The sequence below is a fragment of the Perna viridis genome, chromosome 14 (assembly GCF_037379345.1).
Source record: "Perna viridis isolate PV_CMFRI_1.1 ecotype Kerala chromosome 14, ASM3737934v1, whole genome shotgun sequence".
NCBI lineage: Eukaryota > Metazoa > Mollusca > Bivalvia > Mytilida > Mytilidae > Perna > Perna viridis.
In genome coordinates this window covers 32,594,036-32,723,405 of record NC_142458.1, presented here as the reverse complement: position 1 = coordinate 32,723,405, position 129,370 = coordinate 32,594,036, and the positions used below count along the sequence as shown (strand labels likewise).

At 32.7% G+C, this 129,370-nt stretch overlaps 5 protein-coding genes and 1 long non-coding RNA gene across 18 annotated transcripts; 2 read left to right on the top strand and 4 right to left on the bottom strand.

Moving 5' to 3' along the window:
- Positions 1 to 21,555: 21,555 nt before the first annotated feature.
- LOC148599031 (uncharacterized) lies at positions 21,556 to 29,984 on the top strand. 2 transcript variants are annotated; one of them, XM_088561484.1, is made up of 3 exons: positions 21,556 to 21,665; positions 25,034 to 27,752; positions 28,635 to 29,984. In XM_088561484.1, the coding sequence occupies exons 2-3, from the start codon at positions 25,071 to 25,073 to the stop codon at positions 29,592 to 29,594; spliced, it is 3,642 nt and encodes a 1,213-aa protein (XP_088417610.1). In that variant the 5' UTR covers positions 21,556 to 21,665; positions 25,034 to 25,070; the 3' UTR covers positions 29,595 to 29,984. The 2 variants fall into 2 exon arrangements, with proteins under 2 accessions (XP_088417610.1, XP_088417611.1); XM_088561485.1 differs by having other exon boundaries at positions 21,585 to 21,659.
- On the bottom strand, positions 22,090 to 23,021 carry LOC148599032 (uncharacterized). Its single transcript, XR_015918719.1, has 2 exons — positions 22,553 to 23,021; positions 22,090 to 22,131 (listed from the first exon to the last, which is right to left on the bottom strand). It is a non-coding gene; the product is annotated as an uncharacterized LOC148599032 (long non-coding RNA).
- A 2,127-nt stretch (positions 29,985 to 32,111) lies between the features above and the next one.
- On the bottom strand, positions 32,112 to 89,203 carry LOC148599029 (uncharacterized). 8 transcript variants are annotated; one of them, XM_088562579.1, is made up of 22 exons: positions 89,051 to 89,202; positions 86,880 to 87,515; positions 81,407 to 81,500; positions 80,492 to 80,689; positions 77,648 to 77,779; positions 75,114 to 75,215; positions 74,406 to 74,630; positions 72,368 to 72,572; positions 71,399 to 71,585; positions 70,808 to 70,947; positions 69,636 to 69,779; positions 67,861 to 67,923; positions 49,503 to 49,735; positions 48,669 to 48,741; positions 47,825 to 47,900; positions 44,147 to 45,924; positions 42,597 to 42,686; positions 38,520 to 38,711; positions 37,333 to 37,493; positions 36,226 to 36,357; positions 35,506 to 35,597; positions 32,112 to 34,776 (listed from the first exon to the last, which is right to left on the bottom strand). In XM_088562579.1, exons 2-22 carry the CDS (start codon positions 87,497 to 87,499, stop codon positions 34,173 to 34,175), a joined length of 5,541 nt encoding a protein of 1,846 aa, XP_088418705.1. In that variant the 5' UTR covers positions 87,500 to 87,515; positions 89,051 to 89,202; the 3' UTR covers positions 32,112 to 34,172. The 8 variants fall into 8 exon arrangements, with proteins under 8 accessions (XP_088418705.1, XP_088418703.1, XP_088418706.1 ...); XM_088562577.1 differs by lacking the exon at positions 77,648 to 77,779 and adding an exon at positions 76,560 to 76,694 and having other exon boundaries at positions 89,051 to 89,201; XM_088562580.1 differs by lacking the exons at positions 69,636 to 69,779; positions 77,648 to 77,779 and adding an exon at positions 76,560 to 76,694 and having other exon boundaries at positions 89,051 to 89,200.
- On the bottom strand, positions 53,227 to 63,471 carry LOC148599030 (uncharacterized). Its single transcript, XM_088562050.1, has one exon. The coding sequence runs from the start codon at positions 62,889 to 62,891 to the stop codon at positions 53,445 to 53,447; it is 9,447 nt and encodes a 3,148-aa protein (XP_088418176.1). The 5' UTR covers positions 62,892 to 63,471; the 3' UTR covers positions 53,227 to 53,444.
- A 2,793-nt stretch (positions 89,204 to 91,996) lies between the features above and the next one.
- LOC148599028 (uncharacterized) lies at positions 91,997 to 106,627 on the bottom strand. 4 transcript variants are annotated; one of them, XM_088560089.1, is made up of 11 exons: positions 106,540 to 106,627; positions 105,251 to 105,400; positions 104,361 to 104,456; positions 103,742 to 103,840; positions 103,206 to 103,304; positions 102,133 to 102,270; positions 101,271 to 101,369; positions 100,065 to 100,163; positions 99,003 to 99,119; positions 93,734 to 98,354; positions 91,997 to 93,191 (listed from the first exon to the last, which is right to left on the bottom strand). In XM_088560089.1, exons 2-10 carry the CDS (start codon positions 105,368 to 105,370, stop codon positions 97,935 to 97,937), a joined length of 1,287 nt encoding a protein of 428 aa, XP_088416215.1. In that variant the 5' UTR covers positions 105,371 to 105,400; positions 106,540 to 106,627; the 3' UTR covers positions 91,997 to 93,191; positions 93,734 to 97,934. The 4 variants fall into 4 exon arrangements, with proteins under 4 accessions (XP_088416215.1, XP_088416216.1, XP_088416219.1 ...); XM_088560090.1 differs by having other exon boundaries at positions 105,251 to 105,384; positions 106,540 to 106,620; XM_088560093.1 differs by lacking the exon at positions 106,540 to 106,627 and adding an exon at positions 105,915 to 106,469 and having other exon boundaries at positions 105,251 to 105,384.
- Positions 106,628 to 106,630: 3 nt separating this feature from the next.
- On the top strand, positions 106,631 to 128,849 carry LOC148599027 (UDP-N-acetylglucosamine transporter SLC35D4 homolog). 2 transcript variants are annotated; one of them, XM_088560086.1, is made up of 15 exons: positions 106,631 to 106,703; positions 108,884 to 109,027; positions 109,742 to 109,788; positions 111,630 to 111,716; positions 112,033 to 112,114; positions 113,230 to 113,307; positions 113,930 to 114,007; positions 115,267 to 115,315; positions 117,466 to 117,514; positions 119,918 to 119,953; positions 120,238 to 120,272; positions 121,456 to 121,525; positions 121,930 to 122,029; positions 123,032 to 123,096; positions 128,680 to 128,849. In XM_088560086.1, exons 2-15 carry the CDS (start codon positions 108,896 to 108,898, stop codon positions 128,846 to 128,848), a joined length of 1,077 nt encoding a protein of 358 aa, XP_088416212.1. In that variant the 5' UTR covers positions 106,631 to 106,703; positions 108,884 to 108,895; the 3' UTR covers position 128,849. The 2 variants fall into 2 exon arrangements, with proteins under 2 accessions (XP_088416212.1, XP_088416214.1); XM_088560088.1 differs by lacking the exon at positions 106,631 to 106,703 and having other exon boundaries at positions 108,891 to 109,027; positions 109,684 to 109,788.
- The last annotated feature ends 521 nt before the right edge of the window (positions 128,850 to 129,370 follow it).

The following is a 129,370-nucleotide window of genomic DNA, read 5'->3' as shown; positions in this document are numbered from 1 at the left end:
GCCACTGCAAAAATTCAAATATGATATATTTTCTTTCTTGTCCAATATATTTTCGAATCCAAACAACCATTCAGACGTTAGAATGGACACAAGAGCGACCTATCAAAAAGCCTTACTACCTTAAAGTTAACATTTCAGATTACAAAACCAATGTATCTAGGATTTCAATCAAATGCAAAGTTGATGGGGGTTTGCATAAAGGAAAGAATAATCAAGGGAACCAAGGTTATAGCGGTAATCAAAAGAATGTAATCCAGGGACAAAGACCTGACATGGAAAACAGACATACACAACAAAGAACATAAAGTAACTAAAATCATACATTAAATGTATCAAAAGCAAATGGGCAACTCGGACTCCAATAAAAACTGGGAGCATGGACCATGTGCACCGGTAGAGTAAGCGTCCTCTGCTTTTCTAGAAACACCCGCCGAGTTGCTCATAAAAAGTCAAGTCCGGGGTAGACAAACGGGGGTAGGAAAACTATGACCCGTTGAATAAATCAGTTTTCATGATGCAGATGGATACATCATAACGATCCACGAGTTCATGATGACGACCATAAAATTCTGTAGTGATGACTTCAATCTTGTAGCAACATAACCCTGTTCCAGAAGCCTATTTGTTAGAGTTCTAGCGCGATACAAAAAGTCTGCGTAGTTTCGGCAAGCTCGGGCATAACGTATGAGTTGTGATATGAACACTCTATACGCAGGTGCTGAAGGAATATTGCCACAGATTAAAGGAAAGTTGACAATTCTGAATGAAAGTCATCACGTTTGTCGTAAAGTTTGGTCAATAGTTTTCCTTTACCATCGATTTCTAAGTGTTAGTCAAGATAAAAGGCTGACTTCACAGTGTCTGTAGTATACTTTATCTCAAGTTCTTTTGGGTAGATGTGATGTTTCAAATCCCCGAAATTAGGATTGTTTAAAGATAATACGTCATCTTTATAGCGGAAACTGAGATTGAAGGATCTAGCCAAACGATATTCTTTCTTTCTGATCAGATCAGCTATAAAGTCAGCCTCATAAGATTGAAGGAATAGGTCAGCAAATAAAGGAGCACAATTTGTTCCCATTGGAATGCCGACCGTTTGTTGAAAAACACGTCCACCACACTGGACAAATATGTTGTCGATTAAAAATTCCAGCATTTTCTAAACATCTTCCTCTGTATATTTGGATGATGATTTTGAATTATTTCTTACAAAGTATGAGGAATCTGTACCATATACTATATATTTGTATCTAGGTTTACCATCTTTTTTGGAAAAACAACGATGTATAATTTTTTTAAGTCGGGATTTTAATTGGGGATGGGGAATAGAAGTATACAGTGTTGAAAAATCATAGATTTTAATGCTATTATATTCAGATAATAGTCTTGAACTAATTGCCTCCAAAAGATATTTCGAATTTTTCAGGATCCACATTGAATTAATACCACCACGGGAGTAACAAGTGTTGTGGTAGGATTGCAAACCCTCTTTGACAGTTGTGAGCATAGAAGTTAAAAGTTTTGAAAGAGGTTTGGTGGTGCAAGTCCAGATATGACACGTTGTTTGTATGGATTATTGTGGAGTTTAGGAATCCAGTACATAGATGGTGAATCACAATCATCGTCCTTGGTAGAAAGACCAAAAGAGGATAGCACATATTTATGGTTTTCCATAATCTCTTCTTTGGAGAGAGTGGTAGCAGTTGAAATGATAGAATGTGTGAAATTTTGGTCCCTATATATATATAGACTTAAGATTAAATGTACTCTTATGAGTTTAATAACTTAAGGATAAAATTTTGTAACATGTCTGTTGAGTTGAAAAAAACTTCAAACTTTAAATGTCCCCATTTTGCTGCATATAGAATAATGCATTGGTTGTTTGTTTCGGTTGATAGCATAATTAAAAGATCAAAGCCTTAAAAGAGTAAGCGCTGTTATGCACACTTAATTAAAGCTTCTCTCAGAATATAGCCCGTTATACTTTTGATGCTGAACACATCATTTTATATTTGGGTTACAGTCAATGATTAGATAAAATGTATAATACACATCTTAACGCTAATACACTAGAAAAGCATATTGTTAATATCAAAAGGCACTTAAAGATCCCGCAATTGTTGTTCATGTCGAGTAGGCCTTGATTTCAAGTAAATAGTATCTAAATATAGAAACGGGAAAGTTGTATAATAGACTGAATATATTGTTGTTATTATTCTGTTGAGATTGAAAACTAATCTAATTTTACGTATTTTATTTTATTTTTACTTAGACAATAAGTACTGTTTACAGTTTTGGTACCATATGATTGGTTCAAATATAGGAAGATTAACTGTTTATCAAAATAACGTGACGGTTTGGTTAAGATCTGGGGCCCAAGGTGACCAGTGGCATCAAGCCCAAATTCTGCTGATAACGCCGGAGAGTCCAATGAAGGTAGTAAAATTTTCAATTACTAAGTGATTTAAAAGCGATGCTTTAGTGACCATATCCAGCTATGATCTATCAATTCCGTTGTTAAATCATTCTGGGTCTATGATATGATTTGAATTACATTAATTTTTCAAAGGGTGCATTTTTTTTTCATTTTTCAATTTTATCTTCTTCAGTAATGCTTTTGTTAGATAACATTTGAGGCAGCGCGTGGAAGCAGCTATGCCGGTGATATAGCAATTGACGGCGTAGAGATGGTTCCAGGTGGCTGTTGATATCTTGGTGTTTGACTTTTTTGTTTCTTTTTCGTTTAAGTGTAAATTTAGTTGTAGTAAGAAAAAATTGGAAAATCAGAAACATGCATGTCAAAAACCAACAGATGTGACGATGTAATTTCACTCAAGGATGCTATGTCGATTTGAAAAGACCATCATCTCATCTCAGAAATTTTCTCAATAGAACGATAGAAAAATGAGGTTTTGGCAGATTTTTCTGCTCTTGAAATGTTAATTTTTAGGTAAATGATATTATGAATCAATTAAATTGATATGGAAAATTTTGCATGATTTCCTTGATTCTGATGGTGCAAATAGACAAATTAAAATGGTGGGTTTTTTATACAGTGTTACCAATTACAGATACTGACACTTTAATGTTTTATGTTTTATCTGCCTTTTTTTCAATTAATTTCCTCTATTTATTCGTTGACCTGTTTTCTTCTTTGCTTTGCCATCACCGATACAGCTATTTTGATTGGTATCGTTCATTTTGTTATTCCCCATTTCATTGTGACTTTATTTTCACTATTGTTTTGCATTGGAACTTATGCATTACATAATGCCTGGACCATTCCAAATTGAAATAAATATATGAATTTTAAAGTTTCTTGCCGTCTACCGACGTTTAAATTATTTAGATTATTACTTAAAACCACGTAAAAACCAATGTTGAGTCTCTAAATTCTGAATAATCAAATGTAAAACCATTTATTCCTTCATCTGCAAGTCATGGTTCAGATTCTATTGAAACACAAGTAAACCAGGCTTATGAAAAGTTTGAATAAGATATTTGCAATGTCTTTGATCAACATGTACCAATCAAAGAGATGTATGTTAAAAACAATCAGTTACCCTATATGAATAGAGAATTACGAAATTATTCTATTAAAGGAATTGTTTTGTAATAAATATCTCAATGTCAACAATGCTAAAATTTGGGAAAAATATAGAACAAAAAAAAAATTTAGTAAATAAACTGAAAAGAAAATCTGAAAATGTTTATTTTCAAGAAAGATGTTTGGGAGGCTGTAAACAGACTGATTTTTGGAAAACCATCAAGCCATATTTCTAAAAAAAAATCAAAAGGTACACAAAACAAAATTATATTACAAGAAGAAAATGAGATTATAACAAAAAAATGAAGAAGTCTCAGAGGTATTCAATGACTTTTTTGTAAATGTTGCCAAAGAAATATGTAAAGATTATAATTTTTATAAGAGTAACCACCCAAGCCTTCAGAAGATTGAAAAAAAGGGCTTTAAACAGAATAACTTTGAATTTGTTCCAACAAATGAATCTTTTGTATCAAATGTCACTGACAAATTTAATGTGAAGAAAGCAACAGGAGTTGATAAAATATCAGTTAAACTCGTGAAATATGGCAAACCATCCTTAGTGCCAACAAAAACTAAACTAGTTAACCATTCAATAGAAACTTCAATATTTCCAAACAGATTAAAAGAGGCACAAGTCACTTCATTATTTAAAAAGAATGACCCTTTTACAAAGAGCAATTACAGACCAGTCACTTTACCACCTCTTCCATCAAAAATATTCGAAAAAGTTTTAGCTGAACAGTTGTCTACTTTCTTTGAAACTATTTTTTATAATTTTTTATGTGCATTTCGAAAAGGCCACGGTTGCCAAACAACATTATAAAGGTTATTAGAAGACTGGAAACAGGCGTTAGATAATAATGAATATGTGGCAGCCATTCTTATGGACCTATCAAAGGCATTTGAATGTCTTCCACATGATATTTTAATTTGTAAGTTATCAGTATATGGTCTCAACAAAAAGTCTACTGACATGTTATTATCATATTTGTCCTATCTTATCAAATCTTGTTGGAAAGAAAGACCTCAAATATAATTTTAGATACACTAATTTATTGCAAGTGTGAAAACTACTAGCTATGGTAAGAGATCTTTCAGGTATGCTGCACCTGCTCTTTAAAATTCATTGCCAGAATCTTTCAGGCAAATTTCAAATTTTAATCAGTTCAAAAGTCAATTATCTTTCTGGAATGGTAAAGAATGTACTTGTCTTGTATGCAAAAAATCAGACTAAAACTTTCTTACTGATGCAGTATACCAACCATACATACTAAGTTTTATTATTTTTAGTTACTTTGCTTTAGTTGCACTAAACTTTCATTCTTTATCTGCTTATTATTTCATTCTTTAGCTAGTAGTAGTAATATTTTTTAGTCTTTGTATGCTTCAACTGCTTATATTCTCGTATCATAGTCTAAATGTCTTCTGTGTTTATATGTATGTCTTGTTTTACTTACCTTCATGATAATGTATGACTGTAAATATTATGTTTGTTGGTTCAAAAGCTCATAAGAGTTTATGTTTATTGTTTTTATGTCTTACCGACTTTAAATAAAACTTGTCTATGTCTACGTCTATGTTTCCTTAAATTTTGAATTGTCCAGATCCGATTTAGAAACAACATCGAGCGAAAATTAAAATAGGGAAAATGACAATACAGGAACATTTTTTTTACCATAAAACAAAAAGACAAGAAATTGTTACACAGAGCAATGGGTGATAAATATGCTTGAGTTTCTCCTCGACTACAATTCTGTCACTTTTTTCCCACAATATATGGGCATTCCAATGGACAATTATTGTACCCCGTCATATCTTTACCTACACTTAGAGGTCGATGGTAAAGGAAAGCTATTCACCAAACTTTACGACAACCGCGTGACCTTTCATTCCGTATTGTCAACTTTCATCCGTTGCAACATCCCTTCAGCGCCTGATTACGGAGTTTTCATATCATAACTCAAACGTTTTGACAAAGCTTGCAGTAACTACGCAGACCTTTTGTGACGCGCTAAACGGCTAACAATTAGGCTTCTGGAACATGGTTATGTTACTACAAATTTGAAGTCATCACTATATACAAGTTATATGGTCGTCATCATGAACTCGTGGATCGTAATGATTTATCCATCTGCACCATTAGACGTATTCAGATTCGATTCGTGTGTGGAACAAGATATGATCCGCACACTTGTCAAATATGGGCGTTCGTCGGCACTTGTGATCATATCTTGGTTATTCACTCTTTCCAATTAATTATCCTATTATCATTTATTGTTCATATCTTCTGAATTGTTTTGACTACTTAATTCATCAATTTGAATGAACCATATTGAAAACGGGAGGTAAACCGCGCTTTAAAACATAGTTTAACCCACCTTTCACTTTGAAATACTGTATCAAGTTAGGATCGTTGCAGTGGTTTTAAACTTTCCGGTTTTTATCCTAAAATTGACATTTGTTATACGGACTTTCTTTTTGATAATTTCTTTTAACTACAGACTAGATTTTATCAGTTCGGAAAAGCTATTACCCTTTATCCTTAATGTTCAGTCAAAACAAGATCTGAGAAAGTTCTATTAATAAGCTCTTTTTTTAGGAAATTAGGTCTTAGTATATCAATTTATCAACTATGATATGTTCTTCTACACTTCTGAGTAGAGAGTAGACTATCCAGACCCAAAATTATAAAATGCATATAGTTTGATTATAATGTATCCGTAGCTGCCGATCGGTTTTGTAACAGTCTCCATAAGTATTCCCTCGGACAATTTCTATGTTCCTCGACACAAGTATTGATCTTTAGTTTCATATATCTTCAAGAAAAAAAATAGTTCGGTAAAAAAATATTATTGTACAATCTAAGAATAATTCCATCCATGTACACATGTACTTAATATGGATAAAATCATTAAAGAAGTCACATCCTTCTTATTTATCTAATACTGCATACGGTCTCCAAACATTTGCACCAGTCATCCCTATCTTGGGCGAGCATCGCTGACCTCTCCTAGATGTCTCTTGGTGTTTTAAGTTACTTTTCTGGTGTTCGCTTCCAATTAATGTTTGGTAGTTCTGGCTTTCTTTTTCCTTCCGGTCCAAAATATTCGAGCAGATGTTTGTCATTACGGAGGACTCGACCAATCAACTTCCTTCTATTAATAAGTCATTTAGCAATGTTTTAAACAGCTCTTTGTATGATATGTATAGGCTCTAAAACGTCAGTTAAGGAAGACTATACGACTAAACGTTTTACTTAAATACAAAATGGTAAATATATCACTAAACGGTCAACAACACATCCTCTAAGTAAGCTCCGAAGGCTCCGACAACAAAAGTAATAAGATACGCGATCACAGAACAAAAACATACTTACCACTGAAATGAGTATTTCATAAAAAAAAACATTAAGAGTAACAGTCAATTACATGTATCATAAATATGATGCATTCATATTACCTGAAATGTGGACCTGTGATGCATTCAACATTAAGACTGTGAAAGACTGTGTTTGATTAGAACGGGGATTAAAGTATGTATGTTTGCAATATGTTACCGTCTTTACTGTCCTAAAGTGATCTCCGAATTCGAGGAATTTTCAATGGAAAATGTTTGGGAAGGGGAATTTTGTTACTATTTGGGCTAGAATTTTAAATTTAAAACCATGCACTTATTCATAAGCTTAAAAACTGAGCCTTTTAATGGTATCTATCATTGGTTGGGGTACCATGCCATGTTTAACGATTTGACAATATATATTTTTCCTGGAATGAGCTATCATTGTATTTTACAAAGCCTGTCATGAGCTATCCTTCTATGTATAATTTCTTGGCATGTGTTATTATGCTATTTCAAATTCTTTGGCATGTGCAATCATGTAATAATACAATTTTTTTCGAGATGTTTTATTTAAACATGTTAAATGTTCTGACATGTTCGACTTTGTCATTTTAAATTACTTGACATGTGTTGTCACGCAGTTATAAATTTCCATGAGTGTCTGCGTTAATAAAACAAACGATTCTGAGTTTCAGCCATGCTCGATCTTCTTGTAAGTATCCGGAATCGAAATATGAAAATCGTGTTACAAAAATTACATATGCCCCAATTTAGGACGAGTATTTACATTGACATCAAATAAAGATAAGGAAACAATATTTGTTATGCTTCCTTGGTATTTTAAAAAATGTATTTTGGTTACCTTCCTTTAACGGATCACTAAGAATCACAACGAATTTTCTTTCAGTGTGATTTTATCTGCTAACATTAATAATTAACGTTGGAAGTTTGGTCTTAAATCATTCTTGTTAAATTCTTTTGGAAATGTATGAAGGTTTTCTGTTGAAATAAGTTTGTGGTAAGGTTTTCATTTTGTGTGACATTTTGTTACCCTAGTCTTCAGCTTTTATACGTTAAATACTATATTTGATTTGCTATACTGTACATGAATATAGTCCATATTTAATGTTTTCACATTTAGGTCTTGTTTTTGGATTTTTAAAATATATTTAATTGTCCCATTGTTGATGCTTCGAATTTTTTTGTCGATATTTTGGACAAACCAAGCTCTAAAGGTATTATTAGTTTACGTCATGATGACTAATTACTGCTAAAATAACATGCATTCGAATATCCTACTATAATAATATATAAGTAAATGAAATATTAGTAAAAGTACACATAATAAATATTTAGTCTAAACAATGGCATAGATTACACGCGTGTTTATAATATCTTCTTGATACCCAGTGGTCGATTTCACCGAAAAACGTAAGTATAAATCTATCGTAAGTTATGCCGTCACATTACTTTGATATATTATGACGTCATAACTAATTTTACGCTTAAGATTTTTTTGTGAAAATGACTGCATTACCGTAGATACAATTACAGTGAAATCCATCTAAACAGAACCCCATTCATTATAATATAGAATATGCTTGGTTCTGACAGGTTTTCGGTTTATCCGTATAAAATATATCTTCAAACTGAGATGAAGAGACTTTAAAAAAGTGGCTTGTTAAACAGGGTTTCGGCTTATTCAGGGTTTGGATTAGACAGGTTTCACTCTAACAGTTGAAATTACTACATCTATTCATGCACTTGTTTACGATGAAGATATTACTTAACATATTCTAAAATACTACTTCTGCCAATTGCTTTATTATTGCGTTCTTTGACACATATTCTAACTATCCAGACAATCAATTGATTCATTCAGATTACCGTATAACGATTAAAGTTTGCTGGGTGCTTATATTTTGCGCATTTATGCGGTCTGTCTAAAAACGCCAAAATAAATTTCGCGAAATATGTACTCTGGGCCTAACAACTTAATACACCACTAAGAATCCGCCAAAATTAGAAACGCCAAAATTGTTTGTATACCTTTCTGCTTCCAAATCGCCAAATTTTACATTTGCCAAATAGATTATCTTATCAATCAGTATATTCTTAGCTTTGCTTTGGATTTTCTTTATAATTCGGTACAAAGTGAAGATTGACAAACAGTATTGTCCTTAAATATTATAATGACATACCTGATTCACATCAACTTTCACTTTCATCTACAATATGAAAACAAACTGAAATGAAATATCGAAATGCGTTTCCTGATTAATTTACATTACTATACCATTGACAATTGTAAAGTATTGTTATTTGTCCAATTATATGCCATTGGAGGGAAAGGTTTCTACTTTTGAGGAATCTCAAAGCCTTCGAGAAATAACTGGTACGACAGCATGTGGTGCTTGGTTTGCTGAAAATCATTGTCATTTAATTATGACAGAGAAATTTGAAGTATGTCATTATCATTTGTCACACTGAAATGTATGAAATGGGATGACATAAACAAAAAACTACATTTAACTTTCAAATCAATTGTAGATGGACATTGCTTAACATTTTACATTAATCACTATAGAAAAGGAATGGATATGGGGAAACTTAACGACTGCTCCAGTGTATTAACGAAATACAAAATTGTAAAGACCTTCAGATATCACCAAAAGGTCATAAGCAAGTATGAACAAACCCTTAAGTGAGACCTGAGAGGCCCGACATCAGAAGAAATACAATCCACTGTAAACTGAAATAGTAATATAACGACATAAAGGTATATCAATGACCAACATCTGACGTCTACAGTGGTGTTAAACTAATATTATAAGGCCCTAATCATCCCCCTTTAATTTAAGGTCAAAAATAGACTGAAACAACAAACAAATAAAATTCACTCAATAATACATCTTGCCATGGGATATATCAACACACAACATATAGACCAAATGAGATATTCATTTAAAGACCAGTCGCAGTTACTGAAACCTTACTCATAACATATTAAAGAATGACGATACCATCCGAACTACCAGTATTAGGAATGATTGTTCATTTCAATTCCAGTGGACTGTACTTTAAGTAGTAACGTTAAATACTAAATAAGCAAGAATCGATGTAGTGATATACTAAAAGTCCTTGTTATTATGGCGGTGGATTATCTCTTATTGTGAAGACACGATCCAAAGAATAGACAACTAGTTGAAAATTGTATCTTTACCAACAAATCTATTTAGGACAGTATCAAAAAAGGTAAAAAGGTTTTAAAAGTTTGTGGTATCGATACCGCTGGTGCAAAAGCTTTTCTGTGAAATATTGATTGAGTAAATTGAAATCTGACACTGTATTACGAATACGAGCAAAATAGACCAATTGTGAAAAATGTAACAAAAACATAGTAGGGTGCTGAAGGTATATCACGATCTAGGAATGGCAAATTAACAATAGGGAAATCAAAATCATCGCTTTTGTAATCACTTTTATTGTGGTGGTTGCCATTTTCAAATGAAAATCCAAGTCAAGATAAGATGTATGAGAACCATTATTATAAGACTTAGTTAACTTAAGTTCTCTTTGGATTGATATTTTGAATATTGTTTCAAGACTAATTTGTCACATTTAAGTGTGCACACATACAGGACAGCACGGTAATGGTGTGGTCGTTTTCTATTACTTAACATCAGGAGATTGAAACCATTGTTCATAATTTGATTTTTTTTGGTCCGTGCTCTAAATTTCGTCAATAAAATTGACAACCTATGTTTGGTAGTGACATGTTTAGAAAACATATTCTTCGGTATATTTGGAAGATGCTTAGAAATCGTTTTTTTAACAAAGTATGAGGAATCTTTACGGAGTACTACTTATCTGTATTTATGTTTATCGTCTTTTCTGAAGTGACAACGATGTATAATGTTTTTGATTCGCTGTTTTAACTGAGTAGAAAACACTTCATTATATTGTAACGCACTCGCCAACGCTACAATTTTAGGTAAGATGATAAGTGTCTTTGCAAGCTCATCTGAATGGAATTGCGATTGAAGGAGAGACAGTATAACTGTTAACATTTATTGGATACATGTTATGAGGATATATACAACAATTTAATGGTTCAAACCAAAATAATGTCAGCTGAATATGTTTCTCTATAAAGCAGTGCTTACTGTATAGTCCTAAATATCCCTTTTACCCTAGACTGTATGGCAGATCAGAACCAATAGTTGTGGTTGAGTGTTACCATTATTGTTATTACCATGAATGGAACAACAAATAATAATTAAATGTTTACCACAAAATAATGGTTAAAGTTTACCACAATTATGGTTAATTGTTTACCACAGTCTAGGGTTTAGGTACGTGAAATGAAATGCATGATATCTGGTTCAGCCTCTTTAATGTAAGGTAACACTTAGCTTATTGCAGACTTTACCACCTTAATGTTAACCAAAATAAATTGGTTATATTTGTAAGTGGATTTAAGTCGTTATGGTTAATTAAGTGTATATTTACCATGAAATCTTGTCAGAGGTTCACTTCGTGTCTGTATTTCAAAGACTGAACATGTAACAATGATTTTCTTCAGCTTATATAGTTCTGAAGTCAGTCATATACAAAGAGAGTATGCTTATTTCATGCCTTTAAATGTCTTGAAGAGGACTAAATTAATCACAGGTGAGAAAATAGGACATTTACCTGAACTCAGAAAAATCAATAGTACCTGAGTTAAAATGATTAAATGCATGAATCAACATTATGCTAATTAAGTAGAAATAAAATATTAAAACAAATTATAACACAAGTCTGAAATAGGTTCGTGACAATGTTAACAAATCAAAAGGAGAAAGCATTTGTTTTTCAAATGTTATTTGTCTCTGTGGAGTGGTACCATGAAGTATTTGACATGTATTAGTACGCAAAGAGTAATCAAGGGAACAAAGATTATTGTGGTAATCAAAAGAATGTAATCCAGGGACAAAGACCAGACATGGAAAACAGACATACACAACAAAGAACATAAAGTACCTAAAATTATGCATACAAGGTAACAAAAGCAATTGAGCAACTCGGACTCCACTAAAAACTGGGAGCATGGGCCAAGTGCACATACGAGGCATTACTGTTATAACGTGGTCGCTTTCTGTTATTTCAAATTCAATTTGAATCTGTTGTGAATAATTTATTTTTTCTTCTTTCTTCTATATTTCGTCAATCCAATTCTCTATTTAAATCCCTGACGAAAACTAAATATTATTTAAATTCATTAAAGGCTCATTGCTTAGTTCCGTTTTTAAAATGAATTTTCAACATTGTACAGGATACCAGTTTGGCTTATTGCTTAATCATTGCCTTATAAGGCACTCGCTTTCATATTATGACTATTCAGTTAACCAGTTGATTCATTTTAATTATTAACAAACTTATATCTTATCACTGTTGAAATTTGTCTGAAACATTAATATAGAATATAGTTCAAAGTTATAAAATGTAGACCACACCATTTTTATCCGTAAATAATAAAATGGCTTACCGGAACACTTCCACAATCTGATTCAGCTACAAAATAAAAACAAATCGAAATAAAACATGACAAACGTTTTCAATTACTAATTTGTAGTTCCATATCTCAGGATCTCCGACTGCTGACTGTGTACTACGACAGTTAAAGTCATCATACGATAATCAATTATTTAACGATATTCAATTTGATATGTAAAGTTTCATAGAACAATTCTTTTCGTCCTCAGACGAGTCGTGCACAATCTCGGAAATGCGACGAGGTTCTACTTGTGGATGGTGTCATAAGTTTCCGATTACTTATAAAATTGTAACTCAAGAATTGCGTGAATAGTTTTATTAGTAACGGAGAGGTTGAAAAAATCTCCTTTGCAAGCCCAGGATACGGAAAAACAAATGGAATTGGACCATGAACTTAAAGTTGAACAGTAAGTTAAAGAACGAAAAATGCAAGAAAAGAAAGAACTTGACGAAATGGAATTAAGAGAAGCAGAATTTAACATGCGAGAAAAAGAAGTACTTGATATTCAGGAAAAAAAATAGAACTTGAAAAGATTAGGCAAGGTCATGTCTTTCCACCAAGTAGCACAAAATCTGAGTGAGAATCAGAACGGTTTGATGCAGCTAAATATATACGTCTGGTGTCTAGATTTTCGGGAAAAAAGCTGATAAGTATTTTCCTCAATTTGAGAAATTCTAAAATGGCCAAAACCCATATGGTCCACAATGCTTCAAAGTTTTTTTCAGTGGCAGGGCTGCTGAAGTTTATTCAGATCTTCCATCCAGTTCTGATTATGACATTGTAAAGAGTTTTTAAGGCTTATGAGTTGGTACCTGAAGCTCATAGACAGAAATTTAGGTCTTATAAGAAATATGATTCACACACTTATGTAGAATTTGCTAGAGAAAAATTGAATATTTATTTGATAAATGCCTAAATAAGGTAGATGAATATTTTGATAAATTAAGACAATTGAATTTGCTAGAACAGTTCAAGCAGTGTGTTAACTTGGATTTAAAGACTCATTTATGATGGCAAAAATGTAGAATCATTACAGGTTGCAGCTATTGCTTCTGATAAGTATAGCATGACACATAAGAAAAGTTTCAAATTCTAGTGGTCATAATTTTTTTTGGTAGAAAAATCAAAGATCTGAAAACATTGTTGAGACAACCACAGACACATATGTTTCCTAAAGTAAAGTTCAGTAAAGTCAAGTTAGACCTAATCTTAAGGGGGATTATTTTGATAAAAAGTCCATGTCTTGTGATCATGTGATTTTAGAATGTTTTAAACTCAAGAGACGGAGAGAACGAGAGGAAAAGGCCAACCCAAGTGGTTATACAACACTTATCAATTCTGTTGAGATACAGGTTTCTAAATCCAGTTTTTGTGATTATATGGAGGATTATAAGCCCTTTATGTCAGAGGAATTTGTTTCATTTGATAAAGATTCATCTGCAAAACCTATTCGCATTTTAAGAGACACCGTTGCTTCTCTGACTTTGCTGTTGAAAGATGTATTGCCTTTGTCTGAGAACATTAGAAATGACTTAGCAAGAAAAAAGGAGGTTGTTGAACAAATTGTTACTTGTAATCCTGAAGTAGATACTGATTCTACAAAAGATACAGACTTGTATCCTGCTTGTGTTGTTACCAGAGCTATGGCAAAGAAAGAGCAAGATAACAAAAGTTTTGAATCGCAGACAAAACCCATTGTAGTACGTGTAGATCTTTCTGATACTTTCTTTGGCAATATAAAAAGTATATCAAAGAATGAAAAAGACTCTAAAAAGACAGTTTCATATCCGCTACCTACTGTGGAGCACCATTCCCTTACTAGAAAACAACTCATTGAGGAACAATTCATGGACCCTGAACTCTTGGAACTCCGGAAAAAAAAGTCCACTGCCAGAGGAGGCCGGCAAGGTTCCCAGAGGAGGCCGGCAAGGTTCCAGAATGTTATTATTTAATTGAAGGAGTCCTGATGAGGAAATGGAGACCACCCGATGCAATCCTTGATGAAGAGTGGCGAGTGGTACATCAAATAGTAGTGCCACGGGTCTACAGGCACGATATCATAAAGCTTGCCCACAACACCCCTATGGCAGGTCATCTTGGCATAAAGAAGACCTTGATTGAAGTTTGAAGATCTTGCAACATTTTTACTGGCCAGGACTTAACAAAGTAGTTGCAGCATTTTGCAAGTCCTTCCAGGAATGTTAGATGGTTGGTAAACCTAACCAGAAAATTTCAACGATACCACTTATGCCAATTCCAGCTTTTGAAGAACCGTTTAGTCGAGTTATCATTGACTGTGTTGGGCCATTTCCAAAGACTAAATTTGTTATTAATTCATAATTACTTACCATAATGTGTGCCTCGACTCGTTTTCCAGAAGCCATTACATTGAAGAGCATCAAGACCCAAGTCATAGTGAAGGCTTTAATTGAGTTTTTCACCTTATTTGGATGACCAAAATCTATTCATTCCGACCAGGGTTCTAATTTTATGTCCAAGTTGTTCCAACAATTTGCCCATGAAGTTGGAATAAGACAATTCAAGTCAAGTGCCTACCATTCTGAGTCTCAGGGAGCAATGGTACGGTTTCATCAGACATTGAAGATATTTTGGACATTTTGTCTTTAGTTTGAGATAGATTGGGATGAAATTTTGCCCTTTTCTGTTTAGGAGTCTCTTGGTTTCAGTCCTCTTGAATTAATATTTCGGACATTCATTTAGGGGACCGTTAAAACTAGTTAAAGAAAATTGCTGAGTAAACACACTGACTTAAATCTTTTAGATTTTGTATCTAACTTTAAAGAAAGACTGTTTAATGCTTTACAACTAGCTCGGAATAACTTGAAAAATTCGCAATTCAAAATGAAAAGGTGGTATGACAACAATGCCAGGAACAGAGTTTTTAAACCTGGTGATAAGGTACTTGTTTTTTTGCCAATTCCTGGTCATCCATTACAAGCTAAGCACTGTGGGCCATATGAAATAGATAGTTAGATCAATGATCTAAATTATGTTGTCAAAATACCAGGTCGGCGTAAAAATACTAGGGTGTGTCATGTTGATTGTTAAAAGAGTATTTTGAACGCTCTGACAACTGTAAACCAATTTCCACTTTAGCCCCAATTGTACCTGGTATTACTACTCATGAAAACGCATGAAATGGACATGTCTTAGGATTTTGTAGGAGAATCATTTAAGCTACTGGCATAAACTCTTATTTTATTCATAATGTTACTTAGAATAATTAGAGAAAAAATACATTAGTTCAATCAAGTTAGGCATTTAGAGTATACCTTGACAATTAACTTTGTTATCTGAATGTTAGCAATACAGGCTTTTGCAATAGTACATAACAAAAGAACTCATCTTCATCATGTATTATTAGTCACGATAGCCTATTGTATGATGAAAATATTGTCGAATTCGTTTGTTTGTTGAAGATTGTGTCAAAACTGTTCGAGTCAAAAAACGAACTTATCAACGTCTCAGGTTCCTAACAATCTTGACATGCGTGTTACTTACTAGATTAATATGGTATAGTTTACTTGTTATGGTTAGATCACACTTCAGTGGTCCTTTTCACAAAAAATCGTAAGTGTAAAATTAGTTTGTAAGTTATGACGTCATAGTAAATAACAGTATTGTGACGTCATTACTTACGACTAATTTTACTCTTACGATTTTTTTGTGAAAAGGGCCACTGATATTATCCTTATTCAAATTCCTTGATTTAACTTCCATAATCATGATAATGAATACTATTATTTTATTCAAGGTATTTGTCAATTTCAAGAAAAAAGACATGTGAACAAAATACAAATCTTTAACTAAACATGATGTTTTTTGTACATTGAATTCAAAGAAAATTGTTGTCGTAACGTTATATGAACTGATACGGTTGTTACAGCTTTATAAAGTGCATTACATATGTATGATCTACATTGAAAAATCTTGTATACAAACCCGCCTTGTTAATCGTTTCAAAATATAAATCAAGAAATAAATGATTTATTCGTTAATATAAAATATTAAAATGAAACATCCAATTGTAAGTGTTTATTCTTTGACATTTATTTAGTTTAAAATGTTTTTAAGGATTTATCTCCTGTTCATTTAGTGTGAAAGGTGCTCGAAAATTACTCTAATTATATATTCATATATACGCTGTTTATATGTCATCATATTGTACTTGTTTTTGCATGCATGGAAATATTTGCGAATCACAATTATCATTTAACTGTGCTCAGTTCTTCCAACGGTAGTATCTTAATTTATCAACATTTAACAATGCACTATTGTAGGGCAATTGAGGGATCATGAGATGTCCTAATTATGAGTCTTTGAATCGGTTTCGGTTCATATGTTCGAACGTTTTCAACTTGTTTACTCAAGTTCAATATACAAAAAAAATTGTAAATTAAGATATGTTCCAATTTCCGGTTCTAATGTAAAACATAAGTAGGCCTTGTAATTTATTTCAGAACATGATTTACAGGTAGATAGGATTTATTTTACCAACTACCGGAAATATATGTATTTTATATTGATTATTTTTAAACTATAGCAAACTTCAATATGATGACTGTGCTTGCTATTTTTTTTATTTTTTTGTTTTTGTTTTTTGTTTTTTGTTTTTTTTGTTTATCTTTGTGGGAGTTCATGTTGCTAGTGTTTTAGTTTCTTTGTGTGCAGTCTTGTTTCCCTTATCTTCAGTTTTTATGTGAAATCTTTTTAATTCGATTAACTATAACTACATTGTGTATGTAGTTCGTCTACGTTTCATGTGTTCATGTTTAGGTCATGATTTTTGGATTTGACGTTGATAAAACATTACTATAGTTTTGATCTCTATTGATATCAAATTCATGTATATCATACCTGATATGTCTAGTGTATATATGTTCCGTCTTTTTTCTCAAAGATAATCTTGAATGAACATACATTAAAAGTTTAATGAAAAAAGAGGCGTAGGTCCCCAAACTTCATTTCGAGACAACAAGTCTAAATAAACAATGTTTTATAACATTTCATAGAATTTTGTAGAAAATCTTTGCTATTTCGCAAAATGTAAAAAATAAAGGTATTGTGTATGATTTCTTGTAATTTTTTACAATCAAAATTCATTGTTTACTTCTCATGTGGGTACGATAGTTTATTTGTCTACTGTGAGGTAATTAACGTCGATCGGTCCGCAATCCACAATTAAAATAATTCCAAACTTAATAAGGCTTTAATGAAGGGGAAAATCGAGTTTTTGACATTAATCAATTGTTAGATGTATGTAAAAAACTGATTGACATCTTGTATACCTCGGTGTCTGAGGATAAATAAAGTGTGTGTTTGTTGTTTGTTGTTGTTGTTGTATCAATTATAAATCAAGTTATAAGGATTGTTTTAAACTTTTGACCAATGTATGCACTCATAACATCACATTACTATAGAACATATTGCCGCCAATTATCCCCCTTTCTTACCTTGAAAGAGCCCTTTTATATTGAATGTTTGTAATTTTACTATACACAATTTGTCCCCAAAATGCTTTAAAACAATTTAAAGATATAATTTTTGCATCATCTCATTCGATAATAGTTGAAAGAGTAATCAAAGGAACCGAGATTCTATCGGAAATCAAAAGAATTTTATCCAGGGACAAAGACCAGACATGGAAACAACAATGAACATAAAATAACAAAAAAAAAAAAAAAAAAATACATAATAAGTAACAAAGTAAATGAGTACCTCGGATTCTTATAAAAGCTGAGAGCATGAAAGTCATCTGCCTTTCTAGGAACACCCGCTAAACATATATGTCTGTACGATTTCGCAAGATGACCGACAACAAATGCTCGGTATAATAGGTACTTTAACCATAATTAAAGTTTTTGTCACTAGAATAGAGCAACTTCAAACACAACTATTTCAAAGAAAAATCCTGATAAGACACATCTAAGGTTATATAAAGAATATATAGAATTATGCTTGTTTATTTTACATATAACTGTACTCTATGGTTTTGTCAATATAAAGTTCATATACATAAAAAGAAATGTGATAAAATATCTAACTAACAACGGTATGATATATATAAAGTTATTTATCCTACTGTATGCTGATGACACTGTTATTTTTGCGGAGTCAGCATCAGAATTACAAAAAAAAAAAACAAAAACAAAAAAACAGTCTGTCTTTGAAAAATATTGCGTAGATTGAAAATTAAGTGTAAATGTAACAAAAACAAAGGTGGTATTTTTTTTCAAAAATAAAATTTACAAGAAATATTTATTTTAAATTGTTCAATAAAAACTTAGAAATAAATGATTCATATGTTTATTTGAGGGTTTTATTGAACTACAATGGTAATTTTGCACAAGCAAGGAAGACATTGATTGATCAGGCTCAAAAAGCCCTGTATGCTCTATACAAAAAGATACAAAATATTTCTATTCCCATTGATCTTCAATTAAAATTATTTGATATTTTGGTTGTTCCTATTTTAACATATTCTTCAGAAATATGGGGGTTTGAAAATAAGGCTACTGTAGAAAAATGACATCTTCAATTTTGTAAACGCACATTGGGAGTAAGATCATCTACACAAAATTTTATGGTATACGGGGAACTTGGGAGATTCCCACTTGAAGTACATATTAAATTAAAAATAGTGTGTTTTTGGCATAGAGTAGCTTCTAATGAGAATAAATTGTCAGGAAAATTATACAAATTACTACTGCACTTAAGTGAGCATGTTAATTTTAATTTTAAGTGAATTAATTATATGAAGTCTATATTTGATGAATGTGGATATAGTGAAATATGGAATCGAAACTGGTAGATGGCGGAATATACCAAGGGACGAAAGATTTAGTACAGTATGTGGACCTGGGGGCGATTATTATTATTTATTTGAATGTAATAAAAATATAGTTTTTGATATCAGAAGAAAATTTATTCCGAGTTATATATATTAGGTATCCTAATAGAGAAAAATGTATAGTGTGTTAAAATATTGTAATGTAAACGTATTGATAAATTTATCAATTTTCATTCGAAAACTCAAAAAGTTGTTAAATTGATTGATCATTTGATGTAATGATTCATTGTTTTGTCACGGTACATGTATGTGATTGATATTGTGCAATTTTATATGCATTTACAACTGTTACGCAGTAATCTGCGGCTGAGTTTTCTTAATAATAAATAAAATAAAATCGCAAGCCTACAGTTTACCTTTATATTTATACTCCATTTAAGCAATACTGAACAACCTTACCTAATCTATAAATTATTTAATCTATGATTTGTTTAAGTCTGCATATTTACTTGTAACTATGTAGCATCTTATGGTACCCACTTGGTTAATAACATTTATATAATTTAAGGATGGACAGTGTTTTGGCCTGCAAAATCGTCAGAAATTTTTTGTAATGTATAGATGTACTGTTAACATGAATAATGGGTTGGGCTTTTCATGCAAGTATATTTTCCTACGAATTCAATTTTTGGTGATCCCCACAGAAAAAAAAAAGAAAAAAATAATGACTATAATATTCTTGTAGAAGGGAATGATGGTTGATGAAGCCCGAGTCATAAAAAATCTCATTCAATTAAAAACACGAAAATATTGTTGATTTTGATATGCTGTACACTTGCTTCAAGGAAAAACTACTCATCAGTATCAAATGTACAGGTCAACCGAGATAAAAACACATGATAGTCTATATGCGGTACACATAACAAGGTAAATTGAAATGGAATGCTAATCCAGCACCGCGAAGATCTATCATGTGCAGTACAACCTACGAAATTTTAGTGATGAAAAACTAATTTTGATAAATAATCTGTAATAAAATTCAAGACTGACAAGGCATCGGAGTTGTTCATTTAGTTTTGTGTCCATGTATGTGTTATTTTGGTTATTTCATCTTCTTTGTCGCGTGTGTTTGTTTTCCCTGTCTAGTCTTTAAATGTTGTCTATTTTCTATTCATTTCCGCTCGAATGTTAGTTCCCTTGATTATTCTTTCATTTGTATTAGAAAAATAAAGCTTATATATAAAACAGGGAGATTTCTTATAATTACAGAATCAGAGGCTGCATCTTTAACATCATGGTTTTGTTTTACTTCAGAATTTTCAGCCAATTAAATATTGTGTTATATATTGATAGGGTCGGTAGTGGTTTACCATGCTGCTGAGTTTAATACTTGTTATGCAATGGATTTTTTCTGTATTTTTTTTTTATATAAAGAAGCTTCAATATTCACCGCAAGGTTTCCGTTTTTTTTTAATTAATTGTAACCAAAAAGCAAATGACGTTGGAATCTTGTTGATATTTAAATTTAAAACATCTTGCCAATCAAAATAGTTTTAATAGCACCAGGTCTTATGTTAGCAATATTTCCAATCACAACGGATCTTACATTGTTTTTTTGTCTTGTTCATATAATGAAATCAGGTTTTAAAAAGTAATTTTTTTCTCAATTGGTTGATGTATGGCAACTGTGAAAATAACCCCTTTTTAAGTCGGCATTCAAGGGCTTACTTTATTTTGACTGTACGTGATTAAAAGTTAATCGCAAAATATACTGCATTAGAATAAAATGAAAGACACCCCCCCCCAAAAAAAACAAAAACAAAAACAAAAAAACAAAAAAAACAAAAACAAAAACAAAAACAAAAAAACAACAAAAAAAAACAAAACAAATAACAAACAAAAAACAACAAAAAGAAACAACAAACAAACAAACAAACAAACAAAAACAAAAGCAAAAATAAAATGGTTAATACCTCATTGGTCAAATAAAAGTGAATGAAAACGACGTTTTTTTTTTAAAAATTGAATTCGGTATTTAAGTGAATCGTTTTTCTCAATAAAATATTCTAACGTTCAAATCTACTATTTGAATTAAGCTGAAGACTTTATATTACAAATATACACCCCCTGTACAGGATAAGGATGACACAGAGTTAGAAATATGTTTGCTAGCCCAACTCAACTTTATTGCTCGAGTACACCTTCTCTAAATATATATAAAGATATATCTGTAACTTTAATTGTTCAAATAAGATGGACTTCTTGAGGTCAATTTAGATGCCCGGAATACAAGCTTGGCCGCGTCCGTTTTACATTTAAGTTTTACAATTCCATAACTTCCGTTTTTTTCAGCTTTTGTACCTTGTAAAGAAATCAAACGATCCAAGAAGCTTCTGTTCTAAACAGACGTGTTTGTGGCACTGGTAAAGGTATATATACTCGCCAAACATGTTACCGGTGCAATGGTGTGATATATTGCAATCACTATAATGTTCAATCTATTGATACGAATTTTTAGTTAGTTTTAAAATGGGAAGGTGGCTTTTACCACGTAAATTGACTCTACGGCATAAATCAATTAAATAAATAGGTTTAATTTAGAGTCGGCATGAAATACATGACGATAAACATTAGTTATTGACCTTTTGTCTATGGCGACACCTTTGTCAAAATAGTAGATATTTCCCGGTCGTTCTATCACAGGGGCTTGGTGAGTTTTTTTAGTAACATATATGCCCGCTAGGCAATGGGATCCTCGGAAAAAATCCATTGAGTGTCGGATGATATTTTTATTTTTTTTTTATGTGACCAAGTGGGGCGTGATGGTAAATGCTGGCCCAAATATAACACGAATGTGGAACTACTTTTATTAACACATAGAAGGCATTGAAAGATCTACAAAATAGAGAACAAAAGGAATAATGAATAAATATACAAAATAGACCAATTATTGTCAAATACATGCAAAGCATAGAAAATCATTGCAAATATTCAAACAACTTGCATAAATCAAATTCATTTGCATGTTCAAAACAATTTAACTTAACGAACACACGAAAAGAACACAAATCATCAATTGAATATTTAAATGTAATACCCACAGTTAACTATAATTGTACACAACTGACCATTTAAAGTCCTTTATAAGTACTCACTATAACAAGGTATAACATTAAATCAATTAAACTGATTCAATGATCTGCAAAATCAATAAAACAAATTGAAATAAAACATTGAAATACAAAAATGCTTTAAATGCAAAGTGCCAGTACGAAAAATGAAAAGTAAGAACATGAAAAAGTAACATCATAAATACCTTATCTGCTGGCTATACTTCTAACAATTAAAAGCGGACATTCATCTTGGCCTCCCAGTTCCACATTGAAATACTATAAAAAGTTCTGAGTATTTATACCAAAATATAGTACTACTCACAAGTGGAAAAACTAGAACATCCAACCTCTAAATATATTAAATCCAATAACAACCAGTGAGCAGATTTTCAGCACAATGCGAAGAAAATGCAAAATGCAACGAAGCGTAGAGTAACTCAGACCACTGTAGAGAACAGATCAAAATTTCGAAAGAAATATAAGTCAATAAATGGAAAACAATAATTATTTTGATAAGTAAAAATCAGCTTGTCCACATTTAGATAACTGAAAAATTCTTTTGGTTCTCTACACAGCCAATAAAACTTTGTATCCATGGAATTTTTAAATAAATATTCAGTGATTAGAGTATATGAACATAAAACTGTAAAAAATAATTTGATATGTTATTAATTTTTCAAGTAAAAGAGTTATAAATTCCCATACAAAATATGTATTATTTTGTCTAAATGAAACATTTTAAAAAGAACCAAAAATTGGATATAAAATAAAAAGGTTATAAAGTTTTGAAAATTGGAATTTTAATCATGAAATAAATTAATTTGAGATAAATACAGTAATATGATTGGTTGAAATAATTTTGTTATATCTCAGTGGATAAAAAAATATTGACACACCCCTATTCAGTTAAATTCAGAGCTGCTTTTCTCATGTTTAAAGATAAAAATATGTTTTAAAATTAATTTATAAGAATTGGCTATGATAAAAATTTTGTCCATTGAAAAATAACATGAATTTTCCATGTGCATATTTTGTTTATTTCACTTCGCACAATAAACAATATGCACATGGAAAATTTATGTCATTTTTCAATAGACAAAATTTTTATCATAGACGATTCTTAAATATTCATTGGTTTATTTACTTGTTTTTTTTTTTTGTGAACCAATTTGACACTTAATGATTAGTGAATATGACATCACTAATGAGATGGGTGAAGTTTTCTATTCTGCTTATGCCATTATCATAGACTTGAGAGGTGAGAAATTTGTTAATAAGCCAGTTTAGCGATAAAATTATCAAGCAGCGGAGAACAAGATTCCCTGACCTTTCCACTTAATTTATTAAAGTCCTTTTTTCCCTTTTCATGAAATGATCTGAAATAATTGTAGCAGATGCCCTGAAGATGTAACAATAAAGAACTGAAGATTTTATTCAATTATCTTTAAAACATAAAAGTTATGATAGGTTAATGTGAAATGAATGAATTTGATTTTGAATTATTTTCATTTTCATAAAAATTGTTGGTAGGTAACTTGCTTTCAGTACTTCATTTTTGTTTGTTTTGGTAGAAAGATAATTGCGGTATGAGCATGAAGCTAAGGTATTGTAGAATGGGAAACAAAATATTTTATTTCAGTATTTGCAATACTTTTTTAGTTATGATCATTTAAAGTCAAGTTGTCATTGTTGATTAAGTAAGTATGAGATCTCCTTCCCTGCTGTGTGTTAATGTGAGATTTCAGTTAGTTGCAAATCTCTTTAAATACAGGTCTATGTGGAAATTGAGCTAAATGGTAGAGAGTAACTCTGAGTTTCAAAAAATGGTAAAATTAAAATTAAGGATCAGATATACTATGAATCATAGGTAAAAATGCAAGATTGATTCGTAGGAAAGGGGTTTCTGGCATGTGAAACTCTCAACTGGTACCTTGAATAACTGAAAATCTTGTATTCTTTCAAAAGCCAGAAAGAAAAACTGAAAACCAGGTGTTTATATATGAAAATCACTATAAAATATGTTTTTGGTGGTACAGTAAAGTTCGCTGCATAGTCTGATAAATACCTGGCATACGTCATACCTGGCATCAAATGCCAGGTATTTATTGCTTGTTGGCCCTTAATTAACAAGACCCCCATCCTCCAGCATCACCTGTATCCAACATACAACAGAAAATGACTAATTAACTGAGAATGTAGGAAAAAAAGTCACAGGGAAAAAAGTAACAGAAAAAAAGTCACGGATAAAAAGTCACAGTATTTGCTAAGAAAAAAGTCACAGGAAAAATATTGATGTGCTACAATGCTTGAAATCATACATAATCATCAAAAACATTCTACATTCGAGTAGGTATGGTTTAATGCACATGCCAATTTTTTTAGCCGTACTTTCTCAGTTATTTTCATTTAGGTGTGTATTGACCATTTATTAGTTGAGTTGTAAAGCAATCAAATTTCCTATGCAGATCAGGTCCTGGATATTGTCATCTTCTGGTAGATGTGCCCCCCCCTTTTTCAATACATGTAATAGATGAATTTATAAATTCTTCAATCCTGAAAATGGGAAGGTCTACTCAGGCAAGGACAGCTATAAATAAACTACTTATTATACATGCATACATACATTGTTCATACATGTACAAGCAAATTAGTCAATTATTGAAAAACATTGTTTTATTTTTCAGATTTGATATTGAGGAATTTAATCACCCTAACAAGATAATGACTGAAACTCAGATCCAAGTTCCCATTCAAGATGGCAACAATATAACAGTAATAACTCTTCCTTCTTCTGCTTTGTCACTTCAAGATGGACAAGAAATTGTTTATGTTCAATTAGAACAGCCAGTTGAGGATGTCGAGTCTGTAGTTAAAACCTTAGGATACCAAGAAGTTTTGTCATATGATATTAGTGGCAATGGCATAAAGGAAGAGCATCCAATTTCAGCAAACTATGACCAAGATGATTTATCTAAGTTTGAATACCAAGAAGTGACATCAGATGATATTCTTAAAAAAATGAATTTGCCATCTAAAAGAGGCAGGAAGCCTAAAACTGGTGATGATTTGAAATGTGACATATGTGGCAAAGAATACACGAAGCTCAAAATGCTGACTCAGCATAAAAAGTATCATTCTGATGAAAGACCTCATAAATGTACTGTTGTTGGTTGTGGTAAACCATTTAAAACTTCTGGAGCACTTACTCGGCACATGAGAACTCACACAAATTTTCGACCTTACAAATGTCACTATTGTGAAATGCGATTCACTCAAACTGGGGCCAGAAAGCATCATGAACTAACTCATACTGGGGACAAACCACATAAATGTAATGTTTGTGGTGCTGCATTTATCCAACTTGGTTCACTGCAAAACCATTTGATTGTACACACAAATGAGCGGAGCCATGAATGTGAGGAATGTGGTGCCACCTACAAACATCGCAAGGCTCTATTACGTCACATGAAAGTTCACAATAGCACCAAGGACTTTCAATGTACCTACTGCTGGAGAAGTTATTATGAGAGATATGACTTGAAACGTCACTTAACAGTATGTAAATACAAGAACAATCCAAAACAAAAAAATTCAGAATGTACTTTTGCTACTGAGAAAGATAAAAATTCAAGCAATTTAGGAAATTCATTAACGTCACACCTGGGTACATGTAGTAGTCATAATGTGACGAAATTAAAACAAATTAATTCTGATGGAGCAGCAGTAGAGTATGATAAGTCACATGAATATGTTAGTCCTATTTCCTGTAAGATTTGTAGCAAAGAGTTCACTAATAAGGCCACTTTACAGCAGCACTTTTCACGATTCCATCTAAAACCAAATGGAGGATTCTTATGTGAATTTTGTGGCCAGAAATTTCATACAAAGCCCCTATTGGATATCCACGTGAAAGTCCATTTTGGTGATAATCCTCACACTTGCACAAATTGTGATCGTAAATTTATGTCCTTATCTGAGCTGAATAAACATGCTCGTGTCCATTTTGATACAAAGCCTTTCAGCTGTAAAATTTGCAAGAGAAGTTTTAAATTACATAAAGCTCTTCAACATCATATGTTTACTCATGTGAGTGACTCTCCATTTAATTGTGAATATTGTGGTAGACCATGTGGTGATAGGACAACAAAAGTAGTCCATTACAAGCAACATGTCCCACAGATCTTCATGAAACTTGGACTAGATACTAAACATTGTCAAAAACCAGCTGATTATATTAAGTACTTGCACTTCATATTGAAAAAGGAAAGAAATTTGCTTGAAGATTCAAAATACAGCTGTTCAGGGCCAGTAGAAAATACAACAATAAGCAATGAAATGGTGGAAGGAATGTTCAGAGAGATTGTTAATATAGTAGGTACTGGTAAGAAGATTTTCAACACACCAGTAACAATGAAGGATCTTCCAGATCTTGGATTTGAAGCTGAAGATATTAAAAACCATGTCAAAGAATCTAATTTTAGAAAGAAAAAACAAACCAAGTGCAACTTTATTGGTTGTAATAGGGTGTTTAGGAGTGCTGCTATTCTCACTAGACATAAACTGATCCATGCAAACACACGGCCATATAAATGTAAGTTCTGTGATAAACAGTTCACACAAAGTGGATCGTGCAAGATTCACGAGCGAATACATACAGGTGATAGGCCTTACAAATGTAAACTGTGTGATGCTAGCTTTACTCAACTAGGCTCCTTAAAACTGCACCTCTTTAGACACTCCAATAATCGTAATCAGACATGTGACATTTGTGGTGCTAAATTCAAGGTCAAGAAGGCTCTTTTAAGACACATGAAAATTCATAAATGTTCAAAGAAATTTCTATGTAACTTTTGTGGGAATGACTATTTTGAAAAATATGATGCAAAGTGTCACGTAAGAAGGTGCCAATTGAACAGTCACAAAATCTGTACAGACGAAGATATAATTGAAGTTGTTGTTGAATCCACAGAAGATAACTCTGAACCAAAAGGAGAGATCTCTGAACCAAAAGGAGAGATCTCTGAACCAAAAGGACAGATCTCTGATCCAGAAGGAGAGATCTCTGAACCAAAAGGAGAGATTTCTGACACTAAACATGACAGCAGTACTATAGATGACTTTCTAGTTAGTGAAAATGTCAGTAATATACGTGTGGTTGAAGTTATGAAGTGTACAGAAGACAAAGACTTTATGGGAGCTCATGATGAAATACAAAAGAGGACACTAAGAGAAAGAAGTAAGAAAAGAAACCTGGAGCATAACAAAGAAACAACATCTGCTGATAATAAGCTGACCCCAAGGAAAAGATCAAAAATTGATATAAAAGTACAAAATGACTGTGTGTCATCAGAAAGGAGATCTAAAGATGTTTGTTCAAAGGAAGCTGATTGTCAAGATAATAGGGTATTTTACTCTTTCTTGTTAGTAAAATACATGTACATGTACAAGTGTACATTGTATTTGCTAGCACATAATATTCTTCTTCTGTCCTTGTACAATTTTTGTATATATCTTTTCTGCAAACAATGTACATGTATGTTGGCACTTGTTTACAAATGTTTACATGTATGTATTTTGTTATGCATTTTCACATATTCAAAAAATATCTGTTCAGTGTCATTGATTTTTAACCTATACACAAATGAATATGATAGTGAAGTAAGTTATACCTAAGGGAAAATACCTATTAATATTTTCAATGTTTAAGTGGGACATATTCTTTTATCATGTCTAATTAGATTTCTGCCGTAGTGTCTAGTCAAAAGAAAGAGAAAATATTGTTATAAAAACAAAGTTCTTTAGAAAACTGAGGTATTTCACTAATGATGTATTGTTGTTTTACCCATTTTGGTACATTTTTGAGTAAATTTTGAAAAAGTATTTATGCAATTAAGAGGAGTATTCTAATTTATGATTTTATGTTATGCAAATAAGAGGAATTTTTTACATGGATAAGATGGGAAATTGTTTTTGTTCTTTGAGTTTCTATGCAATTAAGTGAAATCAACTGTATTACCAAAGTCAGTCAGCATATTTAACCACTTATTTTTTTACAATTGTGAATACCTTTATCATTATGCAGCAGAACATTTTAATAAGATTTCTTTTTGCACACAATTTTTAAGACATACATGGAGTAATACAATTTGTTACTAAAACCTTTTGCCTAAAAATGTTATGTATTTCTTCTCATTTATAAAACACTTTTTAAACTTCATGTATATGTATTCCATGTAAAGTGTTAAATGATAAAGGGAGACAATTCATAATTTTCCTATTTTCCAGGTTGATTGTTCCATGGGAAGTAACCTGTTGAATGAGAAAGAAGGTACAAAATGTAAAGAAGACAATCAACACAGAGATGTAAAGAAGTCTTGTACTGTAGGAGAAAATAGAATCACCAATACAGAAATGAATGAAACAGACAGGGAAAAGGAAAATAATTTGATGAATTTTGGAAACCTCCCTGCTATAAGTGACGAAGGGGAGATAACTGACAACTATGAAACTGGTGCCATTCCAGAAACCAAACTTCTAGTGGATAGCTCGACAAATGAATCAATGACAGGTATAAAAGAAGACACCATTGAAAATCATTTAAAACTCATAGAGCAGCAAAAGGATATACATTTTGTATCTAAAGACGTAAACAGTTTTCAAAAAAGGACTAGAAGTCGCAGTGTAGGGAAATGTTATTCCTGTTCTAAATGTAATAGAGAATTTTATTTGGAACATTTACATGATGATCACAGGTCAAAATGCAAAGGTAAACAGTTAAATAGCCCTTGTAAGTCATTTAAATGTGAAATTTGTAGTGAACAATTCAAAACATTAGCGTTGTGTCGAGATCATTTGAAATCTCATGATCAAATTAAGTGTGGGTTATGTAACCAGACATTCAAGACATACAATGCAAGGAAGAGACACATGAATCAAGTCCATGTTGAAAAGAACAAATTTTCATGTTTATTTTGTAAGAAAAGCTTTCATGAACTTAAGCTCTTGAAAAATCATGAGGGCAGCCATTCAGAAAATACTAAGTATAAGTGCGAATTTTGTGAAAATGGGGATATCTATAAAGGGAAAGAAAACTACATTCATCACATAGATCATTGCCATCCGATGATTCGCCCATTCCGTTGTAGTGGCTGTATGATAGGATTTAAGTCTCAAGCTGAAGCTAAAGATCATAAATTGACCTCTGGATGTACAGGCAGTGTGTTGAAACTGTCAGCTGTTGACTGAAAGTTTTTGTTTATCATTTACTGTGATGTGAGACAATTTATTTTGCAAAGTTAAGTTACATGTACATTAGGCCATGTAAAATAAATTATTTGGTTCCCAGGCTGTCTACATCTTTCTGAAGGTGCATCATTGTCCCAAAATCACCTCACTCACTAATTTTTAATGCAATGTTGAATGCTGCTTCATCAGATTTTCTGGCAATGAAATGATGCAAAAGTAACCTCCGTCCCTCGTCAATTTCCATGAAGTGACCTGAGAAACAAGAAATTCACTTTGTATGGCCTTAATTTACTGATGAAATTGGGACTATAATTCATCATGAAATTTATGTTTGTAATGAGAGAATATTGTGTTTGTTGGTATGTTTAAAAATATAAATTTTTAATTTTAGTTTTATTGATCTCTTTGATTTTTCATGCAGGTCCTAATTTTACTCCTATATAATAGTCAAGCATGTATTTCAGAGCTTGTTAAAATAATCTCCCTTTGTCAAAATAAAAGAAATTTAAACTTGTAGTTATATTGGTAGATTCCGCTGTCAGCCAGTATATGATTTTCTTTTAATTACTGTAAACTATTGTGTGCATTAATTACTGCAATTTAAAGAACAAAATACAATTTTGAGAAAATCATATTATATGTCATTGTATGTTAAAAATACAAATTTTATTTTAATTGAATCATGTTTTATGCAATAACTCAACACAATAATTTCTGAATTTTCTTGAACTGATACAGTCCTGACAGTGAAAGAAATACTATTCATAGTGTACCAATATTTGTGATTTTTGTTGTTGAATCAAATTCAAACGTAATTGTATATTTCTATTGAAATATTTGTAAGTCTTGCAAATTCCTCAATTTAATGGATTCATGAAATAGAAGTTGTTAAACCATGAAAATTGATCCAGTTGATACCCACAACTATAAGTACCTTTTGTGGACTTCCCAGTATTTGATATGCTTTAATACATTTTTGTTTATCCGAGAAAAAATATGGCCGCTTTTACAAAAATAGAACTTGCTTATCACACCTGGTGGACAATTCAGGCTTTTAAGACCCTCTAGTTTAAAGACCTTTTCAGTATTTCATCACAAAGTGACCATACATAAAAACATCTATATGAATCTGTAAAGATTTACGCATTGTTTTGTGTTTCAAATCAATTGATTTGCAAATCATTGTTTTGTGTTTCAAATCAATTGATTTGCAAATCAACGAGAACTGGTAGAAGTTTAAAAAGTTGGAAGCATTGTGACTTTAATATTTATTTGTCAAGAGTCATTGCTGTAGTGAATGACTTGGTTTAAGAAAGTTAAATCATTAATGACTCCTTTGAGAATGATGATGGTTATGCAAAATTAAAAAGTTAGTTCCATAAAGTGTCCTAAGTGAAGTGTTTCCAAACATAAAACTGATTGGGAAATGGACAGATTCTTTCTTGTAAGACTTCGATAGAAAAAGGAACAGAGATGGTGAAACACAACAAATGCACCACTGTATAACCTTTATAAAAATAGTAAATATTTCCAGAGATCACCATCTTAAAGTAAGATCTGAAAGACCCTTACTACAAAAAAGTAATAAAACCCTGGTAACAGAACGATGACACATCTTCAGAATAAGTTAAATAGTCAAATTACAAGACAAAAACACAACAGCTCCTGACTGGACTGGTGTATGTCTGGTAGGGAAGAACCAGTTATTTAAGTCTGGTCAAGTTCCAGTGCCTTACAAATATCTATTCATTTTATGCTTACATGTACATGTAGCTGGCTTTTAAGAGAAGCCTTTTTTCAACTAATTGACTAACTTGTATTATACATGTATATGGGTTTGGTCTAATAACTATTGGCTTCATTTATTTTCATTATATTTAAGAAATTTTCAGTGGTCTGACTTCTTATTTTTATAAGGGTTATGCAAAATTGGTTTGATATATAAACATGCATTTGCATTTTTTTTGTATTTACAGTATTTTTTATTTTGTAAAGATATAGTATTTTGTTAAGTGTTTCAAATTAATTGTTTTGCCAACCCCAAATATTTAGTAGGGTTTAAAAAGTTGAAAGCATTGTTATCCTAATAAGTTAAAACAAAATTAGTTTCATTAAGTAGTGACCTTGACCATTACATTATTCCTTGTTTTTTCATTAAGCTCCCATCAATCCATTAAAATCTGTTATGCTGTAAGAGAGTAATCAAGGGAATCAAGGTTATAGCAGTAATCAAAAGAATGTAATCCAGGGACAAAGACCAGACATGGAAAACAGACATACACAACAAAGAACATAAAGTAAGTAAAATCATACATACAAAGTAACAAAAGCAAATGAGCAACTCGGACTCCACTAAAAACTGGGAGCATGGACAAGGTGCACAGGTAGGGTAAGCATCCTCTGCTATTCTAGAAACACCCACCACGTAGCTCATAAAGCCTGTAGCTGCCATTTGTCTATCTCAATGAATGTAGAATGATATAGTAAAAGTCTGCACAAAAGGCAAGAATAATGAGATTTTCTAAAGATAAGACTTTTTATTCTAAAGACAAAAATTATCTGGCACTACATTTCAATCAGTATGATGAAATGTGCAATATCACAGTTCATTAACAACAATAATGAAATAAGCAAAATCAGAAGGTTCAGTCCCTACCATGTATCATGGATTTACAAGATAGTCAAAATTTTCACCTATATTAACATCAGCAAATATTTAGAAAATTCAAATACTACAAAGAATATGTGTGTGATTTTACAAAATATTTTGTCCAGTAATACATCAAAATTAAAACACATAAGAAAGAGTAAAACCAAATTTAGTACAATTTGACCCTGTGCAAAGATAGAACCCTCATAAAAACAAAATGAAATATGCATTTGGCGAGTTTCCTTTATACCATAGCATGACGTTTGATTAAAGAAGCATGAATTTACGTGATTTCTTAATGTTCAATGCTATCATTGTCATGCTACACGATATTTTAAACAACACTAAGGCATAAATTCACAATCTTTGGAAATTGATAATAACCCACAAGCCTGGAATGTCCTTAAAATATTAACAAAAAGCGACACATGGACGGTATTAAAATACTTGTAAAGCAGATTATAAATAGAACAATACATCTTCTGTAAACAACAATTGTAAAACAGTTGGACGGAAAATCTTTAGAATGTATAACATGAATTATTTCAAAATACTGGTATGCATTTAGAAAATAACAGGACTACAAGTTCAGCACCAGTACAGTGTGATCTGTCTTGGGTCTTCAGTGAAAATTATTCTAGAAATATAAGGCCTTTTAGATTTAATTAAAAAAAAAAATTAAAATAAAGAGAACATTAAAATTGGCGTGTATAGGTACATGTAACTATTGCCTTAATTCTCAAAGTATTAGCAGACATTTGTTGGTATGGTTCAGAAGAATTCGAACAGGAGTTCTTTGTCTAGCTACAATACATATGTCATCAGAATATGTAGGACTCTAAAATTACAAATTTTAAACATACAATTTATAAAATATTTTTATAAATATGAAAACTATTTATAAAGAGCAAATGACTAGTTGCTACACTGAGAAATGGCAAAAAGCAATTTATAAGGTCAACCAAACATAATGTCATGGTTCTCATACCATCCCTTAACTTCTCTATCAGTGCTTCATCACCAATCATGCATTTTCATCACCATATATCAAATGAAACTTCGAACTTGTCCCTTTTTCAGGCAATTAATAGTAACAAAAATAAATACCTCCCTGCATCATTATGGCCTGAGAAACAAGAAATTTATTTGATTGGCCTAAGAGTTAGTTAAAACCTGTAATTATTGTAAAATATATTCAAATATCACAGTTCTAAATTTCTAAAGTAATAAAATTTAATACCTAATGATTAACATTTCCGTACTGGATATATTAAATAAATCTGATTATTGACAACCCTATCCAAATCTTTAACTTTCTCTGTTGGAAGCATACTCTAAGTATAGTCTAAGATTAATACAAAAAATTACAATTTTAAAAATTCAAATCCTTACAATGGCTAACAGTTAAATGTTAACAGTTTGAAATAATCCTGTAACAGCTGGTAAAGCTGATACACAACAAAGTAGACACTGCCATTCATTTCTAAAACAAGGTAACTATCCTACAAGAGACACCTGAAAAGCTGATTTTAGCATTAATAGCTACACATGATAAATTTTCAAAGTCTATATTAAAATTACTAAACTAAATCTCTTTTCATTCTAGAAAAAATAAAACCCACGAATACATTAAGCATACAAAAGTGAAGGCAATATACTGATACATGGATCAGATTATTTTGGCTGATGTATTGTTACATAATATTCACACTTTCAATCTTTTTTAAAATATTCCTTCATATACTACAAGTAACACAATCATGTGCCAAATCAGTAATTATCACAATGACATTCTTAATTAAAATAAAATAATTAATGATGCAAAAGTTTCACATAGCAAAGTTTATCAATATAAATGTAAAATTAAAATCCTTTCCCTAAAATATAAAATAATCTTTATAAATAACTAACAACAGAATCACAGCTTGTTACTTTGTAGAGACAGTTTTAGAAGCAGCGGCTTTGTTTAGACCAAGGTAATTTCTAATTTCATCTTGGGTCTTCTCTGATATTTTATTTCCTGGTTGTACAGTCACATCCATGATGGTTGTGTTACATTTAACAAGGTCAACCAGCTGTTTTCCACCTTCGTCAGTCAATCCAGTAGATTCAAGGTCAAGGGTTGTCAGGCATGTGTTGACCTTTAAACTGTTGACAAGGAAAGAAACTCCTTCATCCCCGATCTTGTTGAAATCTAAAGTGAGAGATTTAAGAGTTTTGTTCTTTTTCAAGGCCTTGGCAAGTCTTTTCCAACCAGTGTAGGTGACTTTAGTGTTTCCATTCAAATTCAATGTTTTAAGATTTGATTCATTCTCCAGGAGGCTGGCTACATATCCCATTCCTTCATCACCAATATCTGTATCACCCAAATCAAGTTCCTTCAACACACAGAATTTTGTTGTCTCCCCTTTTGAACCTTGTTTGACCTCAGTATCTTCTTCAGCCTCTTTCTGAGTTGAAGCCTTATGAATGTCTAAGATGCCATTCACTAACTTCTTCACACCTTCATCACCTAGAGGGTTTCCATGGAGACTGCAAATAAATTTTACACCATAACTATATCTCATTACAACAACACTTGTATAACCATTATTACACTGAAATAACAATTACTGTGAAAACATTTAAATTCATGGATACCAATTTTCGTGGATCATACAAGCTCATGGATTCTTGAATTCCTGGTTTTGAAGTTTTCAGTATATACATCAATGGGAATCTCTTATTCGTTGGGAACCAAATTTCGTGGTTTGGCCTACCCATGAAAACCACAAAAATTGGTATCCCACAAACAATAGTACTTTCACAGTACCTATTCCTACAATTTAGTAAGAGTTTTGTTCAACCAGGAAGCTGACATTTTCTTTACTTTTTCTTTAGAAAATTATCACTCATGATATAAATTGAGTAATTGATCAGAACCCATTTCATACAACTGAGTTTTTCATGTTAAGACTTATGAAGTACATATAAATGCTATAAACATGTATAAAATGATCAGCTTTAAAGAAGAATAACAGACTGAGAAGAGCTCCTACCAAACTGTTCCTTCGTATTTTATCAGAAATTGCTTTCTTTGATATTTTTCACCTTTAACTTCTTCTAAATTGGGTATCAAGTTTTTGCTATTGAGGTCTAAGACTCCTTCAATGACAAAACAAAATGGTTTTTACCCATTTTAATTGAGTAATTACTCAATAACTCCCCTTATCTGGAGCTCTGTAAATATATACTTTATTTCATATTGTGTCCAAAACTTACAGCAGGATTTCTATGGACGGTTTGTCTTTCAACATCTCAACCAAATTATCAACACATCCTACTGTCATCTTGTTCAAGTTGAAATTCAACATCTGCAAAAATAATAAATACGTAGAATATTAAAATTATAAGAATGTACATGTGTAAAATTTAACTATGAACATTCTCAGAATACTGCATATACATGAAGCAATACTAGTCCATACCCATTACTGAAAACATTGTAGTTCATAAAAATAAAGTCAAAAGGCTTTTAATCAAATATTATTTCAACTGCATATATTCACTGCATATATTCTGTCCAAAACTAGCTGATAAAACCAGAACTTCCATCCAGGAACTCCCATAGATATAATATTGTATAACTTAGGTGTAGACTAGTAAGTACATTATTTTATATTAGCTTTTTAAAAACAAAATGTTGTCAGGTGATATTTAATTTTACTATTTTGCAATGAATCAATTCATCTATCAGAGTTAAATACTGATTAAAAAAAATAAGAAAGCTAAAGACAAATTGCAACCAAACCTCCCTATACAAATTCTCCGAATTCTTTGAGTTTATTGTATATCAAGATATATGACCAGACAGACAGATTTCTTATGTATAAGTAGACTGAAGAAGTTTGCTTGTAGGAGTAATAAAAAATTCAATAAATTGATTCAGACAGCTACGATGAATGGGTACCACTCAATAAATTGTGCTTAAATAATGCCTACAATTGGTTTTGCATCAGAAGCTTTCAAGCTTTCAACAATAACTTCAAACTTTTCATCATCTATCCCAGCATTCCTTAGACACAATGATGAAACCTGACTGGATGATGATATGAAACTGGTAACTTCTTCAACCTGAAGTACAAAATATAATTACAACAGTGACGTAATTAAATTGTTCATTTTTTATCTGATATAAAGATTGAGCAACCAACATACACAAACCAAAATGAAAATCACACATACATTTTAAAGAAAAGAGTTGTGTGCTTTTTATGGAAAACATACACTGGATCAAATTGATTTGGTGGTTTTTCAAATTGAACAAAGGACCGTAACTCATGAAATACACAAGAATCAAACTTAACTTGTGGTCTCAGTCTTCTTCACCCCATAGGTTTCTATAGTAAACCTTAAATTTTCATAATTTTTTTAATAGACAAGGACTTTCAATCTAACTTTTGACCACGTTTTTCCATAAAGGAAATGTAAAAAATAATTTTTAGGTCCATTTTAGAAAAAATGTGCAAACTTTGGTACACCAGAACAGGTCAAACTAAAAATAGACTTCTTCTACTTTCATTTTTATTTTGAGTTCATAAAGTAGACCCCTTTTCTGAAGCATTATTTTTCATGAAAATACTGTTTTTCCTAAAAAAAAAAAACCACACAAGTTCTTTGTGTCATAGTTTGATATATATTCTATACTTTTGATGTCGTCTGAATGTCGCTGGAATATTGCTGCTCGGAGGTTAAACCCCAACAAACAAACAAACATACTTTTGATGAAAAATGATAACCATTAGCAAAAAAAAACAAAAACAGGAAAAGGCAAAAAGAAAGCACACTTTATTTTTTAGCCTCCATATTTTGATATATACCCTCTCAGGAATATGTAATACGAGACAAATACCTTGTATTTTACCATCCATATAACACAGGTTAATTTTCATAGAAATGGTGGAAGTGTTCATGTATATTCATCTAGAAACCAAAACTGTGACATACAGACAAGTGGATAACTGTACACTCTGACTTTTTGTTTTAATTTTGGTATAAAATATAACAGACAGACAGAAAGGACCTTGACAGCATATAAATAATACATACCTGTGAAGTACTCAGAGCAATATTAGAAATTTCTACATCTTTCTTTCCATCAATCAGATAGTTGATGTTGCCCTCCATGGGTTGAGCTGGGGCAACACCTATCTTTGCTAGGTAAGACTTCACCTCAGGTGGACTGGATGCTAGGTTGTCTGGATCATTACCTGTAATGAAAATACGATGGAAAAATGTTTTTGAATGTATACTAGGAGAAGATAAAATGATTTCACCATGGAAAGCTTTGTCAGCTACATGTATTACGATGATTTTACCAACAGAAATATTTGTTTTCTTTAGATGTCATTTGTTACAAAAAACTCAATTTCTGTTATAAATATACACAATATTTACACTTATGATACTATACCAAAACCTAGAATGAAGCATAATTAATAAATAAACATATGCACATACAGACTGAGCTAGGCATACCCCCCACTCATACAGGAAGTTAATATCAGAAAGCAACCAAAATCACTTACAGTGTTTGGCTCATCTATTTAAAGTCACACACTTAATTTGAAATTAATTCATCCAATAGGATCTGAGATTTTTGTGATGAAAATTTTCCTAATTATTCAACATAATGAAAGTCCCATGTAACATAGTTGATATCAGATACTGTGAAGGTACTTTTATTCGTGGCTACCAATTTTCATGGTTTAGAGAAAAAACATCAGTTCATGGATTCTTGAATACATGGATTACAAACTCTGTCACACAAACAAATGAGAAATTTCTTCTTTTGTTGGGAACCAAATTTTGTGGTTTACCAGACACAACCACAAAAAAATGGTACCCCATGAACAATAGTACTTTCACAGTAGCACCCAAAATTCCTTTCAACATATGCCCTATCTATATATAGCAACACATCAAATTTGAAGTCAATCCATCCACAAAGAACCAAGATAATTGTGATGAAATTCAGAACGATGGACGGACAAGGTGATTCCAATATACCACCCACTTATTGAAAAGGTTGTGTGTGTGTGTGTGTATGTGTGTGTGTGGGTAATAGCAAAAAGATACAAGAAAAACATCTTCCTTATATGTAGGAAACATTACATAAAATTATTCAGCATTTTTGACTTGTATTAGATATAGACAGGCAGACAAACAGCTATATACCAAAATCATTGTTAAAATATTTGGCATAAAAATTTGTATCTTAATTAAGGATTATGTACCTCCATGCATGTTACCACCATCACTCTCTGTGTCAAATATTGTAGTGGCTACTTTGGGTTCTCCTTCACTTTCACTGATAAAAGGTTCATCACTAACTGCTTTCTCTTGACCTTCAACAGATTGACCTTTAACCTCAGTAGGTGTTGTCTCTGTAGAGATTTCTTTTTCAACTAAGATTTCTGCCATTTTCTCTGTGAAAGGAAACACTACAGATGTTATATGCAACAGACGACATCTTATCAACATCAGTTTTTCATTTCATATTGTTTCTTTATTACAAATGAATACTGGTAGTATTCACGGCAAACTACATATCTAAAAGGAGAAACAACAAAGAACATTATCCAAAATCTATCAAAAGTGAAGTATTTTTATTTGACATGCCGTATATAAAAAGAACTGGGGTACAATAATTTGCTACTTCATTTTTAACATAATGTAGCAACATTATTTATTTCCCTTGTCTTTTTCTATTAATTGATTCATGTAGATTTTAATCATTAAAGATTACAGGAAGTTTAAAACCCAAGTGATTGTTAATACTATTAACCTCTTTCTAAACTACTACCAAGACATACACATATATGGTATTACCTGATTGGGTAAGATCTTCAGATGAAGTCAGCAACAGCCAATGAAAAGTGTTGTAACATTTGTGTACGGAGTGAAGCAGTTAGTGAAAGCAAAGCGACAGAAGGAAGAAAAAGTTACAAAAGCCAAGAATTATAACATCAAAAATAGAATCAGATAAAAGCTTAAGGTTTAAACAACGTATATACAAAATCTAAAGAGTAAAACATAAGTGACAAGAACATGATTGTGCAATGATATATTATATGTGGTCGGAAGGGCAGCAGCTTAAGCTTGGTACCGCAAGTGATTTCTGTTGAGAAATGCGTTGGCGTTAAAAGCTGAGGTATAAAATAAAAAGGTAAATTGATTGTACAGGAAAAGTATTACTACTTTTGATCAGAAACTGGAAAAAAAACATTCAATAAATTTTGACAGCCTTCCATTAATGTATATTTGTATAAGTCTTATTATGATGAAACTGAAATAAGGGTCCTACAATTACTGCTCAATAGAGTCATCGAGTAAAAAAAATACAAGTTAAAAGTGGACTGAATGAAATTTCATGTGCTTCAAGGAACAGAATTAATAAATCACAACATTCAAAATGCATTCAGTTCATTACAAACAAAATCCCTCTCTTTAGGAATCACACATGAAAAATAGTGGCTTGAAATAGCCGTCATGCTCCAATCTTACATAACTGTTAAAGTTCTACAACTCTCTACCACATTAATTTTAATTATTTCAGTTCTAAATCATTACTGTACATGTAAATGATATTGAAGTTGACTAATTACATGAAATAGGGAATGTGATAAATATTAGTACATTTATTCCAACTTAATTTTAACATTTTAACTACAAATACCTTAAATATTCCAAATATACAGATCTAAAGATAAAAATTACAAAATAGAAAAAACAAAAACTAAGTTAAAAAAAAATTAAAAATGTGAATGCATTTTTTCCATATTAAAGTGATTAACACTACATAAAGCAAGACAGGTGTATATTAGAAGAGACTCCATGTTTTCATTAAGGCTGCTGTGCCCTCCCTGAAACAAAAGGTAAGAAATGTTAGCACAAACATTGGCTCCTAACTTATATATGTGTACATGACTCCTACCCATTATATCATCAGAAGTCTAGCTCTAGGTTTGATGTATGATATAACCTTTGTCCACAATACCAAATTTGTATCTAAAATTAATGTTTTCTGACATAGGTAGAGTATTTACTGGATAAACGGTTTAATGGCTTGGAAACAGCTAGAGGGATTGAACTTTTCTAACTGCATTCATTTTGATGGAATGTACCAGTAAAAAAACAACAGCAGTAGAGCTGCCTAGAATGGTTTATGTATATAAAGACTGGTCAGATAGATTTAGCTTTACAATGTCGTTAAAAAAACTCCAAGAACATGAATATCTGTCATATCAATAATTATTGGGTCATACTTGAGGATGAAGTTCTTGTTGTTGACTTTTTTTTCAGTTTGTTGAAGTATTTGTTTGCAACATTAAAATTGACATTACTGTATACATTTCCTTCCTTCTTTGGTTGTCTACTAAATAGGTAGTGTAATATCTAAGGGAGGGTGTACCAGGGCTTAACACCCCTATTTTTGTAAAATAAAAAGGTTAATTTCAGACAAAATTTCAGCAAAATGAGCAAATGATAGCCTGGACATCCCCTCCCCTTTTTAAAATCTCTTCATCTCTGCATTATTGTTAGTTTCAATACTTTGACAGTTCTATTTTCTGGCCATAACTTACAGAAAAGCAAGGCCTTAAAGTAATATAGACTGTTTTATGGTTTGGAACCTATGAAAATATAGTGCATTGGGTTGAGTGTAGAATAAACCTGAACATCTATCTCAGTCAACAATTTCTCTTCATTTTGCCAAAAAAACTAAACTGAATTAACTTCCTATGTTAGAACCCACAAGTATGTTAGATACAAATTTGATATATGAAAAAGGACCATGGCTATTTTTTTGTATGAAAAAATAAGATCAAAAATGCATTGTGAAAATTTGTCAAACATCTAGCCTACAGCTTAACTGTCTATCTATAACTACCTTCAGAAATCTTATAAACACTAAGGCCATTCAAAGTTAATGTATTGGTTCCCATACATTGTGTAAATGCAAAATGAAGATAAAGGTTGGCAATTTTTAACTTTTATCATTGTCTATGAAGATGCTTACATTGTTTATTAGCTGAATAAATAAAAGGGTGTGTGCTGTTTTTGCTTTTTATTATCTTGATATGACTGCCCTAATGGGTAATATGACTACACTAATGGGTAATAAAGGCAGCCAGTGCATTATCTTCATAGGACTACCCTAATGGGTAACATGACTACCCTAATGGGTAATAAAGCAGCCAGTGCATTATCTTGATATGACTACCCTAATGGGTAACATGACTACCCTAATAGGTAATACAGGCAGCCAATGAATGAGAACTAATAAATCACTCTGTCATTTGGCCTTGCATGCTGCTTAAAATTTTTCATGCTAAGAAGATCATGCTGTTTTAGTAAACAGTGTATAGCATTTTGAGACTCAATTTAGCTTCTTAAATCATGGTATTTATTCATGACTTGATTGGATTTGAAATTTTATCCTTATATTAAAAGTAATGGGATTTTTCCTTGTGATCATCAATTATCCTTGTTTGTCAAAATTTCATCTGTTTGTGAATCTGTAACTTTAATGATTTCATTGTGAAACATCTTAATTTTACACCTTTTTTTTAATTCACAGTATGATCAAACTATGAATCATTTGTAACACAGTGATATTGGCATATAACAAATTAATGTTAATCAGTAGCATTCTGTTTATAAAGATGGCTTTAGGTAATAAATAAAGGAAAGAATTGTAAATAAATATAGAAATGCAAGGAATGCAAGTTTGGAAAAACAATAATAAAATTTAATACTTTTGTCACAACTGACTGTAAATTCAGAAATTTGTTTTTATACTACATATCAATCATAAACCCCACATAATGTAATTAGTGATGTAAAAATTAAATAAGTCTGATAATGTTCTTTTAACAGCTTATGAAATCATAAAATCCCATGATTTTGTTCAGAGTTACCAAGTAAGTTAGGAATATTCACAGACTTAAGTACTTTCAAGTTTTGTGGCACTCAGTCAACATTTTTCCTCACATGGCAAAGACACATGAAAGAACAATAAAATTGCACCCAATAATTTCTGAAAGTCAACCAACATACATGCTTATATCTTGTCAATGTTTATCATTCGCTTTCACGATGTTAGAATAAATTGGATGCCCATACTTGACATTCACTACTTGTTAGATGATGAAATAAATCTTTCCAAACTGTCCCTTGATTAACTATCCAAAATAAAGTAAAATAAGTTTACAGCACACTGTAAACAACCCCATTATCAAGATCTGGGCTTCAGCATCAAAAGAATTGAAGACCATATTCATTTATTTATACATTGTCCTTATGAGACCTACCAGCTGTTTTTTTCTTGTCTTCATCTTCACTATCAGATGAATCAGAAGAAGAATCTGATGATCCACTACTGTCAGATGTTGTTGTGGTGTCTGTAGAGAGTGAAATCAGGGGAGGTAATTATAAGATGAGGATTCAAAAAATGTTTGTGACATACAAATTAAAAGCATCAAGAATATTATGCAGTGTTAGCAGTAGAAGGTAGCCACACAGCCAAATGCTAGAAGAGCTTGAATGTGGCTAATCAAATTTTGATGATGGTCTATTCCAATACACTGGACATTAGCCATGACATTTGTCTATGCCTTTATTTCTATAACAGTTTGGCTAATGCAAATAACACAGATGATGTAATTTGCATGAATTATATAATTGTCGAAATAGATTTTTTTTCTAAAAAAATGTTACTTTGTTTTTATTCAACAATTCATCCACAATATTGAATTCAAAAGTAGCTTTCCGAAAAGACAAATTTTAATTTAATCATCATAAAACTTTACAATACAATACCATTGAAAAAAGAAACCAATAGAAAGACCTTCCACAGACCAAGCCTATAACTCAATCCAGTTCAATACAATTAGTAATTTTAATGAATAAAATATAATTACAATGATAAAAAGCAATCTAAACTGAATGAAATACTACAAACACAACTGCTACCAAAAATCCAAAAGAAGTTTGGATTTAAGACCAACTCCATTGGTAAGGTATGCATCTCTTCACACGATTTACACTGAATCAGAGTCAATATCAGAGACATTAAGAATCTAACACAGCTGAGAGTGTAAGACAGATAAATCACAGACACCCAAGGAAAGATTTCAAGTTCTCTTAGACTCTAACAATTACAGAACAGTGAAATCTTGCAGGTGTTTGAGAATTTTTTGGTTGTGTTTGTTTTCTCACTTTCTCACATGTGAATTTTGTGATTAGTATACTAATTCTGAACTCTCTACTGGCCACTATTCCCTTGTTTATATATGATGTCAATAAACATTTTAAGTGTCAGTCTCTGTAAGACGCAGGCGGTGGATGAAACATGGTATGGAATAACCCACCATTTTGAAAGTTTATTTGACTATTTTCACCATCATAATCAAGGAAAAGAGACAAGATTTTCAATATCATTAATTTAAATTGAGTTATAATTTCATTGAAATGCAACTATTAAGGGCAAATAACTCCGTGAAAAGCCTCATTTCTCTACCTTTCTGAGCAAATCCAATGATGCAGAATCAAATTATATTTTTTTCATATAGAGAAAGCATCTTTCAATGAAATCATATTGTCAGATCGGTGGATTATTGACATGCATATTTCTGACTCATGTAAAAACTAACACTTAATTTTGATGTTACAAACATAGCATGTTTTTTCTCATTTGTGGTTAAGATAAGGAAGTCTCAATAGCTAACAATTGGAATATCCTCTCAATAATTTGTACTTTTTATTAAAGAAATAAATCTTTGTTTTTTGTAAAACTTAATCTTATTGTAAGACCTTGTATTTTATACAATGTTTGTAGACTTCTATCTATAGACTATTTTACCTTTCTTTTTATCATCCTTGGTATCCTCTGCTTTCTTCTGTTTTCCTTTTTCTGTCTCTGTTTCACTACCACTAGAACTAGACTTACTCTTTTTCTCCTTTATAGCTGGTAGTTTTTCCTTTTCTGATTGTGGTTCTGATGACCTTTTGACCTTTTCATTGTCAGTTTCTGTCTCAGTAGCTGTTTCAGTAGCAGTCTCTGTTTCAGTTTCACTTTCTGAACTAGAACTACTGCTTGATGATTTTCTGACAGCCGATTTAGTGGTCACCACTGGCTCGATTGGCTGTGGTGGAGGGCTTGGCTGTTTTGGTGGTGTTGTTCTTTTCTTCACCTTATCATTGTCTGTTTCAGTTTCACTATCTGAGCTGCTTGAGCTTGATTCTGTTTCCTCTCGAATTGGTGTTGCACGTCCTGTTTGGACCGGGCGAACTTGTTTCTGATCAGTATCAGTAGTAGTTTCTGATTCACTGATGCTTGTAGAACTTGAGGCAGGCTTTGGAGCAGTTACTAAACCAACAGTTCTTGGAGTTTTGTCAGCATCAGTCTCAGTTTCAGAGTCACTGTCTGAGCTTGAACTTGAAGTTGAAGATGCCCTTGACCTTGGAGGTGTGACCTTTATGGGTGTTGGTGGACTTGGAGGTTTGGCTGCAGTTGGTTTAGACCTGCTAGTATCAGTCTCTGTTTCGGAGTCACTGCTTGAACTTGAACTTGAAGTTGCCCTTGACCTTGGGGGTGTGACCCTCGTTGGGGTAGGTGTTCTTGGAGGGCTTGGTCCTTTACCAGGAATGGGTTTGGACTTGTCACCATCAGTTTCGGTTTCAGACTCACTACTTGAACTTGAACTTGAACTTGAACTCGCCCTTGATCTTGGGGGTGTAACCTTCACTGGTGTGGGTGTCCTCGGTGGGGAGGGACCTTTTCCTTTACCAACATCAGTTTCAGTCTCAGAACTACTGCTGGTAGAACTGCTTGAAGATTTACTAGATTTACTCCTTATTGATGGTACTCTCTTGACCTCAGGCTTTGACCTCTTTTCCTTTTCTGATTCACTACTTGTACCAGTACTACTAGAGCTTGTCATTTGTTTTACTCTAGCAGCAACAACAGCAGGTTTCCTCTCTTCCTCAAGTTCTGCTCTTGTTGTGTGTCTTTCATACACACTTCTATCAGCTTCAACTTGAACTTCATGACGAGCAGCAATAACTTCTTCCTCAAACATTCTAGAGTAACTAACAGGTTCTGGGATTTGATCCATTTCTGGGAATGAATTAAACTGAGGTTGAGCTTTACGCTCAGCATATGCCTTACGCTTGTCTTCTTCCTCACGCCTCCTTTGTTCCTCCTTCTCTCTTCTAGCTTCTTCCTCTTTCTCCTTCATTTGTCTATCCCTTTCCTCCTGATCTTTTCTCTCCTTCTCCTTTCTTAGTCTATCCCTTTCCTCTTGATCTTTTCTCTCTTTCTCCCATCTCTCTTCGGCTTCCTGTCTTTGTCTAGCTATTTTAAGTTGACGCTCTTCCTCCTTTTGTATTTCTTCTTCTCGTCTTTTCTCAATCATTAATCTGTGTTCTTCCTTCCTTCTCTCCTCACTTGATATTTGTCTCTCATATTTTTTAACATCATCATCAGATGATGAAGAAGAAGATGTACTGCTTCTTCTTTTTACTTCCTTCTCCTGACGATGTACTTCAGCCTCAACACTTACATGGGCATCACTCTGAGTTGATTCTGATTCATTATAAGGAGTTTCCACTGGCTTCATAGGCTCAAGCTTCTGTGTCCTACAAATTCAATTTAAATGGGTTATGATTCTTTTCTAATCCAATACTTAGATTACGTGTATTAATAGTATACCTTAAAGGAGGAAAAAAATTCTTATTCAAAGTAATGCTAACATTGGTGTAGCTCAAGAAAGAATTTAATCTGACTTGTAACAAGCTCTCTGATTGGTTGTTCTCTTTGAGCAAACCAGATTTTTTTGTATCACCTGTTCAAAAATTAGAAACATTTCTTAAATAACAAATTAAAATTGACAATGAACAGTAATTGGAGCACAATGTGTGAACATAAAATGCAGAACATACTTTATCAACATTTATTGACTGTAGCAGTATGATAGAGTTTAAAAACATTTAGTTAAGCAGTTTGTCAAACAAAAAAGAATATTTCAATAAATAAAAGTGTGGTGGTCTTTAAAACAGATATAAGTCACTCTATATATCCTTACTCAATGAATAACAAAAGCATTCTCTAGAATTTGGTTATTTGATCTACTTCTTGCTTGGCTAGAAATTGACGATATCATCAACAGATGATGTGATTTGAACAAGAGATATGAAAAATTTTCAGTTGCAATTGATGGTGACACATTTTCTATAAAATCTGATTTGTCAAAGCAACATTGTGATGTTTCTAACATTGTTCTCCCATAAAAACAATGAATCAAAGACTAACCAAAGGATTCATAGAAGAAAAAGTTTTATTACATGTGAAAGTTATATCACAAAATATCAACTTAAGTTATATAATTTCAATATTGTAACTTATTCCCCAAGGCTCTCAAATTGATATTTTTTTATTCAAATTCATATTCACTAATTGTCAAACCTATAATTATAGCTGAGGTCAGGCTTATCCATTTATTTCTGGCACTAATACCCCACCATAGTAAGAGATAAACAATACCACATCAAAGACACCTATAATACAACTTGAAGTTGCACATGTTGTGTTAAGTGTACCCATACTTATACAGGAAACTGATATTCGATAGCAACCAAAATCACTTACATCAGGTATGCCCAATTTGAACAAAGCCACACAACCACTTTAAAATCAATCCATTAAATGGAAGCAAAGATTTCTGTAACAAAAATTTTCTCTACTATTCAAGAAATCTGTGAGTGATGACTCGTTAAAGTGATGCACCGCTTTTAATCACAATATAAGGTAAACTAGAAAAACTTTGAGCAAAGCTCACATGGTAATACCCCTGCTCCCCTTCCTAGTAAAACATACAGGGTACCCCCCAGAAGTGATTGAAAGCACAGGTGTTAAAACAAAATAGGAGGTGTACAATGAGATCATGTAATTAAGAATCTGTGAAAGTTTAATCAAATTCCATTCATGTGTTTCAGAGGAGTTGCTGATGAGAAGAAGGGACAGAAAAATCGAAAAACAGATTGCCTGATGGATAGACACAATGATCACACCTCCCACTTTTCAAGTGGGGGTATTAGAAATAAAGTCTTGCAAAACAGGAAGTTGTCAAATTTTTCCAAAAATAAATCCCAACCATATGGCATACATACAGGAAGAATGAGTTAAAGTTTCAAGCTGCTGTGATGAGTAGTTGCTGAGAAAACTCTGACAGAAAAATTGTTATGGATTGAAACATGACAAAGGTAAAACAGTATATCCCCTATCATTTGGAGCTTGGGTACAGAAATGGCAATGTCCCATGAAACAAGAAGTTGATATTAGATAGCACCAAAAATCATATTCAACATATTTTCTATCTACATGAAGCCACACATCAAGTTTGAAGTTAATCCATCTATTAGGAACAAATATAGTTATGACAAAGTTAGGATGGACAGTATGTTGAATGGACAAGGTGATTCCAAAATACCTACCACTCCTTGAGTGAGAATATAATAATTATGTAGACAGACAACAAACCTTTTGACACTATCTACACTGCGTGTACTAGATTTACTGGAGCTGCTGCTAGAACTACTAGTACTGGATCGTCTCCCTGTAACACAAAGATCAACTGTCAAAACAGAAATTAAGGACATGTGTAAACATGTTAACTATATCCTATTTTACCCTATTATATTCAATGGCCTAAGTTGATGTGGTACTGAATCTAAAGTCAAACAAAGGATACAACCAATACCGTTGAAACAGCAATATGGAAAGTAAATTCAAAGTGAAAGAGTAATCAAGGGAACCAAAGTTTTAGCGGTAATCAAAAGAATGTAATCCAGGGACGAAGACCAGACATGGAAAACAGACAGACACAACAAAGAACATAAAGTAATTAAAAGCATACATACAAAGTAATCACGCCTTTCAGCCATTGTCCTTTTTTCAGAGTTTTAACAAATGTAAGAAAAATATACAAGTGTGATGCTGCATTGTAGGCTGTGCCTAACTCGTGTTATGTCTCAAATGGGATGCTTGGTTGTAGGCTGTGCCTAACTCATGTTATGTCTAAGTAGTATGCTCGGTTGTAGGCTGTGCCTAACTCATGTTATGTCCAAGTGGTATGCTCCGTTGTAGGCTGTGCCTAACTCATGTTATGTCTAAGTGGAATGCTCGGTTGTAGGCTGTGCCTAACTCTTGTTGTCTAAGTGTGATGCTTGGCTGTAGGCTGTGCCTATTTCATATTATCTCTCAGCAAAGTAGGTAGTAAGTAAAAAAGTTTTATTTACTACAATCTATACAGATATTCAAGTTAACCAAGTTTTGTAAAAAACCAGGCCAAGTAACCTTAAAATAGAAAAAGTCTTTGGTTTACCTTGTTTCTGTTGAGCACCAGTGGTCCACTTGAGACTCTCTGGCTGTTCATCATCATCAGAATATCCCCCAATCTGGAAAAAAGGAGCAAGCAGTTAACCAAATTGAAAAAATATTTTTCTACAGTATATCAATGCTAGCATCCTCTCTGAGCAATAGAATCTTAACATGTAAACTTCAAGAACCTAACATTGGACCAGTTCATGTGACTCAGTGTAACTCATTTACCATATTTACATATCTGTATACCTGCTCAACTTTTTTTTTTCAAGACTGCAAGAACAAGCAATTTAATTTAAGAAAATTAAGACAAATCCTTATCATTACAAACAGCAATTCATTGAAATATTGTCCTCATCTTCTTTATCTATTATGTTTCCTCCTACTGTAATAGGGAGACATATTGATTTGCCCTGTATGTCCGTCTGTCACTTTTTTGTAACTACATCTCTTAAAACTCTACTGCACCAATTGTCATGAAACTTTGTAGACAACAAGAACATTATATGTAGTTAAGCAAATTACCAGGAATTTATGATCCACTGAATTGTGTGGGAGTAATACCAATTTGATCTTCAGAAATGGGGAGAGTCATGCATTTTTTAAGGAAAAACAAACTTTTAATTTCTCTTTTGGGTTTGTTTGACAAAAGTCAGTGTGGATTTGGGACCAAAGAGGTATGCAAGGTTAAATACATGTATTTAAATACTTTCTATTACAATCATATGCATTAACTACAATACTAATTAATTCTCTGTTTTGTTTTTCAATGTTTATTTTTTACAATGCATCCCCCCTGCATTCTGGTAATTAATCTTAAGTTTGAATTTCCTACCTTTCTGTCTTCTGGTTTGGACTCCTCATCAACCGATCTCTTCCGTCCAGGTACCTCCTCATCAGCTTTAAGTCCAATAATGTCACGGTCATCCTCTCTTGGAGCAGGTGTATGTGAGCGAGAACGAGAACGAGAACTTGAGCTAGAGCTGGATGACGAAGAACTTGATCTAGATCTGTGCTTCATCTTGTAGGATTCATCATCTCCTGATTCAAAGTCATCTTTGTACTTCTCTATAAACAACCATGTAGAAGTATTAACCATGCTACTTAACAAAAAGTTCAAATAATATATTAATAGCAAGAGACTTCTATGTTAATGAGAAAACAATTCCTTAATTATTAATCGTTTTTGTAAGATGCAAATTAAATTGTGTGTTTAAAAGTGGACCATTATAATAGGACGTCATACAGTTTTTACCAAACCAATTATTTTTTTAAGTCTGCATCTCTGACAAACAAAGGATTCTTTAATCAAGAATGACAAAATGCATTAAAAATGTCTTTTTAGCCATTATTTATACACTGATAATAACTTTAAAATTCCGAAATAAAAATACACATATTTAGCTAATTTACCTGATTGGCTGGTATCCTGTATTAGTCTAACAGTCACATAGTACTTACCACTGACAATAGATTCTCTCAGACAATATATGATCCTTAACTCCGAGCAAAGGTTTCTTTATTTTTACCCATACAATGAATTGATAAGCACAGGTGTGTAGCCTTGATATTTTTATACAGTTATATTCATACGAAACTAAGCAATATAGCACAATTTTTTTTTAGTTTTCCTCTGTATATATAAAAAATAATTGAAGTATTTTGTAAGTTTTTCAAAATGTTTTAAAATAATTTTTTTTGAATACTTTTGAAGCCAACAAGACACAGGATAAGAGTAAGTTTATTTCCATATTAACAAAATATGGCTTATAAAACCTTTAAAGAATCACACTATTTATTACAAGCTGGTATATGAACAAAATAAAATAACAAGTATAAAAGTTTACAAACTGACAGATCTGAGTATCACTGTTCATGGAGTTTTTTCAATAAATTTATAACTGCAATATAAATACACTGATTTCTCCTAGATATTATTTAAAATTTTTGCTTGTGATACAATACATAGTTGATTGCCAGAAAATGAAAAAATGTACATTCATTATCAATTTATTGACATAAAAATGGTCTAGACAGAAACAGCTGAATTTTGTTGAACAACAAAAAGCAGATGCCCAACAGCCCCTAAGATACTTAGTTAATTTAAATTTTTCCCATGTAAGGTTCAAAGTTTTACCTAATGAAAATTTATGAGACAGACCAAAGTCCTTATACGAGTAATGACACCCAGTAAAACTTCAAGACAGGACATAAGTGTTCATCTTCCCTAGAAAGATCCACTTATCGCATGTTAATTTGCTCAATAGAGAGCTACAATCCAGAATTAGGTTGTAAAATAACAAACAAGGATAAAGTTATAAAGAGTAGATACATGTATAATTTAACAATGTAAAATAATCGTGAACAAAAACAAGTTTATACATGTATAGATACAAATTCAACAGAGAAGGTCAACAAAATTGATTTCGGACTAGACACAGAGTTTTATGATGAAGAGGTATATTCCTTGAAGTGGATATTTTTTAGCAGGGTACTCATCATTCTGGCGAATTTAAGCTGTCTATCTAAAAAAAATGCAGTTATAAATTTCGCAAAATATTAACACTGAGCTTATAAGCATCACTTTACATCCACCAAAATTAGAATTGGTAAAATTGTTCATCTACTTATTCGAATTAATATCGCCAAAATTTACAACCATCAAAACAACCGCTATACGATATTTTTAGTACTATCTTTATTTTTTTTTTCTTTTAAATGATTAATAACTATGGGATATTAAATCCATCTTTTTCTTTGGAACTACAAGTACTTGTTTCATAAAGGATTTATCTGAATGGTGAAAATTAAAAAACATTTAAAAACATGCAAAAAAAGTTTGGGTTTTTAATGCCCACTATAAATTTCAACAATAATAAATATAAATATATCTACAAAGCTCGGTTTTGACACTCACAAATCTAAGGTTAAAATCTACAAAGTTTGACACAAAAATCTATGGAACTAATCAAGTGTTTGTCTCTCTATGGAGTCTTTATTCATCTTCTCTGTCATCTGCAGGCTTCTTGGCTTTTTCTACTACTGAAAATTGGATGAAGATGTGGCATATTTTAGTCAATTTACAAAGAAAATGAAAGAGTCAAACTTGTCTAATCTGATCTATCTCATACCTGTTTAAGGGGGAAGATACCCACAAAATCAATGAAATTTTTTTTAGAATCTCCCACATAAAAATGTATGGTTTGTGGGAGGTTTTTGGTTAAAATGACTATATTTTCTGAGAAAATCACTATAAAATTAATCGAAAAATCTGCTTTTACATAAAAATCTCCCACATGAGACAGTTTAAATGAAGGAGAATCTCCTACATGAACAATTCCAAAGTTTATAGATATGCCATCTTGGTACAAGAAAAAATGAATCTTCCTGGTTTATGAACTACTCAGTAAAACTATTAAACAGATAATTCATTGTTTTTGACAATTTAGAAGTTGATCAGATTAGGTAGTTTCCCTATATTAACATTTCTGATTTTTCCCTCAGTGTAGAGACCTCAAATAACAAGAATTAACTATTGTACAACAGAACTTAATTCTGTGATCTAATCAATTGAAAGGTCAGGACAAATAGGAATTTTGAAAACATCTAAATAAGGAATTTAATGCATTATTAAGTATTCATGGATAGTTCATCAATATTGACCAATCAAATTGCAGAAATATAGATCATTAGTTGCTGAACACTTCAAAAAATAAGAATAAAAAAACCAGGAAGAAGGCATTTAGAAAAAAGCTGTTTTTCATGAAATGCCTTGTTAATGAGATATCTCTACTTGTTTAATTGAACAAATCACACTACATTGTAATTTCCAACAATAATGAAACCAGATTCACAACATGATGCCAAGTCTGTGTAGATAATTTTTTGTAAATTTAGAAATCAAGTTTTTTTTTATATATTCATCAATTTCAAATTAATGGGATTGATTTTTATCTTATTAATGTGTAATATCTATTCATTTAATTCAAAATAATAACCACTACATAAAAACATCATGTTGATCATCTGGTCTTGGTTTCATAAAAATATCTCAAATTGTGATTTTCTTCAAATCCTTCAGTTTTTCCTCAAACCTTCATTTTCAAGTGATTTGACAGGTCAAAACTTGAGTTCAGAAAAAAAATGAGGACATTTTATGAAACAGCATAACGAAAAAGAGAAAGAGACATAATTTATACATGTAATGAATATAACAAGTGAAATGTTTAACTTGTGATTGTGGATACTACAGATACAGAACACAAAGACATAATTACAAGTAGTATGCATAGCATTCTAGAACACATAAAAACCAAACCAGATATAAAACTATCAAAATTTTAATGATCTGAATATCTTTTACACTTTGATAAAAGTTAGGAAAAGAACAGATTCAAAGAAAAGCATTTAAAATAAACAACCAGCAGTACTTACACATTTTACTTTAAACTTTTTACTGAGTTGTTTTAAAATTATGATTTTTCTAGATTAATGAATCTGACTTGAAGATTAATTGTCAACAGCTGAATCACATTAAAGAAATGGCATAAAAAAGGAGGACTACTATCTTAAAAATGTGATTGTTCTTATCAGTTTTATGTGCAGAACAATCTGTATTTTTACCACATCTATTAACTTCTTACAAAGAAAATTTAACAAACTTCTACGAGCTTGTATTAAAATGATAAAATAAAAATTGACATGTGTAACCTCTTCAGCATGAGACAAATAGTGCACAATTCAAGCAATAAAGCAAAAAATGGCTGAACACTTAGATCTATTTAGAGTCAGTTGTCACTTCTGATATTGTATCCATCACATCTACATCATAAACAGCTGATTTTATCTGTTTTAACGTTTCTTTATCAATATGAACCACAGCTTCACTCTCTATAATAGACTCAAACTCCTGTTTAGTTAGTAAAACTTCTCCATTTCCTGTGTCATTTGACAATTTCTCTTCAAGTTGTTTGGCAAGTTCTTGTTTACCACTTGTGTCCAATTTTTCATCAATTTCATTCAAGATTGCATCAAAGTCATCATCATCATTTGATGCTTCCTTCAAAGATGAATATTTTTCAGATATATTTTTGTCATCAGCTTCCTTACTGCTGACTTCATCATTATTGTCCACTGCATTCTCAATGACTTTTGATGAATTTTTCTCCAAATCTTTTTTCTCAGTTTTTTTAAAGCTTTCTTCATTTTGGTCTTGGTCAGTTTGATTCTCTGACTCATGCTGACCTTCACCTGGAGTTGACCTTTCAAGGTCTAAACCTACAATACAATCCTCATTTGGAGGGAGTTTAGGTGATGTGACAATAATATCAGGGACATGATCAGCTGACAACTCCTCATTTTTCACATTTTTATCATCTCCATCAACAGTATCACAGTTGTCATTATCAGTCCTCTCCGATCTAAACAGATTTTCTGTGTCACTCCTAGGTGTTGAGCACATGACAGGCATGTCATTGTCCTTAGTAGAATCTACCTTCACATCAGTTTCAGAAGTGTCAACTTCATTTTCATCCTTACAATTAGAAACAGTTCCACCTAAAACTTTCTGTATATTATCATTAATATGAACATCAGCAGCAGTAACCTTCTCACTATTGATTAAGATCTTTTCTGGTACAGATTTACTTGCTCTAGCATTAGCATTTACTTTCTGTACATCATTGGCATCAACATGAATTACACTCCCACTAACTTTGTAAGTTTCAGCAAGAGCAGTTTCTAAAACATGATGCTGAGAATGTTCCGCCTTGTTTGCTTCTATATTTTCAGGGACTTCAGGTACTGCTATTACCCCAACCTTTCCTGCTTCAAGAACTCCTGATTCTACAATACTGTCATTTGGACAGGCTTCCTGCTTTTGACTTGATTCAACTGTGTCAACAACTTCAGGAACTGTTATTATTCCAAGGATGCCTGCTTCAAAAACTACAGATTCTACAATATGATTGGCTGAGCTATTTTTCTTTTCTATTACCGATTCAGCTTTTTCAGTCACCTCAGGAACTGCTGCAATGCCAATGATACCAGCCTCAACAACAGCAGATTCATTGTTAGGGGTGGAGGATATAGTCCCTTCTTCCTTCATGGGTTTAGCAGCCTCTGGTACAGTAGGTACAGCTGTAACCCCAATTTGTCCAGCACCAACTACCATAGACTCAACTATATGTTCATCCCCCTCTGGAATCTTGTCTTGCTCTATACTATCTGGAACTGTTGGCATGGCAACAACTCCCATTATACCAGCTCCTATGGCCATGGATTCAATAGCATTTTCTACCCCAGAATCATCTTTTTTGTTTTTATTCATACTGGCCATACCCCCTGCTAAACCAGTCGTGATAAGAACTGTTTTCACTTTTTTCCATTCATCACTCATTTCATTTTTCTCATGATTATCTGATCTATTCATTTCAACAGGCTGTTGTGACTCATGAGTTGTATGTTCAGCATAGTTTGTTTCATGAATGGCAGTAGGTCTTGTTTCAGTTATTGCAACTTCAGATTTTGTAACAATGACTGTATCTTCAAAATAATCAGGTTTTGCATCCGAAATAGCTTCAACAGGCTTTGTTTCAGTAGGAGCTTCAACAGGCTTTGTTTCAATAGTAGCTTCAACAGGCTTTGTTTCAGTATTAGCTTCAACAGGTTTTGTTTCTGTATTAGCTTCAACAGGTTTTGTTTCAGTATTAGCTTCAACAGGTTTTGTTTCAGTATTAGCTTCAACAGGTTTTGTTTCAGTATTAGCTTCAACAGAATTTGTTTCAGTATTAGCTTCAACAGGTTTTGTTTCAGTATTAGCTTCAACAGAATTTGTTTCAGTATTAGCTTCAACAGGTTTTGTATCAATTGATGCTTCAACAGGTTTTGGTTCGGCAATAGCTTCAACAGGCTTTGTTACAGTAGTAGCATCAGTTGGTTTTGTTTCACTATTAGATTCAACAGACTTTGTTTCAGATTTAGTTTCAACAGAATTTGTTTCTGTAGTAGCTTCAACAGGTTTTGTTTCAGTAGTAGCTTCAACAGCTTTTGTTTCAATAGTAGGTTCAACAGGTTTTGTTTTGGTAATAGCTTCAACAGACTTTTTTTCAGTATCAGCTTCAACAGGTTTTGTTTCAGTAGTAGCTTCAACAGGCTTTCTTTCAGTAGTAGCTTCAACAAGTTTTGTTTCAGTAGTAGCTTCAACAGGTTTTGTTTCAGTATTAGCTTCAATAGGTTTTGTTTTGGTAATAGCTTCAACAGGCTTTGTTTCAGTAAAAGCCTCAACAGGCTTTGATTCCATAGTAGCTTCAACAGGTTTTGTTTCAGTATTAACTTCAACAGGCTTTCTTTCAGTAGTAGCTTCAACAGGTTTTGTTTCAATAGTAGCTTCAACAGGTTTTGTTTTGGTAATAGCTTCAACAGGCTTTGTTTCAGATTTAGCTTCAACAGGTCTACTATCATTAGTAGATTCAACAGGCTTTGATTCCATAGTAGCTTCAATAAGTTTTGTTTCAGTATTAGCTTCAACAGGTTTTGTTTCAGTATTAGCTTCAACAGGTTTTGTTTTGGTAATAACTTCAACAGGCTTTGTTTCGGTAGTAGCTTCAACAGGTTTTGTTTCCATTATAGCTTCAACATGTCTTGTTTCAGTAGTAGCTTCAACAGGTTTTTTATCAGTAGTAGCTTCAACAGGCTTTGTTTCAGTAGTAGCTTCAACAGGTTTTGTTTCAGTATTAGCTTCAACAGGTTTTGTTTCAGTATTAGCTTCAACAGGTTTTGTTTCAATTGATACTTCAACAGGTTTTGGTTTGGCAATAGCTTCAACAGTCTTTGTTACAGTAGTAGCATCAGTTGGTTTTGTTTCACTATTAGCTTCAACAGGCTTTGTTTCAGATTTAGTTTCAACAGAATTTGTTTCTGTACTAGCTTCAACAGGCGTTGTATCAGTATTAGCTTCAACAGGTTTTGTTTCAGTATTAGCTTCAACAGGTTTTGTTTTGGTAATAGCTTCAACAGGTTTTGTTTCAGATTTAGCTTCAACAGGTCTACTATCATTAGTAGCTTCAACAGGCTTTGTTTCAGTAATAGCCTCAACAGGTTTTGTTTTGGTAATAGCTTCAACAGGCTTTGTTTCGGTAGTAGCTTCAACAGGTTTTGTTTCAGTAGTTGCTTCAACAAGTTTTGTTTCAGTAGTAGGTTCAACAAGTTTTGTTTCAGCAGTAGGTTCAACAGGCTTTGTTTCAGTAGTAGCTTCAGCAGGTTTTGTTCCAGTAGTAGGTTCAACAGGTTTTGTTTCAGTGGTAGGTTCAACAGGCTTTGTTTCAGTGGTAGGTTCAACAGGCTTTGCTTCAGTATTAGCTTCAACAGGTTTTGTTTCAATATTAGCTTCAACAGGTTTTGTTTCAAAAGTAGCTTCTACGGGCTTTGTTTCGGATTTAGCTTCAACAGGATGTGTATCAGTAATAGCTTCAACTGGTTTTGTTTCATTAGCAGCTTCAGAAGAAGCGTCAAAAGTTTTTGCTTCAATAATAGTTTCACTGGGTGATTTAGCCCCAACTGTATCTTCAAGAGAAGGTTTTATTTCAGTTGTAGTTTCAATAGAAGACTGCACTTCAGTTGTTGCTTCATCAGAAGGATGTGTATCAGTAATAGCTTCAATCAACAATTTCGTCTTAGAATAAACTTCAATAGGTCTAGCTTCAATATCATCTTCATTAGAAGTTTTTGTTTCATTTGTAGCTACAACAGCAGGTTGAGCATTGGTAGAAACTCCTTCAAGTCCTCCTTCAGTCATGTTTCTGTTCTGCTCACCTTCTTTATTATTGAATTGATCAGCTGGGTTAGCTCCCCTGAGTTTAGTTACATTTGATGTAGCTAAAATTCCATCAATATTCTCAATATAATTTATAGCTTCAGCTCTATCTTCAACACACGGATGTGCATTAGTTGTAGCATCAATGGGTGATAGTGCATCGACTGTAGCAGCAATGGATGGTTGTACATCAGATAAATCTTTACCAGAAGGTTCAGTCTCAGTGACAACTTCATCCATTTTTGTTTCATCAGTAGTTTCAAAATCAATTTTTACTTCAGCAATACCTTTATCAGAAGTGTTTGTTTCAGCAGGTTTCCTTTCAGTAGTTTCTTCAATATATGTTGTTGTTGTAGTCATATCATTTGTTGTTAAAACCAACTGCTTTGCATCATCTGTTGTTTCAGCAGCAGTATTGATTCCAGTTGGTGGTTCAATGGGAGGAATTGCTTCACTGCCAGTTTCATTCAAATTATTTGACATAGTTGTCTTTTTAAGGATTGATTTTGGCACGAACTCACCATCGATTTCTTTAATAGATTTCATTTCTGTGACATTTGTATTTTCAGTACTATTGTTTAGAGAACTAGAAGCTTGTACTGAATCATTAGAACTTGAGTCAAGGTTAAGGTAAACTGGCAGACTCCCTATCATCCCTGTCTCTAATACCACCAGCTCAACAGGTCCAACAACATCTCCAGGGACTAGTTCTACATTACCACGCTCCTTTTCAATGATAAGTTCAGTTATCATTGCCTTATCTGGGAACTTTTCATTATTCTTCTTCATTTTACCAACTTGATTTTTACTGCCAGTTTCTACTGCTACAACAGTCTCAGCTTGTTCTATTGTTACAGGTTCTGTTTGTTCTGCCGCAACAGGCTCTAATTCTACCGTTGTAATAGGATTTGTCTCTACTGTTGTAATAGGCAGAGTCTCTTCTGTTGTAATGGGCAGAGTCTTTTCTGTTGTAATAGGCAGAGTCTCTGCTGTTGTAATAGGCTTTGTCTCTGCTGGTGGGATAGGCTCCGTCTTTGCTGTTAAAATATGTTTTGGTTCTACTGTTGTAATAGGCTTTGTCTCTGTTGTTGCAATTGATTGTGTTTCTGCTGTTGTAATAGGTGGAGTCTCTGTTGTTGTAATGGATTGTGGTTCTGCTGTTGTAATAGGTGGAGTCTCTGATTTCACTGTTATAATGGGTCCTAATTCTATTACTTTAGGATCTACAGTCTCTACATCATCCACGTTACTTTCAGTCAAAAATATTGGCTCAACAACCTTAATTTCTTCTTTTTGTTCATTCAATGGTGTTTTACCTTCTTTGGCATGTTCAATATCTAAATTCTTTTTAGAGATTTCTACATTGTTTGGCACACATTCTGTTTTTACATTGGATTCAACTTCAGGAGAAGAATGTGTTTCTCCGATGATGTTCATTTCAGATTTTTGAAGAATTGTAGGATCAGAAGTATAAGGTCTAGATATTCTGTCATTAGTCCTTTTATCTAAACTGTCCTCTTCAGTCTTGACAGTTTTCTCAGATTCTAGATTAACCTTAACCGTCTGAACAATATCTTCAACATAGTTAAGCACCTCTGTTGAGGAAACTGATGCATCAAGATCACTCTGTTCTTGCTGAGATATACATTCTTGTACTTCTTTCCTTGAAGCACCAGGTGAACCAGAAATCTCTAGGTCATCTTTAACATTTTCTAATACAGTATCGACATATTCCCCTACTACAGTGGATGAGGCTGATTTACCACCCTCTGTAGACACTGACATGGTCCTCTTTGAAGATGTTACTTCAGAGTCTTGCTTTGGAGCATCCATAAATATTGCTTCATCAGCATTAGACAGAACACCTTTTGCAGTTGTTATGATGTCACTGATGTATGCCTCTACAGCTGTTGATGAAGAAGAATATACCCCAGAGGACCGTCGAGTACTGCCAGGTGTATCCCACTTTCTACTGTCATCATCAGGCATTGTTACCTCTTTCTTTCCTGTTGATAACTCCTCCTCGCTCTTTACTTCAGCTATCACATTGTTGACATATTCTAACACAACGCTGGAAGTTACAGATATATTGTCAGGAATGTCACTCCTGTCTATAATATCGTGGCTGGTGTCTCTTGGACTCCCTGATAATTCTACTTGCTCCTTTGACTCTCCAGTAGCATCCTTTTCTTTGCTAATAGATTCATCTTTTCCAACACCTTCTGAACTTGAAACTGATTTAGTTTTGACACAAAGTTCTTTCACAATATCTTCCCCACTGCTATCAGGTGAATATTTCTGGTATATAAATGGCTTCGGAATATTCTCAGCATCTTGTTCCTGAATTCCTTTCTCATCTTCAGGAGAAATTTTTGATCTTAACTCTTCTATCAATCCATCTAAATCTTGGACAAGTCCTTTAGTTTCAAGTTCATTAATAAGGCCATCTAGATCATGCACTATATCAGCTCTTCCTTTCTCCCTCATTTTCTCTTCAGTCATAATACCTTCATCAAGATCTTTAACTTTTTGTTTTGATTTAAGTTCATCTATTAGCCCATCAAGATCTTGGACAATATCAGCACTAACTTTCTTCGTAAATTCCTCTTGTATTTCAATTTCATTTTCAATTGCTTCATCCATATAGGATTTATAGTCACATGGTTGAGGTATGCTTGAATCTTTTGTCAATCTATCAGTAACAACAGCAGATTTGGCGACCTCTTGAACTTTCTTTATATCATGAGTTTGAGTATCATCTCCATCAACTTCTTCAAATCCTACATCATCCATGTTTCTGTTCTGGTCAGTTTCTTTAAATCTGAATTGATCAGCTTGTTTATCTCCATTCAATTCAACAACATTTGATCTAGCTAAAACTCCATTAGTGTTCTCAATACTTTTGTTCTGGTCTAAATTGGTTTGATCCTTCCCGATTACTAAAGCTGGGTTTGATTCAATACAAGGTAAAGGATCATCTGGAACATCTTGATCAAAGAAATCAGCTGATGACTCCACATACTTTTTGTTATTAAGAACAGGGGAGGCAACTCCAGGTTCTTTCATGACCTCTGCTTTAAGTCTGATATTGACTGGCTTATCTGGGTTAATGTGAACTCTCTGTTCAACCATAGCAATAGAATCTTGATTTGGTCTATTAGACAAATGTCTACTCTTTTGACCATCTCCTGTATTGCTAATAATATTCAACTCATTTTGACAATAGTTATCAGTATTGACAGAGAATGTATTATGGACAACTATCATTTTACCCCTGTTTGGAGGGCTAGCATTATCCCTTCTTTCAATTTCATAAGTTTCAGGATTTTCATCAAATGTAACAACTTTCTTGTCTTTAGTTTTCACTGGTTGTATGACAAAAGGTTGGTCTTTTTGGTGCATGTCAGGTAATTTTTGTGGATGCCCATTCATTTTCTGATTTTCATCTTCTTCCTTCTTTGATGACCTATTAGCAACAGCTTTATCTTTGATTTCTGATTCAAGCTTTGTCTCCTCTACCTCCGTGGGGTCATTAGATCCTTTACTTGGTTGACCATCTAAAGATATCTCTTCAATATCTTCTGAAACCTCTACAAAGAGATGGGCTTTACCTGACATATCCTTTTCTGAAGAATAAACCCGATCTTTCCCAGAAGCCTTTGTAGCAGGAACTGATGCAATTGAAATGTTTTCACTCTTCTTTACAACCTTTTTATCACTTGGCTTGTCAGTGTCAGGGCTATCTTCAATAATCTGTGCAAATGTTTCAGATAACTTGTCATTAGAAAGAGTATCACATATCTCTGAGATTGATAAATCTTCATCTAAATCAATAACACTAGCATCATCAGTCACCTCATAAGACTCATCAAAAGTGCTCTGGATCATGTTACGTAAAAATTCATCCTCAAGAGGGGGAGTGACTTCCCTTTTTGGTTCTTCCTTTACAACCTTAGCCATCATGACAGGTCTTTTGGGTTCTTGGTCATCATATTCCCTTTGTAGGTATTTTGGCTTGATGAATCTAACATTGGTGCTCTTTTCGGGCACAACATTCTCTTTACTATATGCAACAGTCGCTGTTGTCACTCTGTCACCATCAAAGTGGTCACTGATCAGATCTTTCTTAACTCGCTCTTTATACTTAACACTCTCAACACCAAATTCATAAGGCTGAACCCTTGTCTTTTGAACAGGTGTTTCTTGTTTTTCAGGACTTTTGGTCTGAACTTTGACTTTTGTTCTTTTTGGTCTTTTTGAGGACTCACTTGTACTGCACACACTAGAAAGCGAGGAATCAGATACTTCAACTCGGTGTGACCTCTGCAAAGGGCGTCTTTTGGGTTTTGTGGTATCAATGGGTTTCAGTCTTCCCTGGCATAATTTTTTTTCTGATGTTTCACCATATTCAGTTGTACCTTCAGATTCAGATCTATTAGTTGTAGATCCACTACTTGGTTTTATATTAGCTTGACAACCATCTGTTTTTGGTACAGACCCATCTGTTTCTTTTTCTTCCACACTGCTTTGACTATCTCTTCCTGTAGTGATAGGTACAATTTGGTCATCAAATATATCCACAGTGGTTTTAGTATTAACTTTAGGATCAACATCTTTGTTCGGTTCATCCATTGGTGCAAATTCTTCAACTTTGGTCAAAGTATGTTCATTGTCAACATTTACATCCTCCATACTTGCATGACTTGAGTTGTCAGTTTCACTTTCATCTATCATAATCAGCAACTGCTTTCTTGACTTCTTCTGCTCCTTTTCCCGCCTTTTCCTTCTGACCTTTACCAACAATGTTGCAAGGGGCCCTATAATATTCATTTCACTAAATGTAATAGACATGGGTTCACCCTTTCTCATTTCCATGTTAGAGTCTTCCTCATCACTATATTGACAAATTTCATATTGATCAGCAGATTTTTCTTCAATAATAACAGTCTTTTCTTTCTTATTGGAATAAGCCAGATCTTTCTTATCAACACCAGTAATATTCAGGTGCAAGGGAGTAACAGGGTCAGTATTTTTATCTTTAGTTGACAAGGGTGACACAACATCAACAGGCAGGGGAGTGTCATCTTTCAATGATAGTGATTTTGTATCATGCTGGGCTTCATGCATCTGACACTCACCAGTTTTCTTAAAAAATGACTCAGTTGAAGCAGACGATAAGTCTGAACTCTGACCTTTTTTTGCCACAGTGGAGTTTGAACTCTCAGAGACAGAGTCAAAGTCATCACTATACTGTTGCTCAGGGTCCTGCCTCTGTAACTTCTTTACTTTTGAATCTTTCATATTGGAGTGCCGAGGGGAATCATATCTCCTCCTAGGAGAGTCTGGATCAGTTTCAATGTCAGAAACTTCATCACAAGTATCCTCTTCATCTGACAAATTTCTCACTTTCATCTTTGATTCTCTCCCCTTGTTACATTCTTTTGTATTATTTGCATCCTCCTTATTTCCGATGGTATCTTCAGAATCTGATGCAGCAACACATTCAACAGCCTCATCAAAATGGACTCTTCTTTTGCTATCTGTCTCATCATTTTTATTCCGTGAAATAATTGCCTCTTCCTTTTCATCATCCCATTCAACTACAGGAGTTTTTGGTCTGAGTTTTCTATTACGTTTTGGGGTTGAAACTATTGCTTCCGCTTCTTCAACATCTGACCAACCAGGATCGTCCTCATCACATCTTTCTCCTCTGATATTAAGGTCCTCATCATTATCTAAAAAGGTTTAAATCATTTAAAACATCTTGATCCAACTATATTTTATTATGTTATTGCCATCAATAATTCCATCTGTTTATGTAAATTTACAATAATTTTTTGTAGGATTCATTTACTTTATATAATACAGTTTTAAGAAATTTCTTGAAATTATTTAAAACCAAAAAAAAAATGTTTTAGATCAATCTTTTCCTACATCATTAAGAATGAGATCTTGCACACAGTCTTATGCTAGTTATATCCTCACTCAACCATTTCTGTCAAACCTGGAAAGGGGCGCATGGTACATGTCATCATGTTAAACAATACACCAAACATCTTTATCCTCCAATAGATAAATGCAGAGATATGTGTTACTACAAACTGTAACTTACAGACAGAAGAACTGACAGACAAAGTGATTGCAATATATCCCCTTCTCTAATGAGTGGGGTATAATCAGTTTTTTTTTAAACTGCTTTTGATTGAAAATTATTAAAGAATAATTGGTTAGCCAAATTTAACTAAAAGGGCAGCAAAACAATAAATTAATTTAAGACATAGTTCTAGACCAATACAATACAAATCCATGGTTAAAGACACAATTTGTATCCCTCAGTTTTTGTATTCTAAAAATTAAAATAAGGAAATAAAAAAAATGAGAAAACAAAATTTGCCTTGTTAACAACAACATTTTAGGATCAGGATGTATTATGAAGTCTTCAAAGAAAATAGCAAGCATCATGGAATAATATTGTAATGGCCTTAAGGTCCTACAAACCTGTTAAGGATCACTGGTGCTGATCATGTGACATGGTCATGTGATTTGGTGACAGGCACATGTCAGTCATGTGAGTACACAGGATGAGAAATTTTGTGGTCCTATTAAATCAATTAAGGTGACAAAGACACAACATAGAAGACACACAACACACAAATAATTTCCTGATCTGCAAAGAAACTACAAAACTTACAATTAAATACATTAAACTAACTTGTGACTTCTGTATATAAAAGATTTATTAAGTTAATATTGCAAAAATGTCAAACAACTGAAATTGTAGTATCCATAAAACAAGCTCAACATTTCACTTAATAATATATAACTGAATGCTTTAGTTGTAATGGATGTTTCATGTATGAGAATCTGGCTGAAATTGACAGTCCTCACTCAAATCATTTACTTTACTCGACAAAAGAAAACTGTACACAAGATAATAACTGTACAAGAAATTCATTCAGACAGGCATTTAGTCCACCAAGTACTCAATTATAACCATATTTGTTTCCTAAGGGTTTCAAAATGTATGTCAACTTATTAATATGACCTATCACTTTTCCTTCCAAAAGTTACATAAAGTAAGGACACCAATTATTATTGTGAAAGAAAAGATAATTTCTTTAATATCCACATTCAGGAAAGTCCTATCTATTTTAAATGTTTTGTTTTTACTAGAAAAGATTGAAGTGTAATTGAAACTATTATACTATGTGCAAGTAAATTCTGCTATCATTGTATTAGTACAGTATTTATGAATAGTTAATGATGAAATTTAATATTGCCTGTCTAAAAAGGGAGACAACTATTAAATTAGCATTTGTGTGTAAACATTTGTTCAAGTGAGCTAATTCCTGTTGTTCATATGAGCTTGAAAAATAACTAGTTACCTCAAAATCTCACATACAATTTTGATTTTCCTTCTTAGTCCCTGTTTGGAAAAAATCAGTTGAAGATGGGAGGTTTTTGTCTACATAATGTAACATTTGATCAAAATCCTTCAATTTTATATATGTGACCTTGAAAATCAATAGAGGTTAAAAATGGGAAATGAATGATGAAAACTTGGTCAAGTATGGTATTGTAGAGTGCTATGTAAATAGATGTTCACAGATAAAAAGACAGACAAAGACTTAACTTTATTCCATGAGACTATGACAATAACATGTAAGACAAGGAAGAGAAATTCATTTGACTAAATGGATAAAATACCTGATCTGAATTTATTTTCAATTATCTTTTAAAGTAATAATTAATAAAATGAGTGAGGACTGTCATGTTAAATGTAATCACATCAATCATGCAGTGATTAAACTGTCACGTGGTCAGGGAGCAAATCATGTGACTACTATGTGATGAGGAAAATGTAAAAATTAATACTGCCAAAAACTGAGTTGCATAAAAAATCAAAATAGGATAGTAAAACTGCTCTATGTAAATTTCAAAAGCTGCAGCATGCAAGCAAATTTGACTAATTGCTAATTTTATGCGCTACTTAGTCCCTGATCCAATTGGGAGAGTTTAATTTCTACATGCTTGGTGTGATATAAGTTCTAGCACAGCAGTGAGGCCTCAATTAGACCAAGGGCTGATATAAGGGGCCATAATTTGAAAGGATAATTCATAACATATCAAACAAAAAGCATTTTGGCATGATATTTCATTGAAAAATGTCCTAAAAAAAGCCCACTGCTGTGCCCTGAGAACCTTCTTCTCTTAAATCATATCTATAAATAACTAACAGATTTACTACCCTGACCACAAGGCAATCATTAAATTGTGAAACAGGAAGGTGAAAAGGGGGAATAACTCAATATTCACCATTTGTTTCTTTTGGATCCATAATAATGATCCTGCGATCTAACAGAAATTTACAGAATTAAAACAATAAAAAAGGGTATGTCATCTAGTTGTACTATCAGAAGCTTGATCCATTTTCAACATACAACACTCACAATAAAACAAAATGTCTGGAGTTTTATACTACGATCTAAAACATGCATGAATTCCGTTATTTCTTTGAACACACACATTTGTATATTTCTACATTTCTTTGGCATATGAACATATTTACTATGTAAATAAGGAAGAGTTAAAGAACTTTAGATTAGACCACATTATCATTTAAAAAAAAATCATACTTATTATTGCACAGGAAATATTCACATTGAAAGCGAAATAACATGCTTTTAGTTTTTTTTTAGAAAAAGTGTATTAAAAAAAAAGTCCAAATACAAAAGTTAAATAAAACAAATTTATTTTTTTACATGCTTTTAAAAAGGTGTGACATACCAAAAGTAGATAGTAAAAATGTCTGTTGAAAATGAATTGAAGCTATTTATACAAATTATGCAATAAAAATAAGATATACTACTTCATACATAGTAAGGAAAAAAAGTGAAAATATTAACCATAATGTAGTCAGTCTGAATCTACAAATCAAAACAAAAGTCATATTCACTGGATGTATAGTAGAAAATTTCAGATCTTTCCCATTTCTAAACTCTAAAATGTTGGAATAAGAATATAAGATATATATTTTCTCTGAGAGAACTCAGGATTATTTCCCCTTTTACCACAATAAAAAGAAAACATATAGGTTCCGAAGAAATTTGACAACATAATAAAAACAATTAGTACTCAGTTACATAGAATTTGTTCCCATTCTAATACAGGGACCATTTGAAAGGAATATAAATATATAAGGTCCATAAGTACATGATATACCTTGATATGATAAAACGTTCACTAGCCCTTACATACTAAATATATACAAATACTAATTGTCAGAGTTATGACTTATATAGTCAAACTTCAGAGGCTTGTATTCAGCAATATTCTGTCTTTATAGACTATGATTATTATTTCTCATTAAAGACACAAGAAAATTCCTATTTTTATCTGAGTGCACTTTCCGAAAAAAATTGGCACATTAAATTATAAGATAGTGAAAATTCATGTCTAACCAATATGTGTCCGAAAATTCTTAAACAAATTTATCAAGAATAAATGGTGATTGATTACTTCTTTCAGAAACAATTTTGAACTGACCTATATTTTACACCTGGTCAAGACGTATCCATCGCCATTTGGATATGTCATAATCATCTGTTAAATGGGTCATTTCAATTCAAAGAAATATAAGGAAAGATATAATATTTCTCAGTGAAGCCTCTTTCAACAACAATTAAATCTTACCCTCGGTTATCAGTGATTTCCCTATCTTGCATTGGTATTTACAGGTAGATTTTTAATATCCAAATGTAGTGCGCTCACTAAAAAATTACCCTGTACATGTACATAAAAACCATCTTTCTTATGCGACTAAGATTTTGCACTCCTTGGAAGGTCACTTCAGACAGATTTGACCGTAATAGACATCAATACATAACCACCCAACATACATGTAAGTTTTTCTCAAAAATGACTTAAGATGCTACTTAAGCTAACTCTGACAGAATACAATTTCCTTTTCAAGTTTTAGATTTACCACAGTACTGTAGTTTTTGGTCTACAAAATGTCTTACATATGGTATGATCATTATGATTCCATACAAGCAATAAGTAAATATTGGCAAATTTCGAGTGTAACATTCAAATGTGTTGTTGGGTAGACTGTCTACTAACTTGTGATCTCCTGCATAAATGTATATTCACACAATTACTTGTACTGCTTATTAGTATAAGACTTACCGAGCGGGTAACTTTAAGTCAGCAATAAATCTCTTGGTTGATCAGGTGCTGGTGGTATATTGCATTAATACATATCCTTTAATCATGTTAATCAGAACTTACCTGCAATTTATGTGATGATCATAATATCACTGACTCACTCAAATTACCTGTCCCACCATTTGTCCTGCCATTAGTTTTCTATCAAACTTACCTGTTCCGCTATCCTTCTTTCCATCTGTATCTGTATCCTCAAAATCCTCTTCATACTCATTCTCTGTATATAAAACAACCACATTTATCAACAATTAACAGCATCTAAGTGCTTTCAAGTAGTAAGGAATGTATTTTCTTTGTAACAAATCATTTATTTTTAAGCAGGTTATGGGCTTTCATTAATATTTTCTGCAGTTAGAGAGGGTGAATTTTTTGTTTAGAATAGATAGTCAGTGTTCATCCATTGATTTATGAATAGCATTCATTTCATGTCTAATCCTTTTAAACTTTGAATGGAGAAGTGTATTATGTCAAACTGTTATTATATCAATTTTCACAAACATCCGTTTCTTTTGAATGCATTCACTGAGAATACTGTATAACAGGGATAAGGGATATAGGTGAGGGAAACTATAGATAAAAAAAGGATCTTACAACACAGGTTAAAACAACAAGTTTCAGTAAACAAGGTATGCATAACAGGGCTGACAATTCCGTTAAAAATAAATACACTGTGGAAAGTTGTCACAAACCATTTTAAAAATGGCTAAATTTGGTTAACTGAGATAATTTGTTCCCCTGGAGCATATGTATAGGGGTATTCTATGCTGTAATTGCAATTTTTTTTCCCCTAAAATGCACAGAGTAAAATTCAGGTTAAAGAATTTTCTAACAAAAGGGGGGTACAAATTCCCCTGAACCTAACACCCCCTCCCAAAGCTGTAACCACATTTTTCACTAAACAGATGGGCAAGCATAAAACCACAGCATGTCAGAGAAAATAAAATACATCAAGTCCGAATAAATTGATTATATACAATATACAGTGCTGAATATGTGAGATTGGTTTTTTAACACTTCTTTGAGGGGTTTGGTTTGATCTAGACTCCATTAAGGGAAGAGATCCACACTCCAATACCTTCTATTCTGGTGATCTGATTAGCAGGTACAATATGCAAAAGGTTGGCTGAAGAAATACAAAAGAACAAACTAAACTAGCTACTACTGCAGGCTAGGAACCAAAGAGTGATGGAAAGACAACCACATCTTCCATTTAATGACCAATATTAAGAAATTAATTTGGAACAAAAGATATATATTCTAAATAGATGATGGTTATGATAAGTTAATTGTTCTCTGGCATGTATTTAGCATTACTCCACAGGTACTAGCATTTATTATCAATTACAAGCTTTTCAAATTACATTGGAAGCCTGCATTTTTCAAACAAGTCTCCAAGACTAGCGGTACTAGTAGACAAAGTAAATCAACCAATATATTTTGTTTTTAAATGATTACCATGATAACTGCATGCATAATTAAAAAAATAGGAAAAATCAGTGTACAATGCACAGTCCTTGTATGGGGTAAAATCCTTATTATACTTCAAAAGCTTTTATTTAAAGTTTAACTTAATTCCCCACAAAAGACAGTATAAATATTGAAGAATTTCAAAATATCAAAATATGGTTTGCAATAAAATAACGTAAGAATAAAAGTCCAGAAGAAGTCTCTACAGGAACATTTAAAAATCATCCATGGGTCTGTTGGGAATGGAAAGTTTAATACATGAAAAACCTGTTATATTAAAACAGCATATATGTATCAAAATATGTATATTGATAGTGATGTGAAACTGTTTTACCATCTTAATGTCTTAGCCATTAGTCATAAAGTTGACCTGATCATGCATCTGATTACACAAATGTACACTGACTTTCCAGTTGGTGAAGCAACAATAAATCTAGCATGCAAATCTATAGAAATTAGTACCAATTTTGTTTTGATTTTCATTATTCAAGTCGTAATCTGATTCCGACCCAGTTTTAATATAAGCTTTATGAGAGCGTGTGTTATCGTCATCGTCGTCTGCATGTGCGCCCTCTACTGCTACTTCTATGTGTTCATCTACTTCTTCTGAAATGGTGCATTATGGGTAAAGAAGACTGTGTTAGTGGTTTAAAGGAGATTGATTTCCTAAGTTATAGACTTAATTTCACTTTTTAATTGAACTTGAATTTAGAAAGAGCAGGTAGCTTATGGAAGAAAAAGTATAGAGTTGTGCCAGGTAAGGATGCTGAATATGAATTGACATTCCTTAACCATTCTGGGCCTTATCAAAATGTAAAGGAAAATTTTACAGCAAACTTTGTTTTCTTTACAATCAAAGGAAAACTCACTACATTTTGACTTTTCTGAAAATTGGCTGGTTATTTTTTATTCCTAGAATATTTCTTAATGCCAATTATGTCCACCTGTTCAAGAGTAAAGTTCATCGTGGATCTTTTCTTGTTATCATTATTATAAAGAAGGAATTTGGGGAATATTTTATCATTTGAAATAACTACTATTCTTTAAGTTAACATATTTTTGATTTTTTTGATAAATAAAACTTCTTAAAAAATCAGTATATTAGAGTAGTTTTAAAACTATAAGCTATTTATCTATTGTATGATAAAAACAATAAAAGCAAAAATAGAAAATATGTACATTCTAAGAGAAAGAATTGTGCATCAGTATATATATCTATGTATATATATATATCACTGTGCATTCAAGATGAAAAAAATTAATAGAAGCATCTAACAACCATTAAGAAAATGAAGTCTACCAAAAATACACAAAATTCCTGAACAGCCATGAAGAAAGAATACAGGTATGCCACAGTCTGATACCAGACTAGAAAATTTCTGGGTTTTTTCTTTCTTAAATGGATTTTGAAAGAAAAAAGGGAAGTTGATTATGTTATTTCATTGAAAATATGTAATAGTTTGCAAATTTATACTGATGAGATAAAATATGCCAAATTCTGCTTCAAACCAAAACTCACTGCATTCAAACAAACAAACACAGCATCCACATAACACCAAGAGCTGATCACATGATAAAATAAGATGGTCATGTGACAATACCAGACAGTCACATGATAAACCGTATTTATGTACCTTCATCTTTTGCCTTCTTCTTGTCATCAGGTCTTAGAACAATGATTTCCTCTTTGATTTCCTCTGCCTTCTGTCCCTTCTTCTTGCTAGATGGGGGACGTTTCATAGCCCTCGGACTAGCCTGAGCATTTAATTTGCATCTATGAAGAAATCAAAGTTATTATCTGACAAAGGTGTTTTATTGACAGAAATTGATGGGGCAAAGTGCCTCATTTTAATTTGCACCTGTGCCCTTCAGAAGAAGAAAAAAAAACAAATTATGTAAAAACTTTTTTTCAAATTAGAATTTATACCTTTCATTCAGTTCATATTAAATTTCTACATGAGCCAAGAAATATTCAAATTACAATAACATACAATTATAATTACAACTAAATCTAATGCATTTTGGTTAAGCATTCTAAAATTGCCTTCTTTTTTTCAGATTGTGTCTTTTATCTTAATTTCCTAGCCAGATCTGGACAGTGCTTGATTTTATTCACCCAGAAGAAAACACATAAACTCTGAAATAGAGCAGTAGCTCAAGACGTCCAGTAAATATCAGACAGTAACAACAACGGTAGGACACAATTAAAGCCATTAAAATCTTACTTGTAACATGGTGTGGCACCCTTGACTCCTTTAAGACAGAACTGTCCCATTTTTCCTCCTAGTCTTGCACCTGTGCCATGTCCATATTCACAGCAGGTGCTTACACGAGCACTAATGCGCCCCTCCACAAAGATAGACAAACTGAAAGGATATCCTCTGTGTCTCCTGGATATAAAGGTGAACTCATCTGTAATTATAAAATAGTATTATACTTTTAAAGTTCAATTTCCAATATGTGTATTTAGAAGTCACGACAGTCTGTTTAATGTTTTATTATTCCTCAATATACATTTTCTTTACAAAATGTATGTGAATAGTTTTACTATTCTGATGAGCTTCGCGGCAAAAGACTATTGATCAGTCAATATTTTCTTAACTATTGCCTTCTCCGAAACAATTTGACCACAAGCGTAATTATATTTCACGGAATTTTCATTGGCTAGGTTTTAAACACTCCATACAGAATTCTCAGCATTTATAGTTATTCAAGGTCAAGTCCAGAGATTTCAAATTTCAGGCAGATGGATGGTGCAAAGTTGGCATGTCTATTTGCATGGCTGTTGTCTCCTCAAGTTAAAAAAAAATGTGACTCTGTATGTGACTACTAGAATAGGTATATAGAGTTACTAATTTCCTTAGATCTAGTATGTTGTCTCTTTCAGTCTTTGGTATAAATTTGTTCTTTTTTGGTATAATAAAACACTCTCACTGACTATATATTTGGGGAATACTAAGTTTATTTTCCCCTCTGTTACAATCATTGCATTCAGGCAATAGTTGCATCTCGGATAAATAAAACTCACTATTCCCCTCATACCCAGTCAATAAGTATAACTATGGCCCCTTTGAAACTATATTGGACCAATTGGCAGCGCTCAAGTTTTGTTACATCATTTGATAAAATGATGGAGTATGGACTGTGATTCAAAAACATGTAAATGCATCCACAGTTAATAAAATTAATCTTACCACCAGGTTTAATCCTTTCTTTAAATACAGGAAGTGTATTCCCACCACAGTGCTGCTGTTCAATCTCGACCTCTTGTGTTGGATCCCTCTGATCCCTTGGTAGAATCAGACTGGGACCAAAATATTTCATGGTGACTTCACACAGGGTCTGGACCTCACCTTGGTGCATCATAGCAGGCTCTTGTCTGTGGAGCATCAATGTACCCTGGAAAAATTAAAATTCACAAGAATGGCAATATAGCATGCACTGGTTATTTGTCCTGTTGAAATGGCACAAATCTAACTCTTGTAATAAATAGGCCCTAAGACCTTTAACAATGAATAAATTACTACTTCACATTAAATTATAACTTTTTAAAAGGTATCAATGAAGCAAGGAGATAAAATCTTAAACTGACTGGATTACATTCATTTATCATTTTTTTTTATAGATATTTATAATAAAACCCTTCCATTTCTAGACAAACAGAATAATTGATATGAAAAAAAAAAAATTACAAGCAGCAGTTGATAAATTTTGTTCTCTAAAACTTAACAAGCCGCCCATTAACAAGGTTCCAGCTTTGTTGGGTTTTTTGTTTATTAAATTATCTTTTCTCTTTAATATCAGCCCTCAATAAAAATACTGGGTGCAGTTTATATTTTACATGTGCAACCTACACAGCTACATGTTATATGCATGTGTAACAGGAATCTTAGCTCTGAATGAAACAATTGCATGCATTAATATTAGCAATGTATGCTATGTAGCATCTCTGTACCTTTAAAATATTTATGATTTATGTGAATAAAGTGTCTGTCTGTCTGTCTCCAAATTAAAACAAAAAACAAAAACAAATGATTACCTCTGTTTAAAGGAATTGGACTCTGATCAAAATGTTTAACACTAGCACTGTATTATGAAATATAACTAATAGAAAAGACATGTTCTGTTAAGTTCATATGCATAATTACTAGGTCAAAGGTCAACAATACAGGGATTTTTCTTATTTACACAGGAAAAAGTCTAAATCTTTTATCTGTGATATCTCTCCTGGAAATGAACTACAATGGTCACATAGAACCCATGCTGTTTATATCTACTTGAAGCTATAGTTTCATGCCAGATATAGCAATGTCTGAACTTTCATGCCACACATACATGAACATATGGTGTTTTATAAACTTTCTTGTCTGCAAGGTGCCAATTATCTCTGAACTCCAGCTAAAAATAGGCAAACAAGTGATGTCCATGTGTTTTAATACTTATTCTATTTTAAAATAAGCCCACAGTATGCATTTGTGAAATAGCAAAGCAGCCTTTCAAAAAATAGTGCTATTTGTGACACCATCATATCTTTGTGACATATATGTATTATTCATAATTAAGCATATGTAATGTTCAGTCTCATACAGACTTGGAACAACTAGAAAATTTTATGTTTTAATCCATTACAGGCAAAAATTGTACTTTTATTTCTTAAAACTAAACTGAAGCAGGTGTATTATTAGGTAACAGTGAATAAAAGCACAAAGTTAATCTGACCTAGTCTTAAGACTTGTATTACCAAAACTATTGCAACATTATGTAATAATCTTACCATTTTTTATCAAATATTCATATCAATTATTGACTTACATTTTCGATCTACTTAGGTTATCATATCTCTAAGTAGGAAGAAAATCGGATATGCTGAGGAATAAATCAAAAGATGTCAAATCAATCTTGACACAGTCACAAAAAAAAAAAAAACAAATTAATATGACATGCTACAAAGCTATTTAGACCACACCCATGGTAAAATAGTGATAAATACATGAACCATATTTTGTGCAAAACATAGGCTGTGTCGATTCAAAAATATGAAGAAACTAGTCATATTAGAATCGAAATAAATCAACGAAATTCCATTTTATCATCGTTAACCACCGACTGGCCATTTACGCTGTTATATAACAATGCGACATAAATGGCCAGCCTGTGGTAAAACAATGATAAAATGGAGTTCCTATAATTTATTTCTTAAATAAGATCATATTGAAATAGGGAAATACATACCTGTACAGCTCCAGTTCTAGTACTTCTGTAAGGGCTCAAACTATTGGCTGTCCTTGGCCTGTTAAGGCGGGGCTTGTATTTAGTATCTCTATAGCTACTTTTAGATACTCTAGCACTTCTAGGTGGAGATGGGGCCTGGTTTATTAGGTAAGGGGATGACATTCCTTCTCCTTGTTCAATCTTTGAAAGTGTCAGTGCATACTTCTTTAAAGCAGTAGAATCAAGCTAAAATAAAAAGAGAAATCTTAGATTAAAAGAAGTTTCACTTTCTCAGCATGGAACTTTATCAGGTACAAACTAGTGGAGTTGCCAAGGCGATCAGCATGGTTAATAAAATGTTAACCTACATTGCACTTTTGATCATAAAATTTGAAAATAAACAATGTTATATAGATTACCAAGTAAATGACCATTTTCTGTGTGTTTTAATTGATTAAGTATACAATTTTCCATTTAACAAGAACTCTTGACTTTCACTGATTTTATGATTGAATGGTCATGCAAATTTTTCACACTGATAAATTCTGAAAAAAAGTTTTAATCCTTAATTAAATTACACCCATGGAATTCATTTGGTATTTGCTTGATATTTGTCACCAAAATGTGCTAATCATGGCAGATGTTTCTCATTCATTTGTTACAAAGATTACAGTGAACACATTTTTTGAAATCCAATTAAACAAAAAAAAAAACCATTGAGTATCTTACTGAATATAGATGTCTGGTGTCTATCTCTTCCTTTCGTTTATTATCTTCCTGTAGATCCTTGGGAGGGGTCACAGGTCTTCCCTCATCATCAACATAGATAACCTTATAAAACATTCATACAATTACTAAAACTAATCATGTTCTGTCATGTCTTTATTTTCTTTTTTTAACAAGCAATCACAAAATAAATCCTTACTTTCCTTTACTTTCATTTTCACCGCAACCATTGTCTTTGTGTAGTCAAAATGCATTGACTGTATATCAATGAGTGACAAAATGTAAATGATGATAACAATTTTCTTCTGATGTCACAATCATTAAATTGGTTTGCAGCTACCAAGAAGTCCACACTTTAAGCCAAACACATGATTTTTCTAGCTTGAAACCTGCTATTATGTTTTAATATTTGTGGCAGTAAAAACACAAAAACAATGCTTTGACTTAACAAAATTTGGCTCAAAACAGAAAAAATTCTCTGTGTAACTTCATCTTTTCCTGAGGTTCTAAGCCTCATCTATACATGTATATCAATTTAGTTCATTGCTATTTGTTTATACAAATATATGTTAACTGCAAATATAAGTAAATCTTATCAATACCTTACATGAAAATAAAGAGTTTATTGTAGAGCAACTAAATCATATTTTTAAATAGAACTTTTGAATGCTTTGGATTTTACCATGAAGACAAAAGTCTTTAAAAAGTTCTGTACCATCTATCATGCTATATGTCATGTATAATTCAAATTCTTGTCGAATTGGAATTCATGGGGATTCCTATTTAATACTTTATGTAGGATACAAAACAGAAAACCAGCGAGCCTAAGGATACATGGGAACAATAAAAAAAAACGCTTTTAGCAAGAATTATAAATGTAATAATAAAAGCTGAGATTAATTTAGATTTGGAATTATCTTCAATTCTGAAATTTTCTGGCACCTGTATGCAATGTATGTGAAAACTGATTATAACTGCCTTTAATGACTTAAGCATTCAGTGCTATGCACAGAAATTATTTATTCTCACATACATCAGAAAGGAAAAGGTATCCTTAACAGAAATTTGTAGGAGCTCATGAACTTAGCTTTAACTCAATATCTTAAAAATTCCACCAGTAAATAATTCCCAATCTGTATAATATATGTAATGTCTTTTATTGCTAGGCACAAACATCATAGCTTTGTTTTCTGCTACCAGCAAGAAAAAATAGGGTAGGTAGGGAAATTACTTTATTTTTAAAAAAACAATTTGAATGGAGTTGATGGGTAAACAATATAGACTTTAATGACGCTTAGTGGGCCAAATATGCCATAAAATGTTTAGCGTAGGTTGGGTAATAGGAGACAGACATATTATCTGTTTTTGCCTGATTGTCTAACTGACTACTACTTCCTACTATGTTAAATGGATTGAAAAAAAAAGGTTTTTTTACACTCCCAAACTCACATCAGCATCGTAGTTATCACTAACGTATTGTCTGTCTGCTGGGGCACTCCTGGGACGATAACGACTCGGTGGTCGACTAGATCTTGGGGATAGATATGGTAAAATATCCTCGTCCCCTTTTCTGTGTTTTGAAGCCTACAATCCAAACAAAATCACAGCACACTGTTATACTACAACAATATATTAGAGCACTAGTATATAACACCATAGAAGTTTAGATGCAATATTTGTGATCAAATACAAGACCATTGAGCAGATACAATTTATATACCTTTGTAACCGGCTCATAAAAGCAATAAGTACTAATTATTTGTAACTTGGCCATTTCTGCTATACCAGGTTTTTTTTACCTGCAGTAAAGTTATGTCAAGAGATCTAGATTGACAACTTGAAAAAAAAAAAAAGAAATAATGCCCTTAAATTAGCAGGGCCCAAAATTTTATAGTTTGCAACAAACTGTGGTTGTCATGTTTCTTAATGTTTATGTAGTTCTTTCCCATTTTTTTAAGACTATAGGAGAAGTGATGTTGTCAATGTTAGGATTTTTTTTATTTTGGAAGATCATGAAAACAGGAAAAAACAAAATGAGAATTTGTTTTAGTTGAGCTGTAGAAAATATTGCATTTAAACTTCTGACTGGTTCATATGGTTAGACCAGATACATGTATATACAAACCATTAATTTCCTGCATACACCACACAATTCTACTTTAAGGACACACCAAACTGATTCTTTGTCACAGACATAAGTTTTTAAGATGATAAAAGGTTTATTTTCATTCCTCGAAAGGATCATATCTTATTAGTTAAATATACCTACAACAAAACATTTATTTGTGAATTATCACATAACATTTAATAAAAATCCAAAGAAAATACTCAATTTGGTGTTACCTTTATATTACATGTATGTATTTCGCTAAATACATGTAAATGCAAGTTAATTTACATGACATAAGCAAGCGTTATTTCAAATTGCATACCACATTAACAATCTGAATCAATGACACACAGTTATGGATACAAATACTCAAAAATAGCAAGTAGTAGCCACAGCAGCATTACATGTATATCATGGATTGACTAACCAGTGACCGTGGCGTAAGAATATTTTCTTCCTCTAGGGATTCAGAAGGACATGAAGGAGGCAAGCGTGGCCTTTTAATCTTTGGTGTCAACAATGGCATTATAGTAGAATCACTTCTCTTCAATGTATCGGCCTGAGAGTTTGAAAATACACACAAGATGCACTTATTAGTTCACATCTTTGTCTATATACATGTATATATACAGCTGTGATAAAATATGTGAATTTTACCTATTCCCCTCGTTTTGGTATTTAACTTCCATCATTAAGAGAAGATAATGAAATACATGTGCAATGAAAATGGAAAGAAAACAAGCTTCTTTCTACATGTACATTAGTACATGTAAATGAGACAAAATCTCAATAAAAACTTGTTAACTTAAAGTGCTTTTAAGTTATCATTTATTCTGTCTTCAAACCAGCAAGTTTCAGCCCACATTTTTTTAAGGGCTAATATGAATGTATCTGACTAAATTGCCAACTTTCGTTATTTCCTAGGATATTATGTTACATGTACATGTAGTTTCCCTATTACAAAAGTTATAAATCCAAATCATATTTATAAATGTAACCAACTCTGGGTTGCCAACAAATGTTTTATCATTACATCTATAAAGTGTAACTAATCACAAAGTTCTACATGTATTACATATGGAAATAAAAAAAACGAAGTACATGTACAATTTTCTGAAAATTGAGTGTGTTTGACTTAGTTTTTAGTTCTTAAGTATCAGCCCCCATAACAATCAGATAGGAGGTGATTCATGCATGTCAAAAACCCCTCAAATTCACTTTTATTTCTTGTTCAGAAACAGCTACTGATCACATAACCAGTCTTACTTTTTCATTTGGTTGTTGCACTTTTGAGATAAAAATTACATAGATTGTACATGACATTGGCAATTGCAAGAGTAATTCTTCTTAATTTGGTTGTACTTTTTTTAGTAGGAGGTTGAAATGTAGTTTTCTCAAAATTACAGATCTAAATACAGAATGGACTATTGTCACATAAAAATATAGCATATATAGACAAAAAAATATAACAAGAATAGGTATGGTGTATACATTGTATGTCAAAGAGTCAAAAGCATTATTTGTTCCATGGGTTTTTCTACACCATGAATCACCTTACCTCAGGCAGTGTCTGAATTTTATATGGACTGGTACTTACAAATGTAAATAAACATCGTTGTTAAGTAGCAATCATTACTTCTTTATTACTTAATTTCATAGAAAAAAACAAAAACCAAAATATCTATTATCAACTCCTACATCAAAGAACAAAAAGAAGTTGAATTCTGTATTCATGCATAAGCAGTTATGATTATAAAAATAAAGTTTTAAAAAAATGAGAACTTGTGGTTCAGCAAATGCAACTACTTGAAGTCCTTAACAAATTTGGCTATATCTTATAATAGTACTCATACTAATACATGTAGTATTCACACTGATACATGTAGTGAGATACCAGATTTATGAAGGTTTTAATCTACATGTTTATTTTTACAAACATACATGTACAAGTACATGTATATACAGGTACAATGCATCAATCTGTACTCATGCATAGTCAGTTATGATTATAAAAATATGAAGGTTTTAAAAAATGAGAACTTGTGGTTCTGCAAAAACAAACACTTGAAACCCTTTACAAGTTTGGTTGTCACTAATTGTGAGATACCATATTTACAGGTATAAAACTACATTTATACATGTACATGTATATACAATGTAGCAATATGAATCCAAAAGGAGACCCTAGATACATGTATTCCAAACAAATACATGTTCACACTGTTCAAAACTTGATAGTAGAATTTATGTTTTGATTAAATAAAACCCAATAAATGAATTAAAGGCAAATAGTGAATAATCTCAGAGAAGTAAATATTAAAAGCTGATTAAGCTTAATCAATACTTTAAACCTTGATTACAGGTAAAACTTTGTATATTCCACTGAAGTGTTATTACTTTAATAATTAATCACTTTATGGATTGTCTGTGATTCATAATACTGAAACAGTTTACTATTTATAAAGTTAGAAATGGTCTAAACAATAATTTTCACAGTTCCCTATGTGGCAATTAAAGTTCATTTTAAATACTGTCAAAATAATCGGTCCAATGAATTTAAACAGAAAATTATAACCCTGAAACTGATCGATCAATTAACTCAACAAATGTTGTAATGAATTTTTAATGCAAATTGCACCTCTAAAACAGAATTTTTCTGATACTTCTCTTTGATGTATCAGTGGAACTATACAACACCATATTTTCACATACTACTGAGGAAACAGTATATGCATATTTCATTAATTAGGATGTGATGTAGGCCAGCCCATATTAGCAAACACTGGTACATGTACATGTAAATGCATGTAACTTTTAAGATTACACATAGTGCTCTCCATGGTTTTTTATACATAGTAAATAAAAATAAATAATATTACATGTATTTTGTATGAATTATGCATTGTTTGTACCATCAACCATACCTCATATGGGACCCTTTAATTTGGAAATATAATCTTCTCCATAATGGAATTGCTTGAAATTCCACTTAAGTTATGTAAGTCTTCCAAAACCATTCACAACTCCTACTCAATGCTAATTTTTGTCTTCACATTGTAACAGTACAATTTGTCTTTTATTCAATCTGAGTAACACAAGAACCCGTATTCTCAAAAGTTTATCTCTGGAAAGTGTAAAAGCCACAGAGATGGTTTTAACTATACATGTATATGACTCCATGTAAATGTACATGTGTACAACAGCACAGTATTTATATAAATAAACATTATAAAATCTTTATCAAAATCTCAATATCTTCATATAACCTTACCCGCACTCTACGGACAAGTTCAAGTTTGGCAATTTCTTCTAGTTTCCTTTTGATTTCAACCTGTCTAGTCCTCTCAATATCTAGACTTTTATGAACGATAGCCTGAGCCAGCAAGTCTTTGACATGTTTCTTGTGTTCTTTCCTCGCCATGTTCAATCTATACTGGTTTTCTGAAATTATCTGGCCTCTTTTGTCGACCTGAAAATGGTAAAGATACAAGTACTGAAGTTTGATAGAAACTGCTTTATTGAAGCCAAAATATAAGCCAGAAGTTTTCTTAAGTGGTGGTCCAAGGCCCTGGACCTCTGATCTCTGACCTTTGAAAGTGGAACTTCAACCCTTTATTGACACTTTGATTTTTGGGTTTTCCTCAAGTGGAAATTGTTCTCAAACTTAGAGAAGCCCAGAATCTGACCTCTTGAAAGTAAATTTATACTGTGGGGATCTTTACCATCGTGGACTGACTATGGTGACAAACAGTTCCACAAGGTATGTGCGCAAAGAGAAGACATCAAATCAAAAATATCCACTGAAAATCCATGGCCTCAATATTCAGATGTGTCTCATAGTGATTAAGGTTATATATTTTCTAAGTACATGTAAATTGTCTTTATCAAACAGTTGAAAATTCGCCATTTCATGGGAAACATTGTTAAACCAACATACATGTATGAGATTTAACGAGAAAGACCCATTAATTGATTTTATTACTCTTACGTCTGTATTTTCTATGGGAAAAAAAGGAAACAATTTTTTTTCAAATAATCAGTAACCTTGACCTGAAAATTCTGAATGTTTTCCAATGTAAACTTTTAATGTAAATACTTTAGAAAGGCTGATGTTATTAACCAAGTCAAATAAATCAGCTTTTTCATACAAAACTGTGCATGCTTATATTCTATCAATAGAACTTACCAAACCAGCTTTTTTAAGATGACGACGCATTCTGGTATTGGAGAAATACCCTGCCAGATTCCTGTCTGTAAGGCTGCTATAGGTGGCCAGAGGCCTGAAAATGTAGAAGATACAGAATGTTGCCATACATGTAACTAAGTCAACTTTACATGTATACATGCACAACAGAATTAATTAAATTCAAATTAAAAAATAAATGTTCATATGTATCAACAAAACTGGATAAACAGTTTTTCACTAAATACTAATTTACAATTTTAAAATTTGATGACAGTACATTTGTGTAAGGCCAAAAAAGGAAATCATTTCCTGCTATCAGCAAGAAAAAAACTAGGCAGTTACATTCTACAAGTAGGGAAATAACTAAATTTTACATTGAGTTAATAGGGAAACAATCTAGACTTCAACTGTGCTTGAGCCAAAGTGGCCATCAAATGTTTAGGGTAGGCGCAAAAAACTAAGGTACATGTAGGATAGCATGAAACAGCTAAATCATTTCTTTTTGGTCCATGTCAATTAAGTTTAAATTGTTCTTTTCTTGAAATACATGTACATGTAGATTCAACCCAATGGGTGCAAAATTAAAAATTAATTTCACTGATTTCACTGCAAGTGCTGTTGTCTTTCATGCTTTCAAATGCTATGATAACCAGAGAACTGTATAGCACTTCTTTCCTACATGTACATTTGTACATACAAAATGTATACACATACATGTACATGTATACCATAGGTAAATTCACAGAATTTTAAGGTAACTTTTGAATGTTATGGTGGGATTCTTGTTATTCAAAGCTTTAAACATTCCAATGAACACTTATCTTTGTAAATACATGTAATCACCATGTAACAATAAAACAATACTTAATGGCAGATCAGGGATTTCAGGATTCGGGTGTCTTATACATCGTATAAGCCAAGAGAAATAAGGAGATAATATACCATTTTTGAGGGAATTCTTTCATAATAAAATAGACTTCAGAAACAGTTGAATCTAATAACAGTATATCCTATAGTGACCTAAACACTGTATTCATGAGGTTTTCAAACACAACTTTCGTAATTTATTTGGTTCAAAGAGAAAGTATGATATTGCATTACAATTTACACTGCAGAAACTATCAACCCTTGTCATTCAATGACAAATAACCAAAAGACATAAAGGTAAGTGATTGGAATCATTTTTCTTTGAGTGTGCTGTGCCCTCCCCCTCTTTATATGCAACGTCTTGATAAACCTACCCATCATGAATTTGGCTCATTTTTCACGATTTTCTAGTTTCTCAGAATGTATTAAATCCTCAGAGACAAATGGTCTAAAGCTTTTGCATAACTAATCCTCATAAATCCATTTTAAAAATCTAACACGGGTATCTGTCCGCCATATAATAAACATTCGTCGCCGGGGAGAGTCACGTGATCAAACAATTTTTCTAGCAGGTGTGCGTTTAGAATTATCATGATTATATTCCTCCAATCGTGGAGAACTTGCCTTGACGATGTGATATTTTATTCTATGATATGGAAATTTTGTAAAGATGAATAATGTATATATTTGAAAAAATAAGTTATCCTATAATGCAACAGGTGGTAAAATTTTACAAATTAAATATTTCTATTGATTATCGATTTTTTGGCGTTTATAAAAACAACAAAAAATCTGACGAAATTTTAGTGAACTGTTTGGACGAATTAATTCAGCAAACAAAAACATACAAAACAAAACATCTGCCGTCCAAACAAATACATCATTAATTACTATGCTTAAAACAGTATTTTTGTTTCAGTTGGACAAAAAAATCCAGAAAATTTAACGATGTAATGCTTAGTAGTTTTTCATTTGCCAGAAACCAAACTTCATTTGCGCCATATACAACATTTCATTTGCGACAGTAACAACTTACATGTATTATTTACATGTGCACCATAAATAAATTATATCTCACTTGCGCCAATTTTAAAGGTGAATTTAATGAAATGCAGTAATGCAAAATTTAAAACATGTATTATTATTTGACTTGTACTTCTTCGATTCGCCAGCATTACCTGTTACCCATATATAAACTCATCACGGGGAGGTGTAAATAGGATTTTGAGTGGGAAATTAATATATGGACCGCCTCGCTTTCAAATTAAGAAGAGGAAGTCATTAATGAAATAAGTTGTACACGTTATGTTCTTCCAAACCAAGGCAGTGGCGGATCTAGGGAGCCCGGTTGCCCAGGCCACCCCTTAGAAAATTATAATTTTTCAAAATTGTTGAAAATTGTTCGATACCCTTAGAATGCAGGATTCGAGGTTTAATATTTCAAAATTTTCTTGGGGAGCATGCCCCCAAACCCCGCTAGCAAATCGGATCAATTCGTGATCCTCACCGGCGATCCTGTCAAGAATTTTTTTTGGTCCCCCCCCCCTACCTAAAACTCTGGATCCGCCACTGCAAGGAGTTAAATATATAGTTAAATGCGTGCCCAAACGAATGATCCAGATTTCAACTTTTTATTAAAAAGTATAATATAGCAAATAGTTTACTTTGGGCCAAATTGCAATATACTGAAAGGTCGCCCCGGCCTCACATAAAAAATCAATGGAACTCAACTATACACATTTAAGTGGGCAACCCAACCGGTCAATAAACATTGCCATATGACTCTTCGACATCATGAACTATTTGCTAAATATATCTTTGATGGACTCTCCAATATATGTCACCCGACGCTTTTCTATAACTGTAAATCTATTTGTTGCTATTTTACTTTCTGCTTACCAAACAATGGTTGTGCTCACGACAGTTTTGCCATTAGCATCTGTTGAACTGACTTAACAAGTTTTGTTGTAGTTATTTTTCCGACGCAGTCGGTATAGTTTCGCTTTTTACCCTTTGACCTTAAAGACGCTCTTCCATGGAAACGCAAACCACCTGATCGCAATTCTGTTTCCCGATTGGCCAAATACTGATAACTTAGTGGCGTTCGAAAAAAATTGCATCGAAAATGAAAATTTCGTGTCATGTGCTATTTCCCGAATGAAATGTAGAAAATTATAAGTAAAAGGAACAAATTTTACTGCGTCGGCTATCTTTATTTTTAAAGATAGCACTTGTTCACAATCTATACGTAATACCGTAAAATATTACAGATTTATTCCCTCGATCTGTTTGTCTCAAATCTCAACACAGCGATCGAAAATACGACTCTTACGTCCAAGGCTTATAATTTTGTTTGAGTACATATCGTTATCTACCTCAACCTAACGTTTACTTGAAAATGTTAGCAAAAGAATAAATGAATCTTCAAATGGCGCAAATGAAAAAGTGAATATTTTAAATACTGGCAAAAAAACCTATAGAAAACGTATATAAATATTTATCTTTTGTTGAAGTTTTTTTTAAAAATGTTTTAGATAATTATTTGCAGTTTAATCTGAAATGTTTGGATGTCACCAAAATTACATTATTTAAAACTAACAAATTACTAATGATGTAAAATTTTATATTTTCATATCATTAAATTCTGACCAAACTTTTCAAAATAAAGTAAATGCAATGTACGTCTATCTTATTTATACATCCTTAATATTCGACTGAAGAGTAGTTAAAGGAACCAAGATTCTAGCGGAAATAAAAAAATGTAAACCGGGGACAAAGACCAGACATGAAAAACAGACAAACACAACAAATGACATAAAATAACCAAAATAATACATACTAACTAACAAAAGTTAATGAGCAACTATGACTCCACTAAAACTGGGAGCATGTACTAGGTGCACCGGTAAGGTAAACGTCCTCTGCTTTTCTAGAAACACCTTTCGGGTTACTAAAAAAAGTCCATTCCGGAGTAGAAGAAAGAGGACAGGAAAATTGTGACGCGTTAGACAAATCAGTTTTCATGGTGCAGGTGGATACACCGTCACGATCCACGAGTTCATGATGACGACCATAAATCTTCTATAATGATGGCTTTAATCGAAAAACTATCTTTACACCGTTGTGGGTCATACAAGACTTAGCTTACTCTGTAATTCCGCCTATACAGTACGTCAGAAACGATACACAACAGCTAGAAAGAACTAAGTCCGATGGGGTGTCAATACGTGGTATGACGTAAAAAATGACTGGAGATGTTTCATCTGTGAGCCAGAAGCTTCATATTGGTCAATCAAATTTTGATGACGATCGTAAAACAATACATAGCGAGTATTGACGATGTCAACAAAAGCTGAACATATCCCCGACTTCGAAGCTTATGTGACAATGTCCATGTTCTACAGAGAAAATCCGTGAATACAGATATATAAATTGTGAAATTTATACTCCATAGGCTGGAGATGTTTGTATGTTTCCACTAAGAACAAGGAAATTAACAATTGGAAAGCCCAAACCATCATATTTGTTATTAAGTTTTAATTTTAAATATCCTGTATCATTTACACATACCCAGTGGTTAAGCAATCGAACTACTCGGCCACTTCCGCTACGCTTAAGTATGAACCGCGAAGAAGGTGTATCAGAACATTTTGGTAGACCAGATTTAAGTAATAAATAAAACTAGGATTATTCAGAGACGATATACATAAACTATATGACGGAAACTGAAATCGGAGAATTTCTCTTTTCTGTAGTATAGTAGTGGCCTTAGTAAAAAATGTGGCTTCATACTAATATAAAAATAGATCAACAAAAAGTGGTGGACTATATGTTCCCATGGGTATTGTAATGGTTTCTGGATTATCTGTTCTCCACAATCGACAAAAATATATTGTCGAAAGCCCAACAATTTTGCAGACCAAGGTTACTTTGTTTGGAATCACGTTGTTTTTTTTTTCAAAATCAAAATAAGACTTTCCTCTAGTTTTATGGTCGTCATCATGAACTCGTGGATCGTTACGGTGTATCCATCTGCGCCATGAAAACTGATTTGCTCATAGTTTTCCTTTCCTCTTTCGTCTACCCCGGACTTGACTTTTTATGAACAACTCGGCGACTGTTTCTGGAAAAGCAGAGGACGCTTACCCTACCGGTGCACCTGGTCCATGCTCCCAGTTTTTAGTGGAGTTCGATTTGCTCATTTGCTTTTGTTACTTTGTATGTATAATTTTAGTTACTTTATGTTCTTTGTTGTGGGTGTCTGTTTTCCATGTCTGGTCTTTGTGACTGGATTACATTCTTTTGACTACCGCTATAACCTTGGTTCCCTCGATTACTCTATCTAATAATAGATTTTAGAACCCTGTTTTGTATACATATAGAATCATAGATGAATGGAATCACGCTGGACTAACTTAAGCTTGTCACGTGGAAGTGTTGAATACAGGGAGAGTAGCCAAAATAAAAAAATAATGGATGCAATCTTTCATCTTAATTTGATTTTAAACAGTGCATACAATTATACACAAAACACGTATATACCATTAAATACATTTTGATTGAATTCAAGCTAATTCAAACCCTATATATGTGACTGAGGACTTACCCAATATCATATATACACCTATCCGAAAGCTTCTTTGATGGCTTACTGACTTGCTCTGCGCTCCCACCAATCCTGTAATGGTCATTATAAGTCGTTCTGTACGCCATCCCCTGTCCGGTTGAACATGCCTTGCAACAACAACCTCCCCCGCCTGTACCAGAATATTCATTACCGGAGATGTTTCCTCGATATTCGTCAAGAACTTGTAAAACTTTTGAAAAATCCACTCCATCTTCATAGTTTTGACCGATGTCGAAATTTTGGTAAGTTTCAAAGTTTCGACCGTCGTAGTTCCGACTAGTTGCCTCCTCTAAATGGTAGCCTCCATTATGGGATCCTTGCAGGTATCCACCACATTGCTGTTGTTCATCATAAACTCTGTCACAAGTATATTCCAGGTCCTCCTGTAGTCGGTAACGTAAGTTTTCTTCTAATAAGTATGCATTAGAGTACGAATTGACAGTGTCAAATATTCTCGTACTTGTATCCTGACCTTGGGTCTGACAGTCAATTAGCGAGTTGTATTTGGAGCCCACATCATATTGTCTTCCGCCGTACGAGTCATGTCCACCACACACACAGTCATATCCCAGACCTTCCGTAATATACTCATATTCCATATCCAAACGATTCAACCTTTCATATGAAAAAGAGAACATTGTTTGATAAAATCAAAAACACCTTATTGTTGAAATTCAAACAAGCTTATATTGCACTCATATCACTTGTAATACTCTGTAAAATCGTCCAAAATAACAAACAATCAATTCCTTATATACGTTTTTGTTCATTTATTCCTCAACCAATCTACAAAATATTGAGTTACCCTTAGAGTATGGGCATGTTTATAACAAACAGCTAAGACTTATTTGTACTACCGCTTATTTCGTGTTTGTTCAAAATCTCTTAAACTAATAATCAGGGTATGTTGACACTGACGTTCGACACGGTCAAATTAATCTGGGATATCTTCTACCCTATCACACTGAATTGTAATGAGGGTTTATGTGATGCCCTCCAAACAGTTGCGTGTCCGTATGCCCGTCCGTTCGTCCGTGATGTCGGTCATCCAGCGGTTTCTACATGATAACTTAAGATATGGAATGATCTTTTCCAAACTTAGTATTGAGTATCATAAAATACAGATTAAGTTTGAATTTCAATTTGATCGGAATATTTACACAAAATTTACGCATTTTAAGCTATTTTTACTTCAAAAATTTGTTGTTGTTGTTGTGTTTTTTTTTTTTTTTTTATTATTGATTTTTTTGTTTTTGTTTGTTTTTTTATGAATTGGAGTTATTTTTCTTTGAATATGAAAGAACTGAGAAAGTTTGTTCTTCGGGGTTTTATGGAGTCTAGCTAAAACACTGTGGCGGGTTATCATTGCATGCCCTATTAGATGCCCTATTTTATAGTTACTGCCACGTACCACCACCATCAACGCAACAATTGTTAATGAGGGCAAATTATATTACCGTGTTGGGTTCATGTTTTTTTAGTCAACAAAATATGAAACACGATTTTTTTTTCAAAATTATATTAGCAAAGAGAAGCTGGAATCGCACAGTTCATTGGCCGCTCTTAATTGCTTTTCTGATGAAATACGTTCTATTTGACGCTTTCGATTATCCTGTATTCCAGTAAAGTTGTGTGTTTATTGTTTCTTATACATGTAACTGTTGAAGGAATAGTGTGTAAAATATATACGAACACTTATTAAAACAAAATACTTTGCTGTACAAAATGTATAACAGGAAAAGAGATTTTACACGATTTTGTTTGTATGCTTGCTATGCATTTTCTGTCCGTGTGTCTGTTTTATCTATGAAGAAAGAGGGATTTTTCAACTATTCATTTCGACCACAACGTGTGGATCATGGGTAGATCCAGAGATTTCCTGGTTTCTTGTCCTAATGTTTACTCCTATTTTGCACGAATTCAACAAACGGGGATATTCCACGGGACCCCTGTCCCCTTGCGATCCACCATCGAGTACTAATATTGTGCAGAATATGTTCATGTAGTATGTACGGAAACTTAGAAGGGCAATTAAAATGCTTACATCATAACTAACATCATTTAAAATTTAAGTTTCATTTCAAGTCCGCTATACAACTGAAAGCAATTCACATGAGAAATCAAAATTAAAAAAAAATATATAAACTTACCGTTTGCTGGCCTATATCCTCCTTATCTGAAATATCTGAACTATTATTACAGCGACGAGGTAATTTCTTTAGCATAGTTCAGTCATTTCTCTCCGGCTAAGAACCTGTTCATGTTGCTTGGTGATTTTAACAGTAATACATTGTAGGTTAACACAGCAGAAAGAATGTGTGACCATCAAAATATGAACTATTACTTCTTACGGTGAAGTATTACAGAGACAAATACTATCAAACGTACCTTATATCAATATCAGTTTATATGGAGATATGAGATGAAACGGTGTTTTATTTAAAATGAAATAAATAAACAAAATTAAATTATGTAGCAACGGAAAATAGTAGAAATGCAAGAAGCGTGACATTTTTTTAGTTTTAAATGCAAATTTTAGTATAAACTCTTTACCTGTAAGTTTATGACCTTTTTAAGATACAATCAACCTCGATTTGAAAACAGAGTGTTTATTCCGAACTGGATAGGGAGGAAATTATTTCAAAATTATTCACGATTTACATTTTGTCTGCGATGAATAATAATAAAAAAAAACCTATACAATTAAAATACACCGCATACAAGAAAAATATATAAAATAAATGGTTTAACTAGACACTATGTGTATACATATACCAGTGGCGGATCCAGAAATTCCGAAAAGGGGAAGGGCGAGCTAGTTTTTTGGTTTTTTTTTTCTGTATGCCCGGTAATCAACCCAACGTTTCGAGCTACAATGTATGTGTACATGTATCGCTTCTATCCATCAATTACCACTTTAATCTTAGTTTCGAAATACACCGATGTATTAGTTAAAATAAAATACATTGCAGAAAACTAATGAAGAAGCATTTTAGGATAAGTTTTTTTTTTTATTCGGGAATCACCAGCATGTTGTTGCCTATTTTCACCATTAACATAATGCATATTTTGTGGTAAAGATTTCTGTTCTTTGAACAGATATGAAAAGATTTAATTTTATGTCAGGAATGAAAACAAACAGCCGCGCACCTTACTCAGAGCTAGTTCATATTACACGTGAACTCTAACATCTGAGTGGTTAACAACACAAAAAACGCCGATTAAGACGAATTTAGAACTTGCAGTGTTTCGAACATTTCAGAATAGCAGCATATATAAACAAGAGGCTCTCAAAGAGCCTGAATCGCTTAACTGAAAAAAGGAAAAAAAGCATTTTGACCTCTATGTTCTTTTTTTTAAAAACGACCGCCATTTTTTTTACCGATGAAAAATTTTAAATGATCAATTTGTGTATAATACCCTAAAAAACCAAATTGCCAACTTCCGTTAAATTTTAAGAAAAGAAATTTCAAAGTTGAACACGTGAAAAAGGACAAAAAAATCTGTTTCAGGAGCCAATACTCGGGAGACGAATCATTTTGAAAATTTCGACTTAGGTTCATCTTCTGATTTTAAACAATACTACCCTCTGCAGTCAGGTAAGCTAAAATTCGAGCCTTTATTATCATTACACCATTATACTGATTTGTTACCTTCTATAATTTATGGCCACAAATATTCTTACCCATTAACCCTCTTAATGAAAAAAAAAAATAAATAAAAATAAAACAAACAAATAAAAATAAATAAAAAAAATAATTTAATATAATAATAAAAGAAAAAAAAACAAATAAACTAAAAAAACAAACAAACAGACAAACAGACAAAAACAAACAAAAGCAATAACCATAAAAAAACAAAAGCAAAACAAAAAAAAAAAAAACAAACATTTAGACGAATGAAGACACGTCTGACGATTGCATAACACCATTATGAACTAAGAACTGACGGGAAGGTTTGAAGACTAATTGTGCAATTTGACAGACATCTTCTAATCTTCTAACTGGATTTCGCTAATTTAATTTTCGACTTGAAAGTTTAGAAACCGAAAAAGGCCAGCTGGTAGTTCGTATTTGAATTATGCACGATGTCGGGGAGTTTTGCGTTCATTTATCTAGGTGTTTCATGTACAACAACAACGAACCTCAAAAGCACGGAAAATGGCACACTGCTATACGATGTCACGTGAATTTTGACTGATATTGTAAAGAAAAGTCGAACTAATGTCATTTGTAATCAGATTGGTAAATTTAAATTAAAAAGTTCAATGCTAACAAATCTTATCCCTATTTTTTTGCAATTTGACGATTATCTTAGGCATGAATTTATAATTATTGATTATTATTGCTGTTATTTGTTTGCGTTTTGTGTATATAATTGTAGACTGTCACTAGTTTTACAGTGTATTTTTCCTACCACGACACAGGAATTACGTATTATTCCACCCGTCATGATATGAAAAATAATTCGTGTTGACATCCCTCTTCCATTATGATCGCTGCGATCGGATCAGACTTAAAAAGCTTAATATTTCCAAGAAATTGTATACAGTATTGGATAAATGTATAAACTTAGGTGAGGAGCATTGTCGATATGAGGTTGTCTGTTTAATAAAACAAATAATCAGTGTATAAATGCTTCTCAGGGCGCAGCTTGATAAGACTACAGAGGTCGAACCTCGAACAGTTGAAACAATTATAATCACAACAAAACACACAAATTAACCTGAAACATCCTTTTGTGGTATACCTTGTTGTACAATTTCATAAAGATCCATATATTTTACTCATGCTATTTTTCAGAAACCAAAAAAAAAATGTTTTTACTCCTTTCCTTCCTAATTCCCAAAAGGTTCGGGTCATCACCCCTCCCCAAAACCAAACACAGTCTTACCCTTGTGGTAAAACTTTATAGAGCTGCATACAAGTATGTTGTTACATACAGTATACTGGGAGTTAAAATTATGAAATGCTTGTTTGGTCTCGAATTCCTAAATGGTTGCATTGGGAAAAACTATTAATTGCAGTCGCATAAACAGCAACCCTGTAAGAGTGGGAGATCGAGGGCGATATCATCGGTGTGTATATTCAACGACAAAAGTTATAATTACTTTATTTTGTTCAAAGAAACTAAGGAACCCATTCGAAAAATAAACAAATTGAAAGTAAAAAATAATGAAGATGGTCAATGTGATTACACTCGATAACAACATAGAAATCAGCACTGAAAGTATCACTTTGAATCATGCCAATGAAAAGCACATTAGACTATACACATATGTAACTACTAAAGTTTCAGCAAAAATCAGCTATACTGGAAGGTCATGGTAACCCGGTTCTATGATCGTGACATCATATTCAACGCATGGTCATGTAAATTACAACAGCAGCACCCTCTACTAAAGTTAGAACCTAACTTCGGATTTGATTGGTATGAATAATTCCTGATAGTCCCCCGTTTCCCGGAAGGACGGCTATAGTCATCGTTGTATGTGGTTCTGTACGTATATCCATGGACTGGTCTGTTGGCATATAATTGGCTTGCAAGCTGTGAATATTTTGCAGCAGGGACCCAATACGAACTGTAACCACCAGCTCCGGTATAGTATGCGCCGTGTTTACCAGAAGGCTGAGTGACCAGATATCCATTGTTTCTTGACGTCCTATAAGTCCTGTTAAAATCGTCATCATAAGTAGTCCTGTAAGACTTGGTTAACCTGGAAGGTGATGAGCTGCGAGTACGACAATGGCAGCGTTGGCAACAGGGCCCATGGTAGGTAGGAGCGCTTCTATCGAAAAACTTGCCCTTCGCACTATTTTCTCCCATAACTTGCCAATATTTGGAACTTGCGTCGTTGACAAAATTGAGATAGTCACGAGGAACTGGTCGACCATAGCTTGCTGTACGGGGCCGTTGTGATGGTTTTGTTTTTACTTGAGGCTCTCGATACGACAAGCATACGACTCCGCAGTCACAATTAAAATCGTGTTGAAACCTGATACGGCTAGTGCCTGTCATAGGCCGTGTAGTTTTAATTAAATTCTTCTCCAAACTTGGTCTTCTTGTCACAGGCTGTGCATCCTGAGGTATCAAAGCTGTCCCAACGCACGTAGCTGGTTCGACATAATAGTCAGTGGAATAATATTGACAGTCCTCCTTTACAGGGGCGACATATGAATCGTATGTTTTTGAAGCAATAGAAGAGTACACCCCGCCTGTATTACGACTCCCGTGTGTATCGTGCCCTCCACAGACGCAGTGATAGCCGTGGATACCCCCTGTCATCTCAACCTGCAAAGAAAACATCGCTCGAATACATAATCATAAAAGGTACACTAGAATAAAACGGCTCATGATAGAAGGTTAAATGGCTTTTAAAGCATCACTAACTAACGATAGAATAACCATTTTTATCAAAATAGGACATTTTTGAAATCCTGACTTTTCAGCTTTTAAAGAAATGGTTTTAAACTATGTATAAGACAGCGTTTGTTTGTTTTTTTTTTTTTTGTTTTGTTTGATACACTTGTATTCTAAGTACTCGCTAGTTGTACAGTTGAACAATAAGAACCGTCTAACCAGATACCGTACCTCTCATGATTTTACTTTGGTCAAAGAATTTTTTTATCCAATTTGACATTCGGGCGTACATTTATACATCCGGCAAACTTTCGTCCAGAGGGAGAAATAGTTTTTTTTCTGCAGGCGAATTCATGAAGAGGACCTAATATTTATCTTGACACACGGCAATTGAGTGCATATTTTCCTCTACATATACATTTTCTTCTTGTTGAATATCTGAAAAATTAATTTATATTATTAATTTAACTCACCTTAAAATTTACAGCTAAAATGGCGATAATATGAATTTATCCTACAAAGCCTGCGTTCTTTTCACGTTACAATGACGCTTTATTAAAAACCAAATGACATAATTATTAACATTCTTTTTGCATAGTATACAGCGATGTAGATGAAGATTGCGTTCCTGGGCAACTCAGTAGCTGTTTTATGAACCATAAAATGCAGTTTGGTCGCATAAACGGCATACTGTTCGCCTAGATAATTTTAAAATGTGGGTCAGTTTATGGTTCAATTTACGGTGTATAAGCGTGGGTGGAACAAAGAGATATATCACCATGAAAAAAGTTAAAATTAAATTAAGAGATACTTAATAAATTTGCATGGCTTTGTACAATGTAGAGAAATTAAGATGACTTAAGAAAGTTATACTTTCCGATCTAACCCTTTTTCAGATTTGTTTCGTTCAGTCTCGTGTGTACAACAAATGTCTTCTTCTGGAGATGACAACATAGTCACAGTTACAATTTACTGAGTACTTTTCACAGACCAAATAACCCCTGTCTGGCGTCTGTTTATATTCAGAAAAAAAAATCCAAGTGTGAGGGACAGGTAGTTTTTAAATTCCTGGACACCTGAAATTGTTCTGAAATTTCTGCAGTGAAAAGGTTCGGTAAGAATGTACATGGGTAATATTCTGTAGAAAGCCATGTGAGTTGGTCTCTGTGAATAAGCACTCTGCTTCATTTTTAATTCATAATTTCATGAAATTTGGAGCAGTAGTTTCCAAGGAATTGCTCTTACAAAAGTGTGATGGACAGACAGACAGACTGATAGGGCAAAATAATGTCTCTATACCAAAGCACAAAGTGGGAGGGGCATAATTCACAAATGCAGACCTTATATTCAGGACTAAGCAATAGTTTATTTGTATAATTATGTATAAAATCTAACAAAAATGGCATGAGTTATAAGTGCATAAAAATGAAATAACTCAAACTATAATTTTACTTTTTGATAGATGAAAGAACTATGATCAGTACATTTAACTACTGAGATAAGCATATGTACACTGTACCACTACCGAGATAAGCATACTCGGTACAATGTACCACTACTGAGATAAGCATACTAAGTACACTGTACCACTACTGAGATAAGCATGCTCGGTACACTGTACCACTAATGAGATAAGCACACTAAGTACACTGTACCACTACTGAGATAAGCACACTAAGTACACTGTACCACTACTGAGATAAGCATGCTGACATCTGAGTAATAATAATCTGATAGACAAAAGCTTTTTCTACCAATTCTAATGGTTGGTTAAGTTTTTCTCAAGTTTTCATTAATAAACTCAAGTTCATGGTGCCAACACCAAGGACGAAAGTGAGACACCATTTTACAACCAAATGATATTTTTGTGGCCATATTGAAGTATCTTATAATGTTGTCCAGAAAGCAATAGAGGCTGTTTTTGATAAGACAACCCCAGTTGCTGAAAATTGACATACAAAATGTATTTTTTCATATCTGACAGTTGAGTGCAGTAAATTGCTGTACATCTAAGAATCACAGACCTGATTTTACAAGTCACCTAACAAAGCATAAATTGGCAAAACTGAAGGTAAATATACAGTTAAAAAATCTGGATTTGAAAAAGCAGAATTCCATTTCACAGCAAAAAAAAAATGAGTTGTGGAATCACTAGTGACATTTTCATGTGATCACGTCTATTACACAGAGCAATATTTTACTATCATCTTGCAAATATATATTTATTTTTTTTTTTGGTTTTTATTTCAAAATTTTACAGTGTGTTCATTCAAGGTCATCTTTGGTGATAAAAATTACCTATTATCTGTACTCAAAAAACTACATGATATGATCAACTTTAAATGATGTAAACTTCAACACAGACCACTATATTTTACCAAATAAGTTGTTAATCTATAATAATATCAAATTACATAATAAAATAGTACATGTCCATCTAAAAATCATGAAAAACAAGAATTTATTGATTAATATGAAGAAAAGTTACTACTATTAAAACAAAAATTGATGAAAGAGTAATCAAGGGAACCAAGGTTATAGCGGTAACCAAAAGAATGTAATCCAAGGACAAAGACCAGACATGGAAAGCAGACATACACAACAAAGAACATAAAGTAACTAAAATCATACATACAAAGTAACAAAAGCAAATGAGCAACTCGGACGCCACTAAAAACTGGGGGCATGGACCAGGTGCACTGGTAGGCTTTTCTAGAAACACCAGCCGAGTTGTTCATAAAAAGTCAAGTCCAGGGTAGACAATGGAGAGGAAAGGAAAACTATGACCCATTGAATAAATCAGTTTTCATGGTGCTGATGGATACACCATAACGATCCACGAGTTCATGATGACGACCATATAACTTCTGTAGTGATGACATCAATCTTGTAGCAACATAAACCTGTTCCAGAAGCCTATTTGCAAAAAGTCTAGTGGGATACAAAAAGTCTGCGTAATTTTGGCAAGCTTTGGTATAACGTATGAGTTGTGATATGAACACTTCATATGCAGGTGCTGAGGGGATGTTGCCACATATGAAAGGAAAGTTGATAATTCTGAATGAAAAGTCATCATGTTTGTCGTAAAGTTGTGTAAGATTGCTTGAGGCATTTCATTTATTATTCACACAAATCCTTCTAGTTAGAGATATTTCAGGTGAAATTTACAATAAAATGTATTGGCAAAACCAGAGTTATCCCCCTTAAAATAAAGTCATATACAGATTCTAATTCGGTAATTTATTTTTCAACTCCAGATGGTAAAATTGAAATTTTCAACATGTGAGCTTTCACATGTTAAAATCTTAATTTTACTATAGAGAGTGGAGAAAAATTCAAATCAAGAACAGGCTCAAGAAGAATTGGTTTCTCCCATGAAATCTGTAAAAGTTCTTGAAAATATAAAATGGTGGGAAAACTCTTGCAGAAATTTAATTACTATCAGATGGTTAAAAAGTCATGTACATTTATAATCACCGACATGGAATTGGAGAAAGTGCATTCTAAGTTTTTTGCCACTAGAAGAGTGATTATATGTGAAGCATTCTTAACATTTTGAAAATAAAAATATTTGATCTTTCAACCCACACATCACACTCTGCATAATTCTTAGTTGGACTGCTACTGTTGTATATATCAACTTATAACACAGGTTATACAAACAAGGTTTTTATCAACATTTACAAATACTAGTATTGCACATTATCGTTTTGTTTACATAGTAAACTATTGGCATGCAATGATATATCAATGCAAATCACTTTACACGTACCAAGTAAATTCACTCCTGAAAACAATACCAGAACTATTTCAGCAACTCTAATCTAATTTCTTATTTAACTCAAAAATATGGTAAAATTCAAATAAATGTAGGAAAACTTTAAACTGAAATTATGACGAAAGTTCAGTTGCTTAAGATCTGACTGGATGTCATATTTGTAAATCTATGTACTTAAGCAACAAGATGAACATGGTGTATTACTAAAAATTGTAATACATATTTAATTAATACACAATTAATATGATATGGATTGGAACAACAGGTAATGGGATCATAGCATTAATAATCAAGAACAGCCTACAACTATTGTCATGTACTACAGTGCAGCAGGAAACAAAATAAGGATTTTAAATACAATAAAATCTGTACAAGATTCTGTGGGAAAATAACATTCCTGATAAATGATAAAAATACCATGGTAAGAAAAATGACAAAAATCTGAAGTAAATATACAGCTAAAGAATAAGAACAGAAAGATCCAGTGGTTTATGTGGAAATCCTAGAATCAGTAGAAAAATCATATCCACAATAAAAATATTTAACAGTATAATATGAAGAAAATCTTTATACTACAATAGTTATTTTGTAGGCTGCATAGCATAGCTAGTTTGTATTTTTTTTTAAAATAGGATTTGTATTTGAATAAGTATAATATTTCAACTAAGCTGAGTTTCTTCAAATAATTTACAGTATCAATATCATTGATAAATATGTTATATCTGTATGTACTACTTCCTGGTCAATTTTTGTAAATTTTTTCATAAACATCTGAATTACATGTATCAATGAAAAAATGCAACATTTCACCAAAAATTAAGTTTCTTGATTCTCATTTTTTCCCTCATCTATTTTAAGGCTAGTTATCTCTCTATGTATTTTCAGTCAAGTATCAATCACGAAGTACATTGTACTTCATTTATGACACTATTTTCAGTCACATCTTCCATAGTTTTATCATTTTCATTACTTTTACTTTCGTTATGAAAGTTTGTTGTTTCGTTTTCATTAATAATCAGATCTTCTGTTGAATTTTGTTTGTGTTTTTCACTTCCTACAATATTACAGACTAAGTTCTGACTCTCATCTATTTTGAGTTTTGAATTTTCAGTCAACTCCCTACTTTCATTTTCACCACATGAACAATTCTGGTTGTCTCCCTTGACAGTGTCACATGTCTCATCCTTGTCTATCTTTATCCGAGCTATGTCACCATCTTTATCAGTAGATTTACCCTCAGAGTCATTTTTTATTTGATTTTGTTCACTGTCTTGTTTTGGAAGGTCAGAAGTATTGGCTCCAGACTTTTCTCTATTCTACAAAATATTTTCATTTTTTTTTCAAACATTAGTTCCAAAGTACCAGGTATAAGAAATTTTTGAAATCATCCAAGATTCTTATTACATGTACTAGTACATGTATTATACATTAAACAATAAATCTCAGAAGAATTGTTCATGTATGATTAAAACTTGTTCTAAACTAAGCCATTTATAGAAGTGTCACATCTGTTTGTTTATTTATTTCATAAGAAATGATATTCACTATCTATTGCAATATTGGTGAAAATTAGTTACATTTCATGTCTTAAGACATTTTCCATTGTTTTTTTTTTCAGATTTTTGTGGTATTGAGACAAACAACTTTCACCACTGACAAAATAATTAATATAGCATGTCTCTTCCTTTGAGTAGTTTGGACTACCCACAAAAACAGGCCTGGGTTTCATAAAAAAAAATCTCAAATTGAGAATTTCCCAAATAATTTCCTCAACCCAAATTTTGACCAATCAGATTGCTCGAATTTGGATATTTGTGGAAAAATTCATGGTTTGAGGAAAATCTCAGCTTGAAATTTTTTTATGAAACCATGCCCAGGCCAGAGATTTGACTCTCTGAGAACTGTTCCAAAGGTTCACAGGTATGTATATTTTAGGCATGAGTTTATAGGTAGAATTAACATACCAAAGATATATCATGATCTTTATTGAGCATGGTCATTTCATTAAACATGTTGACTGCATTGATGAGAATTTCCTTCAAATCACTTTTCTCAGCTCGGTCAGCAGCTGTCTCACCTCTCTGCAAGAAATGTTGGAATTTTAACCATAAACATCTTCCGATAAAATAGATTATCATCAACTTAATTGTTTTTCTATTGTTCTTACTGCCTGTCTGTGATATTTCCTGTCTTGACTTTTCATTATTCTGTTTTAAACAAACAATTCTCAATATGTTCCTTCTCTTAGTATAAATTTTGTCTATAATGAAGGGGAATCTTCTCTGTTAAAATAGCAGGTATTGTTTGAAACCTGAAAGTCTTCATTACTTGAATACCTTACCAAGAAATTCATAAAATACTATCATCATATTTTTTCGCTCTTTCTGTAGACCCTGTATCTACTTACAGTAGTTTTCTTATAAAGTGCAAGTCTCTGTAAGAATCAAGCAAACAGGAAAAATCAGAAACATGCATGTCAAAAACCCACTGATCTGACCTTATTATTTCACTCACGGATGATTCTCCTTTTGAAAACACTGCTATTTGATCTCTGCATCACTGCATTTGTTCAGAAATTTGTCAATAAAATGTAAGAAAAATGAAGTTTTTTGACAGTTATCTGCCCTTGAAATGCTAATTTTAGTGCATTTCAATGAAATTATAACTCAATATAAACCAAAAAGATAAGGACAACCTTGTCCTTTTTATTTGATTCTGATGGTGCAAGTAGTCAAATAATACTTTCTAAATGGTGGCTTTTTTTCATAACATGTTTCACCCACTGCCTGATTCTTACAGAGTCTGTTACCTAAAAGTCCATATAAATTATCCTCCAAGTAAGACAAACTATCAAAGACAAGCATTTGTGAAATGTTGTGTAAAATATCAAACAGAACTAATTCTACACAGTCAACAAACAAAGCAGGAGTAAATAAACAATAAAAAAGATGGTAAATTTTAAATTTGAAAGAGATGATTTCTGTTTTAAAGTAAAAGAAAATCAGGTCAGTAAAAACTTAACATACTATTCCTTTCTTTGTTGGATCAGCTCCAGCTCCCAGTAATAGGTAGACCATTTCTTCCCGTCCACGGTCAGCTGCCCAATGTAAAGCCGTCCAAAGATTCTGTGGTAAAAATAATAAATGCATAAGTTCATAGTATCATTAAAACATATAACTATTAATATATTTACATGCTTGGCAAGGTGAGACAATTTAATGAATCTCAATGTCTCACTAACCACTTCTTTCATTTCATTACTTTACATGTTAAAAAATAATTTTCATAGTTTCACAGTGAATTCAAAGGACAGATATCTTTAAAAAGGTACATATCATTGTGAAGCTTGGAAAATAAGGCTTTCAAAATCATTATGCTAATGATATGATGATGGTAGAATTTCTTAACAAAATTTGCTTGAATAAATAATACTGAAAATCCACATTTTTGCCTTTATGCTACAAACTGACAGCATGGAGGCAAAATCTTCATACAGTCATATGTAAACAATATTTATACAATTTTGTAATAAACTACAAATATGATTTCAAAGTAAACATTCTTAGCTTTATTTTGACCACTTTTGACCAACATGCACTGATTAGGCACTTACAATGCATATATCTTGGTTCAGTGTGTATTTGGTATTACATAGAGAGGTGACCACTTGAGCAGAAAGAGGTAAGTGAGACTCAATTTTTAAAACTGACAAGCATCTTCATGCTTTTCTATAAGGGTACTAATAAGTTGCATAAATATCCCTATTAAAATTATGGAAACAATGAAATAAGAGGAAGATTGTGCCTGGCATCATTTTTATTTCTGGTGAAAACAAACATTTCTAGTTGATTTTAAGACCTTGCATAATTAAAAAAAAATATAGAAACCTGAATGTCCAAAGCACACATGAGATAGCAAATTGTATGTAAGTTAAAATAAGAGACATTTAATTGATTTTAGTGTGATGTAAATAACTGAATTCAGAGAAATGTAATCATAAATTTACACATTGTTGTGCTAGGTAGGCATGCTCCTGCTTGTACATAAATTGGATATTTAAGAACAACCAAAATCATTAACAGCATATGTCAAATCCATATGAAGCCACACACCAAATTTAAAATCAATCTGTCAATTTGGAGCCAAGATAATTCTACAATTGGGACTGACAGAATGACTGTAGACTAGGTGATTCCAATATACACCTATTTATTGACTGATGAGGTACATACCGATCCATAAGCATTGATATCACAGCCAGCTTCTATCAAGGCACTAGCTACTTCTGGGTGGTTGTGGTAAGCAGCATACATAAGACCAGTAAAATCTGCCTGAAACAGTGGCAAAAAATATGATCACTTATTTTATAACTTAAGAATGCACTAGTAGAAATAACTGTCACACACATCCTGTAGACTATTGTGCCGAGAGCATGACTGGACATTTGTAAGAAAGAATAAAATAGTTTTTAAGACATATAATTACTGTTAAAGTACTATTTTTCGTGGGGTACCAATTTTCATGGTTTTCGTAGGTAAGCCAGACCACAAAATTTGGTTTCTAACATAAAGAAGATTCCCATTGATGTGTATACTGAAAACATCAAAACCACAAATTCAACAATCTACAAACTTGTGTTTCTTCCCTAATCCATGAAAATTGGTATTCATGAATTAAAGTACTTTCACAGTATTTGTTATGCTTATCAAGTGCAAATATCTGTATAAAAGAGGTAAGATTTTTAGAATCTGAATCATCCATGTAAAAATCCACATAGATTGACTATGTACTATAAATTGAAGTGATCTTTTAAAATTAAAATTAAAATTTTTTTTTGTAAATATAAAATATCAGTTGCACTTTTTTACAGAGTTAACTGTCCCTTAGTAGAAAAACTAGCAATTCAGTTCAAATAGAAAAGTACTCATTAAATCTTGTCTTCATTATTATACAGTGATTACAGACCAAGATCAAAATGGTGTTTGCCATTTAATTACTATAAGTCTTCAGATCTGTCAAAATAACTTAAGTTTGAATTTGGGAAACAACTACCAGTACTTGCTGACCTTATTCATACTCAGTATTCTATTATACCTCTAAATCCCCAAGGTCACTACATCCTTTACAATTCAGATCTGTACCACTATCAATTAACATTTGGGTAATCTCCCCTAGTGAGAGATCATCAGTTTCCTGTGACCTGGCTGTCTCATGCAATGCTGTTCTTTTATCCTAGAATAGAATTAATAAAACTGCAACACCCACACTTTTTGCCACTAATATCAAAGCCAATGATGGACATTGTCAGGTGAAGCTGTCTCTAACATTGCATTTTAAAAACAATAAAAAATATTAAACCCCACATTAAAACAGACTGTCATCTCAAAGATTGTGGATTGTAAAATTGTTGTCAAGTCATCAAACTTCCAAGATCTGCCAGTGTATGTCTTTCAACAAAAGAAAATTTAATTTTGGACAGGAAAACATAAGTGGTTTAACAAAACTGCTGGAACTCGCTGCTTAAAATTCTGGTTATTCTAGGTTTTGCCAAATTCTAATGGTTAGCAGTAATTGAATTTTAGGAGAAATACTTGCTAAATACAAGTCATAATTAAATTTTGCTAGTAGAAATTAGTTACACTAGCTAAAATATGCTTGTGGAATTCTGTATTATTATAGACCAGAAATAAACTACAAAACTTAGATTGAGCAAGTATAAAAACTCAGTCCCTGGTAAGGACTGCTTTACATATAAGGTTGATATAGTAATGAAGCAAAATAGCTACATGCATTTCTTTTGTACATTTGTATTCAGTTAAAAATGTCATTAAAATACACAGGGATGACATACAAAAGAAACAACAGGGAATTGGAGAATGGCAAAGTTTGAAGTAAATACATGTATGCAGTCATTAAGAGTTGTAAGGATAAAATTGGGATTTTAAAAAACAAAAAAAAAAAATCGTCTTATAAATTTAGGAAACTACTTTTGTTACTTTGTATGTATGATTTTTTTAGTTACTTAATGTTCTTTGTTGTGTATGTCTGTTTTCCATGTTTGGTCTTTGTCCCTTCTTTTGATTACCACTATAACCTTGGTTCCCTTGATTACTCTTACCAGATACACAACGCCTACATTACTGTTTTACACATGTTAGAGACACTACCTTGTTTTGTATGTTGACATCAGCACCTAAGTTCAGTAACACCCTGACAGTCTCTGAGTGATTCCAATAGCAGGCACAATGTAATGGTGTCCAGTTGTTCTAAAACAGATATAAAATGTTTACAATGGGTCCAGTTGTTCTAAAACAGATATAAAATATTAACAATGGGTCCAGCTGTTCTAAAACAGACATAAAATGTTTATAATGGGTCCAGTCGTTCTAAAGCAGATATAAAATAACAACAATGGGAAACTTAGCAGAAAGTAATTCTAAGAGGATACTTTTTTGTCTTTTGTAAGTCATAAAAGTAGTATGAGTGCTTTTTCTGCACATTTTGTTAAACCGATGAGAAGCTGACAAAATAATGTAATTTAGTGAAGCATTTTGATTTACAATTTTATTGGAACAACAGTTTCCAAAAAAATTATTATGCAGATCTTTTTTTTATTATACCTAAACCTCATCTAAATACTGCTTTAATTAAAGTAACAGTACTTCAACAGTAGAGAAGAAATATTTCAAATCTAACATGTTACCTTGTCCTGTACATTGACCTCAGCTCCTGCCTCAGTTAATAGTTTGATGATATCAGCATGACCTTTCATGGCAGCATGATGGACTGGAGTATTTCCTCTCTGTGTCAATACAGATATTATACATAAGGTAAAATACATGAACATGTATGAACATGAAATATTTGTATACATGTACAATTTATGTAAATCAGTATACATGTACAATTCAGTTGAACTGTCTCCCTTCTATATCAGTCTAAAGTTAATCTATGTGTAGCTATATTGACTATCATTAGCAGCATTTTTAAAATTTAGGGAAAAATTAGCATTTAGACTGTTTTCTACCAAGCTAATGTATCTCTGAACTCCAGCATGAAATATAAAATAATTGATTAAAATATGACAAAGGACTTAAACTTGTCAAAGTTAAGTATACAGAATTGAAGTACATTGTAAGTTTGAGAAAGTTCAAGAATCTATTAAAAGGTTCACTGATCTAACATTGATACTAAATATGAGTGTTTGCAATTGACAAGTTTGTATTCAAAGCTGTTTATCATGTGTTTACATGTAAGTAATTTCATAATTTTTTTCTCATCTCATTTAAAAAAAAATTTTCTATACTACAATTAATACACACATTATCCTGTACATTGACATTACAGTTTGCTGCTATCAACATCTTGACAATATCTGGTTTGCCTTGTGAAGCCACATGTATTGGACAGCAGTCATGCTGTAAATAAAATATCAAAGCCAACATCATTACAAGTCACATGTACTGGACAACAGTCATGTTGTAAATAAATGATCAAAGCTGACATCATTAAAAGTCAACTTCTTGGTTCTCAACATATATTTTTTTATTTTACATCCAACGAAAAGCATTCCTTTTTTACCTTTTTATTTCTCCACAAAAGAGACTTACGCTACTATTAACATTGTTCACTAACCACCACCAGAAAAAAATGATGACGTAGAAGGTTTGTTTTATTTTTATTCTATTTACACATAGAAAACAATGTACATCTGTATATAGGAAATGAGACACCTTCAAAAGTTCAAAAGTGACAGGTAAGGGTCTAAAACCCAGATTAGTGTTACTTCACAGACTTAACATTAACTTTTAAGTTTAGTTTGTCTAGTTTATATATTAATAAACAATTTTGAGTGTACTTTGTTCCTTTCGTCAATACTTTTGAATTTGAAGCAAGACACATATAAAACTATTCAAGAAACAAATGCAATTCAGTTACCAATGGTCCTAATCAGGAAACTTGTGACATAATATCTTTATGAAACTTTATATTTTATATACACACATATCACCTCTTACTTTCGCACCTGTAGCTTCCTTTTGTTGCAAATGCAGTTGTTTTTGCATGTAATATGGCTGAAACTGCATGATAATTATAAATTATCATGCAGAATACTGAGTAGGTACATTTATATGTAAATCTGTTATGTATGGGTACATTCATGTGTATGTACATTTAATTACTTTTTGTATTTTGATGAATATAGTCTTACAGTATAAGAAACCCAATTAACATCAATTCCATCCATCTCTAGGTATCTCCTAACACGCTCCTTATGTCCAAACCCACAGGCTTCCCAGAATGCTTCTTGTCTGGATGCTGCTTGACCCATCTTGGCTGTTGTTCCTATATCAAATGACAACTGAAATGTCCAGATATCATTCAGAAATTTGTCTTGTAATGATATGTACGGAATATATATTAGCATTTACATGTACTGCGAGTATGCGAATTCTACCAAAAATGAGATTAAATAACCTGAACTGCTGGCAGTATTTTAAATCCTCAGATTGCAGTTACATACAATTATATATTACTTTAAGTTATGCATTTATTATCAGTTTTTAGCAAGCACTGCAAAGCAGTGTGAGCTCTACAGCTAATTACATGTACTATCTTAATTTTCCTCAGGGTTCCCAATATACTAAGTTAAAAAAAAGTCATGTCCCAGAAGTAACAAAAAGTGGCTGTCCTTACAGAGAAAATTCATCGTTTCCTTAAATAAAAAAAAATTAAAAAATATAGGTCAAGATTATGTTTCATTAAAAATAACTTAAACTTTTCTGATACATGTAGCTTTTGAGTCTTCTAATTTTTTCACTAATTAAAAAGAAGTAAATATTTGATGTGTTCTTAAAAAACGTGGATGTTCATACGTGTGTCTTTGCTGTTCCAATGTTGCTGTTGTTGAGAACATGACTCGCCTCGGAAAATAGATAACTCCACTGTACTTTTTTTTGTATTAAAACAGGAGTTAATTGAAAAAAAAACCAGGGGTAAGAAGCTTCCGTAATGTGTGTGTGTTTTTTCAATTTAAAAACATCTGAATATTTGGGAAACCCATCATTTGCATAATTATGTTGAACAGAAAATGATTTCACTATGGAATGATTTACACTTGTATTACACAAGTTACATGTTACATGTGCAACTGCCTCAATTATTTCATCTATGAAGAACCTTGAGTGATTTCTGTGGCTGTCAAAAGTTGACTAAATCTTCAGTGTCGAATCCAAAAAATAGTTTAAGTGCATGCATGTAAAATTAAAATATGCCCCGATTCTTAAGCCTAAGCAATTATAAAATACAGTTTGCGCCTAAGTCTAAGAAGTCAAAGCATGACATGATGACTGTTGTTGTCAGTGACAGTGTTGAAAGCTAGACCCCCCTTTTATTGAGTCGTGAAATACAAATGTGAATGTTAATACTTTATAAAATAAAGTAAACGTTTATAAACTAAAACTTAATAACTTAAAAAATTATGAGATATGTAAAAATGACCTGTCTAAGTAAAAACTATCAACACCATTAGTGTAATCAGGGGATGGTGTAATTTGACGACCGGAAGGATGAAAAATGTCTTAAGTTTAGAACCAAATCCGGACCATATTGTCAATGTGGAGGCTGCTACTCAGATTTGATTAATTAGAAAATGAGTTAACGAGGTTGGTTTGATAAGATTTTCTGTATGTTGAGGCTTGATAATATCCTTGAATTTTATAGCCTTGGTACTGACATAAAATCGAACATGATAAAACAGGTTGTTGAACTGTTGAACATTAGTTGTGGACTGGTGCAGTGGTGGCCTGGGAAAGGGATAGTCCAAATGCACTCATATGCCATGTACAGTAGCTGCACCGATCTGTGCTACAAAAATTGCGATCTAACGTCATTTTACGTAACAAAACTGCGATGATATTGGTCACCGATCCGTCAGTGATCAATTAGTCAACGGTCATTGATCCGTCAAATCGTTGCGCGGATCGGTTCAAGGTCTGTAGGGCTAGTTTTTGCTTTGCTTAGTCGCATCGAAGTAAGTGAGGCATTCTTTACAGAAAAAAAATGTTTTACTAAGTGTCAATGGGTGAATTGTTTCATGCGGAAAATATATACCCCTCCCATATTGTTTTCCTATGGATAAAGTGGTTGTGGAATGTATGGGGGCCTCATTGGTGGGGGGGGGGGGGGTATCTCATCACGATTCACGAGTTGATTTTTTTTGTCAATCAACAATGTTTTCAACATGAATCACGAAAAATAAATCTGTAGAAAAACGGATCACGATAGTGAAAATGCGCCGATCACGAAGAACGAAAATAACTCATCAGGCCCCTCCTGTATGGTAAAATGTATTATGTCAGGCAGGGCTATCCTGTAGAAAGGCTACCTGGCTTCAGAATGTGATTAAAGGACTTCAAATGAGCTTGTTTGAAATTCAAATGGAATTGACAACATTCCAGTATGGTCCCTTTCTTTTTTCTTTTTTTGGAAATTTTCAGAAGATAGTTTATCTGAGAAATCATTTGTTCACCATGTCACAATTTTCCTTTCCGCTTTTGTCAAACCATGACATGACATTTTATGAGTAACTTGGCCAGTATTTTTAGATAAGTAGTGGACACTTACTCTTCCAGTGCATCTGGTCCATGTTCCCAGTATTTGGTGGAGTCTGAGTTGCTCATTTACTTTTATACATTGTATCTTTGTACATGGTATTTTCGTTGTTGTGTGTGTCTATTTTCCTTGTCAAATCTTTATCCTTGGAGTATATTCTTTTGGTTCCTACAGGATTCACATGATCAATAAAATGATTGCTAAGTCAAAGTATGCAGATGTTCTTTTTTTGTCTTGCTTGTAAATCCATTAATCCGTTAATCCATTTCTCTATGAAGAGACAATACATTGTCAAAAACACAGTCAAATGCTAACATAAATCATCGCATTCATTAATTTCAGTGAACACATAGTTGAATACAAACATGAATTCAATGTAGTCATTAAATTCCATCATATATCTCTCAAGTTTAGCAACACCATAGTTTTAAGTGTCAGTCCCTGTAAGAATCAGGCAGTGGGTGAAATATGGTATAAAAAAAAACATTTTGACAGTGTAATTTGACTATTTGCACCATCAGGATCAAGGAAAACAGACAAGATTTTCCATTTCATGCTGGACCACTGAGTTACAATTTCATTGAAATGCACTGAAAATGAACATTTCAAGGGCAGATAACTCCAAAGCCAGTGATGCAGAGATCATATAATGGTCTCTTCAAATAGAGAAAGTATCCTTAAGTGATATCACAGTTTCAGATTGGTGGGATTTTGACATGCATGTTTCTGATTTTTCTCATTTTGCCTGATTCTTACGAACACTTACACTTAATTATTGACAATAAATAAATAATAAGTATCTCAATTAAACTTGAATTATCTGTAGACATTACATAAACTTATATTCTAAATATACTTTAAAGGAGAAGACTAAGTTATTATGCAAGTTATGAATATGGAAACTCATCTGTTATATGTTCATGAAAATTAAATTAGTAGATGCTCTGAAACATAAATGGCTGAGAATTGTTTTACAGGGGAGAAACACTTTTTGGAAATGACCTATGCAGTTCGGAAGTGTTTGTTTGGACTTTTAATGCAGATGTACTGCATGTGTGATAAGAAGTTTTGCTTACTTCTATCAAGACATCGGCAGTATAACAACATAGCAGTGTATTATTAACAAAGTCAAATGTTTACTAAGTACGAATAGCTCTGTCCCTCTAAGGTGAAGCCTTAAATCATATTACATGTACATATCTGATTTTGAGCATTTTAAAATATTTTGCAGGTTTTATAGCAAATGGTTAAAGAAGATGAGATTAAAGAGTTAACTGCAGATGATAAACCTGAGATGGGAGCCTCTTACTACACAACTTTCACCCAACTTAGGCTTTATACAGCCCTTTTTGTGATTACCATATTTGTAAATAAGGTAATTTACTATGCTGACATGAATAATCTGTGCAAACATCTACAACATCAATACATGTATGTTTCTGTAAGTATACATGTAGTAATACTGTAATGCAGGAGTTCAATTATCAGTATGTACAGTGTTATTTGCAAAAAGGTTTCCATAGTGTTTTTTTTTTTGAATGAAGTGTACATTATGTAGAAGTTGTTGAGTAGGTTCATTATGGTACCCTTTTTGTAATTTATCATTTTATTTTGTAATGTTACAAGAAAAATATACGTGTAGTCACTGCAGTGATATTGTTTGTCTCAAATGACCTGCAAAATAGGTTGTTTGCCATGATGATAGTTTCCAAATTTGTCAGAAAATAGCTAAAAATAATCCCAATGAAAATAAACTGGTAGTCAAAGTGTTGGATGTGCTGTTTCTATACAGGATTACAGATTAAATGTTTATGTCTTTTCCTTGAGGTTCTTAATAAAATTTATCATTTTGACTTCAAATTCAAGGTTTTATATGGTACACATTATTAAAAAATTTCCAAAAGGTAGTTTTGAAAAAGTTAACAATATCACTGATGTACCATTGCTGTCATGTATACTTATAACATCTGTAAATCTGATACAGTGTATTTCAATTGTATTAAGTTATCCTGATATTTTATATTTTGGCAGGATCTGATGACCTGAAGCATGACTAGTAACTTTGAATCTTTAAATTTATTTTTTCCAGTATGTGCTGTCGATCTTAGAGTTTAAGTATCCAACCATATTCCAAGGGTAGGTATTGTAGAATTGTGATGCAGAAATGCATGTAAAGTATTTCCATATATTTTGGAAGGCAATATTTTGATCATTGTTACTAGTAGGGATAGTATTTTTGAATTTGTTTTAACTGTTTTTTTTTAATATATTTATTTAAGTTTGCATCTTTTAAGATTTGGTGTTTGGAGATTTAAGTATATCATAGTTTTAGGAGGTTTAGCATGCTTTAAAACCTAGTTAAACCCACCATTTCCATGGGAGATGTAAGAAACTAAGTTGTGAGTATTGTGGTGGTTTCTAACTTTATATATGCCCGTCTAAGATGGGATGTATTATGGTATACCATTGTCTGTCCGTCCTTTCGTCCATTGCATACCACTCCTCGTACAATAACTCAAAAACTCTTTCACCAACTTTTATGAAACTTTGGTGAATTGTTCATATCTATTGATGTAAGCTCCCTTAATATTTTTATAAATTTCAGATTTATCGTTTCTGTGTAATCAATTTTTATTCTTAAAAAGGGGGATTTTCAAGTTTTCGGACAATAACTCAAAAACACTTTCACCAACTTTTATGAAACTTTGGCGAACTGTTCATATCTATTGGTGTAAATTCAATTTTCATAAATTTAAGAGTTATCTTTCCTGTATGATGAATTGTTTTACTAAAAAAAAGGGGGACTTTCAAGTTTTTGCACAATAACTCAAAAACATTTTCATTAACTTTTATGAAACTTTGGTAAAGTGTTCATATCTATTGGTGTAAATTCCCTTTCAATTTGTATAATTGTCAGATTTTACATTTCTATGTTATAAAGTTTTACTCTTTAAAAAAAGGCAGAAACGGCCAAGGAAATTTTATTTGTTGAAAAATCGTTGAAAACGGACCATTTATTATGATGATTAACTAAAAAATGTAAAAGGTACTTGGTAACCTTGTCAGAAAAGTGTTTTTTGAACAAGATAGAAATGTATGGGTGAAAAATCAGGACAACACACTTAGTTAAACTTGAGGTAGTCTTGATAGTGCCAAATTTTTGTGCATTTTTTATTTACTTTTTTATTTTTTTAATTGGGGGGGGGTGGGGGGAGGATATTTGACAGGGCTCACAGTACTTCTGGTCAACCATCTAAATGCATTAAAAGCATAAGAATAAGTTAAAAGGACAACAGGTGTATCATGTGCTTGATGCGCAGCTCTTTATTGTTTTTTGACATGGTAACTTTCATTTGCTATAGGTACATATTTTTCTTTTGACTTTTGCCTGAGTTTAGCAGTTTGGTTATTTTGTTGTTACCCTTTATTATATTGATTTTATTGACATGATTGCAGCACCCACATTTTCAATGAAAATTTCATTATATTTTTGATTGACGTATAAATTGTAATTTGACAGAAACACAATAACCACAAAATACACTAAATTTGAACCTAAAAAAAGTTCATTCAAAGGAAATGAAAATTTACTATAAAATTTTAATGTTAAAAGAAAATCTTTCCCAAATGACAATGTGTCAATTTAAAGGAGGGCAGCATGAAAGTTATTAAAACAAAGGGATGTTTATGAACTGATAATTTTATACGCCCATCTTCCTGGAGAGTAAAAGAAAAGAATGGATGTGATGAAATCAGCATATAAACCTAAATACAAAATAGTAAATACTTTCAGAGATCGTTAAAGTGGGAAAATTATGGTATACTGTTGTCTGTTTGTCTGTTTGTCAATTGTTTACACTTAGTTGAACCTTTGTTAAATGGTGACTTTTTATTCATTGTATTAGCTTCCTGTCAATTTTTACAACTTTCCTATTTTACATTTTTGAGTTATTATATTTGACATTTTGTATTTATAGATGGCAGACATTAGTTGGATTTATCGTTATGAAGATGTTGGTAGCAACACGATATTTGAAACCAATTTTAGCAGATAGTGACATTAAGTAAGATGTATATATATATATAGTGCATTATGATCTAAAACATTTTCTGATTGCAGCTGTTTGAGGGAAAGACTGTATGAAAAACAGAAATCAGTACATAAAAAAGTAACAAATGTCATTGTCTCCTGTGCTTATTTTCAGTCGCTTTGTGTAAAATGGAAATTTAGGGCTTTCTTATACTATAACAAATTTGCATACACATCAAAATTTACGAAAGAAACTGTAAAGATACTTATTTTCATGGTTTATCAACCTTTTGTTATTTGGTCAATTTTCATTTCATGGAGTACAGCAGAGTCTTTAATATTAATTTCAGGAGTGACATTATAAGATGGGTGCCTGCCATGATTTGTTTTGTGGTCTCTATTTACTCTGGATCAAAGGCCTTAGCTGAACTGGTGGGTTAGATCTACTATAGAATAGTGCATACTGTTTAAATGATTATTGTCTAAATATGTCACTGTGTTTACAGTGGTAGAATTAAGATAATTTGTTTAACAGGTCAATTGGACCAATTATGCCTTAATTGAACTGGCTTGGAGTAAGTTTATTTGGCTTATGATATCTTGAACGGAAAAAAACCCATCAAAAATCAGATGGCCAAGCGAGCAAGCTGTTTGACTCACTTGCCCATCATAAAAATTTGCTTGCCAGGGTGAATTGTTATTTTGCAGACCGGATGTATACCTATGCATTGGTTCAAAGAACTTTTGATTTTAGTGTTTGTCTTGTCATTTTCTTTTAGTTATTCACAAAGATTGTTTGATATCGGGGTGAGAATTCTTAGCTTCTACCGGACCACCAACCAACCAAATTAAATTTGGCCAAGTAGTTGAACTTGTATTTGACAGTTCTATTGGTTTCTTTAAATTTTGGTGCAATGTGCTTGAATGTGCACATACTTCGCTGGGAAGATGTGTGTAAATTTACATAATTTAATTGTGTGTTCGATGTTCTTTGTTGTGTGTTTTCCTTGTCTTATCCTTGCCCTTGGATTGTGCAGCCTTTTTATACACCCATCTTTTAGACAGGATGTATTAGAATATACTGGTATATGTCTGACTGTCTGTCCATTGTTCTCACTCCTCATGATAACTTAAAAATGCTGCCACCATATATTTTATTTATATACGCGTTAACATTGTATCAAACATTTGTTCAGAATCAAAATTCAGAGCTGTATTAAACTTGAATTTTGTGTCCATATTTCCCCCATCTGTTCAGTGTTCGACTTTTGTATATAGTTGCACTCCAGAAAACATTATATTGATTACAGTTCCAATCCTGCGGCCCTTTTCACAAAAAATCGTAAGTTTAAAATTAGTTGTAAGTTATGATGTCATGATAGAGTTAAGTATTGTGACGTCACAACTTACGACTAATTTTACTCTTACAATTTTTTTGTGAAAAGGGCCGCTGGTTCCTTTGATTTCCCTTTTATGAAATAATCATGATTTGCAGAAAGTGCAGTTTAATTTTATAATAATGCATTAACATTTTGGTTTTTTTGCAGTCTGTTCCTGTTTTCTTAGCCATCCAGAATATAACCATTGTTTTTGATTATCTATCTCAGATGGTTATTTATAGAAAGGTTGGTATCAATTTTTATACCCAAGTTCTTTTCACAATAGATGAAATGATTCGCTGAATAGATAAGAAAACTTTGTTGTTAGATTGTAGGAAGATTTTTTTTCAAAACTTGTTATCGAAGTATTTGAGGGAAATCATAATTAGTCATAAATGGTTTGCTTTAAGCTTTGCTTCATATGAGCTTCATTTGTAAAGCACTGTATAAAATGTATATTGGTAAATGTACATGCACCACAGAAGTGTGGGCTGTTTAAATCATTCTGAACAAAAATTGTTTTTTTTGCCAAGCATGCAGTGTGGAGGAATAGAGTGAAGACTGATTGGCACAGAGTAGGAATAATGTGTCTGAGTTGGATGACATGCATATCCACAGGTTGCTGCTTCTGTGAGCTAGCACAATTAGGATCAGGCTCCGCATTCAGGACTATTTCAAAGCAGGATTTGTTTGGTTAATCGTTCTCATCCTGAATGCATGAAATATCTGTCGTAGGACATTAAACCATTATCAATCAATCAATCAATCTGAACAAAATTTGTCTTCACCTTTGCTTAACACATTTTTAATTTTGATTCAAATTTTATATTTTTTATTATAAGTCATTTTTTTACCTTTCTATTTTTAGCTCACTAGTGCAATAAATTATTTAATGTGTATGATAATAGCAATGTCTTCAGTAGGAATAGTTATAACAGATCCACAGGTAAGTTTCATTTGATGTTATACTGCCCCCAGTTCTAGATTTGATAGTCCTCATGCATTTATTGGTTGAAATATGAAATACAAAAGTCCATATCATATAGATTCAGTAATAAGCAAAGAAAAAAGGGAAAAAAACATTGTAGATTTTATTTGTCAACAAATGCTGCTTTCTTAGGTTATCAACTTTTTAAAGGTTCTTGAATTTAGAAGTTGAGGCTTTTTACAGATAAATGACAACATGTAAATTCAAGAACATATCAAATAAAACAACAACTGATGAAATCTAACTGGAACTAAACACAAAGTATAGAAATATTTATTTGATGTTTCTGGGTTCTGAAACTGCAGTATACAAATACAGAAGATACAATATTGCATACCGCACTGTGATGAAAGATCTGTATTTTTAAGATTTTGACCACAAAATAAATAAGATATAAAGATGGTTACAGATTATTCACATTCACAAAGAAGTTGGTTCGGTAAGGGTAACATTTGATCTCAAAAAACAAAGTCTACATGAAGAAATTTTATATTGTTTCTACTGCTCTTTAATGTGTTTTATAGTTGATTTGATTGGTTGATGGTATAAATTTGAACATATACAGTCATACTTGACTGTGTTTGGGAAATTCAGTTAAAAAGGCTGGAAAACACCAAATTTTGTGTAGTTTTTCACTCTTTAACAATGGCTACATGTGTGTTGACACTCGTGTTTCATATATTTTGTGTATAATTGTCAGTTACAACTCATTTATAAATATCTTGAGTCAACAGATGTGTAGCCACTTCTGTACCACACAAAAACCATCTTAAAAATTGCAGAAATGTTAAAAATTAAAAGTTTTTATAAAAGTTTCATAAATGCATACTGTTATTTTTAGAATAATATCATAAATCTTGTCAAAAACATCTTATTTTTAGTGTTTGCGACCATTTTACTATACTGCTACTACCTGGAAATCAGCTTTTATCAAATTTTCAAAAATGCCCAAATTATTCGGCTAAATGGGGTCCTTACTGAACATTCTCCTTTGTTTTTCTCACTTAATATTGCAAAAAAAACAAGAGAACTATTTGGAATAAGGATGACCTCTGATGAATAATTTATCAAGTTATTGTTTTTAATGATGTTTACATGAACAGTGGGTCATTTTCATTTGCAGTCACATGCATGCACAGGTATGTGTACTGTGATGTACATGTATCAGCCTGAGCATGATCAAAGTGAAAGTTGCATTTAATTTTTTCCATTTTTAGCACCATAGTGGAGGTTACTTCTGGATCTGTATACATATACTTTCTGTTGGTATGTTAGAAACATTTCTGTAGAAAAAATATCTTATATTGGATTGAAAAATAATATTAATTGGGTCTTTTACTGTTGTATGAATAATTCTTACATTGTTAAAAATGTCAGAAAATGTCCTGGTAAGGTCATATTAATATTTCTTGGTTATCATTCCCTATTTCGTGATAATTAATGAGGGAACAAGGAATTAACTTTTTTTAATTGTAATTTGGCAGAACAGAAATGAAATGAGGTACTTGAAATGTGAAATAATTTTTAATGGCCTTACATGTCTACTGAAAACCAGTTGATTTTGTAAATAAAAATACATGTAGAAAACTGGTGAAACCTACCAATGTACATGTAGCATATTAATAGAAAAATGTAAGGCCAAAATAAAAAATATCCTAGATTCTCATCTCCTACCGACGTAATTTTTTCATCCTCTCCAAAAAATTTTATTTCTTTCCTAATTAGGTCAGTTTCTTTAAAATTCCTTTTTTTTCACTTTTCATGGTGTCAACAAAGGCACATTTTCAAATGTCAAAAAAATGATGTAGTACATGTACTTCCATTTGCTTTAATGAATGTGTATAGATTCAAAATTTCCTAAGTTGAAAAAAAATTGACATCTGGGATTAAAACTGAGTGCTCTTCAATAAAAGTTTCTTCACAGTTTTATTCTATAAAATGTGTTTGTCTAATTGAAAATGAAGATGTATGATTAAAGAAAAATGTCAGAATCTAAAAAACTAAGAACTTTGTCAAAACATGATAATTTATTTTAACTTAAGGGCTGTCATATAATTCTGTACATGTCAGCACATTATATAACTAGCAGGCAAGGGATTTTGCACTTTTGCCCAAATGCAACAAAATCTAAGATAACTTTTTACAATATTACAGCCTACTTGCAAATATTCCTGAAGAAATTAAAAATATAATAAAAAAAAACAGTCATTATAACTTTAATAGTATTGTATTAGTTACAGACAAATTTGTAGAGAAATTAATGGAATGGTACAAACCCAAGTTCATGTACAATAATTTAATCAATAATTTTGTGAAACAGTATAGCATTTAATTTATAGTTGTAGAGTGACTCATCAGTTATGGAAATGCTTTCATGATAAGATTAAGTTATTTTTTTGTGAACTGTACTCTTAATAAAGTTAACATTCTCCTTGGTTATATCAAGGAATCACTTTTGCTAAATTTATTGTTTTTCATTGCAAAAAAGTATATTTATAAATGTAAATTAAATGAAACTTTACCAAATATTATTGGAGTTCAGTGCAAAATTGAGCAATATAAATCCTTCAAATATCAGATAGCAATTAAAAATGGTAAAATTATGAAGCTTGAGAGATTTTTGGCCCCTTTAATTGTCATTTTTGAGTAAATTTTTACCACATTCCAATCGAACATGTAATGTTTTATATTTTTTAAGATCATATAAAAATATAAAGGGCAAACAGTACTGTCAAACTATTGAGATTCCAGAAATGATATGTAAATTGATTGTGTGTATGTGTGACATTTCTCATTTTTTTTGGTTATGCCTATATTGGATAAATTATTATACATTGTCATAAAATTAACAGTCAGTGTACATTGTAATCTTTGTTCTCTTTGTTTATATTATTTTTCCTCTACTTTTACCTGTCAGATGGTAATAAAATCCTGACTATGATATAAATAAAGAAAAGAACCCAAAAATTTTTGTCAAAATGTGAAAAATTATTTAAACTTAAGAGCTGTCACAATATTCTGTACAATTGTCAGCATATTATATAATACATGTAAATCTAATAAGTTATATGGTTCACTGTGGAAAATCTTGTGGTAATGGAAACCAATTTTCCAAGTTTTCGTGGTTTAGTCAAAGACCAAATTAGAAATTCTTATAGATTTTTTAGTTTCAACTGAAAATAGTAAATTAAGAATCCATGATTTCTCCCATGCGAGACCTGAAAGGTTGGTCAAGGATGGTAACAACCCACTTGATTGATTGATTATTGTTATTTGGTAATGTAGTTTTGGTGACCAAGGCCCTATCGGGGGAACAAATATCCACAATATATATTGATATTCGCAAAATAAAAATGTACCTTCCCAGTATTATCACAACTGTTACAATGATACTATCCATTGATTTTGTATTTCAGGACTAATAATGTTATATACAAATATGACAAAGGGAAGGTTAAAGATAAGGTAAGTATAATATGAAGTAGGCATGATAAAACAATGGAGATTAAATAATAATCACAGTCAATTTCAATGTAATGTGGTCACTGGAAATTGCCAATATTTTGTAGTATCACAGCGGTAGCCCGAGATACCAGGCAGTATGAACATGAAAAACGATAAAGTTAACAATGAATTGAAATAAAGATTGATTGAGTATATGTTGTTCTTTCATGTTCCATAGTGTTTTCCAATATAAATTGGTACAATCGAATAAAGAGTTAGTGACAGATCATATCTTACCAATATGTAATTCTTTTGAAATAATAATTTTATCGAGAATAATTGGTAAATGATGATTTCTTGCAGTGTGTTGTTTTGCAGTGACCTTTGAAGTGACATGGTTGTGATGTATCACAGTCCATATTTACAGGTCATTTCAATTCAAACATTTAATTTGAAAACAAACTGATAGTAAGATAAAGAATCACACATTGCTTTTCTCATGCAAGATTGTCCAATATCAGACACCCTAACTGGACAGAACCTTGGTAGAGAACAATTTAATCGTAGGTGAGGTAGATTTTTAATGTCTTTTCAGTTATACAGGATGTACTCTAACAAAATATTTTACTGAACAGCATTAAGTGTCATTGTCTGTAAGAATCAGGCAGTGGGTAAAACAGTGTGAAAAAAAACTACGGTTTTAAGTGTTATTTAACCTGGTCCATGCTCCCAGTTTTTAGTGGAGTCCGAGTTGCTCATGTACTTTTGTTACTTTGTATGTATGATTTTAGTTACTTTATGTTCTTTGTTGTGATTGTCTTTTTTCCATGTATGGTGTTTGTCCCTGGATTACATTCTTTTGATTTCTGCTTGAATCTTGGTTCCCTTGATTACTCTTTGACATTTGCACCAACAGATTCATGGAACAAAGCCAAGATTTTCAATTTCTCATTGGTAAATTGTTACTATGTCATTGAGTATGGAACAACAAGTCAGTGCCATTTCAAAATCGTGTTTCCATCAGATACAGTATATCAGACCATATATTACAGAGAATGTATGTAAAACATTAGTGAGTTCCCTTATCCAGGCTAGACTACGGGAACATCCAGGCTAGACTATGGGAAAATCCAGGCTAGATAAGGGAACATCCAGGCTAGACTACAGGAACATCCAGGCTAGACTATGGGAACAGTTTGTTGTGTAATGTGAACTGTACTGTATTATCAAGGCTGCAACATGTTCAAAACACTACAGCAAGACTTACTAGTAAAACATAGAAGTTTGACTCCTCAATAATGCCTATTCTTAAACAACTTCATTGGCTTCCTGTGCAATATGGACCGCAATTTAAAATTGTACTTCACGTTTTTAAGTCTTTTAGTATTTTGGAGCACTGATCAAACCTTATAAACCTGGTAGATCACATAGGTCAGCTGCAACAACTAAAGTCACTTCATAGGAAAGCACCTTAGGACTTGGAAGAACTGATCAAACCTTATACACCTGGTAGATCACATAGGTCAGCTAACGAAGGTCTGATACAACAACTAAAACTTACGGTGAACGGCGTTTTGATAGAGCTGGCGCCACACTGTGGAACGACCTTCCAGTTCATTTACGAAAAGAACAATTGCTCTCCCATTTTAAAAAAGGCTTAAAAACTCCTATTTTTAGACTGGCGAATTGTGATGTTTAAATGACTGTGATTATATTTTCTGTTAGAATGACTGTGATTAATATTTTTGTTTAAAGAACTGTTATAATATTTTTATTTTTGTGTTACTATTTTTATAGACATGTATTATTTTTCCTGTGAGATAATTGTTCCCTTTTTAACAAGCTGATTTTTTTAAAGATATAATTACATTTTGTTCTATTTCCTTTCAATGGATTTTTTTTTGTAATTTCCATTTTTGTTTAATCATAATTGTTGTTTTTTTTATTCATTATTTTTTTCGTCTTTTAAATTAAACTTTTTTTCTTCAGTACTTATTATTGTTTTAATAATATCATATGAGTTTCACTTTAAACACAGTCAATTATTGTATCTATTAATTTTGTACATAGTTGGTGTAAATATGCAACAATTTTTTTTTTTATAAACTATTTCACTGATTGTTTTTTTATTCTCATTTTATGTTTTTGTAATGTATTAAATTATTGTTATGTGCATTGTGATTGTAATTATGTTACACGCATAGAGTAATTGTATTAGATAAGTGCTATATGAATGCTTTGTAATAAATAAATAAAGAAAAATGAAGTACACAGAAATCGAACATTTTAAGGGCAGAATACTCTGTAAAAAATATCCACTGATGTTGAGATCAAATAGTGGTCATTTCATATAGAGAATTGACATGCATGTGCCTGATTCTTATAAAGAGTCACTAAGACCTTGTTTACATTTTATTTTTCCAGTGCTGTAGAGATGTTGTATTGTAATTATGTGTATAGGTAAGATAAACATTCATCTTCCTTAGTAATGTTCCAAATAGGAATCAGATTTTGAATTAGAGTTTTTTGCTGAAATGAAATCATTTCATTTGGTAATAAAAAGAAACAAAAAATACTTGTTCATCGGTGAAGTTTTGATGTTTATAAATATATTTGTTTATTAGATTAGTTCCAATTAGTTAACTTTCTATTTATAATGTTTATAATATAATATTTATTTGTGTATTGTTAACCATGAGTTTTCAGCATTTTCTATAATAAATGTTAAACTTTTGATTTTTCAGTGTAGTAATTTTAGCACCAACAAGTTACTTACTTGGTAAGTTATGATAAATTATGATGTTTGATTTTCATGATAAAAGTGTAAAATTAAAGTCCATCAATGAATTGTTTAAATTGACTTATCAATGAAAGTTCTGTAAACCAATTTCTCTAATTTTGCTTCAGTTTTCATACTGCTTGATAGGTGTGGAAAAAAATGTTCTCATCACTAGTTCTCAGAGTTCGATTGGCTTAGAAATCGATGGTCTTGGACTCCATCTTGAATCGCCTCGATTGCCATTGTAGTTGTATTTCAGTTAAATGAGATAATTTTGGTATTTTCTTACCTAAGATAAGAATTATGAAGGGACTTGGGAAGATTTGAAGTGGAAAAAAAACTTTGAAAGCATCTTGTTTCTTTTGTTTGGAATGTTTGTGTTTGTGTGACATCAACATGTTTCCTATGAATCGGAATCATAACGTTTCGCGCGCTTATCATTTTTGCATATTTTTGACGTTTTTAGGGCATTAGAAAAACAGAATCTACTGTTGATTATGAATTTCTCACATCTCATGAAATAAATTTTATAGTTTGAATAGCTCGGCAAGCCTCGCGATCAAAACTATTAAATTTATTTCACTCGATGTGAGAAATTCCATAATCAACTCGTCATCATTGTAGATTCTATATGTATTAGTGATTTATCAGTGTTCTCCAAGTAAAGCGATTATTTACTCTTTGAAATAAATTTGGTTATTTTAATCTCTGACTTCCGCCCCCCCCTACATTCATGGTAATATTTTGGTTATTCACTCAGTTAATTATTTGATTAATATTTTTGTGCATTATGTATTTTGCATATTTGTGTAAATATTGTGTATTTCTTTCTGTGAAGAGAATTTGTGTTTGAATTTCTAGATTATTTTTAGGGATATACATTTTCAGGATTTTGGATGTCAATTTGTACCTTTTATTTAATTCCATGTCCTATGAAGATATATTCAATTATAAAGAGACTTATTCCCAGGGAGTTATTTTCACTGTTAATTGTTTTATGTAAATTCTCAAAAAATTGCAGTGTAATTTATTTATACAATAAATTGAATTTTTTAATAAATCTTCAATCTTGATTAAGCTGTTCATAGCACAATAAAGGCTCACTTTAGGTGACATTCTTTGATACCAAGAGTTATCTACCATGACTGTAATTTGATATACATGTACAATGATTTGACTTTAGGTGATGCCTTAGAAGCAGTCAAGTATCCATACCTGTATTTCTCCAAGTTTTATGTGGGATGTTGTGTCAGGTATGTCGGAAGATACAGGAAAAAATCAATGTTTAATCATGGGGAAGATGACAAACCAAAGTTTTAAACACAAAAAAAACACATCTAAACGAACATTTCAAACCCTACTGAAAATATACCTAGGGAGGTGTGAATAATTAGTTCTGTGCGACCCTTGTCATAGCCTGATCATTGAAGGCTGGTGATGTAACAAGGAAGTCAAGTAGTTTTCAGTGCAATAGGTTCACAATTCTTGTACCATGCTTTAAAGGTCCATTGTAACCAGTTTCATATTTCAGATAAAAAGGGGAGATAAGTACTATATAGTCTTAGTTGTACATGTATATATGATATGTTTAAACTTGATCTTCTATTGCTACAATAATATTTTTTTCTATGCCAAAGTTGTTTAAGATCTCTTTCAGTGGTGTGTTTGGAGTTCTTCTGAATCTCTATACTATCAGATTACAAGAAAAAGCTTCTGATGGAGTTATGGAATACTCAAAATTACAGGGAGTTGTCAAGGTAACTTTAATATACATGTAAAATGGGTAATTTAATAAGTATTGCAGTGCTTTATTGTAACACCTTTATTCCACACTGAGGGATTTTCACCATTGTTAAAAAACTGAGAAGTTTGGAAAAATGACAAAAGGAAATTAAGGGAACCAGGTTTGTAACAGTAATAATAAATGCATGTATAATCCAGGGATAATGGCTAAACAAAGGAAAGGGGCTCACATAACAAAGAAAATGAAATGACCAAAACAATGGAAGAAAAAAAAAATTAATGAACAACCCAGAGTCTACTGAAAACTAAGAATGTTGACCAAGTGCTTTGAATTCGTAAAAAAAAGAAATTTGATTTAGTCCTGCTGCGAGTACACCACAAATAATTTTGAATAAATGACCATCTTGGACTCTTCTATAATGTGTAAAACTTTATAGTATGATGTAATAGTAGATCTCATGTAATACATGGAAGGAAAACATTACAAAGTAAATGTAGATCATTTTTAGGTATTTTTCTATGCTCTATAGCACTAAAAATGTGTAAGTTATGGAATAAAGCTTAAAGATGTATACTTATGATAACCTATAGTTCATGTTTTGTATGCATGCAGTTATTTAGATATCTTGAATAATCTGATCATGAAAATGAAGTAGGTTAAATACATGCACATTAAAGCACCATACCTGCCATCACCTTCTCAACTCATCCAGTTATAATGTTTTATGCTTTAGAGTCTGAATATTGCCCCTTCTCAGAACACTTTATTTAGCAGCTTCCATAAAGCTAATAGCATTCTTATGTTGCTCATAAAAGCTTTCACTTATTAAATATATAAATTGTTTGGAATTATTGTAATTTAATTCATTGATTATTAAATGTTCATTAAAGTTGAAGCTATTTATAGGTCGTAACACACCCTTTTAAATAATAAATGACCTCGAACGGGATAAGTATGTAGTAACCAGATATTGATGATCTGTACATGCTGATTTAAACCTAATCTTTATTTACAGATTATCACCAGTTTACTTTCTTTCATGGTTTTTGAAACAACTTTAACAGCAGATCACGTTGCTTGGTAGGTATAGTGTACTATGATATTTTTTTTCCCTAATAATAAATTAAGGGTGTGGTAGTATTTTTGTTTTTGTTTTTAATTCTCCACACTATTTGTATTATGCCATATCTTAAGTATGGAACACTAGAAACTTGATAAGTGATTGATTGAGTGATTTTAGTTAAGCACCTGTGGCAGATATTTTACACTTTTAGTAGGAGAACATTTGATCAATCAAATAGACCTTGCTGTGTATTAGTCTGACATTGTGAGCCAATCTAACATACCCTGCCCTGTACTAGTCTGACATTGTGAGCCAATCTAACAGACCCTGCCCTGAACTAGTCTGACATTGTGAGCCAATCTAACAGACCCTGCCCTGAACTAGTCTGACATTGTGAGCCAATCTAACAGACCCTGCCCTGTACTAGTCTGACATTGTGAGCCAATCTAACAGACCCTGCCTTGTACTAGTCAGACACCCTGATCCAATCAAACAGACCTTGCCTTGTACTAGTCTGACATTGTGAGCCAATCTAACAGACCCTGCCCTGTACTAGTCTGACATTTGGGTCAATCAAACAGACCCTGCCCTGTACTAGTCTGACATTGTGAGGCAATCTAACAGACCCTGCCTTGTACTAGTCTAACGTGCTGGGTCAATCAAATGAACTCTGCCTTGTTCTAGTCTAACATGCTGAGACAATCGAACAGACCCTGCCTTGTACTAGTCTAACATGCTGAGACAATCAAACAGACCCTGCCTTGTACTAGTCTGAAATGCTGGGTCAATCAAACAGATCCTGCCCTGCACTAGTCTGATATGCTGATTCAATCAAATAGACCCTGCCTTGTATTAATCTGACATGCTGAGTCAATCAAACAGATCCTGCCCTGCATTAGTGTGACATGCTGAACCAATCAAACAGACCCTGCCATGTACTAGTCTGACATGCTGATTCAATCAAACAGACCCTGCCTTGTATTAGTCTGACATGCTGAGTCAATCAAACAGATCCTGCCCTGCACTAGTCTGACATGCTGAGCCAATCAATCAAACCCTGCCATGTACTAGTCTGACATGCTGATTCAATCAAACAGACCCTGCCTTGTATTAGTCTGACATGCTGAGTCAATCAAACAGATCTTGCCCTGTACTAGTCTGACATGCTGAGCCAATAAAAATGACCCTGCCTTGTACTAGTCTGACATGCTGAGCCATTCAAATAGACCCTGTTTTGTAGTCTGACATGCTGAGCCAATTGAACAAACACTGCCTTGTATTAGTCTGACATGTTGAGCCATTCAAACAGACCCAGCCTTGTTCAAATCTGACATGTTAAGCTATTTAAAAAGACCATGCCTTGTAGTATTCTGACATGCTTAGCCAATCAGACAGACACTGCCTTGTATTAGTCTGACATGTTGAGCCATTCAAACAGACCCAGCCTTGTTCAAATCTGACATGTTAAGCTATTTAAAAAGACCATGCCTTGTAGTATTCTGACATGCTTAGCCAATCAGACAGACACTGCCTTGTATTAGTCTGACATGCTGAGCCATTCAAACAGACCCAGCCTTGTTTGAATCTGACATGTTAAGCTATTTAAAAAGACCATGCCTTGTAGTATTCTGACATGCTTAGCCAATCAGACAGACACTGCCTTGTATTAGTCTGACTTGCTGAGCCAGTCACACAGAACCTGCTAGTAATATTTATGTATTTGTGTAACATATTATAAATTTCTTTATTTCTGTTTTAACAATGGGCTCCGGCCTGTTTGAACTAATTTTTAGGTGTTTTTAATTGTGTAATACTTTTTCCACAGTTGCCAGATTTAAAAGGGATGGGGTTGCTGAGTCCTTTAATCATGGCATGTTTTGTGCCTTGCCCTGCCCTGCCTTACTTTGTTTCTGTACATATAGACGACTTTCACATTTACCATTAACATCAAATCTGGTAGAAACTGGTCTACGGTTTTATACTAGACAAAGAAAGTATGTCAGATTCAAAGGTTACAATAACAGTAATAGTTATGTGGAAATAAGTCTCTGAGCATTAACATATCTGAAATGCTTCTATAAGATATGTATCATTTGAAAAGTCCTGGCAGTAATCGAAACAAGTGTCTGATCCTTTGGCTCCCATGGCAATGTCACACAATCTTATGCTTGGTGACCCCAGTTGACCACGATATAATTGAAGAACTTTTCCTGAATGGAATTTAATGTGAGAGTGGCCTATTATTTTGGTTATTTTATGTTCTTTGTCGTGTGCTTCTTATTTCCATGTCTGGTCTTTGTCCCTGAATTGCTCTCTTTTGATTTCCCCTAGAATATTGGTTTTCTTGATTACTCATTGTATTAGTCATGTTGGACCAGAATTTTAATGTGCTAGCTCAAATGAGCAACATCCCGCTGTAGACATATCATCCCACATGGACACATTCTTGCTTCAACTCAGTCTGACTCTAATAACCACAACCACTGTAGTCATGTCACCCCACTAGCTGTAAGACGCATTCTGATTTACATAAGCAAAACACCCTACTGTAATCTTGTCACCCCATGTTGGCACATTCTGGCTCACAGAATTAATACCTTGCTGTATGTATGCCACCCCACTTGGACATGTTCTGACTCATAGAAGAAACACCCTGCAGAAGGCATGCTAGCTCATTTTGACAGATTCTGACTCACACTAACAACACCTTACTGTAGGCATGACATCCCACATGGACAGATTCTGACTCGTGTAAGTAACACCCAACTGATGGCATGACATCCCGCATGGACAGATTCTGACTCGTATAGGCAACACCCCGCTGATGGAATGACATCCCGCATGGACAGATTCTGACTCGTGTAAGCAACACCCCACTGATGGCATGACATCCCGCATGGACAGATTCTGACTCTTGTAAGCAGCACCCCACTGATGGCATGACATCCCACATGGACAGTTTCTGACGTTTGTAAGCAACACTCCACTGATGGCATGACATCCCACATGGACAGATTCTGACTCATGTAAGCAACACCCCACTGATGGCATGACATCCCGCATGGACAGATTCTGACTCTTGTAAGCAGAACCCCACTGATGGCATGACATCCCGCATGGACAGATTCTGACTCTTGTAAGCAGCACCCCACTGATGGCATGACATCCAACATGGACAGATTCTGACTTTTGTAAGCAACACCCCACTGATGGCATGACATCCCGCATGGACAGATTCTGACTCATGTAAGCAACACCCCACTGATGGCATGACATCCCGCATGGACAGATTCTGACTCATTTAAGCAACACCCCACTGATGGCATAACATCCGACATTGACAAATTCTGACTCGTGTAAGCAACACCCCACTGATGGCATGACATCCCACATAGATTCTGACTCATGTAAGTAACACCCCACTGCATTTCCTACTAGTGATTTTCAAAGTGTGGGATAGGGAGAAACCCACAACCTCCTTCTTTCACTTAGGCAAGCGTGTTTTAATGATCCTGGATAGGGGCTGATTTAATGATCCTGGATAGGGGCTGATTTAATGGCCCTGGATAGGGGCTGATTTAATTATCCTGGATAAGGGCTGATTTAATGGTCCTGGATAGGGGCTGATTTAATGATCCTGGATAGGGGCTGATTAATGGTCCTGGATAGGGGCTGATTTAATGATCCTGGGGCTGATTTAATGACTTTTTGTTTTGAAAAAATGGAAAAAAAACCTAAGCTTTCACAAATTATTGTTTTTTAAATTTCAGTTGTTTAGCTCTATATATATATAGATCTTTTTTCCAGAAAAGCTTGATTTCAAATCCGAAATAACCTTATAATTTTAACTAGTCCAACAAACGAAATTTGTACAAGCCATAGAAATTAATTTAATTTAATTATAATAGCTTATATAGGTTGTGATGAAATACACTGCTACAGTGGAGAATATATATTTGTTCAAGTGGTTCAAATTATTTCTCCACATGAAATTTCAATATGGGAGTTTTTTTGAGTATGTTAAAAAGTAATCAAGGGAACCAAGATTATAGCAGTAATCAAAAGAATGTAATCCAGGGACAAAGACCCGACTTGGAAAACAGACATACACAACAAAGAACATACAGTAACTAAAATCATACATACAAAGTAACAAAAGCAAATGAGCAACTCGGACTCCACTAAAAACTGGGAGAATGGACCAGGTGCACCGGTAGGGTAAGCGTCCTCTGCTTTTCTAGAAACATCCGCCGAGTTGCTCATAAAATATTAATTGTTCCCCACAGCTATGTGGTTTGCCTTGTAAAAGAATACCTTCAAATGACCTATTTTGTCAGGATAAATCAATGTCATTCAACTCCACTGTGATTTTTATGCATGTCTGGTTTTAAACTGACCCGTTATTTTTTTGTATCTTGGCCAGTATGCTGTGGCAAGCATTATCGATCTGTGTTCATCAAAGGAAAATGTCACAAATTACCAATAAATATATATTTTCTTACAGTGGAGAATATATATTTTTCATTGATTTCTCCACTTGAGATTGTAAAATCCAGATTTTCAATGTGGGAGCTTTTTCTAGCATGTTGTCCCTCACTGCTACGTGGAAAGGGACATAAAATACCTCTCTCCGTCCATGTTTCTGTGCATCCATCTGTTTGGTCATGCTTGACGGATTTTGTTCAATTTTCTTTTAGGATTGCTAGTCACCATATATTGTTGATCGTATTGCAGTGCCATTTTGATTTGTCAAATTATGCAGGAGTTATGGAACTTGGTTAAATTTGTGCATGTTACACTATAGGAACGTTTTGTCGGTGCAACTCCTCGGATACCCCTATAACACATTTTGTTAGAATTTCGTAGGATTGTTAGTTACCATAAGTAGATGATCATACTTTGCGGCCATTTTGATTCAACAAATTTAATAGGTAATGTTGTTGATGGTATTGCAGTGCCATTTTGATTTGTCAAATTATGCAGGAGTTATGGAACTTTGTTGAATTTGTACATGCTACACATTAGGAACAGTTTGTTGATGCAAGTCCTTGGATACCGCTCTATGGATTTTGTTGGAATATTGTAGGATTGTTAGTCACCATATGTAGTTGATCATATTGCACTGCATTTTGATTCAACAAATTTTACAGGAGTAATGGTACTTTGTGCATGCTACACTACAGGAGCACGTTGTGGGCACAACTCCTCAGATACCTCTATATGGATTATGTTCGAATTTTGAAAGATTTTTACTCATCATATGTAATGAATCATATTGCACCATCATTTTAATTCAACAAATTCTACAGAAGTTATGGGACTTTTGCGGTTATTTTGAGCGGACATATTGCTACAAGTTGCTTGTTTCACCATAGAGAGAGAAGAAATAATTTAAATCAAGAATTTACTGAATAAAAACCTATAGGAAACTAAGAAAAATATAAAATGCAGGAAAATTCACACTGACATTTTATCACCAGCCTATGTCTAAAATGTCACATGCATTTTTAATCACCACTTAGAAGGATAGAAAATTTCTTTCCACAGGTTAAGTACATTTTATGTTTGTTAGATCAAAAGTATGTGTTTCTTTCTTACAGTTTACTTGTGAATCAATTGGCTGCCTTAGCCTGTGAAGACATATCCTATGACCAAAAGCAAAATAAAACAGCAGTGACCATAGAGGGGCCATCAGAGATCAAAACCAAACACAATGTACTGTACAATGATTACTTGAAAGAATGTGATAATAAAGATTTTATTTTGTAGAGTTTTGTTTTATTTTGGTTTTTGTTTTGGTGGTGGGGGGGGGAGTTGCTTGTTTAATCTGTTATAGTCTGAAGTACTATGCACTGTATTCATTTATCACAAAGAAACATAATGGGTGCTTTTGATGGACAAAAAACAAACAAACCACACAGGAATTTGTTTTGTAGTGACGTACATGTAACTGTAAACTTTTATGAGTACACGAACAATCATCAAACATGCAGTCCACAGAACACAAATTTCACCGATCTAACCCACTTGCACGTGAGGACAGGTCCCTGTATGAGCCTCTAGGTGCCCCAACTAACATAAAGTCCAGAGAACACACAATTCGCCGATCTGACCACGAGCAATCATCAAATATACAATTCAGAGAACACAAAATTCACGATCTGACCACGAACATTCATCAAACATACAGTCCAGAGAACACACAATTCACCGATCTGACCACGAACATTCATCAAACATACAACATAGAACACACAATTAACAGATCTGACCACGAACACTCATCAAACA

What these genes read in the sequence shown, in the direction of transcription:
- LOC148599031 (XM_088561484.1), top strand. Translation starts at nt 25,071, where the DNA reads ATGACTGAAACTCAGATCCAAGTTCCCATTCAAGATGGCAACAATATA. An exon ending in CTGATTGTCAAGATAATAGG is followed by an intron (nt 27,753 to 28,634) that starts GTATTTTACTCT and finishes CCTATTTTCCAG; the next exon opens with GTTGATTGTTCCATGGGAAG.
- LOC148599030 (XM_088562050.1), bottom strand. Translation starts at nt 62,891, where the DNA reads ATGAAAGTGAGAAATTTGTCAGATGAAGAGGATACTTGTGATGAAGTT.
- LOC148599029 (XM_088562577.1), bottom strand. Translation starts at nt 87,499, where the DNA reads ATGGAATATGAGTATATTACGGAAGGTCTGGGATATGACTGTGTGTGT. An exon ending in AGGTGTATATATGATATTGG is followed by an intron (nt 81,501 to 86,879) that starts GTAAGTCCTCAG and finishes CTACATTTTCAG; the next exon opens with GCCTCTGGCCACCTATAGCA. An exon ending in AGTGTAGATAGTGTCAAAAG is followed by an intron (nt 45,925 to 47,824) that starts GTTTGTTGTCTG and finishes TTGAATTTGTAG; the next exon opens with GACACAGAAGCTTGAGCCTA.
- LOC148599028 (XM_088560089.1), bottom strand. Translation starts at nt 105,370, where the DNA reads ATGGGTCAAGCAGCATCCAGACAAGAAGCATTCTGGGAAGCCTGTGGG. An exon ending in ATGTCAACATACAAAACAAG is followed by an intron (nt 102,271 to 103,205) that starts GTAGTGTCTCTA and finishes ATTCTATTCTAG; the next exon opens with GATAAAAGAACAGCATTGCA. An exon ending in ATATCAATGCTTATGGATCG is followed by an intron (nt 100,164 to 101,270) that starts GTATGTACCTCA and finishes TTTTTACCACAG; the next exon opens with AATCTTTGGACGGCTTTACA.
- LOC148599027 (XM_088560086.1), top strand. Translation starts at nt 108,896, where the DNA reads ATGGTTAAAGAAGATGAGATTAAAGAGTTAACTGCAGATGATAAACCT. An exon ending in TTAGCAGATAGTGACATTAA is followed by an intron (nt 111,717 to 112,032) that starts GTAAGATGTATA and finishes TATTAATTTCAG; the next exon opens with GAGTGACATTATAAGATGGG. An exon ending in AGATGGTTATTTATAGAAAG is followed by an intron (nt 113,308 to 113,929) that starts GTTGGTATCAAT and finishes TTCTATTTTTAG; the next exon opens with CTCACTAGTGCAATAAATTA.